Genomic DNA, 144179 nt, shown 5'->3' with positions numbered 1-144179 from the left:
TTAGATTTAGGCAAAAGAGAGTAAATTAGCCAGAAGAAGAGCACTTGGGTGAAGGGGAACTCACGTTGGCCTTCTCCACAGATTCACCTCTCTTGACTGCTCTCGTCTGGGCTGCCTGGTTCTCCTCCTGCTCCTCCTGATAATGTTAATATCAATATTGGCACTGCTGACTTTGCTACCTTCTTGACTTGCGTTTAGAAGACGTATGCACCACCAAAAAGTACTCAAAAATGAACACCGTTAATTAAGTGTAGTCGTGTCAGTGGCCCAGTGAGGCACTCACCCAACGGGGTTTTTCCTGCTCTCTACTCTCAGCTTCCTGCTGCTGCTGGTACTTCCTAATTAATAATAAGAACACAGAGAAAATGTAATTTGAACCTTCGTTTAAAAAAGAAAAGAAAAAAGAAACAATTGCAAACTGGTCTCATTATTAGGTAAGCCTACTTTTGCTGGTCGATTTGAGAGGATCTCTCCTTGTCCCTTTTTTCCCTCATCGCTGCCTCCTTGGCCTCTCTGTCTTTCCTCTCCCTTTCCAGGTGCTTGCGCTCCTCCTCTGCCTTGCGCCGCTCCTCCTGTCGACGCTTCTCCTCTTCTTTCTAAAGGCCAATCACAGCAACAAGGTCAAAACGTCACAGTCATTGAAAAGCTTGATTTTACAATGATTAATCTAAGAAAACTACAGGGAAATTAGCGCCACCAAAAAGTTACAACTAAGCGGTTACTCATCACAGTTACACTTGTGATGGAAAAGGCTATGCGCCATGTATTTTTTATAGAGTGAAAAATACATGGCACTCAGGAGCTTAACAGAAAAGGCAGGATGTCTAATATGTTAAAATATTTGAGGCATTTCTTGCAGTTTCACAGAGATAAGAGACAAGTATATATATTGTTTAATGAGTGTACCTCTGCCTGGGCCCAGAAGTTGTCTTTGTTGGTCTTTCTGATTTCTGACATGGCGTTGGTTTTCTGGTAGACTGAGCCCTGCATGACAAGAAAACAAACATCGATATGCCGTCCAGTGTTGGCAGAATTGCCAGAGTAAATTAAAATACAAAAAAAAGTATTTTATTTCACAGGTTACTTGTGGATAAACTTCTTAAACGGATCCATATCAAATCACTTTTTTGTGTCAGTGATATGACACAAAATCTAAAATCTGCTCAGCTTTTAATCAGTGCTGTGTCATCACTTTGTCATCATTCCCAACACAGAGCGCAGTGGAAAGGGCGAGACTGTACGCTGCTGACACCGGCGGTCAATAGCACACAGCAGCTGAAATGCAGAATGAGGCCAGGATGTGACAGGATGCATGAAGGCCTGGCTTGCCTTTCCTCAATATGAAGCACCTTTCACCTCACATTAACAAGGCTAACTGATAAACCATCAAAAAAAAAAAAAAAAAATCTGAGACATCAAAGAGCGCTGAAGAAAATCAGAACAGAGGATGACTCATTTTTCAGTATGTGCACAAGTGACCAAGAACAATGTTGCCTTTGTTTATTTTCTGTGTGAACGTGACTGCATTTCCACACCAGGGTGGCTCAAACACACTCTTCCTTCTGCATTCTCACTTGGTACACATGCACTGTGCAAAAACAGTGACAGATCTCACACAATCACTGCATGGCACATCTTCAATATAATGCAGACTTAGTTCACCGTGAAAACGCTCATGCAGCAGTACGAGTGCCAATATTTGGGTGTCTTAGATCAGCAGCAGCTTCATTTCTGTGACTGTTTATGACTGAACGCAGGTGTTTGGGCAGGGAAAGGATGTTGAAACACGTGTGCAGAGGTAGACTGTGATTTGTTAAAGGAATAATGACTATTTTTAGTATGGATCCCATAAGCTCTTATAAATCAGATTGCAGATTATCATTAAACAACAACAACAAAAAACATTTAAGACGTGTGCATGATCTGAGATGAAGGAGTCTAGTTAAGATCTAGTTCACTGCTTATCTTGTTCTAGTGTTGACAGGCAAGTGTAAGTGCGTACCACGGGACCCTGAGGACCGCTGTCCTGGAAGCGGCTGGAAGCTTCTTTATGGAAGCTGTAGTTGGCTCCTGAGGCTTTAGCCACCTTTTGCATAATCGACTCGGGCTCCACATCCTCCTCTGCTCTAGCATTTATTGTGACATGTGCCCCCTGAAAAAGCAAAGAAGAACAGTTCCTTTTAAAACACAAAGGAGGAAACCCTTCTAGTTTTCATCTTGGTTCCCACACACAAACCAGCCACAGCAATGAGCTGCTTGCAAGTGTGGCATTAATAACACTGACATCATTCCAACAAAGCTATTACATTAATGAGAATTCTAGGAACAGGAATGTGTATCCATTTACTGCATATCATGCGGTAAAGTCAGCATTAAGGTGCATGCAGTTAGGCCTCCTCTGCAAACACAAGCAGACAGCAGTACAAATTCCAGTGTGTATTTGAACTAGACTCAAAGGTTTCACACTACCTTCAGAAAATTGGACATGGCACTGACATGATTTGCACATATTCCCTTCCTGGCATCCTTTACTCCCTCTCCAGTCTGAAATGCAACAACATTTAGAGGGTTAGTGACCACAACAGAGACTGCAAACACATGTTTAATAGCTGAGTGTCGCTCTGACCCAGTTGATGAGGACATATTTAGGCAGGCCGGAATTTGGATCCTGGACCCGGCAGAAAGCATACATCACTTTTCCACTGTTGAGTTCTTCAACCAGCTCTTCCAGTCCTCCATCTGATGCATAAACATTGTGGAAAAGTCAAATGGTTATTGTGGTTCATTGTGTAACTGTGGGCATTTTTTCCCCATTGCAAATGATGGGGTGAGAAAGCAGAGGCAAGCAGTCCTTTTATGCTGATATTCCAGTACCGCTATGCTGACGTTGGCATTCCTGCACACATTTGCTAATATCGTGTCGAGATCATAAAAACTTGATTAAAATATCCACATGGTTACTCACCCCCTTTTTCTGCCAGTCGGATGTCATCGCTGTTTCCCTCATAGGTGAACAAGGCCCTGTATAAAGCACCAGATTACACTTAATTACACCACTGGCTGAAAACAGATCCCACAGACAGAAAAGTGGATATGCATCATTTCACAGTAAACAAGAGTTGTTTTGCAAACCTATTCAAAGTATCACTTAAGCCCCATTTACACACGATACAGGGGAAACAGGTGTAGTGTAAACACTGCTGCAGTTTCTAATCCTCATTTCTATCAGCCTTTTGAGTAATCTTTACAGGCCGCGGCCCCAAGAAGAAAAATTCCACTGAAATTTCTTTGCTATGAAAATCCTAGTAAAAATAAAGACTAGCAGACCTAAACAAACAAGCTTTAGTTAATACATAGCTCCATTTTCTGTGTGTAAATACATTAATATTGAAGGCATTTGAAGAAGCCATTCATAGAGTCGGGTTTTTCGTGTCGGGGTCAGTCTAAAGGAGTCTTTGTGGGTTATTTGCATGCAACAAAATATTTATTTAGGTGATGAATAGCAGGAGAGTTCCACATGTAGTTAATAATGTAATGATTTGGCTGATATGAACTCATAACTGTGTGAGTTTTTAGAAAGTTGTAGGTAGGTGTATAGTGTAATTCAGGGACGTGTTATGACATTCTTATTTCACTTGGCTTGGAGGTCTCCTTCCAGAGACAACCCAGGATGCGTTTATGATTTACTGCACAGATGAAATGATCAGCCATATGTTATAATGCTAATTATAGCTCAACCCAGGCTGCTAATTTAAGCCCAAACACCAACAATAATGCTTACAAAGTAAAAATCCAGTGTGCAGTGGATTTTAAAGGGCATTTGCTTGTTATCAGAACACAGCACGTAGCATTTCGTATCAGAGGAACTTGCTCACTCCGAAAGATCACTTCTTTATTCTACATTTACTTAATCCTGTTAGCAGCACCATTTTAAAAAAGCAAATTGCTGAGCTGGTAGGCGGTGGCTGTCGACTGCTTAAAATGAGGGAAGAAAGGCAAACATTGACTTGATGAGAGATATTTTCAGAGTCCACACAGAGCCAGCAGTCCTCTCTCTGAACACGTCCTCCTGGGGATTATCTAATTCGGGTCATCATTAAACACGGCGGCTGAACTTCAACAGGTTTAAATTTCAAACCACAAACACTTACTGTAACGTTAGGTAAAACAAAGAGGAAGTTTTAGTGTCACTTACTGGTTATAAATTACTTCTGATATCTTACCAGGAAGTGGGCAAGGACGCTAGCGACTTACCTCACGCCCTTTCATGGTTTCATTTAATTCGAGCTAAAAATATAATCAAAGCATGATAGTTGCCTCAGTATAGCCGTCAGACTGACAACTCTGTAACTAGCTATCTCGTTAGCACATCTTTAAGGTTATTAATCAACAGATCACCAATAAATGTCAGAAACTAAACTCCCACATTATACAAAGATGACTCTTAATAAACGTTATCGGTTATATAAATACTACAAACTCTAATGTGGTTCCCAAATTAGCATTATTTCCAGGTAACTGGCTAAGTTTATTTTACGATAGGTTAAGTTACTTGTCGACTCGCTCAAAGCTAGCCAACAATGTAGCTAACAACCTCCCTCGTACAAACAGCTAATACTGCTATGAAAATGTTTCTCCTTACCAGTTGGTATTGGATTTTTCATCTACCACTTCTTTATATGCAGCTGTTAATGCAGGGCCATTTTTGCTGAGGTTAACTGCCATCGTTATTCTGAGTACAGCTAGCCAGCTAGCTACCGGGATGCGCCCTTCCTATTGGGAGGAGTGGCAATGATGCTGCTGACTTTCAACGGGGGGGGGCGAAGCTAGTTTAGCCTAGAGGCTAGATGTCAGCCATGGTGCACCCTATATTATTATTAATAATAATGATAATAATAATAATAATGATAATAATGACAACAGTGTGGCGTGACGCTGCCGATTTGGGGGTGTTGTGTGCGTTGTTTCTAATAATTTATCAGGTCGACTATAATTAGTTTCCGAAAAATCATGATGCAAATATCAAATATTTAGTGAGATCAGACGAAACTGACCTTTACGCAATCACTGCTGTCTGCACCGCAAAAATCTCCCATAATGTTACTTATCAAACGTCCACAGGACCAGTAAAGGCCTCACCCTTTACTGGGAACTCATTGAAATAAATTAGAAATTCAAAATTCTAACCCTAGAGTTATTAGAGCACGTTACATGATTATTTTTACAACTTCTGTAACTTTAAAACAAAAAAATATATGGTGCAAAATATATGGTTCCTCTCCCGTTTAAGATATACATTTCCCCCAAAAGTGTCTATATAAGAAGTATAGGAAACAACTATAGGGATCAAATGTAAAGGAAAATTAATTTATGAACATTTGTCTTGTTTCACACTGGTCACTTTCATAAATATATCACACAGGCAACTGCTTCTCAATACCTGGCAAAGCTGCTGTAATATGGTGATAATGTGCTTAAAGTTAATTCACTGAACTGTGCATGTGCATACACCCTAATACAGGTTGTGATATTCTGTATTAGCGTGTGGTTACTTGATGTTCTGGCATCCGTAAAAGAGCCAAGTAGACAGCTCTAAAAGAAAAGTAAGATACATTTTAGTCAATATCCAACCACAGTTGAAGGAATAGTAATAGTGAATAAATTTTGGCAGCAATAGGACTCACAGTAAAAATAAACAACAGTGCATGTAATTTAGGTATAATAAAACCCGCTTTAAGGCCCTAAAACAAACCAAATCACATATTTCTCCATTTCTACCCTGAAAATGTCTTCATAGCAACATTTTAAGGACTGAGACACAAATCACTGCTGTAACTATAGTACATACATATTTCTCTCTCTCTCTCCAGAGATAAGCCTAAACTTTTATCATAAAATAAAGGAACCATTTACCATTTGTTTTTAAGAAGTATGTAAGAAAATGTCTGCAAAATGTTAATTGACTGTTTTTTGGTTATGTCAAGTTAATGCCAACTCAAAAAAATCATAAATACCCAATTTAAAATCCCCTGTGATGAGGAACACATGCAAACAGGTGCTGCAGCGGTTGCCAAAAGCATTGTAAATGAGTCAGAGAGCACTCTGCTGGACAAGCTGTGAGATGACACCATTTCTAAATTACCCCAAACATATTTTTTCTGACTATCTTGGGTGCAGAAACATTGTGTCACACGCTGAGAAATCAGTCAGGCTGTAACATGAAATGACTGCAAACAACAAGAAATCAAGATGAACTTTATTCATGTTATAACAAGGTCATAATTATCTTGTGTAGGTTACGTGAAGACATGTGACTGTTCATGATGGCAGTTCAAGCACACATATTCCAGATTTTAAGATGCGTGAAGGCTGGTCCTGCATTCAGTAAAAGCCAAGCTGATTTTTTTTCTTTAAACAAAACATTGTGAACTCTTCAAGCAGGCTTCCAGGTCTACCGATGTAATGAATCACCCATTTTGGGAATACAGCCCTGATAGCAAATTTACATTTTATATGACACATTCTCTCTCTCTCTCTATATATATATATATATATGTACAAAAATGAGGGTTAAGGCTAAACTTTTAGTCAGAGGTGTTAGGCAGATGAAATTCAACGAAATCCCTGATATTCTGCAAAATGGCTGAGAAGGATCACCCGAGTGCAAAGCATGCCAAGCTGCCTATATGAAACCATACTGAACACGTGGGTTAAAGGAAGTCAATGTAGCATTACTCATATTATGAACTGAGGCTCTTGTTGAAGAATTGGAAGATACCCAGCTTTCTAATAAATAAATAGCTAGATGAACAAACACTAATGTACACAAAGACTGAACTTGTAGTATTACAGCGGAGGTGTCGGAGCATTCAGTGGGTACATTTTCAAAACATTTTAGTATATATGGTATACTTTCAGGACAACTTGTTTTGACATTTTTTTTTATTTTTACAGTAGAATATTAAAAATCTATAGTCAGCATCTAAACAACGGTGTTAATTCTACAATCAAAGCTTCTTAAATAATCATGCTTAGCTATTTACCTTTCTGGATGAATCTATTAAATAATAGCTCAATAGCAAAATTTCTTGCTCCTTCTAATATCCAATAATTCCCTTTATACTGGCAGCATCGACGCACTGAGTTGTGATTTTTGACAACTTTTCCAACTACTTTGTCCAACAGTTACAATGGATTATCTTACTATTACATTATGACACATCAAAATCGTGCTCAATTCTCATGACACAAATGCCAAAAAAAAAAAAAAAAAACCCTTTCAAAGATACAATAAAAAAAAAGAAAAGAAAACCACAAACATTATACCCTAAAAAAAAGAAAAAAAGTTTACTGTGAGTGTTGCTTATTAATGGGGGGGAAAAAAAAAAAAAAAAAAAAAAACTCAGCACAAGGATGAAAATGAACATAAATCCTGATATTTAAAGCATATCAAACTGTCATGTTATGACTTTAAGTGACACAGATCTGCAAAACATCAAGTCTGTTCAAAAACAGCATCACTTGCAAGCTGTTCACAACCAATCACCTTAAAAACACTGAAATAAGTGGAGAGAAATAATGAGAGTAACAGTATGTTTCAGAAAGCATATTTATGTGCAGCACAGACCCATTGTGGTATGTCTTTGATCACACTGCAGTAAGTGATGGGTCGTTATTTGAACAGAACCGCAAAATTAGGCAAGTGCTATTTTTAGAAGTCAGACTGTGTTAACCCTGATCATTTTTCTCACCATGGGTCACCGCATGTAAAAGGCTGATGATCTTCTTAAAGATACCTGAGTAACTGTACTGAGGAAGTGGCGCACAGCTATGACTGTACGACAAAGAGTAGCCACATTCATAGCTACACAGCATAACATGTCAAACAGCAATAGTTTTGAGCACTATGGACACCAGCCGTCATTTATTATTCAAGACGTAAGAACAATGATGGCATGTGTGAGAAAAATGGAGGTGGATGTTAACCTACCCGCTAACTTATAAACAGCAGCTCCCCAGTTTTTTAAAAATAACTCAATACTGTTACAATTCCAATTGCAGCGGATGATGGAGACAAATCCTTCTTAACACCTTTCACATTGTTTCAGGGTAGAGACAGTTACGTGCCAACACATCAGCTGCTGGTAATGGCACTGCACACTTTTGTGTTCAACATGAAACATTCTGTCTAAATTGCACATCAACATAACACAGAAAGGCCACCGGAAAACATGAAATACAGTAACAAGACATCCAGTGGGGTGCAGACAGTACCTCTGAAATGACGGGAGAGACAATCTCCTAAATCAAACATTTTGTTTCTGAGTAGCATGACGATATGACTCAATGACGGTAAAAATGATGCTTATAAAAAGCAACAATTATAATGATCATCACAATAGCAGGAGTAACAGTTTAAAGTCTGAGTATGGTGGTAGGGATTGTAAAGAGTTTTCTGGTATTCCATGTGGGAGCGCTTTAAGGAGTCCATTAGGTCCTGCTCAGCAGATCCATACAAGTCATGAAGCAGAGCACACTGTATCAGCTCAACACACACAAAGCCAAGTGGCAATGTACCTCATAGTACCGCTTCCTTCTCCAAAAGGTGGGCTGTTGTTTAGTTTAACCCCCCTCCCCCCCTCCCAAGTCCCCCAACTACTTTGATGCTCATTTGCTTCAAGTTACAAATCATCTGTGTTTCTTTTGTTCTCGTATGGGTTCTGATCTCCTTGGTGTTCTCACATTGCATACTTCTGTGTCCATTCTCTTGCTAGTTTGTTGTACCTGTAAAACACATGCAATGTGAAAAGTTTAACTTAACCTCAAACTCAGAACTTAATCTTGCAGCATGAGTGTATCTGGCTGTTAGCTCAACTGTGGCAAAAGCAGTCATGTTTTACACTTACTTTTCCCTGTCAGCCTTGTACGTATGGGCGATCTCTGGTACCAGCGGGTCATCTGGGTTTGGATCGCACAGAAGAGAGCAGATGGACAATAATACTGTGGAAGAAAGAATCAAAGTTAAAAATCTTTTAGAGGGGATTTATGTTAGACATAACTGTGTTCTACTTCTACCACCAACACAGCAAGATGTCATTTCAACTTCTTAAATAATCAAAATCACATCTAGAAGCACTGATTGGTTCACTCCAATCATTTCATATGTGCCATTATAAATAAGTTTAATAATAATTTGTTAATCAATCACTACATGGATGCACTAGCCCAAAATTAGGAGATAAATCTGACCCATCTACAGTACAATCCAAAGAAACAGAAGGTATAATTTTATGTTATGTCTTTGGCATCATTTCAATTCTCTCAACAAGCAGGCAACTGTTTATCATAAATCTGTTGGCTAAATCAATTTTCCAAACACTTTTTGGCGCCCCAAAATGTATTGGGTATATGTACACCCACACCACACATTTTAATTTTTTTTTTTTTACCTTTTGAAACTGTAAGTGCAGGCGACCACTGTGACCTCAGAATATCCAGACAAATACTTCCATTGCTGTTGATATTTGGGTGGTAAATTTTTGTTGTGAATGCAACCTGTTCCAAAACATAGAAAAAAATGATGTAAGGCCAATTATATGACAGAATAAATGTAAAAAAGAAGCATTGTGCCCCCTTGTTTTACTCACTTTTGGTGGTTTAAAGGGGTAATCTGTTGGGAAGTGAATGGTGAGGAAGAACACTCCACTCTGATATGGACTGTCACTCTGTTTAAATAGCAAGAGAAATAAAGTAAGGGGTCATGATTTTCATTTATAAGCATACTTCAACTGTATTGGTTGTGATAAGTGTTTCACTTACTGGACCCATTATTGTTGCCTGCCAATGAAACACTGAGAAGAGGAAAAACAAAATTATGTAAATGACACATAAGTCTTCAAAGTAGAGCTGGGCGATAGAACGATAACGATATGTATTGCGAAATAACTTTTTCTCGATAGAAAAATTAAACTATTGCGATAGGCCTCATCTCTCTCGTCCTCTTAAAAAAAAAAAAAAGAACAGCCAATCCAAATTAAGTAGCGCAGAGCCGAACCAATCACAGCCGCAGCGTCACGTCACGTGACTTGTTACGTACAGCACAAGCGCCAAGGCGCACATGTGTATTTGTTTTTGCAGCCCGGGTAATGAAGGAAAGGAGTTTGCCGACTAGAGAAAAATCAACCGAGAGCGTGAGCGAAGGTTACCGAAGAAAAAACAGATGATTGTTCCAATGCCGGAGAGCTTGTCGAAGAGAAGGGCCCCAGAAATTCCGTAGTCTGAAGGTATTTCGGCTATTTCAAGTCTGACAAAAAACAGAGTAGCGCGCACTGTAAATTGTGCCGAAAGCAAGTCTGGAAATACAATAAAGCGGTGCATGCTCAATCTCTGACTGAAAGCACTAATTCGTCATTCGGCTTTTGTCAGACTAAAGTAACTGTTAAAACTGTTTAAAAAGCTAAGCTATACAACAAGGAGAGATTGAGAATTTCCTTTTAGTTCTCAGTTTATTTGATATTGACAAAAGTTAGTCAATTTTGTCTGTTCTGTAAAACGACCTAAGATTTATTTTTAGAATTAATATTTTGTTTCTAAGTGGAATTGACAATTTAGTGGTCTGTTGTGTTTGTTCTATTTTGAAACTTAAACGCTTTAGCGGCTGCCTTTTGTGTAGTTTGCAATATTTGCCTTTATTTATCTGAAACTGAAGTCTCATGTTCCTTAAGTACATCTGCCCTGTTGAACTTATTATGGGAAATAAATATTTTAATTAAAACAAGCTGCTAATTGTTTCACATTTTACTTGTGAGCAACGGCACATTTAAATCTTACAAATATAGTTATTTGGCTTATATCGTGATATATATCATTATCGCCTGAAATGAAAAAAACATATCGTGATATGAAAAAATCTTATATCGCCCAGCTCTACTTCAAAGATTACTCAACAACTGTTAAACTACTTACAATCCTCTCCAACTGGTCCAGCAGAGCACTGGGCAGGAGGATCCCTCTGCAGGTCCGACAGTTCCTAAAAGTCAGGGCAATTACAAAGTGATTTAGGACGTTTGAAGTTCAAAGAAACACAAATTAACTCTTGATGTCATGCTATCACAATCCATGTGCCAGTATACTGGCACTATCAACAGTTCTTGATAGACTACACGACAGTCTACAAAACACTGCAGTCTCTGTGTACATAAATAAGAGATGAATTCATTCGCTAAGCATAACCTGGATGTCTTATGAGCCACTAATGCTGGTAAGTGAAACTGGTGTGGGAATGCTTTTAGAGTGCCTGCACTCTAAAAGGAACAATATTATAACACAAGATGCTGCACTGCAATATAATGTCATAAATATTTTGTCCCACCCATATGTTCCATCTGACAGGCTGTTTTATACAGAAATAACACATCTGCAGCAGGAGAAAATAGGCCAAAGCTGAAGCCTCATCAGTAGTTTGATGAACTACATACCCACGGATTAAAAGCATTTATTTTAAATTAAAATTAATTCTTCTCCCCCTAAGAGGCATGAAGTGATATGTAATTGCACAAACTCAAATCAAAGCTTGGTTGACCACAGAAAGAAAACAGCAGATATTCAAACAGAAATTAGGCCCGTTATTAAACATCTCTTGAATGAAAGCCTATCTATTCTGTTATATAAATACACACAGTGGCCTGCTCCAGTGCCCCATTTGCCATTCCATATATGGCAACACTGGCACTAGGGTTCAATTTTGGCAACCAACAAGCAGCTGTCATTCAGCGACTGAACACATCATCAGCCACAGTTACTGATACAAGGATAAAGACAACTGTCCGCCCACTGATTTAATAACAAGTCATCCACATACCCAACAATAATAAAAACAAAGTGCACACACACAATAACGTCACAGCTGAGCTTTATGTTGCATGGTGAAACGCAACTAGAAACACTAACGAGAGTGCTTAGTAACCTTTCAGGAGAAAAATACATAATTTCACACAAAGAAACATTTAAAAAAAACAGCGTGTTTATTGACTGCGACCGTTACTGTAGCAGTGCACCAATGGGGCCACCGGTGGGTTAGCTTGTCTTTGTCTATAAATTATTTTAAACAGGAGCAGAAAAATCAAGCTAGCACTGCTAATTCGACCCAAAGAAAAAGTTAGACACAGGCAACATCGTTACAGAGGGGGCTCAAGCTTAAAAATATATATATTGAAGATATGGCTGGCACTTGTAAGCAAATATACACTCACCTTCTGAATTCTTTTCAACGCCATTGCTTCAATGGCTATGCTAGGTAGCCTGTCAGCTAACAGTTAGCACTTCACACATAAAATTTGGCTTCTGAGGCCGCGTACTTTCAAATCTCAGTGTACGTGTAAACGACAAATGCCGTCTGAGTCTGAACGTTTGGTTTCTAGTATAAGTAATGTGACCAACAATGAGTTATATGTTGATCTTTCTTAGGAACAACTGAGCTATTTTGCTGCTGTCTCCTTCTCCTCATTACTGCTCTTCTTTGGGTGCCTGGCAGGCAGTTTAAATATCGCGAGACTTTACTTAAAACTCACGAATTGACCGAGCTACAACTTCCATTGTTGTAGTTCAAACTGTAATTTAAACAGTTTCGGTTAAGATAAAAGTAAAAAAAAAAATCTGTATAAATAAAAAATAAAACTAGAGAAAGAAATCTGATTTCGATCTGGTTAAAAAAAAACTATTAAATTAACGTATTAACTTTTTGTTTTTAAAATGTATTCATATTTTAATGATTTAATTATTTTTGCTTGCTTGCTTGTTTTAAAAGCGCTCAGAAAAAATGAAGTGTGATCCATACAATGCTCATCCTTCAAGTTTAAATAGACAGACAGTGGCAAGCTACATGGCTTCAAGCATTATTACACACAAAGGCTTCGACAATAATTGAGCAGAGGTGTCCACACGATGTCACTGTTTGAAAAGAGCTAATGCACAAGGAAACCACATGGTCAGAATAGATTATGCTGTTCAACTTTTACTTTAAATAGTTTTTCGGGGTTTGAAGCATAATTTTTCTAACCAAACACTGCACTTCCCAGAATCAAATGATTTTATTTTACAATGTTGTTTCAAATTATTTATTTCAAGTGCATGACAATCAATGAGTAAAGTACAATGAGGTCAAACACGTCTATTATTTACACGCACATAAAGAATAGAGAAAAAAGACTATAGAATTGTTCATTCAATACCCAATCACTGTAAAGGCATATTCATTTGAGTCAGCTGCATGCTCCAGTTTCTGCACGGCCTTGTCTTGCAAAGCCTCATGAGCTTCCCTTTATATGTCTTAAACAAGAGTGAAAAAAGAGCTCTCATTATTTTAGTGAGTATGCATGAATGGCTCGCAGTGTTCATTCTTCTTAAATGGCTGATTCAGTGTCAGGTTGAGGATCCTATCGTCAATGTGACACTGAGAGGGACCATTTTCCTTTGGAAAACTGAAGATTCCTTCAGATAATATCTTATTGTTTGCTCATCTCTGTGCTCTCAATGACCTGCCTGTCCTCAGGGCTTGCCTGTAATCAGATTCAGCAAGCAGCAGAGGTAGCTGAAGTTTTGGGTCTTGTGCAGCAGGGGCCTGAGGTTGTCTTCTTGGAGAGGCTGTTTATCAGCATGAGGTTTTCAGACAAAGCCAAGCCTACACTGTTGGCTTAAGGCCTCAGTTCACAGAGCTCGCCCTGCCGTACAGTTTCCTGTGAAATCTCAAATCACAATGATTTGTTTGCTACTGTGTCCTTCAAATCTATAGGGATTTTGTAGTTGACATAGGGATAACTGCAATTAAAGGGGGTGGCGGGGATGCTTTGCAAAAAAAAAAAAGTTCAAGGCAATAAGTAAAAATGTCTCTGTTTCAATAAGGTAACAGATCATTGACCTGTATGGGGAATTTCCCACCTATACCCAGAGGTTGAGTTTTTAGTTACATGACCGGTGCCCCAAGTTCCAGTGATGTATGACTCAAAGTGTGAATGTGTCAGAACTGGGATGATATGGGTGGGGGTAGGAGCTTAGCTGACCTGTCTCATGTGGGATATAGCCTATAGTGCTGTTATTTGAAACCACGGGCTCAGCAGACTTCAGTGATCTGTCTTTTTGGTCACATGAATCATCATTAGTCGAAGTTCAATTATATAACAGAAAGCATACCACTTATTTTAGCAATCATGCAAAAGCTGCGTCTGTGCCCATGCTCCTTTCGATGGCCCTTTTCCCATGGCTGCTGTGACAAAGCACATATATTCCATGTCATTTTCAAAATTAACTTAAATGGGTCTTGCTAATGTCTAAATTATCCAATAAAAGCGCAACCAATTAATGCTGAGCACAAGCTTTGCTCACAATCCCCAGAGGTGTTCTACCTTCAGGTCAGCCTGTTAGCTTTCTGAGGGCTCTCTTATGGAACAAAGATCTATTGTTCATGCATACTAAGAGATATTTGTTCGCCCCTTGTATCAATGGTCTAGATTTGATTATATACTCAGGCAATATGTGCAAGTAGTGCTCATGTTTGTAGTGAAGTCAGCACTCTGCACAATCAAATAATTCTTGAGCTAAGCAACTGGAAAAAGGGTCATTATGTATGGAGCAATCACTGTTTCATGGTTCATTTCCTCAGCTGTGATTTGATTTTGCTTGTCAGTGTTAAGGTGGCCTTTGACCTAGAAAAATCTCCAAATCGCTCCTCAAATCTTCCTTCTTTTTTTTTTGCTTCCGTGGGTATCTGTGAATTTTACAGCTCGCATCAATAAGTAAACAGGCATGATAAGAGCTTTCCCTTTTGTGCTCCCTCGGACATAAAAACAAGCTGGTACACGACTGTGTGCTCCTTTGGCTTGCAGAGTTTACATGATGCAATGATATAAACTTTTATAGCGTTGAGGATGTTATTATTAAATGGCATTAAATGCTATAATTGCGGACATAGAGAGCTCTGCAGGTTTCATTTGTGGAATTTCACTTTTACAAGCAGCAGGGGGCCTAGAAGAAAAAAGTTACAACATTTTAGTGTTTTTGAGAGGCCGTGCAGTGTTTACAGTCACAGGGCAACTAATGACCTGTTTTCCGAATCACAGTCTTTTGTACAATTTGTTCTATATATTATTTCCAGCAAATCTAAAAAAAGCCCCTCGAAGAACAATTGAAGAGTAGAAACACTATTGTTTAAGAAGCAAACACCGTACTAGATTTAAAGCTTTAACACATGTTTTGCAAGTATGGGAGGTTCAGTAATATTGATATTAAAACAATGTTGCTATTAAAACAGCCATATTTGCCTTTCAAGAGGCTCTGCACAATCTTTATTTATGGATTCATATTCTTTAATGGCTTTATTTCAATTCATCTCTGATTATCATGATTTAATGTCTCTCCGGAGACAGCGGATCCAGGCCTCCTGTGCCTATCCCGTCTGATCCACCCTTATCAGATGTGCATCATGTGGAGCACAGACCCAAACCACACATGTAGTCATAAAGAACCAGTAATCCATCGGGGTTTAGCAGTTACAGAAGAATCCCCAGAGGCCTCTGTGACTCTGCGTTGCGCCACACTTGTGGAAAGGTGATTGACAGCTCTGGAAACCGTTTTACTGTGCTGCTCTCGGAATGACTAGTCTCCTGAGTCTCGGTAATAACTAATCTTTAGTGTTGACTATTGCATTCAGTGGTGACTCTCCCTAATCAAATGTGTTCCAGCTGTTTGAGTTCTGATGACAAATTCAGGTTTTCCCAGTTTGTTGAGCTTCCTTAAGAGACAAAGGAGGGATTTCCTCTGAAACAGACAGGCAGTGGCAGCACCAACAAATGGCCTGGTACTGTTATCAAATAGAAAGTCTCACTAAATATAAACTTATCATCTGCAGTCCAAACCAGTACAGAATTTAAAAAAAGGAGCTGAAACATGTTTTTTGTAGGCTGCACACAGGGACACAGATAGCAGATTTGTGTAACAAATGAATGATAAAAGAAGAAAAGAGTATATATGGAGTTGCAACACATGGTAATATTTTGTGACTTAGGTGAAAGGGACGTGTTCTTATCGCTGCGCTTTCGTCACTGCCAAGCACACACACACACACACACACACACACACACACACACACACACACACACACACACACACACACACACACACACACACACACACACACTCACTCCCACATGCACACCCCTTTCCTCGGAAGATACGGGACGTTTGAGTATTGCTGCTGGTGCGTACATCGGCCTTTAAAACAGCCACCTGTTGTTTGACAGGATTTTACTTTGCAGAGGTGCGTAGTGAGTGCCGCTGATTGTGTGTGAAAGTAAGTGACTGGGACATGGGGGGCTGTCCATCCTGCCGCACAATAAACAGTTTGTTTCCCAGGAGCACCCCTCATGTTCCTGTTGTTGGCTCCATCGGCGCTCACTGGGAAACGTCCCGGCCTCTATTGTCCGCGAGGTCAGAGGTCACAGGATGCTCCTAAAGGCCCCAAAAGGGAGGTAAGAGGTTGGATAGTGAGGCGCCAGCACAAACGCGCACACACACACACACACACACACACACACACACACACACACACACACACACACACACACACGCACACACACACTTCTTAAAACAAAAAAATGTCAAAATTGTCTTTCTTTTTTGCCTCCCTCCCCTCTCTTGTCAGTTCTGAGTCATTATCAAGAGTTTCAGGAAATGAAATCGGGACAATGCTCCAACTCACTATTTCATATTGAACATCCTGATTAGTTTGAGTGCAGAGCTCTCTGTTTTCTGTTTCTCATGTGCATTCTTCGCATATCTTCAATGGACAGTCAACACGCTTTCTCGCGCAAAACTTGGAAATCGAATCTTAGCGGCGAACGCAGGATAGTCGTATCAAGGAAGAAAAAGAGTCCAGAAAGGGATTGTTGTACTGTTTTCATTCCTTTACATACGTTAACCTCAGATGGATCTTAAACAATGGCTGTGACATGGAGCAGATGCGTGCCCGATTGCATTAACCTTTTAAGCAGAACTTCATGTCAGATGCAGGTATTTTTTTGCAGCTCAATTAAACACGTCAGCTCAGAAAAGGAGACAGTTTTTGACAATACGATGCCCGTGAGGAAACACCTTATACGTCTCTTGACACTCGGTACTGAGTGATAGCGGAGGCTGAGGTTTGTGTCCGTTTGAGTTCTTCCGTTTATGCAGCAGCGTTGCTGTAATATCGTCTGTGAAGTTTAGTTTAAAAATGTTTTGAGCAGTAGTATTTTATTGCACATTAACCAAAGAATTTCTGGGGCCTGCAGCCTGTCCTGTGCCTCAGTGCACTGGTGGAGTCGACTGATTAGACATGCTATTCTCTGGACATTTATCTTCTTTATGAAGCAAACCAGAATTTTGAGCTTTATTCCAGATGATTGTTGCACAGCTTTTTTTTCTTTTAAATTTGTTGTACTGTATTTACTACTTTGTCATATTTGTGTTATTTCAGTCTCTGACATACTGACACGGTGACGTGCTGTAATGTTTGGATGGTAGGGCCAGGATTTCGCACAAATAAAACGAAAGCGTGAATCCGTCCTGCCTTGTATCAATGGTTCAGACTGCCGCTGGTGTAATCGTGCAAGGATTATTTTCTTGGCATGCTTCAGTTACCCAGATATGGGCACATTAATAATAACTGAGCAATGTTCAAATGCCACCACAGCTCAACTAAGTACTGATGCTGACCATGCGCACGGTGTACCCATCTCCTGATGGCTGCTTCCAGTAGGGTGCACAGTGTCACAAAGCTCAGATCATCTCAAACTGGTTTCCTGAGCATGAAAATTATTATCAGGGATGTGCAGCCGACAAATCTGCAGCAACTATGTGATGTCATCATGTGAATATGAACCAAAATCTCTCAAGAACGTTTCCAGCAACTTGTTGAGTCTAATAAAGAGGCCTGTGAGAGAATGTAGCTATATTACATTATTGTTACATCCTAACCCATGCATTGTAGAACTAGGTCTTTATAATTACATGGTTAAATTACTGGCAATTATATACTGGGTAGTAGTTCAGTCTTAAAAAGGAGTTTCTGTTGCCCCTAAAATGTTCATCAGCAGTGCGTGTTTGTGTGTGTCAGTGTAGCATACTTAAAAGGAGCTAGCTCTGGTGTATTATCATATAATATTACATATTTGTTCTATACGTTGTTCCTTGCCATGTTATTGTTTGTGGGAAGGCTCGCGCTGTGTGATGTAAGATGAGAAAGTGCTAAAGGTAACATGAGAGACAACAGGCATCTTCATTTTTCAACCACGGGCAATTATGAATATAATACTCATAGTTTGAGTTACATGTTTTGAATCTTCCTCCAAGCCCGAAGCCTGACCCTTACCTCGCCTTGCCCTGTCATATCAAGTTAGGGCTTATACTGGAGCTGGGACGTGACAGCTGGAAATGGTTTGAGGCTCTCCGGATAGTTTGTTTTCAGAGCACACTGCGGGACTGGATGAGAGACACGTGTAGGTTAGCCTTTCCTCGTAGTTCTTTTGTATCTCAGAGATAGTGTCGCTCCAAAAAACCCGCACTGTAGCATATTTGGTTGCTAGGGGGCATATGATAAACTGATTTGCGCTGTCCCAGCATCCCAGTAACATGTCACTATAGTTAAATGGCCTCTTCTGTGTTTTTTGAGCTCTTTGACCTGTTGGGGATTCATTTCCTGGTCTGTTGTGCTTCTCAGTCTGCAACTGGGGTTCTGGCATAATTTGCGTTCTCACCTCCCAATCCCTCTCAGATGGTGGGGTGCTTTTCCTTTCTTTATGACCAAATAAATCAGACTGGTGCCAAAGAAAAAAAAAGGATTAAAATTCCCCTTTTGCTGTCTTGAGAAGCCCAGCTGCACTGCGCTGTTTGTTTTCCACAGCTCACAGTGCAGCTGCAGAGTTAAGCATTACAGAGAGGTGGGCCAAAGCAAAACAGAAATGACTTATTTTTATTGGCACGTACCTTTCCATTCACTGAGTGATAATTGTATGGTGGAATTAGAAAGAAACAAGAGCAGCAGTCTGGTTGAGATAATTTTAATATGGTTAAAGTTGCTCTCTGTTTACAGGTAATAACTTCAAGGTGGTTTTCTTCACTCTGAGGACTCTTTTTTTTTACAGTAGGCTTTTGCTGCGCTGCTAAACCCTCTTTTCTGACCACAGTCTATTTCAGAAGACACACTGCACCAGCCACACTTAACTGTATTATGTAAAAAGCGCAAGAAGCAAAGAACACAAATAGTCACTGTCGCCAGATACAAAGAATGACAATAACCTTGACTTTATGTAAATATGATATTAACTCTTACAGTGGTCTATTCTGGAAGGACTCAGCAAACGTACAGCAGCTATTTTAACAGCTGCAGATGAGCGCCTCACCATTCATAATGCAGAAAGATAGCGGCGCAGATGCACCAGGAGATAACTCAGGAAGAAATGTGGTGTAGCAGGTAAGACGTGTCTGTGTGATTCTTTGTAAATGCTGCCTGAATGTAAATGAGCATGACTGTCCAGCAGGTTTTATAGAAGCCTGCTCTCTCAGGTGTACGTGATCGCTCAATACCCGCCTTGACCTCGCAGCAAGTTTTGCCCAAAAAGATATGGGGTGGTGCTCTTTACTTACCCAGCCCACTTTGTGCAATTTCTCCTTCTCAAGCTTTTTTTTTCAAGTAGTCCAATTTTAGAGTTCGGATGCGTCTAATAAACATGACTCACTTCCCCTTAAACAGTACACTGCTAGAGCATCTGCTGCATTTACTAATAGCAAAACATAGCACCTATTTACCCTCTGTGTTCATAACAGCATTAAAGTACCTGGAAATTATATCCGTACTTTCCACAGATAGCATCTATCCTCCCGCAGCTCACAAACAAGAACATTTTATCCCAAATAACACAATTTAACTCTTTTTATGTCGAATTTGTGGCAACTTGTTGTTGGACACAGCATTTCTCTGGCTTGTGAATGCGACTTTATTAATTAATGTAAAATACAAAAAATTCACATCTGCAAGATCCAGCAGAGGGTTGTGCAGGAATACTGTGGAAGAGAGATTCAGATGATGGTTTCCAGATCCTGTGCATTATTCTGACTGATCTTGTCCTGGATATGGTCATTCTATAAGTAGTTGAAAAAAAAGGAGCCATAGAGACTACACTAATAATAAGCAATCCATGTGAAAAACAGAACTTCACGAGGACTGGGAATAACTTATCTTCTCCTCTGGATACTTGCAGACAAAAACCAGCAAGGACGCTAAAAATATGCAAAAGACTTGTGGTGCAGTTTCCCAAGGCCAGAGAAAGGAAATAGACTGACAGTTTCTCCCTGACCCCTTTACTACCCCCCTGTAACCTCCTAACAACCCCCACGGGGGATCCTGTCTCTATGTGTAAAACAGACAGTCAAAAAAGCATCCTGGAAACTCTAGAGCCACAAAAACAAGGGGACATGTGGAAGTCCAATAAGCTTGTATGTTGAGGGCTCAGTCGGGAGATAATCTCGAGGCCACACAGAGCAGGCGCCAAGTCTATAGAGCCTAAAAGCTCCACTGCGCAGCACAGCAGCGTGGTCATTGTTGTCTTTGGAAAGTAAGCAGCTCTAGTAAAGGCCGGTGGTGTGAAAGCCACCTCTCTTCTTGAGTGTCTCCTCCAGACCCTGTTGTTGACATACAGGGCAGGTGCAGCTACTCTCTACAACTGCATCGACCAGAAGCCCCCCCCACACACACACAGCGCACACAAACACTCATGCACTCACATACACATAGGGGCCTTGGTATCACAAGACAGGGTTATACGGACAAAGACAAATCTACCATTTTCTTTAATATCTCTGCAACAATCAGCAAGAGGCTGCTGAGTTAACACAGGGCCCACAGAGATGAAAACAATGGCTGGATTCTTCTGGCTTGAAGATGGCTATGGGAAATGGCAGGGATGCCAAGGCTGATAAGTGACCGAGGGGCTCAAGTTACTTCCAGCTGTCTGCTGCCATGCATGCCTCTGTGGAACGTATGGTTCACACATAATGCAGACCATTTCATTTGCGTAATGCTCATAAAAATCTGGCGGATGTATTAAATAAAGTCAACAGGCTTTTACTCAGGCAGGGCTTACATCACGGGAACTATTCCCCATTCCCCCCCGAGGAGCCATGCAGTGTGTCCCAAGCTAAGAAAACAGCGACCTTGCATGCAGCAATGTTAACTGGATCAATAAAAGGAGGGAATATCAAGCAACCCGAATGCAGCATCTGGAAAGAATCTGACTCAGATTATGGTAGCTAGATTGTAGGATTGTACACGTAAACAGTGACCACGAGGACCTGTAGGCATATGTGCTTTTGTAGACTAAGCAAAAAATACATAAATCTGTATCTGTCTTCAAGCTGTTAAAATGAGCGGGAGTTAAAATTTATATATAATCAGTCATGTAAAACAATATTATTGTTTTAAATATGGAGCTATATTTTTGTGTTACACTTAAAAAAAAAGCAAAGAAGAAAAAAAAAAAACTAGAGCCACACTGCATTAGCATCACCTCAATACCAGTGAGGGCCTCTTCCTGTCCATTTGGAAAATATAAGTACATTTTCAAGCTGCTGCACACTCCAAAAGGAGAGTGCTTTTGGCAGGCTTTGAAGTTCTCAGAAATAATGCTCCTTAAAAGCATCCTCCACAATACAGAAAAACATGAACATGGATTTTCAGACAAGAGGTGCGAGCGAGCACTTCTTAGCGACCATGTAAATCTCGGCTGGAGGACTTCGACATGTTTGATGTTTTTTAAAGTCTGATCATCTTTTATACTTCTTGCGAACGCCTCATTATAAAGTTCATTTAGTCGCACGTTTATTATCTTTGCTAGAAAAATATGCTAATTTGGCCGGCGCCTCATTGCTGTCATGTTTTATAGCTCGGTCATATAGAAATGAACAGAGTCAGCAGTTGTTTCATTAGGGTAGGATTGATTGCTTTTTCTTTTTCTTTTCTTTTTTTTTTTGGCAGGAAACTCTGTCTCATCTTGAAAACAGGACTCTGCTTGAAAAGGATACTAAAAATGCAACAAAGCGCCAGAGAGAAGGAGAAGGGCAGGAATAAAACTTTGCAACACAGTCTTTTATTTTCCCCTCTCTGCACAGTTTAGTGTTTCAGTTACACCCTTTAGGCAGTAAAAACTGTCATCTAATCATATCCTCACACAGTCTTAAATGCCATATACGCCCATACCAGCCTGGAAAGGGGACCTTTCTCTGGATTAAAACGGATATGAGGTTATTTTTGTGAGATCCATGATTGCACGAGGCACTCCCATCTAGACTTAGCGTGATGACTGAAGAGGTGAGCTAATATAGCATAGTGGTGATGCAAAAGAGTTGTGCAAGTTCATCTGCTTTTGGATCCTGCCCTTTGAAAAAAAAAGGAGAAAAAAAATCCTGAAATGTTTAGTGTTTTGTTTTTTTTAAGTCTGTTGATCCTTCTGCAATGTGCAACTGTTGGTGCATGCTTAATTTTTGCACACTGCAGTTCGAGTGAGTGACACTCGCTGAATGATTTGTAAGCTTTCTCTTCGTGGGTGAAAATGCTCGGCACCAGATGGGCAGCGACATGTTTTTACGCAGTGTAAACAAAGCATCTTCTTTGGATTATGGAATCACAAATATTAAGATACAACATCACATCTATTATAACTGTTCCAGATTCCTGTTGGACAGTTTTCTGTGCTCCAGTTTCAATCTGTAAGAGACACACACACAGACGCGAATGGAGACATTGGGGAGGGTTGAACTGATTAATGGAAGAACATGACTTGGGTACGCTTCAGAGACAATCAAATGAGCCCTAAATCTCCTGAAGTGAGATAGATAGAAGCACTGGTAGCACATTGTGTGATCTGACATGTCCTCCACATACTTTAACTAGTATTATTAAAGAACTTGACAGTGCGGGTTTGGCCTGGCAGGGCATGTTGGACACACTGCAGCAGATCAGATAGAAGACAGGGGAAATGCTTTAGCACCTCTGAAACAGTGAGGGGGGTGCAGTGGTGGTGGTGAAAAAAACGTGATAAGGAGATGGGAATTACTGCTGAATTAAGCACCACTTTGATTGGGAACTGATTGACCGATGGTTGGCAAAACATGAAAGGATGACCTTGAATTCTCCAGCGCGAGTATGGATTGGCACACAGCATCTCTTCATCTCTCTCCCGCCTCCCCTGCTTTCCTCTCTCCACTCTCATGTCTGTCAAATACACACACACACACACACACACGAACTACCACAAGTATAAGCCTACTCTGATAGAAGCGCATACATGTGTACACTACTGCTCCCTCTCGGCTTTTTCACACTCTCTTTAGTGAGAGTGGGGAGGGGGGGTTAAAAAAAATGAACACACAGTCACGTACGACATGCCAGAGTTGAGAGAGCAACTTCAAAGTAAGGCAGATGCAGGGACAGCACCCTGTGAATAAATTTTCTGGCCACCAGTTGATCTGCCCCCGGGCTAAGATTGTGGCTGTTCGCATCTCTCCTGACCCCTCATCAGCTCTCAGTTAAAACCGATCCCACTCCAACGAGGCAGTCGTACGGAGAAACAGGGCTCCGTAGGTTAAAGTCAGAGAGATTAAATCTGCTTTCAGGTGCTGAGGGTGTGAAGAAATTAATTTTTATCAAAGCTGGATTGTTAGAATTTCGCAAAAAGGAAAAGAAAAAAAGAAAGATAGTGGTGTACAAATCAGCATGAAGGCCTTGGCACTATCACAAAACATATTAAAGATACCTGAAGTTTATCATCTTGCAAATATACTCGATGCTGTCCACAGACTGACCGAATTTGCTTTATTATCACGCTTGCTTCAACTATTGTGTGTGTGTGTGTGTGTGTAAGGTTGTCATTATTTAAGAGATACTCCTGTTGGGCAACTGCTTATGCATGTCATTATTATTTTTCTGTGTTGACTTGTTTTAATATTTGATTTCTTTATTAATCATTCATAAGGCTATGGGGCACGGGTGCTGAATTATTGTAATTACACCTGCTGGGACATGCATAGTCTATTGCATCTTTGACATGTAATATCTTTAAGGGGGAGAAATCTGTATTTTTCCTCTACTTAAGGTTTTTGTTTTTTTGAAACGGGGTATAGAAATATGCACACCAGAAACAAAGGGTGTGACTAAAAGGCTGCGAAACAGACTTCGGATAAACAAAATCAGCAACTAACCGGAGCACAATTTGGAAAATTTACTCGTACTTTTTTTCTGCATACTGTAGCCTCCTACATTTTCCACCCCTTAAAAAAGCAAGGCTCTGTAGCCCTGAGGGCAAATACTCACCTGTGTGTGTGTGTGTGTGTGTGTGTGTGTGTGCAAGTGCACTAGGTGCAGTATGCAACTACAGTATATGTTGCTTTTAACCGAATACAAACACACACACACACACACACACACACACTGACAAGCACATACACAAACACTCAGTAGGAATCTGGGGATCTAATGAGGCCCGTGGAGACAACACTGCTGAATTGTCAGTCAGCCCTCAGCTTGCTGACACACAGTCAACAACATCAGTGACTGCTTTTCACAAGCAAGCGAAGAATGTCGAATTGCATCAGAAGTCAGGAAAAGTCTGAGGTCCGCTGGACTTGGAATAAGAAATGCCAAGATAACGTGAGGCATAAAGAAAGAAAAAGCTCCTGAAGAATGAAATCACTTTCCTAAGTTTATTGCACCTCTGGATAACTTTAGCAACTCTCCATACTTTGTGAGAAAAACAAAACAAACTCAGCTCATTTCATTTGTCGCGGATTTAAAATTCATCCCCGTGTTTAAGATTTATGAGGAGGTTACTTCATACGAATCTTTAAAAAAAAAAATGTAACCACTTCCCTTGTTCTTCCAAAGCTTGCAAAACCAGGCTCCAGTCCTGTTCCTCAAATCAACAATGGGGCAATGTGCTTGAGAGAGAGAGAGAGAGAGAGAGAGAGAGAGAGAGAGAAGTGAGCCAGGCATGTCACAGGAGGCCTGGATGTTCAGAGCCTTGTTGCCTCACTGTCATGCCTGGTAGCTGTGCCGTAATAGGCCGTGCTTTATCCCGGGTGTTATTGCGCTTTATTGTTTCAGGGCAGCGCAGACGTGCAATTTAAATAGAAGCGTGTAATTACGAGTTTGTCACTAAAAGCTGGCCTGTTATTTCCTCCCTCCCTGATGGAGGCGGCGTGGTCTCTGCTGCTTACCTGAACAATACTGGGAATATCATCTGGTCGCGTCACACGATAGACTGCTGCTGGTGTTTACTTAAACTATTAAGATTAGGTTGACGCGCTTTTTGTGATTTATTCGCATGTTTAAAACAAAGCCAGTCCACCTCGTAATTTGTCAACAACAACAACAACAATAATAATAATAATGATAATAATAATAATAATAACAATAACAATAATAATAATAATAAAATATTAGGGTTGTGATGTATTTGTGGTCATGCAGCCCTCCAGTTAAAATGCTCCCCCCCCATCACTTCATGGTCTGTATGGAGACTGCGCATTGGTGGCTTTAGGGTTAAGAATAGCTGATGTAGCCTACACGGCGGTGAATGAAGTGTCGGTTTTCAGCGCAAACTCCTCCTCTACGGACGGGCTTGCGCTTTTCTTCCACTTGAACAACCAAGTAATTTTCAGAGCGCATTCCCCGGCAGCAATGTGGAGGGAAAGGGCGAGCACGTCCAGCTGAACCTTATATTTTTTTTTATACTTTTGCACGTCTTTTTTTTTATTTCTCTTTTTCTAGTTATGAACTTTGTTTACGTTGGGGGCCCACATAACAAATTGTCGGTTCTCGGGGAAAGCAGGCGAGTCCGAAGTGGAGAAAACTGCAGCCCGTGTCGTTGTTGTTTTTTTCCCCTTTTCTTTCCTCATTTTTTTCTTCTTTTTTTTAAACTTGAGCAGTTGGTCTCTTACGCATGGATATTAGGAGATGAAATCGGACGTGTTGCTCGTTCTTGAATAACCTCGCTGTCGCGCGTGCTGTAGTTTATGTGGTCTCCGGACTCCTGTAGGAGGAAAGAAAGTCCCATTCCTCAGCGGCACAAAAAGTAGAGACACACAGGGACCGTAAGTTGTCCACAACCTGCGAAGGAGACGAAACTTTGCCAAGTTTGCGGCGCATCCGGCCACCGACGCCAAGCTTTCATCGATATTTTCTGTCGCCGTTGCAAACTTTTAATTGTGGATTATTAACTCAAGGCTCGACATGGAGCACGGGATCAAGTTCAGAGGATGAAAAAGGAGTTTTGAAATATGAACATTTTCTTGTAGTTTACTGCTGCAGTGGTTCGCTTGGACTACGCTGATCAGATAAAGAAAGAAAAAAAGAAGAAAAGGTCAATTGTTACGTTTGTTTTTCGTCCTCCTTGATACTCTTCACTCATCTGCGAAAATGCCACAGTTAAACGGAGGTGGTGGGGACGATTTGGGGGCCAACGATGAAATGATATCGTTTAAAGACGAAGGGGAGCAGGAGGAAAAGATCTCCGAAAATGTGTCAGCGGAAAGGGATTTGGATGATGTGAAATCCTCCTTAGTGAACGAGTCGGAAAACAACAGCAGCTCATCAGACTCGGAGGTAAGTGCAGAGCACATTTTAAGTGCTCTCCGCGGGGCTCAGCATTAAAAGAAATGGGATTTAATAGCGCTGAAAGTTTCACTAGTTTCCCCCCTCCTCCTCCGTGTGTGTCTAATGTCCGTTGTAGCAAGCAGAGAGGCGCCCCCAAACCAGACCCGACTCAGAAAGTTATGAGAAAACAAGAGACTACTTCAGCGAAGGTAATGATAACAGTAATAATAATAATAATGATGATGATAATAATAATAATAAGAAGGAACTCTGGGTCTTTTGCATAGTGCAACTGGTAATTGTTGTGTCTTGCTTAACCATTTTCTTTATCCCTGCAGCACTGAGAAGACAGCAAGATGGTGGCTTTTTTAAGAGCCCACACTATCCTGGCTACCCGTTTCTCATGATCCCAGACCTCACCAATCCATACCTTTCTAATGGTTCGCTGTCTCCCAGTGCAAGAACAGTAAGTGTCCCTGCGGATGTGTTTCCCTCCCCTTGCTCTTATTTCTTTGTTCCCTCTCACTCTGCAAAAAACTTTGGCCGTGCGTAAAAGTTCCTTGTGCACAACTCAGACCGCCATATTCCCTCCGAGTGGCCTCTCAAGGAGTACTAACTACTTCTTTGTTCTTTTTGGGGATATAAAATTCTCCCTGCCACCCACCCCTCGCAAAGGCTCGCATATGACAACTTCTTATTCAGATGGAAACCTCAGACACGTTGCTCAGTCTTTTTTAAAATAAGGAGCAACTTTGACAGTCCCTTCGAAAAACTGTGCTGCAGTCTTCACACTGGGTCTTCATTATATACTTAATAGTGGCCTCGCCTTACTAAAGCTGATGTTATCTAAAGTGCTGTTATTCCAGGGACTTGTATTTTGCAGTGCAGAGGCTGCTGTTCCTTCTAAAATGCCATTTTAGAATCGCAAGATATTCTCATGTTGTTTTTACTTGCACCACATTTCTTTCTAATGTTGTTAGCTTCAGTGGCATTTCTTTTGATAGGCGGGCTAACTTCTCAAGTGTTGGCCTGCATATTAAAAGCTACTCTGCAAAAAGGGGGGAAAAGGCTGTTGGTCAGGTCATATCCTACAGTAACAACAATGTAATACCTCACTCTGACACACACGGGAGGCATTTCACTGCACTGTGTCCCCCGACAGACGCTGTCCAGAGACTTTAAATGTCCAGATAAGGTTGACAGTCTTAAGCAAGTGTGGCTGATGCAGAGTTTGGAGTGTGTCATTTAACTTGTTGCATTGAGGCATTCCCAGCTTGTGAACTTGTAAACACTTTATAGTGTTTAATACTGATTATTGGTTTGGTTGCTGCTTTTTTTGTTGTTGTTGCAATTTTTCTTTTTCGCAGTGCTTGGCTTCAAACATGACATTTTCACACAGCAGTGGGTAGCCAGTTAGTAATGATGTCGACTCTTAAGGTCAAACAGCCACACATTTTAGGTAGTTTAATATTTGGAATTGGGAGACTGTTAAATGCAATGTAATTGGTGCTGCACAAACTTCCTTGAAATAATCTCTGCTTGTGAGCTCTGTTTTTCTTGAGATTGTCCATCCCCCAAGCCATGTCACCCCCCACCCCAAAAAAAGGAAAAAAAAACAAAAAAACAAGTACTTTCGTTAAGGCCTGGCAGGCATCTGACTGAAAAGGCCCACCCCCCTCCTCTCCCCCTTTATCCTTTTCACTGTTCCTTGCCCACTCCCCTTGCCTCCCTGTACCTTCCATTCAATTAGAAAGGCGTTAGTTGACCATTGTTATTCTGAGCAGTCTTGATGGCTTCATTGGAGGTCTCCATTGGGGCTCATTAACTAAATGGCTACTCTCCTCACTCCATGTGATGCACGCTACCTTGTAGTTTGTCTATGTTGTTGGTTTTGGCCACCAGACTTTCCGAGGAGTGATGTCACAACCCAAGAGATAAACGTACTCGAATAGAAGTGCATTAGAATACTTTTATTCCCCCCAAAGGAAACTGTGGTAGATGCATTTGGTGTAATTAAGAAACAAACCCAACAGCTTCAACTCTGTTATCTCGTCCCTTGCTTTGTTTTGTCATGCGTGTCTGGTATGAATGCCTCTCTCTTCCTGGTGTTTTCTCTAGGAAAACAAGAGCTGAAAATTAATACAGCTTATTGCTTGTGGCAAAGTAACAAATAATTACAGGGGATTTTAAATTCTGAGGTATAATCCTCTATATTTGAAGAAAAAAAAAGAATGGGGTCAATAGGACAAAGTGGGCTGACTGTGTCAATCATCACTGTGGCAGAAAACAAGCAGGCAGACAATAGCTGGCATACTTAGCGGTCGTCTTAAGGTCTCCATATTGTACTGGGCTTTGGGCTGGCTTCGTGGCTTAAATGTCGTGAATGTGATTGGGGAAAGGCTCAACATTTTTCTTTTTTTTTCACCTCTCATTGTGAGAGTCCGGTTTATTTACACCTGTGGATCAAGTTTAGTGCAGATAGGTTTACAGAATAATATTTATCAGTAGCCTGCATACACACATACACACACACGATGAGCTCTGCAGTAAAGTTTATCACGAATCATCATTCTGTGGAATATGCAGATAGGCTAGTGAGATTAAATTTGCCCTACAGGGTAAATGAATTTGTTTTGTCACCTCTCCCGTCTTGACATAAAAACCATCCTGGTGCCCGCAAATACTTTTATGATGTTGTGCAGCTTGGAACGCCCTGCTGCTGGAGCTGCCACATTTGTTTTATAAGCGCCCAGCAGTACGCGGTTGTACTTGTGCTGCATGAGACGCATTAAAGTTGCGTCTCTCACACAGATCGTGTGATTAGTGCCAGGCAACAAAATCCACCGTTTCCATTTCCTGGTGCAGACTAGGCAGCTTGATACCTTTGAGCGTAATGTAAATGTTTTTTTGGAGGTTTGTATGTATGCGAGACATTCATTTTCACATTTGCATGCATCTATTTATAACTCCTACTGCTCTCCCAACTAGCTGCTTTTGTGTAGTAATGCTGCATGTGCATTCAGTGCATATAATAGACGTGAGGTGTTGCTCAAGAGTTGTCATGCAGTAATTTTACTCTGCAGTCTTGAAGGTTTTGAGCCCCTAACTTAAAAAAAATAAAAAAATTTGGGATGTGGCAACCCTATCATGAGCAATGAGAGACAGGCCTACATGGGATCAGCACAGAGTTCCCCTGAGGGCCAAGCATAACTGATTTAAAGCCTGCTCTGAGCTGACATTCCGCTGTAATCCACTGAGAGCTGAGGAGGAGGTTTTATGTTTGCAGAGATGTTCCACCAGACCTCTGCCTGCTGTGGGGCGCAGGACCGGAGCATTTTTTGAAATTTTTGTTTTGTTTTTTTCCCTCTTTACCAAAGTTAGCAGCACAAATCCAACTAAATGTTTGCCAATTCACTGATTTGCATTGTGATCGAAGAGTGTCAGATTTAACTTGGCGAAACACGCACTCCGCTCCACGCCACCGCCCCTTGTTGCCTTCATCAGCACTTTTAGATAACTCGGCCACTACATCACCATCGTCCTCGCCGACGAGCGAAATGCCTCTTGTGTGTGAGAGGTGGCGAGAGAGTGTGAGCGAGGTTAGCCGCTCAAACATATCTTCATCAAATACACGGTGGGACACTCGAACTCCCGAGCATGATTGTTGAATAGAAAATGGTTTGAGATCGAGATATGAATGGAGAGCTTGTATAAGTCTGGACATGTCAGTGGCTATGATTGCATGCCGCTCTGGCTCTCACCACCACCGCCACCCCCCCTCAATTCTTTCTGGTGCTTTTGGTGCTTAAAATGTGCAGACAAAGAAAAGTCAACACAGACATTGTCCCGCTGAATAAAAGGGCCTCTCCCTGCATAAGCAAAGCCTGTTTGTGTGGAGATGTCTTTTCATCAGGTGGCTCACTTGGCATTTCACTCACCTTGCTGCATGTGTGTGTGTGTGTGTGTGTGTGTGTGTGTGTGAATGAGCAACCATGCAACCATGCGTGCTGCACGTTTGTCTGTGCAGAGCCTGTGAGCGTCAGGAGGGGTGGGGGAGTGGGGGCGTTCAGGTGAGGCTGTGTGGATATTTTGCAACAGAGGGAACAGTGTACGGGGCGCTCACATTCTCACAACGCTCAGTGTTGTATTCCTGAATGTCGGCGTGCAAATATTTTTATACCCAAGCGCTGTGTCAACACAGCTAACATTTTTGACTAGGTTTATAGTTTTTAAAGGATTTTTTTTCCCTTCAAAGGCAAACACATCTACATCAATTTGGTGGCACTATCCAATTAGAAGGAGATCTTGATCGCCCGCAGAAATGCCATCACTGGCTGGGAGCTCTCGCCTGGAGTCATTTTGATAATGAACCCTCTGCTCGGACTTAAAGGAATTAAAAAACAATCGTGATTTAGTTGCAGAAGAAGGGGAGAGATGTTTACATTCTCAGTTTCCACATAATGTGTGAATTGGTACATATTTCACGGCTGTATATCTCAGCAGTTAGCTTTTATATTGCACAGGGGTAATCAAGGTCAGTTCTAATTAGTGCAACACAAACCAGTGCAGCTAATAATATGTTGCAAATGTTCCAATTTACACAGCAACTAACCAACAAATCAGTAGATGTTATAACTTTATATCATCTCCAGCAGCGTCACATGCAAACCTTTTTTGGGGGGGGGAGTGCATGCATCTGGCTTTTGATTTTCAGCCCACGGATGCTTTCTTCCTACCATCCCTCACACAGAACTGTGTGAAATGGTGTCAGTCCTGGTCTCTATCCTTCTCTCTCTAATCTCTGTGGAAAGCATGAGCTGGCGTCAATTCCTCCCGCTACCCCATAGCCTGCTGGTTCACTACCTAACCCACCCACTCGCCCGCCTGACATTAGAAATTCTGTTTATAGCGTTCTCTGGCTTCTCGAGCGCGGGGCCCATCAGGAGCATCTCAGCACCCTTTGAGGAAAGGATAACCAACATCTCCCCTCTCCAGCCGCAGACTCCCCATGTTCAGTGACATCAATGAATCCCTTTGATGTGCCAAGATGAATATGTGTGCGAGTGTTTTTTTTTTTTAAATCAATTTATGTGTTTTTCTCGTTTGCTGCGTTTGGCCAGAACTGCTGCTCGGTTTGGTACACTGCTTTTTCTCCTTTAAAAAAAACAAACAAAAAATGGGAGAACTTGTGTTTAAGTCGAGATACATTTGGCCAAACAGGTGAACATGTCTAGTGCTTCGGAGCGCACGCCGATGTCTCCGCTGTTCTAGTCTCGGAACACAAAACTCTTGTTGTAGAGTTAAATATAGGCGATAGGTGTTCCTGTGAACAAATAGAGAGTCATGTCTACACATGTCCTTACTCTGCATTCAAACAATTGCAATGCTTAGTGGATAATCTCTGCATCATGAATCTATTGTGAGGCTCAAATATAGTTTAGTTAGAAGCAATGGAAAACCAAAGCTTGCTTTCTTTGTCACTCATTTTTTTGGTCAAACTGTTACATATTAAAAAAAGCTGTTCTTAGAGCAAATTTAAGCTTGCATGAATCGTGTGCGTGTGTCTGTCCTCATACGAACGGAGAAGGAGTTTTATTCTTAATACAGTTTGTCAGAGTTGGAGTTGGAGCAACTCTGTCGGATACCATTTTTAAATGACTAAATTACCTGTGCTAGACAAATGTCGGATGATATATCGTTCGGGCCTTAATTATGCCTGCAGCTAACCATAATTATTATGTTTATGATGCAGCCAGTTGAATGAAGGTGGATTAACTGTGTAATCGCTTGTGTAATACGACAAAGAAAGGAGATGAACTTGTGATTTTTTTGTCTGGATTTGTTAAATTAGTCTTATCGGTTAACTAGTCTTTTCACCTCCAGTACACTGCTTCTCATTGAAAACTGCAGATAAAATCATAATGATAATGATCCCTACCACAGCAGTCTAACTGGTCGATTAGGGTAGAGTGACTGTTTCCTTATATAAGTGTTGGTGTGCCCATGCATACCCATAACCACTACTGTTTAGGTTGCATAAAGAAATGTTTTCCCTCTATAATTGTACCTTAAACTCCTCGCTAGTAAAATGTGATTGTACAGCAGGAAGACAAAAAAACCGCTCTAAACAGGGTTTCATCAGTCTGGTATTCCAAGCAGCTGTTTTCAGTTTAAGCACTGCAGGCAGCAGCAGAGGGAGAGAGAGCAGGCATGAGGAGAGATTGTTGATGAGATGTGGTGGTAGAAGCATAAACTGGGGCAGATACGGGTGCTGCTATTCCTTTGCCTGTTATCCTGTGGTGGGCTGCCTTCCAGACCTTGAGGCACTCACTTATCTGAGGGATTCTGTCTCCCACAGAGCACAGCTTCTTCTTCGTAGACCACAATGCTTTACCATTACCTTACAGTCACAACCCAGTCAACAACAGCAGGAGGATATCAGATCATGTGCATGTAGCATCAGTACTACTGAGATTTACACCAGGCCTCGCTTCGGTTCATATGCAGGGCACGGAAGTGCTCTGTGCGCGCACGGCCCAATAAAGGCATGCGTATGCGTTGTACCAGTGAGGCTGTAGTGTCATACTAAATTAAGAAGTGGATGGACATCCTTCCAGAATGAGGTTAGTTGACTGCAAGCAGAGCAGCTGTTCTTCTGGTTGAGGTTATAAATCAGCTATGCCGCTTCCCACCGAGTTAAATGGTGGAGCAGGTTTGGGAGTGCTGTTGGAGCTCGTAGCCCACTGACAGATACATGTCACACATCCGCACGTTGCACCCGTACACAACCCGTGACCCGTTCTGCACTGACATTTTAAGAGTTGGTTTAACCCGTGCAGATTTTCACTTTACCCGTTAAGCAAATGCATCTCTCACTTTGTCACGCATTTTAAGTTGCCGCATGATGATTTCTTGCACGTCGTTGTATTGAAATAGACCAAAACTTGCACGCGCTTGACTATAGAGTCATCGCTGTAACCGATAAGACTGACGCGCCATCTGCAAACTGAATTTAGCTCTGGTAGCGCATAACTAATGGATCGTATATGTAACTGTATAAATAAAGACGGAGAGCTAATGTCACGTGTTTAATACATTTATTTAGACACACACGCATATTACCCTGGGGTAAATGTATGTCACAGAAGCATTATCTCACTCTGTTTAAGCCGTTATCGGTGTGTCCGTGTAATCTTTAGTGGTTTATCATTAAAAATTGATGCAACAGTATTTGTCAAAGAAGTTATGCATTGCCACTTTATTTGGTCAACTTTAGTGTGTGTTTTTTAAGTGAAGTTCACAAAATGTTCATGAGGGCAGGCCAGATCTTAGATATCTAAAAAACAACAACCAGGAAACACCATAAAGAAATGCATTTAATGTGAATTTGTTTGTTAAATATCACACATTGACAATTTTCCCATGAGATCAGGCTGCCTGTCCTGATATTGGTATTAACTTAACCTTTGGGTGCCCCTCTCTTTCCCCGTTAGCCTCATAAACCAATTGTACTTGTTAAGAAGTCACAATGTTCTGCGGAGCAGCAAATTAGATTAAAGCCGAGCAAAGGCACAAGTCATCGAAAATGTGTAGCCTCCTTATCTCGACCCAGACTTGTGGATCCTGTTAGAATAAACAGCAGGAGCAGCAGAAGCGTCTGATGGCCTGAGCTGTTCGCATCGCCCTCAGCCACAGGATATCCCTCTTCCCTGACCTTATCTGCTCAATTTAAAATTATGAGGTAATGTTCTTGATTAGTTATGAGTAAGGGATGTGATTGAGGGCCTTGTGCTCAGCAGACATAAGACACTCTTTACAGATAGCGGGATTCCCCTAGCGCCTGCCCTCAGATAATCAGCATGATTAGGTTGCTTTGTGTTGAGAGTTTATCATTTGATATACTCAGGTTGGGTGCTTCTTTAAAGAAGAAAGTGTTGGCATGAGGTTGATCTTGTATCAGATGATAATCATGGATGTGGGGTAGGGTCAGGATCTCCATCGGAACAATTCCCTACATATTTGACTGACTTATTTGCTTCAAATGTAGAGTAGCTACATTAGAAAAAAAAAAGATCTAATCAAGCCTATATGACATGGAATAGGCCAAGGAGCCCTTTTGTTTGATTTGTACATGGGTTAGAAGGGCTGGCTATTGGAAATCCCTGAAGCAGGCTTTAGGGGCAGGTCTGATTCTCGTGTGAAATGGGAAGGCTCTATAGCTCTCGGCTGACTTGACTGGGGCTGTATGGGTGTGTTGGCAGGGGGAGCGCCGGTCATGAATAGGGTCTTTGACTACCTCAGACTTGCCCTGAAAGGCAGGACAAAGACCCTAGGGCAACGGCTTAGAGCCTCACAGCTGAGCTACAGAATGCTTGGCCCAGTCTTCCTCCCTCCTTGCCTGATTTAAATACTACAGTGGCTTTCAGCATTCTGGCGACGGAGCGCTCGCATTCACCGCAGCACATTTACCATCAACTTTTCCCTCTGTTTTTGTTTACAGTAAACCAATGCCAGAGTTGTTTACGTAATCCATTGTACAGAAATCCATCAGAGGTGCGGGTGAATATGCATCAGTGACTCTCTTTAAAACTGCCTGAAGACGGACTCATGCTGTTCATATTAAGCAGAATTTATTTTGCTGCAGACTAACTGTTGGCATATGTGTGTACCACTGCTAATCACAGCTCCACTCAGAGTTGTTAATTATGGCGCATTTTTGCCTATCCTCATGCAAGATGGAGATATTGGCAAGTAAACGGGATAAAACTCGCTGCGCACCTCGATTATTTTTGACAGATCTGTGTGACTCTTCAGCTTTCGAAATTTGCAGGGGGAGAATAAATAGCCATAAATCTTTTCTGCGGAGTTAATGGGGTTATTTGAGTCCTGTCCAGACACTCTCTCCCCACAGAGTGTCTAGTTTCAGATGTCACTCAGAGCTTTGTTTGCCCCCCTGGGTGAAGGGTTAGAGGTCAAGGTTCAGGGCCAGTTGGCTGAGTGGCCACGAAAGCTCAGGCTTCCCCTCGGCATATCCGATCCCCTCCTCTACATCAGCCCAGCAGCCACAATGAAGGGATCAGTTTGCAGCATTTGTCTTTCCTTTTCATTACCCGAATGATTTTCGACTCATGTCAGAAGTGTAATTAAAAGAGTGCCATTCACGCTTTGTGCAGTGAGTGGAAAACCACTCACTGCAAAGTTATTGTGCTTGTTTTGAAGTTTCACTGCTTTTGCTGTTTTGTCCATCATTACCCCCAAACCTCCCACCAATCTTTTAACTGGGATTATTTGCATAATTTGAACATTTCTGTCAAGACCTTCTTAACCTTTCTCAATTAAGAATCGCACCTCAGCAAAATCTCACCCGGCCTCACATAATAATAATAATGATTTAAAAAAAAAAACACTTCTCAGTTTCTTTGTTCAAAACACCTCAAAACTTTCAGCCCCCACCCACAATCTCAACTTTTCTCCCTGCCCCACCACCGCCACCACCCAAACATGTCCTCCAGCCAGGTTTATTATGCCGTTTCACGCAGACCAAAATTGCAGCTGCATGGAGAACAATCTGGAGCACATTAGCTCAGGCGCTGTGATTTATAAATTGTTTCTCAGGCCATAAATCCCTGCTGTAATTGTGCACAAGCACCCCCCTCCTCTCTCTCTCTCTCTCTCTCTCCAGTCACCCCCTCCTATTCTCTCCCTCTCTCTCTCACTCTCTGAGCAGCTTACAGTCCTTGGGTTAACATTTAATTGTTTGCAGAAGTGTGCAGCCTGGATTGAGTGGAAGCTTGTTGCATTGTGGCACAGTATCGCAGAAACAGTTCTCCACGAAAGATAAACTTTCCTACTTTTTTAAAGGCTGTTTGTAAAACCCCCTTTTTTTTCCTGTCGCGTGGTGTGAGTTAAACGTTCAGAATGGGATGTGAGCGTTTTTGTCTTCAGCTCCCTGTTACTGTGGTTCATGCTCTGCATTCCTGAATACTATGTAATTGTAAGGGGGCCTCTCCTCAACCCTGTCCCAGGGAATCTGATATTTACAGCAGCCCCTGATCATAATCACCTTGCCCCTCTCATTAGATTGCATTGAAAGTGAAAGATAGCAGCAGCTGTATTGTTTTAAGTAGCATGTCCAGCCTCGAGGTCTCAGTGGTCTGGTTAATGTCATGAAGATTTCTTTCTATAAAAAGTTGTGACAGCCTGTATAAATTAATTTTAGTTGCTCAAAACTGGACATGTTTTCCCAAAATATGTAAAAAGTGATTTAGTCAATATTAAAATAAACAGATATTCTCAGGCAATTGATGGTACTCTGCTTATGTTCCTGCTTCATTGTTTTGCTTTCAAGAGACCTGCTGAACCTTGAAGAGGTAAAGGACCTAATGACCCATCCTCATCCCGCCTTGTGATTCCTCTATAGGCTTTTCTTCACACCGTGAACGTGTAGGTTTTGTCTGACGGGTTTCAGGCTTTTCAGAGTTTCAGAGATGTAAGAAGAGCCCTGCACGGGGACAAATTTATAGACAAGCCTATTGCTAAATCGTGATTTAGCACTCAATATCAGCACGATGAAAATGAAGCCTGCAGATTGCAAGGAAATGACTTTTACAAATGTTTCAGGTATTAAAAAAACCAAAAAAAAAACCCCGCTGGCAGTCTTCCAGACCTCCCTGCAGTCTGCTGACAGTACGCATAACTAATCCCGGGGAATGTCATGGCAATTTTGTGCTGTGTCACACATTGTGGAGGTTTGAGATTGCTTTTACTGTTCGATTCAAAAGCTACATTGTAGCACATGTAGCAAATTTATTTACTTTTTGCCAAATGATTTTTGAATATAGTTTGCATGACTGCTAGAGCTTAAAAACAGTGACATATAAATGGAAATGAATTGATTCCATGTCAAAGAGACTGATTCCACATCTTTGCCACCTTAAATTATAAGGCCTCAGTCCCTCTCTGGGTCCCCTGTGTTTGAGAACTGACTGTGGCTGAAACGTACCTGTGGCATTTGAACGTGTGTGTGTGTGTGTGTGTGTGTGTGTGTGTGAGTAGGAGAGAGCTGGAGGAGAGTGGAGGGAGTGGTGTTTGCAGTGGGGTGATAGGGATGTCAGGTAGTAAAACTGAGATGAGGCAGGGCCCAGAAGTCTGCGGGGTCTGGAGATTTGCGCTTTAGCACTCAAGAGAGCAAACACAGGAGGCATCTGCAGGCAGCTGTGTGTGTGTGTGTGTGTGTGTGTGTGTGTGTGTGTGTGTGTGTGTGAGGGGGGGGTTGAGGGCTGCTGCTGCTCAGGACAGGGGGTTGGGGGAGTGGAGCTGGGTGGTGGTGAAGAGACAGAGGGGAGGGGGGTAGGACTTGCAGAGTGAACACAATCAGCCCTCTGTTTTCATAAGACTTGTGGTATGTGAGAGCAGAAACAAATGTGTTTAATTTAGGCTCTTTTTTTCCTCCTTCTCTCTCTCTCGCTCTCTCTCGCTCGCCTTCTCCACTACACCCACTTATGCCCACCTCAGTTTTTCAAAACTGACTCCCCCCCTTCACGACGCTTTGCTGCCTCTCCTCTAGCCTTGTCAGCTACTCTTGGGAAGTTAAAAAAAAAGAGAGGAAAACAATTGTGCTCTGTCAGTGGGGGAGGAAAAAGGTGCACTTTTAGACGTACGTGTGTTTACTCTCGGAGGCTGGGGGTAAATATTTATTTGCAACTTCTGGAAAAAGAAGAGAGAGGGGTTATTTTTATGTCTTCCCTGTGTATTTGGGAGTGATTACCACGCTGTGGTATTTGCCCTGTTCAGCGCGAGGGGGTGGGGGTGCATGCAGAACTTATTATTGCCTCCTAAACGCCTTGGCAAGAAAACGCAGCATTATATTGGTAACCCACGCTGTCTCCGGTCAATTTGTGTTTGGTCATAAATGAAAAATTCAGGTCTCACTTGTGTGTCATTGGCGTAATGTTGACACACACACCTAGATTTGTGCACACACACACACACACATACACATTTGATTTCTAAGTCGAGCTTTACTGTAAACAACCAGCCGACTGCTGGTAACCACCTCGTGTTCTGGAGTTAATTATACAGACGTTTACAGCTGTGAATTTCAATGAAACGAGGCTACTCCCCAAACAATAAAAAAGTTGCGTTCCTGCGCGACTGGACAAACAATGCCGCGGGTCGTTGAGCAGAAAGGATATCTTTGACATTAGAGGGCTAGCCTGTCCTGACATCGGATCATTGTGACATTAGCAGGGAGCAGTTTGTGACAATCGAAAGCAGATCTCCAAAGGTGCAGAAAACCACATAACTGACTTCACATAATTAACTTTGAATAGCTTTGCACCCTACTCTCTGTCTTTATGAGATGGCCTTGCTCTTACCAGATGTATAATTATTTTCCCCTGCGTCTAATTACACAGTGAGTTTTAATGTGACCTGCTGTTGTGCTCTGTAACAAAATTACTCACTTATTCCTGACTGTACCCTCACTTTAGCTTTAAACGGCTGATTAAAATTACCTGAAATCCAAGGAGGAGAACAATGGCGGCTTCATTCTAACACACACATTGCAGTTAACGTTGGTTACACTCTAGATGCAGGAAGTAATAACTCAGGACCATGTCATGCTCAAGGAAGACAAAAAAAAAGAAAAGAGTAACCTCATGAAACAAATAATTGCTTGAGTTGCAGAAATGCAAACGCCTGCTGAAGTTGCAGCTCACTCACTGAGACAGAATGTTAAAGAAGCTTTTTATGGGGGTTTGTCTTGGCCTTGTATTCTGTTAATGCTGTTTTATTACTGAAACAGCAATAAATTCACTCCAAGGACTTTTCAAATAAACCCGGTTTGCTGGTGAGTTTGGCCTTGTGCAGAATACACATGAGGTAGTCATATGACGGCATCGCTCATTGAGTAATTTAAAGCTGAGACCTTTTGAGAAAAGCGACCCACGTATCTTGCCTGTTTTCGGAAGAGCAAGTCAGCGCTGCGTACGTCTGGCATACAGTGCGTATCCTGCGTATCCTGAATTCGCAGCCAGCTCCGGGAACCGTCTTGGAAATGTCGGAAGAAGCTTGACGCTGCGCTGTCAGGACCTCCCTGGCGCTGCCTCCCCTCATCGCTCTCCTCTCTCCCCTCTTTTTGCACTAATAGTTCTTTTGTGTACAAGAGCATGTTAAGAGGCCAATGAGCCTGGCCTTAATAGGCCACGTCGCCATAGAAACCACAGCACTCTGGATGTCTGACCTTTGACCCAGTTTTTCTACTGGCTGTGAATAAGAGTGCAGGACAACCAACCGGGTCACAATAGAAGCCTGGCAAACCGAGGGAGTGCCCCTGTCATAGTCACTTAACTTCATTCCTCTGTGGGCTAATGGACACTTCAAATGTGGTAGCCATTAGCAGCATGCTATTTCCAGTGCAGCAACACGGGCTTCTCACGGTTAATGTAGTATAAACCAAGAGGACAGGCTTCAACCCCAAAAGTTTTTTATGGGTGCCTAATGTAACTGTATTTATACTCCATGTACTCTACAATAGAAATATCACCATAACTTACACTCTCATCAAACTAGGTTTTTTTAACCTTCCTCTAATTAACAACCTCCCTACCACCACTACTAATGCATACTTACCTCATAGTGGGCCAGCTGAAAAGTCCACATTCAGTGCAGGCAGTAGCCTCATTCGCAGACGGTATTGCGGGTATTACCAGCTGAACCGCTTGTCATTTCCCCATCAATTACACGCTAATTAGCACAATGACTTCCAAAGTTTGCTTAAGAATTGTCTGCGTAATTGTCCTTAATGTCGACAAACAATGGCGCTTAATGCAAACTCTGAGACAAAGGCGGGTGCTACCTATCACACTTGCCTTTGTGCCGTAAAGCCTTTAATTGTGTTTCATGCATAGATCAGGTTTAGGTGTCAATAGCCCCGCGTGGAGCAGGTGATATCAGCAGAGAAAACCTGGGAGGGACTGTTCCTGTGGGGAGCCTGACAGGGTTATTGTCTGAAGTTGCTGTTCATATGGGCCGGGGGGACGGTAATTAACACCTCAGCCAAACAGCAAGCTGTGTGGCCCATTTGTTTTCTGTTGGGGAGGAGGGTTAAAAGAAAACAATGGGGAGGAGTTCTCCACACAGTAGGTGATTGACATTATCTGCCGGGGTGATCCGTGGAGGCATTCTTGCTGCTCGGCTATTCACTGCAAGTTGGGCGAAGCCGCTTTTACAAGCACCAGGCCGCGTCTGAGCTGCCACTTTATGCATATTCGCTCCTTTATTTGTTGCCTGTCTGATTGTTTTTCTGTTGATTTGAGTGAGTTAATCCAATTCAGCATATCATGCTAAATGGTAAATGGAATTGTGCTCATATAAGGCTTTTCTACTCCAGCTGACCACTCAAAGCGCTTTTTGCCGCAAGCCACATTTGCCCATTTGCACACATTCAAACAGCGCTTCATTTTATGCCCTTTATAACTAAGTAACATTTGGTGTGGGGGTCCATGCATTGAACCACCTCCTGATCCACCGCCACCAATACGTATGCAAAATCCTGCGATCCGTTTGAGATAATATAGAAAAATTAACATTACCTAGATTTACGCTTAACACGACTCCTCAGTGCGACCTTTAAGTTGACAGATAGTTGTTAGCAAAAGTTTGGATTTTTTTTTTTTGTCCCTTTGGCAGACTGTCTGACTTAGTTTGACAGCAAATGTCCAGACATCTGTCTCTTCTCCGTGCTCCGCTGTTGGCCTGCAGTATGGCAGCACACACTTCAGAGATGACAAAGACTCTTGGCTGTGTTTTCCTCTGCTCTGTGAGAGCAATGTAACAATTAGAACCCAGCTCTGGCAGGCCACATGCCCCCGAGCATATGTTGTATTCTCTGTGTTCAAAAACCCAAACGCCTCCAGTGCAGCTTTTTTGGAAAATTTCAGTGGCATCACTGCCACCTTTGTTGCATCTGGGTCCTGTAAAAGTAGCACATTCTACTGATGTCTATTCTGAGTGTTGGAGGCAGCAGGGAAGGCTGGAAGACAATTAGAGAGTTACGAAAATGGATCAGCTAAACTTCACTTTAGTTACACACTTCTTTCAGTACTCTGTCCGAGTGTGTTTACCAGAGCTTCCAGCTCCCATGCTGAAACAGGCATTGCTATGAGACCTCAACCATATGGCTGTGTTTGTTTCTAATAAAATAAGGGCACGTGTAAAGCATTTCCAAATGTCTTGCAGTTTAATTTATATTAGGTTATCTCCTGTTTCACTCTTTTACACACATCTAGTACCTCTTAAGCCACGGCATTTGAATCAGCCACTTAAAAAAATGCTGGCTCCTATTCTGCAGTGCAAACTTTCTTCTGACACTTTACCTGTTTTTTTTTTTCTCTTTCCTTCTGCACTGCAACACAGAGAAAGTTTTTGCTAAGCAGCATGGCCCCCAATTCCTCGCCTTTTGTTTCCAGAAGCAACTCACAGACTCGAACACCCTCCCTCTCTCCCTCTCATGTGTGAGTGAGCGGTGTGTAGCTCAAAGTGTGGACTGGAGCTAATGTGACAGTGTGCGGCTGGCATTACCTGGCTGGATGTTTCGGGGAGTGTGTGAACAGTTGCTACATAGGGCTCACTGGCAATTAAAAGAAAAGTAGGTGCTCAGAAAAAAGTGCCCGGGGGCATGTTCCTCAGTCCTGGCAGAAGCTGTCAAATAAGGGATGGATTGGGTGGGAGAGCCGGGGTGGGCACGGCCGGGCCAGACCAAACGCTCACAATAGCGCTCGTTTCATTTGTGGAAGGACTCATGATTGACATATATTAGACAGAGAAAACTGCATTGTTTTGGATTTTCTCTCCGGAGAGTAGCATTCATTAGGCACTATGCACACAGCAGAGTAAAGTTTCAATAGGGAGCTAGCAGCCTTTAAAAGCAACTGCCTCCTGACAGTTGTATGGACTTGGGCCCATTAGTTGGAACCTACGATTCAGCCTTGAGCAGTATAGTGAAAATGAAGAGGGCTGATGTCAACTCCAAGAATTTCCCCCCTTTTCGAAGGGGAAAAAAAAGGTCCCCTCCCCCTACCTTAGTTCTCTGTTGGACCCCAGCTGTCAGGAAACAATACCCTCTGCCTGCTCCGACAAACTAATTCCTGAAAATGTTTTTTTTTTCTTCCCTCCTCTCCCTTTTCCCTCTCCTGCCATAATGTCTTTTCCATTTTTAACCCACAGCCATCCAAGCTTCCTTCCTCCTTACAAACCCGGAGTGATGAATGGAGTTTTAAAAATCAAAACCTGAATGCATGACTCCTCTAGTTTGCCTCTTTGTCATCATTTACCCTGCACCGACTTTCAGAAAGTGGACAAAGCTTTGCTATATATTCTTTAGCTGATTTTTTCCAGCTTTAAAAAAATTTATTTTTTTAAATGTCTTTAAGTGACAGGTACTATTAATGACCTTCTTTATTAGCAAGATGTTTCCAGTGGGCGGACTATTTTTTGCACTGGAAGTCATACGTGGAGTCTTATTTATAAAACAATGCTAGTTCACTGCAGACTGATAACAGTGGATGCATGGGGAAATTGCGCAACAACATGTGACAGAATTTATAACGCTACCGAAACAATGACTTGTGAAGGCTTTATGTGTCTACTCAACATGGGCATGAATGAAAAACAAAAAGCACTACCTATAAAATAAAACTCTTGATTAATTTTAAATTGTACCAGGGAGAAAATCCACATGCATGACAAGCTGCTGTATCCGGTATTTAAGCTGATTCATAAACCAGATGGTTGGAGCTCTCTGGCTTCATGCTATCTTCATTGCTGTGGGACAAAAAAAAAATGCTCAGCTTGTTGCATCGAGCAGTGAAACCTCTTCTTGAGTGCATTTCTCACAAAGGGAGAGAAGAACAGTAATAATCTGACAAGCAGTTGCAGATTTCTGTCTAGCAAATGCCAGAAAAAAAGAGTATGATTACTTTCATATTTGAAAAAAGTGTGGAGAAGAAAGAAACGAGCAGGGGCTGCGATCAGGTCAAAAGGCCGTACGGATTGAGGTGGGTAGTCAGGAGTCTTTTGCTGATCTTTAGATGGTTCTTCCTCTTCCTTCCAGCTGTCTCTTCCCACCCGCTCAGCGATGGGCGCCCACAGCTGGCCTCTTGTTTTTCCCTGACAAACGGCAATTTCACAGTCCTCCACCAGTCCGTTGTGTTCACATCGCTCTTCCTACTCTCCGCTGTGCCAGAACTCACTGTCAGACTCCAGCAGCACTGCGGGTCTCGTACAGGTGTCTGCTGGAGATCTCTGTGGGTTTGACACCATTTATGCCACTTTTGCATTCTGTAGAAAAAAAATTGGACTGCCTACACTCACATTAGAGAGTGACTTTTGCACAAGAGACTCTATTTTTGAATGCGTTTTGTTAAATCCATATATTTTGTTTTCAGTTTTTTGGTTGTTTTTTGTAACCCTCTTCTCTGTTTTTTTCCCTCTTACTTGCAGTACTTGCAGATGAAATGGCCACTTCTAGATGTCCCCGGATCTGCAGGACTAAAGGATTCGCGCTCTCCGACACCCGGCCATTTAGTAAGTAAATCTCAAAACAGAACAAAATTCAAGCCAGACAACGATAAGATGTGCAAGCGGGGTTCGAGTCCGAATTCTTGGCATTACCGATCACTGACAAACACTTTGGATTGCTGCACGTGCACGCTGCAAGTGTGGGACGTCTTCTGCAGGTTTGCTTCAGTGCGTGCGTCAGAAAGATTGTGGAATAAGTTAAGTGCTTGCTTGACAAGCAGCAGAACAGCTTGCATGAGGGAAGAAATAAACACGGAGTAGAATTTCACACACTGTACAACTCAGCTCAGTGAATCCATTAATGTGCACACCAGCAGAGTCCCACTATTTACCCTCCCTTATTTTTGTGGCGCTAATAAGATGCTTCCTCCCGGCTGCATCCTACAAGACATTAACCCAATTATCAGACAAATCATATAAATGTATTGAGGGAATCAATTTACTGCGAGCCATATAAATGCTTTAATCAGACCATGAGCGTAATGCGATTATTCACAATAATGAAGTTATCGTGTGCATGCAAATCTGCCAGTTCCCACCCATCCATGTGCAGCTTCCCACCACAGCCTGCAACACCCGCAGTCCAGCTGCTCAGCAGCCTGTCTGTCTTTACCACAATAACTCAGTCTGGAGCATAAATCTCTCAAGTTTGATCCTCCCTGCCATTCCTCAACTTTCCCACACAGGTGTGAGCTAATCATGATGGTGTCTCACTCGGGTTAGACAATGCGGGGTCTCAGCAGACCTGTTTGGTTTGTGGCTTCACTGAGGGATGTGTGTGTTTTTTCAGATGGAAAACACGAGATAACGTGGAGCCTGAAGTTTACTATCTAGCATCTCACCTGCATGATTGCATCGGGGCGTTTTCTGGTTCAGGAAGCCAATTTTTAAACAGTGCAGAGAGTAGAAAGCCATTGTCACTGCTCTGTAGTCGTAAACAGTCGCAGTGACTCAGCCCCCTTGACCTTAAATCCTGACTAGACATGCTTGCTGCGTTTGCGGTTGATCCGCTGAATCCTGTAATTGCACTGATGCATTTGACAAAGTCCTCATTGAGAGCAGTTAATGGGAAATTGTGAAGGAAACAGAGTTTGCTCATGGGACTGCAGTCCTGACTTTATGTCTCAATTAAAGATATTCTATTAGAAGAAATGCTGACCTATCAGTGACCCTTTTTGGTTTTCTTTTAGACCCTCAGCAGCTGCTTAGTGAAGTTTTGCTGTTTAGCCAGTACTGAACACTATAAAATTGTCTGAATCCCCATTGTAGCGAGCAATAATTCACAGAAATGAATGCGATGACGGCAGTTGGATTTAAGGAAATTAAAGAACGTTGACTGAGGTTTAGTTCTGCGGTTGGATTGTTTCTGTTCTGTCCTTCAGTAGCTGTTGCTACTTTTTATGTGACTCTATTGTGTCTTGCGGCCTTCATGTCTTTGAATGTCATTAAACCAGAAAAGCTAGTACAGAAAGAAACAATGTAGAAGTCTGAGAATGTGAAGGGATCGTTTTCTGGCAAAAACTGTCTGAATACAAAGTATCATTTGTTTTTGTGTATTTCTCTTTGGAAGTGTGGAACATGTGTTCTCTTTTCTTATGCATTTAAATGTTTAAAAAATGTTTTTGTATATGCACAGCAGAACTTGGAAATTGCCTTCAAATTTAACATCTGTACAAGCTCTATACTGGTGTTGGCATTGTTAATGCTAATACTGTTGAGACGGCTGTAATGGATGGGCGGCGCGCTGTCAAATGTCACGTATGAAACACTTGCGGAAAAAATAATTATGCTTTTTTTTTTTGCGCTAAATCAGTGTCAGTGATGGGGAAGTTCACTGAAAGTGTAACTGCTTTCATTTTGTCATCTAGATGAGCACGCCGCTACGCTCTATCTTGTGACCTGTGACCACAGGGTTATTTGATGTGGGGTGGGTAGATCGAGCGCTGGGTACGGCGCACTGTGGGCACCGAGGATAAAAAGTGAAACACCCCGCTGTGCCCTTACCACCCCCGCCCCCACCCTCCCCCTTCTGGGCCAGGTGCCCACATACTCCTCTGGTGTGCTGCTGCTGACAGGGAGCCAGGCTGATTATGTGCTCATTACTCCAGCCGAGGAGAGAGAAGGAGAGTGGGAGGGGAGCAGCAGGCTGGCTCCCCAGGCCTGCAGGCTCCCTAGGCCCCAACACTGCACTAATGAGAGCAGGGGGAGCGGATGGGCACACACGGGGGGCCAGGGATTACTGCCCAGGGCCAAGAGGAGCCAGAGAGAGAGACCCAAGGAGACGGTGAGGAGACCCCAGCAGGGACTCCTGAAGCGGACCTGTTCCCTGCGTGTGTTAGATCTGACATTGTTGCATTTTTTTTTTGTGAAGATGGACCGCCACAGTTTGGATTATCTGTTGGGGCCTGCTTATAGGGATATGCGTATTCATGCATTTTAAAAGCATGTCGACAACTGGGTTCACTGATAAGGTTTTTGCAGTCTGTTACGGAGAGGCCTGCTCAGTCAGGCTCCTCTGCACATTAATAACTTTTAGCGAGTTGCCACATGTTGATATGTGGACTTTTTTTGGGGGGGGGGGGGAACAATACGCTCTCAAATTTCTACCTTTGCCTACAGAGACCGGTGCCAATCGGTGTTTCCAGAGCAAAATTGCTTTGACATTTCTGATGATTCTGTCGGCGTGAAACAAGAAAAGATGTTGGTGAATAGAAATTGTGTTCGGTGGGTACGTGAAGTCCGGGGAAAGACCATCTTGCCACAGATTGGGTCCATAAGGCTTGTATGCTAATCGGAGCCTGCTCTTGCCCGAGATCCTCAATTATTCAACAGACAGGTTTGTTTAGCATTCAGTTGGTATTGCTTTTGGTAGTAATGATGATGGTGGGGTTGGAGGACTGGGAAGAAGGGAACAAGCTTTTTTTTCATGAACATACCACAGCGCGTCTCACACACACACACACACACACACGCACACTCGAGTGAACCCCAAAAACCCCCATTTCAGCTCCTGTGTTCAGAGGGTTGCCTCATGAATAATGCATCAAAGGCGCTGCAGGGCCAGGTGATGCAGTATGGAGAAGTTGTCAGCCCATCAGTAGTGACCCAGCTGGAGGAGAGGAGAGGAATCTTCTATAATATACCGATTCACACTTTGCTAATAGTGATCACAAGCCTTGCCGTACTTCCCCCTCTGAGGTCATTAAGTCGCTTGCAGTAATTCGTCCATCAGGCCTGTTGTCTGTCTCATTACTGAATAGTTTTGTTATTCTCGTTTACAGAGAAGCTGTGACTCTTTAATCAGACAGAACTTGCTGTCTGTCCCTCAGATGCTTACTGGATTACAGCACACTCAATCGTCAAATATGGGCCGCTCTGCGCTTGACAGAATCGCCCTTTTTGTTTCAATATGCTATGGAGTAATCACGGCACCAAGGGGCCTGATCCTGTCAGCGTATCACAAGCTACTTAGTCACCGAATTGTTTAAATGAATCGAAGTGGCAAGGTAGCGAGCAAGATTCCAGAGATGCCTTTTTGTCTCCCCGCATGCGTCTGGTGCAATTTCTACATCTCTGGGCTCTTAAAACATTTTAAGAAGAAATATTAAATAAAAACGATACATTTTTTTTCCCTCCCCAAAGCGATACACATATTTGCCTTCGACCTATATTCCTTTAACAGACCTTTCACTGGGAGTCCGGTGAGATTTTCTCGTTTTGCATTAGGCAGCGAACAACCGAGATCCATGAAATCAAAGGCTTTGGGAGGACTGTACTGAATACTGATCTAAGGTCTGCAGTCCTGCTGGGCCACTGCAGAGACAAGATCCTCTTCAGAAATGTGATGAGGAACCAGTGCTTTGATTCCAGTCAAACTCTTTAGAGGAGCGTACTCAGATCGAGTGCTGCAGACTGAATTCTTGAGTGAAAAGATACTGTTTATTAGTGGCCGATTCACCAGAAAGTAATGTTACTGTCTGATAATTTACAAATATTTATCGCTGGTTAGGCTCCAGAGGGATCTGTCCGTGTTTACAGCCATATTTATGGTGCTGACTTTGCTAGCTCTCTTAATTTATTTAATGACCGCTGAGGATGTTCACTCCAGTAATCTGATGCCGTATTATTCTAACCTAGAATTATAATGCCGTTGACCTTGTCAGAGGTGATGACCAGTCGCAAAGCGGGCATTGCCTGTGATGAATGGCATACTTTTTGGAGTGGCTGATTTTAAAGACACACAACCGTACGACACGGTCAGTCCCCTTTCACGTCCGCTTCCTGTTGGCGTTGACAAACAAGGCTCGGATTTCTCAGCATGCCAGGCATTCTTTTCACCCCGTCTTTCCTCGAGTTTTGAAAGGCCTCTGAGCCTCCCACCCAGAATCGCCGAGCATAAAGACACACAAAGCTGCGGGGTTATTCAGTTTGTTCTAAGCTCTCTTCCCCATCGGCTGTTTGCCTAGTAATTCAATTCAGATGTGCAGGATCCAAAAACATGTTTGCTTGAATGAAATCCACTCCTCCACCCACACTGACCAAGGACTGTGCTTTTCTTAGCACCGTTCCAAGTTGGACAGCCAGACTAGGTGCTGCCACCTCGGCCTTTTTAGCTTTAAGCCCTCTTCAGAGACAGACATCTTTTCTCTGCACCGGCTGCGAAACTTTCTGCTCTTGCTTTTTTGTTTTTTGTTTTCCCCTCATCTCTCTCTCTCTTAAACCTTCCTGTTACTATTTCAGATTACTCCATGAGCAGCTCTGAGTGTTTTTACTTGGATAGATGAGCGTTATGCACCACTGCAGGCATGTTTGGAACAAGCACATCGATGTAAAGATTTGTATCTTTCTGCCGTAGACAGCGTCTGTACGTGTTGTTTGTATTTAAAACGTGGCTCACGAGTCCTGCGGTTTTCCTCTTACACTTTGCTTGTGGATAATAATACTACGCCTATGATGGTTTTCACGGGCTTGAGGAATATTACCCCGGACATAAAGCGAGCCAAAGAAGGCACTGATAAACAAGTTGTTTGGTTTTGAGTTATGATGTCTGAGTTCTGGGGAATTTAATTAATTTAAACTAGCTTACAATTATGCTGATTTCTATTCGTTTAATTAAAAAATATATCTAGAAATAAAAAAGGAATTTGCTAGCTCAAGTATCCATTTTCATCTCTAACAGAGAAGCTCTAACAGGTAGCATGTAGGTCAGAATAGTTTTGCGTCCATGAAAGCTGCACACGGCATTTCTCTCTGCATTTTGTCAGGCTGCCGAACGGAAAAAGCAGCCTGGATTTGAAACTAGTGCCTTCAAACTTAGAAATATGTTTGGAGCGCACGATTCATGTATTCCAAGATATGAATTATTAATGGGCATCATTTCAAATTCTCACTGAACTGCTTCCCAAAATGTGTTGGCACCCAGGTCTAGAGGTCTCAAACAGCTCTCACAATATAGGGAAATTCATAAGTCGGCATATTGTACATGAAGTGGAACAACAAAGCACAACTCAAATATACATGACATGTGGGACCGAGGATTTTAACCTACTAAGTCAACACCATCTCTACCACGATCCAAAGCCCTCCGTTCTCCGTATGCATTTACCTCGCGTCCTCCAAGTCTGGAGACATTTAAAAAAAAGAGAACTCTTGTGGAAAGTGATCTTAATATAGCCATGTTTAACACCAGTAAATATTTTCCCCACTCCATCTGGCATTACCTGAATCAAAGCCTGCTTTAAACAGGAGAAACCACTTTGCTAAAGACTTTTTTTTTAAAAAGAGGAAAAGGTTGGACCTTCCTTTTTCTTAAAAAAAAGCTGCAGAGAAAAAGCTAACATTTGGAACAATTCTTAGCAGCATGAAGCAAGAGAGCTCTCAATGCAAACCTTGTTCCCTGGCAGACCACGTTAGAGAGAGAGAGACAGAGGTTGGGAAGGGGGTGGGGAGGGATATTGAAGAAAGGTTAGCCTGGAGGAACAAGACTTCTTTCTCCCCTCCCACCCCTTGACCCTCCCTTGTGACAAGTTGAGCCAACAAGTGCTCTATTCAGCCTGGCAGCCAGGGGAAATGACTGCTAGGCTGAGTGCTGCCTAATGAAAGTAGAGACGCTGGTTATTATTATTGTCTTCATCATCCCTTTCTTAATGCTGGTCAGATCTCACAGAGGACGTGTGCTTTCTTGTTTTTTCACAGCGTGTGAAGTATTGTGGAAATAAGCGAAAGACATACTCTGCGTGTTGCTGGCCTTTCTGCTCCTCACCACTTATCTGAAGTTATACAGAATTTTAAGTGGTTTTCCAACATTAGCAGCATTTGTAATCCGCCCGTGGTGGTTGCTGTCAGACGGAGTGGGAGATGATGGCTCCACATGTTTATGGTCATTTCGTTTACCTTAGCCCCATTGTGTTTATTTGCGGCTTGCTGGTGCGACTTTTGGACTCGGTGGCACCGTTGTTTTTTCTTCTTGGACTGAACAAACAGTTCTCTCCTCAGCTAAATGGCCGTAATGATCTTGGCATGTGTCCGCGAGGCCTTTTTACTGCTTCTTGGTGCCGGTCCAGATTGCATCACAGGGCCAGTCACACGCATAAACTGTGATGTTTACCATGGAGGGCATTCACAAATTATGGCCTATTTATGGCATGCATTTCTGTTGTACAATAGCCAGCGTGAATCATGCGCCGCGTACACTTATGGGAGACAAAATGTTTGCTTCAGATTCAAATATAAATAATTCTTTGATATGTAAATAAAACGCTAGTACAGAAAAACACATTAGTGTCACTCTCTTCAAACATGATGTCATGCACTTGTTGCTCACCTCCAGCTCTCTGTGTCTCCTTCAGTCCAATAAAGTCCCAGTGGTACAGCATGCTCACCATGTCCACCCACTGACGCCCCTCATCACCTACAGCAATGAACACTTCTCCCCTGGCACGCCGCCATCGCACCTCTCCCCAGAGATCCTCGACCCAAAGACAGGTAAAGCATCTGATCGATGGACTAACCTTCACATCTTTCTGTTGTGTTATAATAATGTGAAATTAAGCACTCAAATGTGCACGGATAAGTGCACATCTTATTGGCTTGAAAGTTTCACGTCTTAAAAACAGCCATTTTTTTGTGACACCAAAAATTGGAATATACTGTGCAAGTTTGATAGACTTTTTTTTCTATTAAATTGATCTTCCTGTGGCCTCCGCAGGTATTCCTCGGACACCTCACCCATCAGAACTGTCTCCATACTACCCCCTGTCTCCTGGTGCAGTCGGTTCCATTGCACACCCTCTCAGCTGGCTCATGCCACAGTAAGTTCCTTTCATTGTGATCTGTTTGCATAGCCAGATCTATTACTTAGTTATTTATACATATCATATCTCTTTTAACTGACTCCAGTTACATGTGCTCTCCTAAAAAATAGATTTTTTTGACGGCCATCTTGCGTCACTTTCTTGGAATGAGTTCGCTTTGTGGGCGCGTCCACCTGCTGTGATGATGCATATTAACACACCACCAGAGATGTTAGCTAATTAGCTGCGCTGGCTTAGTGGCCAACTTCAGACCGCTTCTCCCAGAGATCTAAAATTTAAAAAAGCGCAATAAATGATTTATAAAGTTCAAGTCAAGCAAGAAAGAAAAAAGTATTTCTTGTCCAGAAATCTTTTGATTGCTACACCCATGTTTTAATGCAGCACATCGCTATATCATGACAGTATCATGACAAGAGGAATTTATCAGCATTTATTGGTTTTGCCATGGGTCCTGTAATCAATTGCAGTGGTGCTGTTCCACAAGCAGGGGATTTGAGTTGATGAGGGGAGGATTAGTGCTGATGGGTTAGCTGTCAGCTGTGTTTGATCCACCTCACTTTGGAGCCTTCGCTCACTCCGTGTACCTCTGTCTCCCAGGCAGGGCCAGCACATGTACTCCATCCCTCCGGGGGGATTCCGTCACCCCTATCCAGCGCTAGCAATGAATCCATCCATGTCCAGGTGAGTGGATCATGTTCAGTAACACCCCAGCCCTCCCGAAGGGAGACATCTAATATCTCTTGCCTCTATGGCATGCTCTGTTCACATTTTTCCTGCTTATTTTATTTTTATTTTTTTACAATGCGTGCAGCTCTACACTTCAGTGGTTAATGATGTAAATGTTATTTAGAGTGGATGTTGCTTGATTTTTAGGAATGTAAAGAAAAATTGCAGTATATCCGCTTGGAGAAAACACTGTCAGACGGTGGACAGGCAGTGGTGTCAGGACTACAAAGGGATGTAAGGTCTAAGTCTATTGGAGACAGGTTCAGCTTCTTAAATAGAGCAAATGCATTATTGGCATTCAGGGCTTCTCTCCTGTCTTTTCTTTGAGAGCTAAACTTCTGTGGTCAGGCCAGTGTTCTGAGCCACTCCACATGCGCGCACACACACACATGCGCGCGCACACACACACACCAAAGAGATGAAAGGGCTGAGAATCGATTAGGACAAATCAAAGCTCATCTGAACCAACACGTCCCTTCAGACTAAACTCTCTGACCCTCTGTCAAAATTGGAAAGATTTGTAGCGAGCCTTCCGGTGTTAGTATGAGATGAAATATTCAGAGGGTTCTCTGTGATCAATAGCATGTGTAACTCCATCCTGAAATGAACTCGCAACAATCAAAGCACGCCTCACACAAGGTTATTTAATGCACCAGACGCACTGTGTGCCAAATATTGTGCCAAAATTTCTGCTTTCGTGGAGATTTGAAATAAACTCGCGGTGAGGCTCTCTGACCCAGGAAGAAACCCGCTGAAACGAAGACGTTACACGAAACACTTTCGACAGTATCAGTAAGATATAAGTTTAAAGCGCAAGTGTAAAGGATGAATAAAAATGTATGGCTACAATGATGAACACTAATGGAAGCAATATCTTCAAAATACGGAGCTTGACTGCATGCCATCACTCGGAGCAGCTTGAGTTATTCACTGGGGAATAAGTAGGATGTTTACAAGGATAGCTGGTAAAGGTTTATTACCAGGGGAGTCATAAGGGTCCTGTTTGTTTATGCAGTATAAATTATTAAGAATATCAAAGACGAGGGGGGAAAAAAGGAAAATAAAACATGAACTGAGAATTAGCTCCTGTTTACTGAGTTGTTTTTAGGCTTTTTATAAGACAAGAAGTTTGGTTTGAACACATGTTGCTGAGTGTGACGGTTAGAAATCATCAGATATGTAGGTTAATAAGGCACATATATAACACATATGTGCGCTGTCACTAACGACAGCCTGTGTAACATGCTAAAACACTTAAAAGAGGTGAATGTTCCAGTCTTAACATTAACTAGAGTGACTGATCCTGGGCTGTGGAGCTTAATTCCCCCTCTTGTCGGTTACAATGCTCCTTTGTATTAACTACTGGAAATTGAGAGAGACACTTTGTAAAGGTGTTCTGTGTGGACGGCTGTCAGAGCGCTCTCCGCGGTCTGGGACGTGGTAAGGAAAGAGGTTTCAGGTGTCACAGCCCTGCCGTTGCCATGGTAACAACACACTCCACTTTTCTTCAGCCTTTGGTGAATAAAAGGCCTTTTGAAAACGTCTTTATTTGAACAAAAAAGAAAGCATGTTACTCATTGTGTGTATGAATTTAGTCTAGACGGAGGCAGTAGGCACAGTGAATTTCACCCCGAGGGTGAGGCAGGGCGGTTATGTGCCAGGTTAGCTGAACTTTCTTTTAATTTTTTTTTATGCCTTGTCAAGCTGACAGAGGTGCGCTGTTACAACCCGCTGTTAAAACGTTGCCCCCTTTTTGCCCTCCCAGCTTGGTGTCCAGCCGTTTCTCCCCTCACATGGTCACCCCACCTCCGCACAGCCTCCACCAGACCGGCATTCCTCATCCGGCCATAGTTTCCCCGGCCATCAAGCAGGAGCCCAGCGGGGACATCAGCCCCTCGATGCACGCGTAAGACGATTCAGCAAGACCCGCTTTCGTTGCTGTCCCTCGTTATGCTAAAATCTACTCGTGCTTACTCGGTCATTCACACGGCTACTTTCATTCTTGTTTTGGATTAGCAGAAAGTCCCCCGTTCCCGCCAAGAAAGAAGAGGACAAGAAGCCTCATATCAAGAAGCCTCTGAATGCTTTTATGCTGTATATGAAGGAGATGAGAGCCAAAGTGGTGGCAGAGTGCACTCTGAAAGAGAGCGCGGCCATCAACCAGATCCTTGGAAGACGGGTAAGCAGTGCAGACAAAGGCATTGGAGTTTATACATACATATATGTGTGTGTGAGAGTGTTTAAAGGTCCTTTGATATACTCTGTCCACAGTGGCATTCCCTGTCAAGAGAGGAGCAAGCCAAATACTATGAGCTGGCCAGGAAAGAGAGGCAACTTCACTCCCAGCTCTATCCGGGATGGTCAGCACGAGATAACTATGTGAGTGGCACATTTCTGTTCTCAGGTCTCATATCGTACGACTGGATGACTTTTAAATTCATTTCCCATCAAAGTTCAGTCCAGTTATGACTATAGAAACTGCCCTTTTAATCTTTGAAGTGAAGTCGGTGAATCCGTTTGCTTTCACTATGAAAAAAACAGTTTTTAACAGCATTGTTTCATGTGTGCAGGGAAAGCGGAAAAAGAGGAAGAGAGAGAATAAACCAGACTCAAAACCAGAGGGTAAGGGGCCGTTTTCTTCCTGACTGGCTTTATTTCGTTTTTTTTTTTTTCCCCTCACATTAGAGAAGAAAGAAAAATTGTAGGAACTAACAGCGAGGGCTTTATTTTTCTTGCAGAGCTCAAGCCCAACCTGACACTGCACATTTCTTCTGTTATTTTCTTTCCCCCTTTTTTTTGTTTCTGCGTGAATTTTGTCCTTCGCTGGCTCTAACTAACTCCTTTCCCTGCTTTTATACTTTGACAAGCAGCTTATGAGGTTCATTGCTAATAGTGGTAGGTATGTCTGCTATTGTGCAATCAAATTACCACGGCAAATTGGCCAACAAAAGGGAGCTTTCCACTCTTTAGTGCACATTTTGTGTACATTTTGTGTCGTTCCTCCTTTGACTCATACACACATACCATTCGTATTATGCTGTGAACATCCTGTTTCAGTCTTCTTGTTGTCAGTTTAAAAAAAGGTCTTGTTTCTAACTTTAACATTGTGCTTCATTGCTTAAATAATCACTCATTCACTTCTGTCGGACGCGGCATAAAGGGACTTGCACCAGATTTGAAGTCAACGGCGGATCCATAATTCAGTTTGCTCACTTTTCCTCTTGTTTCCCCGCAGACTTCTCGATAAGAAGCAAGAAGCAGTGCGTGCAGTACCTGCCCTCAGAGAAGATGTGCGACAGCCCCGCATCATCTCACGGAAGCATGCTGGACTCACCGGCGACTCCCTCCGCAGCCTTGGCCTCCCCCGCCGCCCCCGCTGCCACTCACTCCGAACAGGCCCAGCCGCTATCGCTCACCACCAAACCAGAGGGGCGCATGCAACACCACTTCTCAATACCCGGGAAAGCTTCCGGGTCCACATCCTCCTCTTCCTCATCCTCCTCCTCCTCTTCCTCCACCTCTTCCTCCTCCCAACCCACCATCTCCATCCCCGTTGGTACTTCAGGTAGCCAGTCAAACACACCCATCCTCACCCGGCCAATCCCCTTCACCTCTCTGCACCCCTCCATGCTGTCTCCCCCTTCGCCCTTCCACCAGGCAGCCCTTCATTCCCATCATGCCCTGTTCCAGTCGCAACCCCTCTCCTTGGTTACCAAACCAACTGAATGAATTCACAAAGGCAATTTTTCTTTCCTCCCCATTTATTGTGCTGTATATTGATTGCTTTTCTTTTTAAAAAAATAGTTATTAGAACAACTTTTTTTCTAAATAATGAAAAGGACGAAATATTATTGGTCAATATTTGACCGTCTCCTTTTCTACATCTCTCAATGAAAACAAAAATGTATTTTTTGTAAAGTTTACTGCAGAACTGGTTTCTTTTTTTTGTTTTGGTTTGTTTTTTTGTTTTTGTTTTTGATGCATTTATCCAATGAACCTCTTGTATAAATGAACCAATGTACATAGTTTCTTTTATAAAAGCAAAAAAGAAACAAAAAACACACTTTTACTTTAGCCAAAACCTGATTAATGTTAGTATGAAGTTTAAGTCTTAGTACTGGCCAATAATTGCAACCCCCTTCTCCCCCCCAACCCCTCCTTTTTTTTTTTTAAATTCACGAGTGTGTGCCCCTTCTTTGACATGTTAAATAAACATTTGAAATTGTTTCTTAAAAGAAATATCTCAAGTCTGTCTTTTCACTGCTGTTTCTGGTCGTTTAACAAGAAGAAATTGCTTTAACAAGGTGATGTGGTTTGGATTAGCGTTCCTATAAAAAGTGACCACAGGGCATGACACTGTAGGTGTAGAAAATCACATTTAAAGACAAGTATGATTTTATCAGGGCTGCATTTAAACTGGACGGGGCAGCCAAACAAAAAACAAACACAGCTGTCATTTTTTTATTCCTGCATTATCCATCAGTGCTAACGTGACAACGTCTTCAGCAAAACCCTCCTGACGGTGGCAAAGACTTTAATGTTTAATAAAGCAGAATTAGGCTAACCACAGTGGAAAATGAGTGTCTGAGCCAGGGTAATGGAAATTTCAAGCCCGGTATAGACGCAGATAAAAAAATAATAGACATCTGCTCATTCTTGGAATGTGGCATCCCTCAACAATGACAAAAAAAAAAAAAAGCAGGTCACCCCTCCATCCCGATGCACCGTACCCTACTCGGGCTCCCCTTTTTTCCTTTTGCACTTTTGCTGCATCTTTATTCACCGTTTGGCACGCTGCTTAGGCTTTAATTAACTCAGAGGTAATGGGATGGAGCCCTTGGGACCTCATTAGGCATTTCAATTAGTGAAAAAATACACAAGGTAGGTTACAGTTTTTGGTGGCTTTGGAGATGAGTAGTAGTGCCAGGGATGGACCAATTATGTGGGAGCAGAGGGGGGGAGGCCGGCCAGGACGAGATCACTTGCAACCCCTCTATCCACCAATTTAACTTAAGCAAGGGAGCTGGGAAATGTTACTTTTTCACATGCATTTACATATAAAGAAGACTTAACGATAACACAGAGAACGATCTGTCTGTCTTAGCCGATCTTCTACATTCAGATGAAACATAAATAATCAATGACATTGTCAGAGAGGCATCATCCATTTGCTGCCAGCAAAAAAAAAAAAGTGGTCTGTGTCATATATATTTTTAAAATTCACTTTAAACGTTGTAAAACTGCAGACCGGCGGGACTGAGGATGCGTTTCTGTTTGGGGCCCTATATAGTCGAGGCACCAAACTGTCAAGTGTGCCCTGCTCTGTTTTAAGCAATCATTAGGCACAATAAGTCTTTGCTTGTTTGCCGTTCTATCTTACATCATTCCAGACACAAACCGCTCGTGCTCTGATGCCACGGCTGCCTGCTCTGAGCCACCTCACCAATCCATCAGTGAAATTACAGGTAATGAGTTGTCAAAACAGTCAGCAAATCTGTCTCCTCGAGGCCATGCATCCAGCCCGGCGTTCAATTCTCCAAAGACAGTACCCCTATTATGAAGCCCAGTCGCTAAGTGAATAAGTTCAAATGTGCAGGTAAATGCATTTCCATACCCGTGCCTGCTTATTATTATTATTTTTTTAAATGTTAAATAGATCTTGCTATATTGAAAGAAATATTTTTATTTAATCACACTATCCACTTGAAACCAAACAGAAGCTATCTTGCAGTCAGCATGTAACACACGGCTGTTTATCTCGAGTAACGTGTCTGGATGCTGCTCTGCTCAACATCTGCCATGTAAAGCACGAGGTCAGATTTAATACATGTTAATTTTTGCTCATTAAATTCCTCCAATCTCTTGCCAAGGTTCCTTTTTTGGGCCTTCCTTTGATCTTAAATTTATTCCAGGTTAACCGTTTGATACTTGCGTAATGCTGCCTCTAGATCTCTTATCTGAGAAGTCACTTAAACTGTGAGCTGCAGCACATTTAAGGCAAGGCCAGTGTTTGTGCCATTTTTTGTTCAGCATAATCAGGAAAAAAAAGTTGATCCTATATCTGCCATTGACTCTGTGACCTTATATTCCTACTAATTACAGGATGCTTCACATGCGGTTTCCCAAAGTGATATTAATTGATTGTTTCTGTAGCATTCACTGAGCTGAGCAAGCCTCAGCTGGCTCCTTTGTGAAGACAGGTATGGCTGGCTGTGAGCTTAAGAACCTCCGTAATGTATTATTCATACCCATTTGACCTTAAAGATGGAAATGCAAATGGGTGTCAAGAATGAGAGGGATCATCGGACTTTTCAAATGTCAAATAGCCTGCCACAATTAAGACAAATTCATTACAAGAGCCTGCAGGTCTCCTGCACCCAACTGAGATGTAAAACACCTCTAATTAACATTTAGATCATTATCTCTGAAACTGCTGAACATGTTCAGCTCCAAGGCCAGCGATATTGGTATTGTCATGATAAAAGTGGCTTTGTTTTGTGGTGTTTTATGTTGGCCATTCCTTACTGGAAGAAATGCTTTTCCATACCCTTTAAGTTTGGTTTAATGTAACAAAGCAAAGTTAACCTACATAGATAATGGCACAAGTGTTTTTTTTTTTTAAATTGCACTACATGCCAATACTGCCATCTGCTGATAAGGTGAAATGACACGCGTGAAGGAAAAATATCAACAATGCCTACACTTAACCCGTGGGTGGCAGTATAACACAAATGAAACCCCCATCTCTTCTTCTATGGTGGATAAAAGACATTGAGCGTAATAAACAACTTTTTTTCATGAGGTCAAATACGTGTGCCCTAAATGTGTGTAATTTTAGTGGTTTCCACATAGCTTTTAAATTAAACTAAGTCGTGTAAAGACAGAGCTGTAATGTAGAGGAAACCGGGGGGCGGGAGGATTTTTCTTTTCTCTGTTTAAACAATTGTGATACACATGACTGGGCGCAGGACATGAAAAACTGTCCCTTAACCTATAGTGACACATCTTTATCATAACTTGAGCACCAAAGATATTATAATTGATAAAAAAAAAAGCTAAAAGTAAATAAATTAATAAATATAAAATAACTGTATCTTGTATGGTAACCACTGTTAGCCACAGGTCCTGTGGAGCCTTTCCTTACAGAGTTTGCACGTTATCTCCATCCTGGTACTTCGGCTTCCCCTAACAGTCTAAAGACATGCACCCACCCAACCTGCGACCCTGAACTCGATAAGTGAAAGAAAATAGACGGATTAACTTAAAAAAAGGGAGAGAAATACAGATTAGTGTTAGTGTTTGTTAATATGGCTTTCCAACAAAAGAAGCAAGGTGAGGTATTAGTGCATATATTTAATGACACTGAGAGGTTTTTCTATTGTAACACCTCATCTGAACGTGTCAAATCTCGCCCCACAACTACCCCACCCCCGCAAAAACAAACAAACAAACAAACAAACCCAACTTAAACAAGCAAATCCACTTTGGTAGTGAACTGAGACAAAATAAAAATAAATCATAATATTGAATCAAAAAAAAAAATACTAAAGTATAATGATTTCGTGCCGTATACTACCATAGATGGGCTCTAGAGATTCAGCGGTGTCACAGGCTGGGCGGGGCAGCTGAAATGATAAAACTGCACAATAAGAAGGACGTGAAAGTAATGAAACCACAATCGCCACGCTTTCTCCGTCAGCACTTCCTTATTATAAAAGCATGTAGCCTCTAGGTGGCACTAAACTTCACTCACGCATTTACAATCGCAGAAGAAGAGAAAGACCAGCTTGTACACGGAAGCAGGGACATGTCAAACCTGTCGGCCTGCGTTTGTCAACGCGGATTGCGTCGTGAGCTCTGAGGAGACGCAGCTGAAATTAGACGGATTCGGGTCGCGTTTCTTTGCCGTGTGGACACAGCCGACACGATGAGGACGGTTTTGCTGCTGCTCACGACATCTGCAATATTCCTGTGTTTCATCTCCATCGGAGGTGAGTAGAGTTGTGTTTTTGCGTTTGTTATTTAGCTTTAGGCCTGCGTTGGTCGAGCAATTATGGATTTCCCCACAATCCCTGATGTAAAGATGATAGGCGATATATGTCAAAACAGTCCTTTTTTTTTAAATGGAGAAAGGAGAATAGACTGATTTACACCACTGCAGAAATAAATAAATAAAAAGAATAATAAAACAATAAAATGAGTAATAAAAACTCGGCCACGTTAAAGTGTTGACATTTTTTAAAACTGTAAATTTTAATGTTTTATTTGATGAAGCTATTTTTTAATTTTGTTTTTGATTGGGGTGGATGGTGGCGATTGCATAATAGGTGCTATTGATTCTGTTTAGTTTTTCATTTGAGCTATTTCTGTTATTTTAATAGTCTTGACTATTTCCTCATCCTCCTTTAGCAGTGGATCCGGTTTAACAGGTTGGCTCATTCTCGGTGCTACAGGATATAGTTCCGCTTCTTAAGAGCTTGGGAGGGATTGCGCTCATCCAGTCTCCTTTTCCTTCACCGCTTCACTTTTGCGATATAATTAACTTATTGTGATCTCTTGCAGGGGAATGTGTACTTGTGCTATACTCTACTATACACACCTGTGCATAATCATAATATTCCCTGTCTTTACAGTGAATATAGCAAAATATGGATTCACATACGAGGTTTTCACCGTAATCTGGCATAATTCCTCCCAACTGGAGGCAAACTGACACAGGCGATATATCCATACCAATATTTGGTGATGTTTAAAACCCCCGACAATATTCGGATATATTGGCCAATATATATAGTTTATTTTTCAGACACATGAAACTTAAAGAGATTTCCCTGACATTTATTATGCACTTATTTGTTTACTTGCCTGGCATTGCTTGTTGATTGTGTGGTACCTGTTGTCAACAGGGAAGTTGTAGACTGCCCTTTAGTTGGCAAACTATGCAACATTAAGACTCATAACACGATTAAAGGGTGTTTCTACCTTTTTCTTCTTTACTTTCTTTAATCAACCTTTATAACAGGATAGGTGAAGTGCCAGTATCAGCTGATAATATCGACCCACCAATAAATCAGTTGGTCTCTACTACATACATTTTCAAACCTGCTGGATAAAACTGTGGACACTGTTGGATCATTTTTTTCGTAGCATAATGTTAAGAAAATTACTCATGAGTTATAACTTATTATACAGATCTACATTCTTTAGGTAAAAAAAAATCTCAGCATTATTTATCTATTAAACATGGTCTGCACCACTGATCCATACAAGTCATATGACCAAATACTAATGGCATATACTGTTCACTCTGCTGATTATTGGCCCAGTTGAAAATCAGGATGATAAAAAATACTGGATTCCTAGTGCGTGTTGCTTATTTTTTTGTGTTTTTGTATGGTTTATGTGTGAAACTATTAACTGCAAAGAAATTACTACGACTGTTTTAAGGAATATGCACATAGCCCTAGTTGATTTTGTAGTCAACCTAACAAATTAATGAGGTCAGCTGACATATTGTAGCCCACTGACCTTTTGCTTTGCATGGTGGGTAATCCAGCCTTGATAACTGGTGTATTAGTCCTATAGTAGTAGGTCTACGCAGTATGTCACATATGTAAGCAAATGCACTCAGTCAGTGGTCACTGTCACAGTCTAGTGAGGATAAGTAGTGAGGATCAACAAGCAGATGTGCATGTAATAAATAATTAATTCAAAATCCCAGTTAACACATTTAACATTCAATTAATACTGAGTCTCTTGGTTTTTTATTCAGCACAGGGTGAAGTCTCCCAAAATGTGAACGACCCACCAGTAAATGGTAAAAATGGAACAGATCAACCTCAGTCAAGCGAGTCTGGTAACCATACCGGAAAGGCGGATAACGTATCAAAACATGAAGAGTCACCCAGCTCACCTAAGAAGGGTGTGAATCCAACATCTGAACAGTCCAAGGCAGTCGAGAAAAATCCGGACAGCGCAGGAGATGAAACGGATAAACAGAGTCAAACTGAAAATCAACAGGAGGATGGAAATGATCAGCACGATGGAAAACAGGATTCTGGTCTGCAAACTCAAGGGAAAGACCAGGTGCCCATACAGACAGATGTGCAAGCCAACCCAACGGAGCCTGAAACCAAACACGAAGAAGAAAGTCCACAAGACAAAGCTCCTACAGAAAACAGTTCTAAAAAAAAGCCAATCAGCAGCACATCGACGGGGAAACCTAAAGCTAAAGTGAGCACCACGGTGAAAATCCAAGAAGAAGATTTAGATGAGGAGGAGAATGATGAAGGGCTTGGTGACGATCATACAGATGGCGATGAGGAATCACCAGACCTTGCTAATGGCGAAGAGGAAGGAAAGGATGGTGGGGAGCAGACTAAAAAAAAAGAGGTGAAAGTTCCATCCAACACATCCAAAATGATGGAAAACGGCGAAAGCAGCCATTTCTTTGCCTACCTCGTTTCCGCAGCTGTGCTGGTGGCAGTGCTCTACATCACTTACCACAACAAGCGCAAGGTACTTTTGCTGTTAGACCGGTTTGATGTCCCAAGTCTTGTACCCCTCCCCAAACACACACACACACACACACACACACACACACACACACACACACACACACACACACACACACAGAAATACACACAGAAATACACACACTTTTTTAAAATTGACTTTAAATATTGACTCTGGTGTTTAAACTAACATAACAGCCTAAAATATATTTAACACCTGTGGTTGCCTTTTGAGGCGCAGGTCCATTTCCTGTGTAGAACACACACAACAATTCAGTTGAGAGTTGTGTCAATTTCTTCACTGAGCTTAAGGAAAGAAACACATTTCCCAGCTGTTCTGGTTTAATGCTGAAAACCACTTTTACATTAGCTAAAGCTTTTTTTTTTTTTTTTACCTAGTTGTCCATTCATGTGTAGCACACTCAGTTCTAACATTTGCTGGCTTAGCTATCCTTATTTTGAAAATCAGACTTCTTACAGCAGTCCAAACCAGTCTTGCCTAATCTTTTTTTTTTCGCCGCCAGATAATCGCCTTTGTTTTGGAAGGAAAGCGATCCAGAGCCGCGCGTCGACCTAAGGCCACAGAATACCAAAAACTGGAACAGCAGGTGAGTGGCTTGTATAAAGAAATAAATTTCTCTGCGGGTCTTTTCAAGAAATGTTGTAACTTTTCAATTCTTTCTTTTCTTTCAGATTTGATCTCAAGCCAGCTGTTGGCTGTTTGAAATGAAGGAACGCAGATACCGGTGTTCGATATATTACTGAAGTACTCTGGGTTACACCTCGGGTTAAATGGACATTCTTCTATTTTGGACCTTTTTAGATGTTTATTGCATGACTATGCAGGTGACACGATTTGCCTTATTGAGAGAATGGGGGGGAATGCATTGAAGGTAAAATAGGCATGCTGTTTTTGCACTCGCGTCATTATTTCACTTGTAGTTTGGCCTGACAAAGGTCCTTGCTCAGGATGTTGAAGTAGCAAATTCCAGCCTTACTCCTAAATAAGCCATCTGAATCTTTGTAAAATGTCTTTTAGATTTAAAAAATACATCAAGATTTCATTAAGATGTAAAAGTGTCATATTGGAGGTCAGCCTCTGCAGTGTAGGCCCTGTGAATGTAGCAACAACCGTAATCCAGAAGGAGGTAATGGCTTAAATATACCCATGGAAGAAAGAAAAGTCACTGCTCTCATATCTGCATGCTAAATACAGCCACAGCCTGGCACAAATATTGGAAAGCACATCTTTGCTTTCAAGGTGGAATGTAGAATCAATGAGGACTACAACGTTAGATTGTGGTGATTGTTTAAACAGTGTTTTATAGCAGTTTCCCAAATATAACTTCATTACCAGACTTGTTATTAAAGGCTGCTCCTTGTTAATAACTGTTCTACCTACACTAAATCACCCTACGTGGGCAGCAGCTCATTGATTCACCTGTACAATATTACAGAGTAAATGTTTGCGATAAACTGATTACAGAACAGAAACTGACATTTGAAAATTAAAAAAGACACTTTGATGGTTAATTTAAAAAAAAAAAAAATAAAACCATCTTACTTTTTTTTTTTTTTGCAAGACTTTCTAAGCGGATGTTCACGTGAACTTTTTCCATTTATTCAACACTACATAAGTGCACGATTAGTGATGCGCTGCTTAACACTGAAATCCATATTTATTGACGCTAAGCTGGCTGTAGGTTTCTGTTGGATGCAGATATGAAAGTACTGTCAATGCTGTGATGCAAACTTGTGGCATAAAGGGAGCAACCGTATGATGGCCGACTACTCCTTTTTAAAAATTGAGACTTGTCTTAGGTTTGCTGGGTGCGCGTGTTAATCTCTTATTTCAGACAGTATGTCGAGACGACCAGTCTTTTTCAAAGCGGTGTTTAAAACTATCCATCATGTCTGTGGTTTAGAAGAATATTTTTACGTTGTACCACTTGATGTGTGTCTCGGGGATGACCACTTAAATATAAAGATTTCACATTTCCTCTGTAACAGATGTGTGTTTATGTTTAAAAGAAATGACAGACTTGTGCCAAGTTGTGAATGAGTTTTACTGTGATCCGTGGCGTCGCTCTGATATTGTACCCGTTTTCCTCAGTTTCCTCGCTGTTTGTTACAGGTGGCGGGCATGTTTTCTTTTGGCTCAAGGAATCCCATATTATGGTATGAAAATGTATATTTTTATCAAAGAATCCACAGAAATTATTGTAATTCTTTTTTTAGTGAAGCACCGTAATTGGCTAGAAAACATCATGGCCATCTAGACTTTATTTCTCTGTTGTAAGGAGTGACTGTCCATTAAAAAAGAAAATAAAAAAACAAGAAAAAGCTTTTTTTGTTCATTAGGGTGAGAGGGGAGCCAGCTCAGTTGTGTGCTTATTGGAAAATAAACGCTTTTTTCTACCGTCTTGTCTCAGTTGAGTCGGACTTGTTAACAGCCTTCAGTGTCACAGCTCTTATTTTGACTTTGTGCCTATCATAGGTAGAAGAGAGAGTAAAAAGTATCAAAGCATTAATGTTAAAAATAGTTCAGTTAGCAGCGCTGTGAATGCAGGACTTTAACTTTTATCTAAATGTACAATTGATCCACATAAAAAGTATACAAAGAGTTTACTGGAGTTTCTGGACATTTTTAAAAGCAAAAATGGTCATTGAGTGTTGAATCAGAGCTTCCCACCTGAGCCCTCAGAATCAGCTGATTTTTTTTTTCATGCATAAACTTTCTATATTATTATTATTATTATGAAAATTCATAGTTATAAGGTCTCAAAATACATAATCTGATATCTGACATGAGTTTCCCAGCACTTTTAATCCCTCATAACTTTTACATACATGAGATGGCAACATTAAACTTTCAGGGTTGAAAAATGTATTCAAGCTCAGATTCAAGACCACAACCAAACTAATTTCAAATCCGTGTTGCACTCTAAAGCCAAAATATTTTTATTATTACAGTGACGCAGAATAACAGAAACAAGAACCGACAACCTGGATGTTTGTGTGATGACTCACTAACAAAACAAGTACAATGTGTAAACTTTGAGCGGTTACATCACCATGTGGTTCTGGTGTTTTGTCAAATTTCGACATGAAAGGGCTCATTTGTACCTACATTTTGATACTATGATCCTCTTCCAGCAATGATTCCTTATGACTCAAGAGAATTTCGTCATTCAGGTGGTGCTAGCTGAGGTGAATGTAAAATTGATATGGCTGCTATTTTTCTTCAAAAATATTTATATCATTATTATTATTATTATGTTAAAAAATGTTTACCTTGATTAAACAACCTAAAATTATTAAACTTTGTACCTTTTTAGATGTTTATTGCATGACTATGCAGATGACACTATTTGCCTTATTGAAGGATTTGGTTGATTTTATGTGGAACGACTCAATGAGAATGGCAATCACTCGTTTATTTTGTTGTATTTTATAAGCTTTGAATCCTTTATAACATCCTGCAATTTTTCAGATAAATGTTGTGGTATAAAAAGTGCACATTGATCTGAAAGACAGTGGAGCAGTATTTAGTCAAATTGAGTAGAAGCCTAATACAAGCCTGTCTTTAGAGCTCCCATTCATGACAAACATGTTTTGGTAAATCTCACTCCTCCTGGATGTTTGAGCATTTTGCAGATTGATGGTGGGTTCATATCTGCAAGTGGTTCCTGAGCTCACCAAAAATCTCACATAATCAAGCACGAGGTGGCCAAATGCGCCATGGAAAAACCACGGCAGGCAAAAATTATACAGTAGCTCACTGTTACTCTGCACCACTGCCCATTATTATGAGAGCCCGGAGGGAACGCATTCACTTTTTATGCTTCCTTTCATGGCTGCACAGGATTTTACAGTTAGGGCCAGCACACTGCAGATCATTGTGAAATAATGTCCCACTTTCCCACCACACACAAAAAAGCGTGCTTCCATCCCTCATAGTGGCATCATATTCCTGGCCTCCTCTTCATAAATGTCAGGTATCTCTCCCATGGATGAGGACACCATGCGGACAGAGTTGCAACCACGAAGCTCCCCCTCATACTGGATGAGCTGTTTCCAGAACCCGTTATTGGGTCTCACGACAGGGCGACAGGTCCTGACCCAGCCGTGGGCCTCTAGGAGGCTCACGCCGCGGTGCTTCATTAGGTAAGCCATGCACAGGGCTCCGGAGCGGCTCACCCCGGCGTTGCAGTGCACCAGCGTGCGGCCGCTGCTCTCCGCTGTAACCTGGATTTTATCCGCCACCTCGTCAAAGTGATCGCTGAGTCGAGACCCCGGGGTGTCAGAGACCGGGATGTGGATGTACTCCACCCCTGGAAGGGGCGAGTCGCTGCTCTTTCTCTCAGTGACGTTGATGATGCAGGTTATCCCGCAGCCAGTCACCTGGCGGGGATCACCGGCCGCTCGGGCATTACTCAGGTAAAGACAGTCGGTGACTCGGCACAGACCCGAGAGAGCCGACGGAGCTGGCTGATGCATGGATAACGTCACATTCAGCGATGCTTCACAGTTTGTTCATACAAATCGAGCCAGCGCGCGCACGGCTAGGGCAGCGAGGTACATGCAGTGGTACGGCGACTCAGGAAGGCCAAACATCTGTGAGCGCGCAAGCTGGCGCCTCCATCTGGATGGGGGTTTTATCAGGTAGATAGCATGGGCGTATTAATGAAATGTAAATACCCTTTCTTAGTGACGTACTAGGCAGCTTTATACTGACAGCTATGCAGTGGGATCACAATTCAAATAACCTACACTGTGAAAACAAACAAACAAACGTTAAACATCCCAGTTTTAATGAATCATCAACATTATGATCATCATGTTAATGACTTTTAAAAGAAATCAAGATTCGCTGTGTGGCGTCAGTAATTGAACCCAAAGTGCAGGACTGGGAACACATAACATAAAAATGAAAAAACAGCTTTATTGCTACGCTCCAACAAAAGCACAAAGATAAGCAGGCACACAGGACACAGCTCAGAGAGAGGACTGAGACGACATATACTCACAAAGGATAACGAGGGTACAAGCAACAGGTAGGAGGACAGCTGAAACTAATAACAGATAATAAGTGTGTGGGAGTAGAATCAAAGCGAAAGCACACGATGAGAGACTATCAAAATAAGACAGGAAATAACCAGCACCGAGACCAGGACTGAGACAGGAATTTGACAAAGAGATAGAAGATAAACGCAGAGACAAGAATGGGAATGCAAAATGGAGATTAATAAAGCTTTCATCAACTAAAGCAATCGGGGAACTAAAGGCACAGAAAACAACTGGACTTTAAGTTTCGTAAAGATGTTTCCTCTCATCCAAGAGCTTCTTCACTCAAATGGTGCAAAGTCCTGGGTATTTAAAAGAAGCTTCTTGGATGAAAGATGAAACATCTTCACGAAAGTCCAGTGAGTTTTTCCCCCCCAGCTCCTTGGCCTACCATGACCTCAAAAACGGAGATATACAGAATAGAAAACAGGCTCATAATCCCCCCCAAAAAGCAAACATGAAAACTCAAAATGTAAAAATAATGGTAATTTTAAGTTTATTTAAATGTTGAAGTGTTTGGTAACTGGGGAGACCGACTGCTGTAGTTTTGAAAGCAACTCATTCTTGTTTCTTGTCAGGTCTCTCAGACTAATCTTCCTCCTCAGTAAGTGGAATGCAGCCCAGTTGAACTGAGATCAGCTGATTAACTCAGCCAGTCAAGAATGTTCCAGGTCCTGATCCAGAAAAGCAGCATTTTATTTAGTTGGCAGTAAAATCAAGAGTAAAAGCCAGTGTCCCACTTCCACTGGCAGCCCAGGAGGTTCAACCCCTGGCAGAACCACATTCTTTGGGTCAGGACCCCCCCCCCTCCCAAAAAGTTCCTCTTTCTAAAGCTTTTCTCTTTGACAGACACTATTTGTTTCATCAGTTTATCACTTCACTGGTTTTCTTATTATTATTGTTTTATTGAAACTTTTCATTTCTGTTTCTGAGAATTATCGGAGGTTAACAGCTGGTGTCGGATGCTCTTTTATGCTCATGATTGATGACACGCAGCCTAATGTTGTTCTTTTTCTGCTTATCCGTGAGATTTTTATAACTTGTTTCCAGTTTTCCTGTTGATTTGCTGTGAAATAATTAAGCCCTTTATCAATTATACCTGAAAATTAAGGCTAATCTGAGTAATGTGAGCTCTTTTGTTCATGAATTAAAATCACGATAACAGCTAGATGTCTGAAAAAGTATTTAGTTGGCAAATGTCCATTTTTTAAGAGCTTTCAATATTTGCTGGGATTCACTCGTAGACTTGGCATTTTCAGTCGAGTACCCGTTACTTGAAATTGAATGTGTTGAATCACAGCACTGAGAAGATAAGAAATATTGTTCAAACACCAATTTGGATGAGTGAATGCAAAGCAGGCAGAAGAAGAGGTGTGAGATTATGTGTACGTGTAGAAAGCAGCTAACAATGAAGAAACATCAACCACTGGTTATGTTACAGTAAGCACAATCACAGCACGTCACTGTAGTGTGCCTTGATTTGAGGTGGTTGCATGCAGGCCTTGTTGGTGGTGCCTGCAGGCAGTCCTCTCGTTGCCCGGGAAACACAGATGGTGGATGAAGGGGGCGCATACAAAAGACCATAAACCTGTGGCAGCAGCTGGAGACCGAGACCAGCGATTAATTCAGGTCTGCGCGCTGAGTGAAAGAAGTTACTGTTCTCATTAATACCCTCGGCTCATGTTCTTTGTCCCGAGGCTTCCGACTCCACTTTATCCTGTTTTCCGTGGACTGGACTCCCGTCAGTGCGCAGCTGTTGTTGGCACTCCCACATCTGCTTCTCTCCGCTCGGCAGCCATATAGAGAAGACGCACAGCCGCGGTTCGTGTTAGTAGCGTGCTGCGACTCGATCCAACCAGCCTTTCAGTGCGGGCGTAATCACTGCGCACACACACGACGCCTGTTTTACCGTCTGATCGGCTTGCAGTCAGCCTGGTAGAGGAAGACGAAGAAAGCAGAAAAAAGGCGAAGAAGGAGCGATCTTTTCTTATCGTTTGGTGACAGGTGGATGTGGATCCCGGAGATTACTGGTAGGAAAAAAAAAGAGATAATTTATCATTTTATAATTTCCAATTATTCTGGTCTTCCGTTGCGTTCAACTTTTACCCCCTCTATCTCACCCAATCCTTTAATAAGATCTATGTTTTTAGGTAAACACTGACTCCTTTAATCCCTCCAAGTGAGGGCCTAGATTATAGAGAATATGTCTTGTAGGTTGTAGGGTGGTATGCTCATTTATCATAGACTATGAAAAAAAATCTTGTAGTTATTTTTAATCTCAATACATCTCTCAATAAAGCAGGATACAACATACCCTATACGTCTTTAATCTGCAGAGAACAAGCTGTAGTTATTATTTTTGCAGTGATTTGCCAAGAGCAATGTCAAATAGTCCCAGCCTTAACTTTGATCTTCTAATATTAGATTCACATCTAATATGAAGCATATATGAAGTATATATGAAGTATATACATAGTATACATGTCCATCTGACTCAGTATGGGTTTTGCCTTTTAGGTACTCCCTGTGGATTCATCCACAGCGCTGCAGACAGAGACACACAGGACGCTGGGAGGATCCAGAAGGGAACCAACAACAGGACAGGTTATGTGTACAGACTGGATTGTCGTCATTATCATTTCTAGGGAGGTTAATTTTCAGGCCACATGGAAATTTAATAGCATTACTCAGTCATTTAGATAACTGATATTACTGATGCCTATCCTAAGTGACTCATATGTTTTTACAGTGGGTGTTTTTCAGTCCACCGTGTCTGAGACTAAATATAAAGCAGTAAAAAGAAACAAAAAAAAAAAGATGAAAGAACAACCAGTACCTGGGGGATCTTGTGAGGACAGTTGGGTTGTGTCCCACTTTTTTCTGCTGCTTTGTGTTGTGTGCTCTTCTCCAGTTACACCGATGGAAAAAGCAGATTGTTGGGGGGGCTTGACAGGACTTCATTGTGCTCCCGGTGGCTTCGCTCCATTGCCCTCTACTGTGCTGCGTATGGACTGGTACAGGATCTATCCACAGATTTATACCAATGACTTTTTTTCCTCCACATTCACTTTTATGCTGTACACAGTGACTTCTTATATAAGTGCCGATGAATATAAAATGCAGAGCCAGTTTTTTATGGACTCAGTCATGCTTTTGTGTGAGTGTGTGTCCTTGTGTGTTTGTGTTGAGCCTCTATGCTGGCACAGAGGACAGATAAATGAAGACCAGCTAGAACGTGGGAGATCAGTTACGTGCTTAATCACTGACATTTAATATTATTATTATTATTATGCTTGCTTTATGGTACTTTTCTCACGATTATGGTTAAGAAGTGAGATAAACCACAAATTGGATCATGTGACCAAATCGTATTAGCATAATCTGCCCCTTTGGTGATTTTATTCAAGATTTTTGTAGAAAAGGAAATATTTGTCAATATTTTTCAAACCAGTACAAAAATATATCTTTGTAATCATGCCATCACTCACTATATCCACATTATTTTATACTACACTATACCATCCTAATTCCCTTTATTGTGATTTGTCTTGCAGTGACGACCACATGGTGCCATTTTCCCTGCCCTGTACCTTCAGAAGAGAGAATCCGTGTTCCAGTGTTTTCCTACTGAGAGATGACTTCTGCTTTTGCAAATCAGTGCAAACAGTATTTCACTTGTTGCTTCGTAGTCAACATCAGTGTGCTCAGATTTAGCAGGGAGCTTTTTCATGGGTGTTGTGCAGAATAATTTGCTGCAGTGCGATTTTTTTTTTGTAAGTAATAAGCACATCCTGGCCCGTTCTCTGACTTTATTTTGCTGGTCAAAAACACTGATTCTGTAGCCATTGACCATCACTCATGCATTTTTCCTTTAGCTGCCACGTGCAGTGACCCATACTCTTTCTAACCCTCTCACGGTTTCTTCCTGTATAAGATACTTCACTCAAAGCGAGCAGCGTTTCAGCGAGACTTTTTTGTGTCTTTTCATAGCTGGAGTTTATCTATGCCAGATTTGTGCAAAGCTCTGATATTTGAAAAAAAAGCTGCTAAAGTGTGTGAAAATGACAAGTTCCCAATGTGCAATTCACACAGTATGTTTTTGTTTGTGCGGAAACCTCTAAAGTGGATCACACTTGTGTGTGTGTGCGTGTTACGGGGGTGTGTACGTGAGTGCACGTGTTTCTTTGCATGTACCCTATACGTATGTCTGCATGTGTCTCTTATCAGTCAGATGAAATGTATTTGTAACGGGCCTTAAGCTAAAAGCTGCTTTACTGTGATTTTTGTTTTCACAGCTGCTCAATCAATAACAGGCCTATATTCTTTTAGCCACTGGATGTACCAGATAAGGGATAAAACAACATTTACAAATGGTTCTTAGCATTTGTTACAACCTCACTGAAGTAGCAGTTATTATACTGATTTAGATCACAAGGATGCCATTGGAAATTAATGGTCTGTAGTTTTCTAAACGATGCCCGCTGGCAATAATTAAGTTGTCCCGATGCCTACAGTCCTATCATTTCACACTGAAGCCAATTACAGCAAATGCTAATAATTATGTGTAAATAGATTTTTACCCACATCTGGGTTGTACTAACAGTATCTCACTAATATCTAACAGTACTAATATATGTGCTAACAGTTGGAGGATTACTAACCTGTATTGAGAATGCTGTTGGCTGGCATTTCTAACCCTAACTTGACTAACCCTCTGCTTTCTGCCCGCAGTCTGCAGCGCATATACTCCCTTTGCATGATCTTGCATCCCTTCTTTTAGAAGTTTAGATAAATCGTTAAAGTCGGGAAAAACGTTGCACTGAGCATGTCGAGAAGGCTTTCGGGACTTGGAAAGGAAAAAAAAGTGATTAAGCTCAAGGTGAAAAGACAAGCGGGAACAGCTGCTGACATCAAACTGGGTTGACCGCACACTTATGAGCAACCGACGCAAAACCGATTGCGATCAGATTCAGAGAGGTCAGTCTTTACGTTTGTACGTGCTCTGTGCGGTCAACCTGCAGGTGAGTGCCTGGCTTGTTGTCAGCTCGGGCGGTGCTGTCAGACAGAAGCTGAGCACACCTCAGTACTAACTCCTGATTGGTGCTGATACTAACAGTCCTGATCCTGTAAATGTCCATCTTACTAATGTCTTTGTTTGCTGTTCTTTACTAAACTTTGAGTAAATCAAAGCATGTCCAGCAATACCACTGGACAGACCTACTATGAACAACAGTCATCAACATTCATCAAAACAATTCACTAACCCAAAAGAAGAGTGTTGAACAGCTCTCTACAAACTAACAAACTAACCTACTAATGAACACATAACCTAACAAAAACTAACTAGAATCAATAACTTTCTGCTCAAAATTGTTGAAGCGCCCCAGAATTGAGGAGATGCGTCACTTACTAACAGAGTGAAATTCAACAACGTGCTTGAATGTGTGTGAGAGGGAGAGAGAAGAGCGAGTGTGTGTTTGCACAAGAGGTGTATTTGTGTGGAAATGCAAAATATGTTGCAAACTGGCTGTGAGCACTGCGAAAACCTCCAAATACTCTTGCAGCCTGAATCTAATCCTTGAACCTCTCAGTTTATGTATTATGTGAAAGCAGCATGTTAATGAATGTTTACACTGACATAAATCATGTTTTGAAAAGAACAAAACAAGAAAGCAATACAAGCAAAATGTCCATAAGAACAACAGGAGGTCTAAGAAAATGTGTTAATAAAGTTTAAAAATAATACTTTGATAGTGATGGTATTGTTTACTGTTTCATGAACAATTTCTGAATATTTTTTGTAAAGTTGTAACTTTTGTTTCTAAAACTTTGTATCCAGGTAATAAAATTTTTTGCAACATAGCGTTTCGTCATAAGGCTGTGGCCCCGTGTTTCCTGTCCTGTTTCAGTCACAGACGGCGTGGAGTTAGTTTTAAGCAACAAGCGCAGATCAGAAATGACACTCAAGGTTACTCATTGCTTTAAAATGTGAAGGCAAGGGCCATCAGAACACAACTGGTATTGTATCTTATCAGCTCCAATTCAATATGAAATACTATGTATAAACCATAAAGTAGACAATATTGCATCAAAAATAATGAAAATAATATTGCTAGTCATTTGTAACATTATTTATTATTAATTCACAATCAGCAATAAATATATATGCATAATATATGTATATGTGCATGTATATTCTGTAAATACATACATAAACAATATTAGCAATGAGTATAGAAAAAATGACCAGATTGCTTCATATTTTGCATAAAGTAAATAACTAGTTCATTTTGTTGGGAGCTGAAGGAGTGTTAGTGTAACGGTATGTGTTTACGACCCGTAAATACTGCAACACACTCATTGTGTCAGTGCCTCAACACCCTTTAAGAATTCAAGAACCTTTTTTTTAACCTGATAACAGGGATGACATCATTCAATATTTATCTTTTGTATTTGTTTCTGACAGCTGCTCAGGTATAAAAAAGGATCTGGTTAAGGTCAAATGATGAAGCTCTGTTTATCTTGAAATGCTTACATACCTGTAGTATTTTATCTTGTAAAGAAACGTCATGGATCTTTAAATCATCATTAATGACAGAGAAGTACTGGCATCAAAGTGGGAAGTGGTTGTATTACTAAACTAATTTAAATATTATGCATGTCTCTGGCTGATCAGTCAGATCACAATGTTCCTCCTGTGCATTCATACATATAAACTGTCTAAATAACAGCATTGTTTGTCTGAGAGTTTTCATGGATGGAAACTTACAGCAGGGGGCAGCAACTCATCATGTTGGGAGATAAAAACGATGTAAGGTCTAGCACAGGTTTCTTCTTATATGTAAGGCAAGCGGACACATATTTGTGATGGCGCAATCTTTCAGACTATTTTGATGATACTCCTTCACATTTACATCAGGCCTGGTTCAAACACTGCATTTATGATTCCATTTAAACCACATTTTCAGCAATGTTGTTTTTTTACAAATACGCAAAGTGTGTTACAAAGTGGTTAGTAATGTTAGTAGGATATGAGTGTATTCCTTTAAAACTCTCTTGTACAAAGAAACATTGTGTGCAGACACTGTGTGCATTAGATCCATCACGTCATACAGGTTGTGTGTCTGTGCCAGAGACAGAAAGAGCGAAACACACACCGCAGTGGACCTTCATTCCAGCATCCTCCTGATCTGCATGGGTCAGACACACTGGGTTCTGCTCTGCCCCCCATTTGAGCCCAATGTGATCCAGATGACAGGGGGGTTTCCACAGGCAGAAGTTGGGGGGCCCGGGGTCTTCATGGGTCAGCGGTAATTCACCGCAGAGCTCTGAAAGCAGAGTCTTAACACACACAAAACCCCGCACAGAAAAGTGAGGCTCCACTTAAAGTCTTAAATATCACACAAACCTCAGTTCAAAGGCAGGTATGTTTGCATGAAAAGCCTTAATCGGCTTAATGATGTCCTCTAGCGCATGGTTAGTTTTGAAAACACACTAATGCTCAAGTTTATACAGGCTTGGATACCACAGAGACATTTATGTCCCAAAGACAGAGAGAGGCAGAGACCGAGAGCTTGTGTGTGTGTGTGTGTGTGTGTGTGTGTGTTGATGTAGGCAATCAGTAATTTCCACAATTATCTAATTGTGTCAGAATTTCTGCAGGTTTTTTTTTTTTTACCAATTATCCATTTCCGTTTTCTTCTTTGTTTGAATAAAATAAGGAATGTCTTAGCACACTGCTCATGTGTGCGTGCGTAATTATGTGTGCAATCCAGAAGCAGCCCTCTGTAACCAGAGCTTCCATCATATGGAGGATGCCTGCTGAAATAACAGCTCCGCTACTTCCAGCGGAATTTGTGTGTAGGCTGTAAAAGATGGCGAGGAAGAAGAAGAAGAAAACCTAAGCCCGGGAAGTATTTCTCTTTGTGGCACTGTAATCAGCAGTGCTCTGCCCTGTAGAGCTTAAAATAGTAAAACCACTGAAAGACAGTTCAAGGACTGAAAAGAGATCGCTCTCGCTGCAAGTGTGTATTTTTATGTGTCGCTGCTTCCTGAATGAAGATGTGAATCTAGTTACAATATTCTTCAGGTTTTCTATTTTTAGGGGAAAAAGTCTTTTCTAGGCCTGCTGTATGTGCGCTGTTGTTTAAGAACCTTTACAACCAGTGTCCTGTTTCTACATACATTTGCAAAACTGCCCATGCAAGTTAATGGAGACTTCCTATTCAGTTCGGTCTGGATAAGAAACAGACAAGTTACACATGTAAAGAAGAGGAACAAGCAGAAGGAAGAGGGGGTTCCTTTTCTATCGGGTAGAGAGCAGCTGAAAAAGGAGTGCTCGTAGCAGTAAAGCAAACCCAGGGCATTAAAGAAACAAAAAGAACTAAAACTGAAACCAGGCTAGAAGTCCAACTTATACATTATATGTACAGGTGCAACAGTCTTGAATCAAATGGTCTCGCACCAACCATCAGAAATCAGTCTTTTTAGCGGTTGTGTCTTGCTGGGAAACGCTGAGTCCAACTCTTCCACCAGTTCCACAGACAATTCCAAGGCCACTCTCCTTGGCATCTGTCTGCACTAGTCATCCTGTTGCTTCCCTGCTGGAGCAATACAGCAGAGCAAGTACAAGTGCTGAAGACAGGAGGACTAAATTGTGGCTCTGGGGTTGTTGGTCTTTCAGCGCACAACGCAGGTTTTGACACCTGAACTGGGGGGAGTTCATAAAATATTTTTGTGCTGGAACATTTATGATCTAGCTGATCTCTATTAAGCTTCACTTTAAACTAGAATGCATGTTTTTAAAAGTGTCGGTAGACTGGCATTTCTGATAGTCTGCAACCAGCGCCAACTACTTTCAGATTTTTGGAAAGCAGAGATTGTTTTGTTTTGATGCTAAAATTATTGCGCATTTTCTGCAAATTTTTTGCACATTATACAGTGCCATCACAGCATCACAGTCACCTTTCATTGAGCAACTCTCCTCATGGACAGCTTCTATTAAACCCTATGACACATAATCTACTTGGTCATTTCCTCCTCGCTTCTGTGTCTTCCTTCCAAACACTAAGTCTAGTTAATAGTGTAAAAAAAAATGGTGATATTAAGTGGAAGACCTGGTGCTTCCTAAACGTCTTTCTTTTCCACACCTCCAGCCAACTCGGAGACTAGATAAGCGGACAGCTGGAGAAGACCAATCTGTCCTGCTGCCTGGTGAATGATGGACAGTAATTAAAAGTTAGCTAATAACCTCTTCACACCTGACATTTCAACAGGGAGGTCCTGGACACCATTATCTACATATAGATTAAACAGCGTAATTGGCAGAGAGATAGGGTTAGGGGGATCGTGAAAGGAAAAGGAGAAAAAAAGAAAAGAAAAGGGGCCAGGCCATCGCCAAACCATTAAGCAGAATATCTGAGTGACACTCTGATTTTGCTCCTCTTGCTAATGCGACAGGAATTGAGCTGAACTAAAACGCTAAATGAATGAAGCCTATCTCGGTGTGGTTATTACCGGGGCAAACATCGGCCGTGGAAAATAGCTTTAATTTCATAATAATTGCTAGAAGGACGTGACTCGTTAGAGACACAATATGAGAGTGAAAGGAGAGAGGGAGGGGAGGAAGGAAGGAAGGAAGGACAGGAGAAACTCTTTTGAGGAGGAATGCTGTTAGTTGAGCTGCAGCACTTGTTCTCCCACACGCTGCCATTTACACCAACTCACTGATAAGTGATACTGTGGACTGATAAGATGAATTGATGGTGGGGAGGGGGTGATGGTGGGGTAGTTGGACTGTCATTAGCGCTGTGCAAATAGGAAATATTCCATTTTAAAGCTAAAATATTCCTGAATGATTTTCCTCGCAGGTTACAGGTTCCCACAGTACCTGCTGCTTTGTAATCAACTCTAATAGGCTATTACACATTCACTGCACCATAAAATAAAAAATAATAACAATTATTCTAATAGCTTTATTAATGAATGTGATATTTAGTTTAAAAGCAACCCACTTTCACTACCTGTGCAAACTGTTAAGCTTTTAGTCCACCAGTTTCGTATTTTGACATGTTGAAAAGCACAATTTGACTCTTTTTTTGGTTTGTTTGCAAAATAGATGAAATTTGACTTAAATCAATTCAGGTTTTCAATCCAGACCACAAGAAATATGAGTCCAAGGTGCTTTATACTGTGAACACGTTACAGTTTTTAAAGAAAACCCCAACCATCCGACTACCCCTATGAGTAAGCACAAACTCATTTTTAACAGGAAGAAACCACTATCAGGTATCTGATAGTGACGAGATAGTGAAGACTAACACCACTCATTTATCTTTAAGCTAAATATAAACCTAAAAACAGCAGCTGGTAAGCTTGGGGAGAAAAACTCTTGGCTGGCCTCTAAAGCTCACGAGACCCTTATTTACTCATTATATCCTGTTTGTGCATACAAAAAGGCCAGGTGTGAAGGCAGTCGGCAGCAGGACTCGATGCTGAAGCCAAAGAGTGGCAAGCTCCAAACTCACATTTCATCTTCTCTACTAACTTTCTTCAGCTTTTCGTTTTTGTCTTAGATGCAAAATCTGGGCCCTCTGCAAAGAGCTGATGGTCATTTTAGAAATGTGTGTTACATTTATACTTATTTAAATTCTTACTGAAGACTTTTTATATCCTCTGCGTGGGGAGTGATTGAACGCCTGCTCTCCCGCTGGTTTCCCACTCCTTAATTCTCCCTGTCTCTGATTTTTTGGAGCTTCTATTTAAAGAACAAGTCACAGTTTGACTCCAGACAGTTGCGCTGGGTTTGTTGTTAAGAAGTTACCCCAAAGACGCACACAATTCAAGTTTAAGCTTTTGTGCAAGCGCACACTCTGCTGAAAGTACAGTTATGACACATGATGATGTAGAAGTTCACAGGCCCAATAATGATTTAGTCTAAGCCCAGTTTGGTCATTTCTTTATAAAACTCCCCAAAGACCCAAAGATATAATCGACTCTTCAACAGATTCCTTGAAATGCTTTTTTATAAATTTTGGCATGTTTGGCCGTGTCATTGCAGCTGCTGCATTATTATTTCGAACTGTACATTTACCCTGCGAAGGAATGAATAAGGCTTTGTGCTGCTGAAAAATATTCCAAAATAAAAGTATCACAAGCCAAACAGGGAATAGATTTTGCACAAAAGGATGAGTGTGACAGACAATGCCACAGACACCTACATTTCCCGAAAGCACTGAAAGCGAGCCTGTCCACACCTCAGTCCTGAAGCCCTGATGTGCTGTTTGCAGCTCTCCTCATCTGTGTCAGTAGTGTAAAACTGTAGCCGAGAAGAACTAGCTGAAAAACAGCCATCTGCCATGAAAAGAGCTTTATTTCCTTCTCCAGAAAAGGAAAAAAGAAAAGAAAAGAGAGGGAGCTGACAGTGAACAAGAATGACAAAAGCATGCAGCTACACGCGGGTCGATACTCCACTGCCCTGAAGCTATCAAACCGCTAATGGTTACCTTCTAATCTGCCAGGTCACAGCGCTGTGTTTTTCTGACTATTATTATTATTCTGACTATAAATACCTTCCCAAGCTATAGGAGGGTAATTTAGTCAAATTGTGGATGGCTTTTTATTTTTTTGCCCATTATTTTCACTGCCTGAAAATGGGCAATTAGCCAACCGCTTGAGTCAATAGCTTTTACCTAAAAGTTACTCTCGCAGTTTCTTTTCCACATGAGCCATTCATTCAGGAACAATAAAATAAACGCACATAAAAGTTGCCTTTCAGAGGAAGACAGTGGCAACTTGGTGGCTGTAACAATTCTTCTCTGTATCTGATTAAATGTCTCTTTGCTGAGGGGTCATCTCTGTGGCAAAGGTAGGTGCAGATATGCAGTCCTGAGGAATGTGGTTGACTTGTAACAGAATGTAAAAGCCTAAGAAAGAAATGAACACAGTAGCTGTTTCTATTCATAAATAAACCTGTTTTTTTTAATATACTGGCCTTTGCTATGACAAAACTGACATCTGCTCCTTTAATCAACAACAAAATGTAGACAAAATGCTCAGATATGCAGCCTAGTTAATGTTGTGTACACATTTTAAACAATTTCAAGGGTCATGGAAATGTTTATATGAGGATTTTAATTTAGGTTTGTTGCCTGTAACTTTTTAATTGCACGTGTCATATATCAATGAAAACAGACAGATGCCTTTTAAAGATGTTTCAAGCTAAAGCTGCCTTGATAAAATCAGTGCAAGTTCCAAATGGAAGCGTTGGGGAAGTTACGCTCTGTGCCACTAGATGTCCCTGTTGCTTTACTGTAAAGGCTGCTGCAGTGCTGTTGGAGTTTGCATCTGAGCCATCTGTCCATGACTTGTCTCTCCAGACCCTGGGTTCATCCATCATGTCCAGAGGTGCTAGTCTCTTTAAAATCAAACAAGAAAACATTTCTTTATCCCGACTGCTTCATCTGCTCTTTCCTCTTTTTCCTGTCCCATTCTCCGCATTCTCTTCCTACCTCAATCCCACCGTCTGTCTATTTCTGTCCCTCTGCCTTCAATGAGTGGATCACTTTACTGTTTATACAAGGGGATTGGTGTTGTTAACAGGTGTAGGGTAATGGGATACCGTTACTGGCAGGCGAGCGCAGGAAAGGGTCGCACCCCTCCTCTTCCTCCTCGCGCTCACACTAACTCTAGCTATACTCTGATTCTGATGGATTGCACCCACCATTCATCTAAATTATGCCACTGGCAATGAGCTATCAGCTCAGTCTGGCTCAAACGAAGCACAGGGTTTGTTTCTGTTGACACTTCCTCAGCACTCACTTCTTCTCCTGATTACTGTCAGGCCCTGTAGAGGGGTGATGCGGCTCGGCCGGGCTCGGGGCTTTGCCACACTCTGTTGGCGTGTGTGGCCCTGTGCTCTTTGCCATTTTATAGCTGTTAGGAAGCGGCTATCAAGCGGGTAGTTTGGCATTCGTCACCAACTGCATATGACACGAACCCCCCGATTTGCCGTAAACGTGGTACTTATTATGTTAAACTTTGCTCAAGGTGCAAATGGCCTCATTTTTTCAGAGATGATTTTATCGTAAAGGTCAGCATGTGAAGTCTAATTCTCCACTAGATTCCAGTTAATCATGGCAGAGACATCAGAGCTGTATGACATGTAAGTTCAGACTGGGTAAATAGAAAGGTGTTCTTTACTCCAGCCATTTTAATCCAGTCCAGCCATGTTGGATCCCGTGTTTGTCTTCTCTTCCAGCTTTCCCAGAGATCCCCCCGCCTCCCCCTTTCTTGTGTTTAATTCCTTTTTCTCCCGGTGTCCCTTAGAAATACTCCCAGCTGCAAAACAGATGTTGAATACGTTCCTTCTTTCCTTGTTTCTTTTTTGCTTTCTTTCTTGATGATGACTACATTTGTAATTCTCTTCACGTAGTAATAATAGCCACAGTAATAGCCACACATAATCCCCACAACAGGTAAGGTAACATAATTTACATTTGATACAGCTGTTTTTTAAAAAATAATGTTTTTTCTGTCTTCCGACGTCTTTTCAAACCTTCCCAATTGGCAGTAAGTCTTGAGGAATTCCACCCTCCTCCAGTCATTGCTTTTGGCGAGACTAGTGATGGGGGACCGCAGCGAAAGTGAGAGGGTGCAAACTGTGAAAGTCTCCCCTTCCTGCCTTCATTGACTAAAATTATTCCAGGGATAAAGTTGGACTCATTAAGCATCCTCCTAAAGCTGATTATTTGACCATTGCACTCATGTGGGCAAATTCATTCAATCGTGACGGTGTGAGGTAAAAATCTTCCTCCTTTCCTGATGGCTAACAAACAGCTATTGGTTGAGTCTTTTTAATAGCTGAGCTGGGGGGTGGGGGGCAGCAAATAAGCAGAAACTGAGATAAGAGAAAAAGAGTGCACTGACATTACGTTGCTTTCGTGATTCGCTGCTTAATTGAGCCTATCTAACATGTTTTTAGCTTGTTATTTCAGATAAATAACCCAATAAATGTTCCCCAGATTATATTATTACAGTTATAAAATGTACCCAGGGAATCAGTTCCTCCCCCATGCTCATTGTTTTTTATTGAGTTCCTCACCCACAGGAGCCAAATATAGAGCTGAAGATGTGATAGAAATAATGTGCAATACTCGGTTTGAGTCTACCCTTCCAAACATTTTAAAATGCACATTTTACCCATGCCTGACAGCGAGTTCACAAGACTTACAAAAGAAAGCCCTTTCATAACATTTGCGTCATTCCTTTGATGTCTAGACATTATATGTTTTTCTTTTCTTCTTCTTCTTCTTTTTTTGAGGACCTAAAAATCCTACATCTGACGGACTAGTATGTCATCTCCTAAGAGAGAGGTACTTGACTGAAGTCACTGTGTAGACAGTACAAAGCTTCCACATTGGTCCATATTCATGAAGGTGGAGCTATTACTGACATATTTTCTTATGGGAACAAATCACCAGTTGGGTGTAAAGATGCAGCAGCGTAGACTACAATCTCTGGAGCTTTGTCGCATTCAGCTGAGTCCACTGAGTCCAGTGTGTGGTGCCTGTTGTCTGGGAAAGTTCTCATGGATGGGACAGTTTCTGGGCCCACTCCCCAATATCACAATCCGTGGGTGGATGGTAAGATGGAGGGCTGGCAGGAGGTGAGATGTGGAGTGGAGATCAAGGTTTTAAAAGCAAAGTTAAAGGGAGCTAAAAGAGACAGAATGTGAGAGCATCTGTTGTGCCTGGTGTGCTCGTTTGGTTTCAGCCTCCCGTTTTTCAGGATTCAATCAGAAGCTGATTATCTATTTCTGAGAAGGGTGGAAAAGTCAAATTATGGTATGTGATAAGCAGACAGACCTCCTCTTTGCACTAAACGAAGCTAAATTGCCCTCGCTCAAGCAGCTGTAAAAACTACAAATGGTCACAGCATCACGACAAATATGTTACATCAGAAAACCTCCGGAGAGGGAGAGCAGATCTGCATTACAGAGCTGCTGTGCACATGCAGGATTCGCTTTAGACCAAGTTTTTCTCACTTTGCATTCCAGCTGAAAACAAAAGGGCAGAGAGTTTCTTTCTTATGACAACAATTATTTCACAAGGGTTTTAAAAAAATGGGTCTGTTTCACTTTTAAGTGTTTGATATTTGAAGCCAACTCACAAACGCAAGGAATGAATGCCATTTTTTCTCCTTTGTGTTCTTATGACAACATTTCTGTCTCTCTGCTTGTGTTCCTCCTCCTTTCGATAGCGCTGAATGCTGGAGTGAGGGTTAGCAACAAGTCAATAACCACAACACAGCAGAGCAATGAAGGTTATGGGGGGATTGTATGCATGTAGACTGCTAAATGTGTGTCTACCTGTGTGCATTAGTGCGTTTGCATGGGGAAAAAAAGAAGCTTCTGTAGTGTGGTACGAGGCCTCGGTATTCCTCCTCTACCTCATTAGTGCTGATTTACGCCACAGCTAGGTGAAAGAAGGCAGCCTGGACCTCCCTCCCCCCACCCTTGCCTCCACCCTCTCCATTTACACACACAGACACACACACACACACTGCCCTGCAATCCCACCTATCTCTCTTTTCTCTCCCTCTTCCCCTATCTCTCTCCTTCTCATTCTCCTGCCGCGCGCAGACAATGGGGCCCTGGAGAATACCGGCTTGTGCTGAATTATTCAAATCAGCAGTGGCAGCAAGCCGGAGAGCAAAGGAGAGAGGCAAGGAAGTAGAGGAGAGAGAGGGTGAGAGAGCTAAAACAGTAAGAGAATGCAGGATGATGGGAGGAGGATTTGGAGGGAGAGAGAAGCAGACAGAGACAGAGGAGGAGAGAGAGAGAGAGAGGCATTGTAGAAGCGGTGAATCTCGTCTCTGCATGCAAATCGCCTCTTGCTCCTCTTTCACTCCCTCGCTCTCTCCCTCTCTATGAGTCACCCCCTGCCCTTCACTGCTTCATTAATACACATCTGTAACCTGGCCCTCCCCTCCGCCTCCTTCCTCCGCTCACTCCTAAAGAGGAGGAAGAGAGAAACAGAGGAGTGGGGGTGGAGGTGGTGGTAGAAGTGATGCTGTGTGTGTGTGTGTGTGTGTGTGTGTGTGTGTGTGTGTGTGTGTGTGTGTGTGTGTGTGTGTGTGGAGGGGGGGGGGGGTTTCGACAGCAGCAGCACGCTGCTGGCAGGAGGAGAATGCGCCGGTAATTAGCCAGCACCGGTACAAACGAAAAACCCAAGAAGGAGAAAGGAGAGAAGTAAGAAAAAAAAGAGCAAAGCTCTAAAAACAAGCCTCCTGCCAGGCTGAACTCCCCAGAGGCAAGACCTGGACATGACGGTGTGCAGTCTGGGAACAAAGGAAGGAGAGGCGAGCTGGGAGGAAAGATGGGAGGCTGAAGAGTGGGCCCATGACAGCACCTGCAGAGATGGAGAATCTGATTTTGTGTGTGTGTGTGTGTGTGTACGCGCATGTGCTTACGTGTGTGTGTGCGTGCGGGCATGTAGGCATTATTTTCGTGTGATTGTGTGCGCCTCTCAGTGAAGGATGCCTTTAGATGTACAGATACGAGATTCATCACCAGAGTGTCTGCCTCAGACTGCAGAACAGCTATGTTTATTTGCATTATATTCAAAATAATCTTCTTCAAAGTTACAAGACTACTGCCAAGACAAAGTTCCTGTAACGCTGATTGGCTGTCTAAATCCACTTTCATACTTATTGCTTTGAGGCTGCACAGCATTAGATATTTGGACAAAAACGCTAGCAACGAGCCAAATTTTTTCATGTTTCCAGGCAGATCACGAAGCATAATAGCAACAAGAGTAATTGATAATAACAACAGAGGTTTGTTAAAATGACGGGGATATTTTTTATAGCAGCCTCGAACATCAAAACATGTAACAATCCATTTTTATACTTGATGGGATTAAAAAAAAAGCAGATGGAGTCTTCTATGATTTCCTTCAACAATATCATAAAAGTGGCTCCTCATCATTCAGGTGTCATTGAAGGGTAATGAACTTGAGTCAGATGAACACACTCTGACCTGTCCTTACTAATTAACTAAGAGCCTTTAAATTTTGTATCCCCACACTTTTAATAGAGCTTCAAAAGAGAGTGTAAATGGGAACTGTGTGCATGTCTGTGTGTGTGTGTGTGTGTGTGTGAGAGAGAGAGAGAGACAGAAAACTTGACCCTTGAGTCCTTTACTAGCCTCATTAGTGAGAGGACTGGGTTCATTAAATGATGTGAGTGAGTGGTGTGGGCTAAGCGCAGCTCACACACTGAGAAGCGGCCCCGATGTTTTTACTTCTATTAGTTTAGCTTTTTGTTGCTGAGGAAGAAAACAACAGAGTTGTTGGTCTCGCACACCTCGGCATGGAATATGACATTGCAAGCTGGGTTCATCTTTCACACCTGAGTAAAAAATATCTCTGCAGGTATGCAATGAAGGGTATTTTAGCGAGTCACCATGTGGATGTATGTTTTGCATTGCCATAAGTGGGACTAAACATCGGGTTTTATGCATGTAATACAAAAAAGGTGGAATTTCTTTTCTGTAGCAAGGTTGGACCAAACACAGGATATTGATTTTTAGCCAAAATACATTTATAATTTAGCTGAACTTTAAAGATACAACCAGCATCTTAAACCTCTGAGTTCTTTAGAAAATAAAAGTATGGAGCATGTATGGAATTTCAAAACTGACACCTTAAAGGCAGCGAGCACATTGGGCTATGCTCCTTTCTTTCTCCCTATCATTGACGCTGGATAGCCTCTCATGACTTGGCTGTGGATCGATGCATCCCCCTGTGTCTGAAAACGTCAGGCCCGTCCAGCCGTGCAGAACCCCCGGAGAGACTGGCTGTGGTTTGACATGCTCCACGCTTTCTTCCAGCACAGCAGCAGCAGCCAGCCAGGCTGCCCAGCTTCCCCGCACACCTTTTGGCGTGTCAGCCCGGTGTGCTCTGTGGGAGCTGGGCTTGGCAGTCCTGGTTACAGGGCTCAGATGGACTGCTGATGGGGCCTTCTGCCCATCAGCCCCATGAGGGCAGGTAGAAAGGGTGAGGGAGACAGGTGTTTTTATGTTCCACTTGTTGCCCCCACCTCCTCACCCGCCTCTTCACACACACATGCCCCCGCATTGATTTCTGCAGAAAACTGGAGAAAAATCAGAAAAAGGGAAAGAAAAATGAACCACGGAGGGTATGGCTTGGAGGGCAATAAAGGGCCATGATGATGTGATGGAATGAAAACTAGTTTAATAAAATCTGCTCAATAAAAATCGATAGAAGAGTCCTGTAGGATGCAGTTTGTGACAGAGGCTTTCCTTTTGTGTACAGGCCTGTGCATATGGTTTCCTATGCTAACATATTCCCACCCTAAGGCAAGAAACACACTTCCAGGAAATCTATTTTTCTCAACACTCCCCGGGCAGTCTTGAGTAGTCCCTTCACAGTCATCAGAGCCTTTTTGCAAAATTATATGAATATTACACTAGGAGCAGGCATTATGCAGGGTGTCTAGGTTGACGACTGAAGCGGAGTCAGGTCGTTTGGCCCAGCAGGTTGCAAGGCTCTGAGTAATCAGGGTTTGGGGATTCTAATTAGGACAATTAAGTCCTAATTACAATGTAAACACATACTGCTGCCAAAACCCTAGACCCCTAGAGTGAGGCCTTTGTACCGTAACCTCCCATTCTGCTCTGCTGTCTAAAGAACAGCATGGACCCCATATTGTACAGTCTTAACATGGATAGATTAAAACTGCTTTAAGTGGCAGTAGAATATTACTTTTAAAAAATGCCATTTAACCTTTGACCATTAACAGCAAGCTCACCTATCAGGTAATGTTTTAATCATTTATTTTCCATGATGCTTACAGTTTTATCCATGTATTCATTTTCTTTGTTGCTTGTTGAACTATGGCTGCAGCAAAGTCATTGGAGGCTTTTGAAATGTATAACATCTGAGACGTCTTTCATGTGCTAGATTTCCGCTGCAATCACAATTTATGTTAAAAGAGCAGTCCATCACTAGACTGCAGCACTGGATTCCTTCTAGACTTCCTGCAACATGACTTTATGCAAGTAGCTGCCAATGTAGCCTCAAGCCACTTGCCTCAAGCAGCGACGAGTAGGGGAGGCTAAACTGGTCTAGTATGCTTGCTTGTTTCCAACTCCACTAGTACTACTACTACTTTTCTCTTCATAATGGGTTTGTGCTCCACAAAGCCTGTAAAAGACTTTAGTGTTTCATTTCACCAAATTTCCATAAAGTTATTAATTTAAATGAAATAAACTAAGATATTTAAAGCACCTTTTTTTTTTTTTTTTGAAAAACAACAACAATGGTAAGAAACAACATAGCAATAATTGTGTTATTAATTCTTTTTGATTAATTATAATATAACTTTAATAATATTTCTTTTTTTCTGATATTAAGAATAACAACATGAATGATTCATACACGTCTGTGCCATACATAAGTAAAGCAGGTTTTTGCTAGTATCTAAAATGGTGGCTACTCATTATTTACAGTTTCTACTCAGTGGAGCTACTGTGAGATGAACTTTGGTGAAAGGAGGAAGAAGAATTACCCGTCTGGTCACAAAACAGGTAAAACACAACGAGGTTGACTCACAGGAACAGCAGTCTGGTAAACCTGTTTCACTTTTCCTTCTAGTTTGATGTCATCAAATGTTAGGTTAATGTGCTATTCTTGTACTCTTTGCCTAGCTTACTTAGTGGGTTAGTGGCGCGCAACACTCAGTGTGTTATTTTGCTTGCAGCCACTTCCAGGTTTTTATTGTTTAGAGACTTTAGTTATGAATTAATCACAAATTATTATGAATTAATACAATTATTGGTAGTATTTTCAAACTGAAGCTATAAAACTTATTCATGCTCTCCAGCTAGCTCTCCAGCAGCTATATGGAGACCAGTCCAGAGACTTTATTAACAGTAATCTGCTGTTTCTTTCTTCTAAATTATACCTAATTCATTTTATTTTTAATATTTTTTTCTTTCTTTACTTTTCAGTTTCTTTTGATTCCCACAGATTCAAAACATGGATTGATATTATGGCTGTATCATTCTGAGACTCACCCATAGAGGAGACGGTTTTACAGGAGTGAGGATTACAGTGAGACGACTGGGCTATCATGTGTAACTGTGAGGCAGAGGCAAATGGTTTACATGGCTCACAGATCAGGTAGGAGGGCCCCTTAGCAGAATATTGCTTAGGCCCCCAGGAGGGTCAGGACCAGCTCTGGAACTAGTTAATTCAATCTCTTTTTTAAAGAAACTGGCTGCCTGGTGCTGATTTTCAGATTTATTGAGTGTACCAGTGGTAGAGTGGTGGGATGGCCACAGGGTAAGGCACTAGAAATTTTCTCATATTTTCTAATCTCGGTGTTGACAGATATACTTCAGTTATACTTATAATGTAGATATATGCATATGACTATACTTTCAGACCATTTTAGTGGGGCTGACTGCGGACAGAAATTCAGTGAAATGATGAAGAACAGCGTGTAGCAGAAAATACGCTGTATGCAGATGATGGTTTAGAGTAGTAGGAGAGACCGAGGATAGTTGTAACGTGGGTCAGTTGTAGCACTTCCAATTTCTCCAATCAGGGCTAAGTTTCAAATGATGTGATTCATCCTGTGCATGCCCAATTTAGTTCTGCTATCACATGTGAAAAATCAGCACATTTTGTCAAACACAGACAATTTAACAAAATGTGCTGATTTTTCAGGTGGTGGTAGAAGTGATGGTGTGTACAAAAGTAATTTGTATGCCAAAAAGTAAGTTTTTCTGCTTTATTTCAATTTCTAATAGCATTATCTGCTTTGCAGTTAAACTCCTCAAACTTAAATTATGTTATTTGTATGTCTACGGGGATATATTCTGTGTAGGTCTTTAGTGCTAATGTTTTAGCCGTTGGTTGTAATGTTAGCTAGTTCATGGCTATATGAGTCTGGGTCAGTTGTAACAGCAACAGTCTGGGTTAGTTGTAACAATAATGCAGATGTTACACCTACCACACGATTACTTTAACTTATATTAAACAAGTTGGGGCAACGACATCAGCAGAGAGGTTCACTGGTCACCTTTGTATATGCAGTTAATGCCATTGGCAACACAATTCCTCCACTGTTTGTGTTCCCACACATACATTATGCAGACCACTGTGTCAGAGATGGGCCAGTAGGAAGTATTGGTAGTGGAAATAAATCAGGATGGGTGCAAGAAACAGATTTCCTCATCTTTCTGAAGCACTTTGCAAACCACACCAAGGTAAGCCATGATAAAAAGTAATGGAATTGCGATGCTGGTGCACAACTACATTTTTTCAGCTTCATTGTTATGTTCAAAAGTTGGTGCAAGAGTTGTAGGTTATAATGCCCACTGAGCCAATGAGGCCAAACTCAAGGAAGACCAACCAAAATTAATGAAATATTCAGTTGCAGAAAATTCCATAATTTGTCTTTTTTGGGGGGCTGGAATATGTTCAAAAGCTAGATTACTGCATTCTGTCACACACACACATAGCTACATAAATGGCTTTAAGTGCATTCATGTGTTGAATAAAAAAGATTACATGTTAACATTTTGTCAGTACCCTTATTTCATTGTGTTACATTTCACCCCAGGATATGTTACAACTAACCCAGACTATGGGGTTAATTGTAACATTTCACTCTTTGTGTTTGAGACCATACCATGCAATGGGTAATTGTGCTGCAGAGAAAATAGCTGCACTATTTAATAGCCGAGACATGTAAATACTTTGCATTACATTTTGAATCCACTACCTTAAAAGAGCTCCAATTTACAGACAGAAATGTCAAAAATGTTACAACTATCCCCGGTCTCCCCTACTGAGACTGTTTAAGTAATTATGGATGGTAAGATGTGGGTCTAAGTTATTGATGACTAAATAGCAAAGTCAAGTGAAACTTAACTGAGACTGAAGGAGGTAAGAGTTCTAATCTATCCTTACTTGCTGAAGCAGAAAAAGAATAGCACTCTGTTTGAAAGCCACTAGATGGTGATTGTTAAGGTTGTAGAAAGATTTCTGGTCCTATAGAAATATACAGAAAAACAGTTTTCTGTCCCGACCTCTGTAACCAGTTTCCATATTAATGATCAAAGAACTGACCTCATAGCCCATTGTTCATTCAGTGGGCTAGGTTCAGTTATTGTGCAAATGTACTGTTTATAAGGTTGGGGAAACCTGCCTGCCAGCTGAGACTGAAGAAGTCACTTGGATGAGTTGATGAAGTGTTTCTCCCACTTAAAACGCTACATCCAGATGAACAGAATCAACCTTTTGGGACCTATCTAACCACTTTTCTGCTGAGTTTATGGGCTTATTTGCTGGTTTTGGTCATGACAAATAGTAAAATTAAGTCTATTTTGTACATCTTTATCACACCATGTTCCCAAAGGAAGGATTATCTGTGGATGCAGCAGAAGTGCAGGTTTCATGATATAGCAGTCCTCCTTGAATGTAAGGAGCAGGTTTAGATGGGCCACAGCTGTGTGGTATTGGTTTGTAAGGCAAACAGAGATTTGTAAGGAAGCAGATGTTATCTGTCCAAGCTGCTGTATGTGATGTCAAGTAGTTTACCTTGTTCAAAAAAAGATATTTGCACATTAAGTGAAACAAAAGTTTACTTGATAAAATAAACTTGGAGAGTACTTAATGCAAAAGTACATCCATCTCCTTTAATAAATTAAATTAGTATCTGTAAACGCTCTAAAAGATACTGTAAAAGGATGTGACGCTAGAGAGGACATCATCATTCTTTATTTTATTCAGGACTTACTGAGAGATTGCCTGAAGTTTGGTTAATGTTATTTGCTTTCATCTGATCATGTCTGTACTGTTGTAATTGGGTCCCAGTCACAAGTCTATCTCGTGCCTCCAACTCATTCAAAACTCAGCTACCATAGCAAGCAAAACCACATCACCCCCAGCCTCACTACACTGCACTGGCTATTTGTCAAATGGAATCAGAATTGATTTTAAACTTTTATTCATTAATTCTAAAGCCTTAATAGATTCGCTTGTACCTACATTATAGATTTAGTCATGGCTAATGAATGAAGGTGATGGCTGTGCTCCTCAGGTCAGAAGCTCATAATTGTTCCCACAGCTCGCTTCATTACAAAAGGAAATCTGGTATTTATTTTTCAACCTTTTAACACAGAAAGGCAAATAAAGATGAACACATATGAAATGTTCTAGTTTCACAGTCAAGAAGAGAAAAATGGTGTTAAAAATAATTCCAATTTCTGTAAGGCTGCAGATTTTGTAGTCATTCATATTTGTTGTAGGCGTCTCTCTGAGCAAAAGGAGAGATTTTCCTGATGAACGGCTAATGTCCAGTTTTTCACTTGGTTTCACTTGGAGGTGAGTGTTGGGCCATTCTGGTGGAACGTTTGTTGTGAGATGAAGTTTTTTCTTTGAATAATCACTTATTTCAGTGAATAATTTGGTTCTTCACAATTGGAATAGCATGGAAATACTAGATCCGAAGCAGAACTAATAAAACTGAATAAATGAAATTAATGAAATGAGTCAACACTCATTTTTAAATAACCATCTAATCGATTCAAAGCAATAATACCAGAACAGACAAGTTGGTTGTTTTCTCAAGAGCTCTAAAGGTTGAACCTTCGAGACCAAATTTGTACCACAGAATTTTAAATTATCATGAAGACATTATGTAAATATAAATCACAGAACCAGTAACATTACCAAAACAAAAACCTCATCTGCTGTAGTGTGTGTTTCAGAACTTTGGCCTGCAGACGGATCTTTTACTCTAAAAATTGACTGGATTCTGTGCCAGTCCTCTATCTGACTTCCTGACCTTCTCATATACTATCTCATGTGCATCTTATTATTCCGTCTGTAAAAAAGGCTCAGCTTAATTTTAAAGGATGATTCCTTGGAAGCGTTGGTCAGGTGATCCTGTTGGAACCAGTGATTTTTCCACAGCAGATGTGTTTAATCTGGCTTTGACAAAAACTCCATTCACACACATTCTTCTTAAGTTTATGGCACAAATAATTTCTGCAAGGAATAGAGGGAAAAATTGTTAACCTTGATCAACATTATCTATGCATCAAACAAATACCAAGAAACCCATATTTCTCATCAGTCACAATAAATAAAACTAAATGTGTAAAGCCTAAAGGTGTAGACTCACATACCTTTATTAGAAGAGCCTTACTCTCAATACCAGTTTAACCCCGTCGTCTGTTCAGACAAAGAAGAAACTACTTACATTCTTATTCAGCTATTTTTTTGCCTTGAAATAAATACATATTCTTGTCTGCCATTGTCTGATAGGATGTCGTGTGCTAATACTGGCAGGTGTTGGTGGTAATACACCTACAGACTGTTTGCCAACCAGTATTGTAAAACAAAATTAGAAATAGGTCTTAATAATAACCAGGTGCTGGGCTACTAAAATGTAGAGAGGGTAAGTTCAGATGTCTCCATGCAAACAGGAAAACCATGCAAGTGCCGAGGACTACCTACATAGGAGAAATTTAGAAACTACAAATGAAAATGAAGCCGGGGCAAAGCTAGCAAGTTGTAAGTTCACATTCGATAAGTGCTGAAGTTCAGATTTTTTAAATAGAAGCAATTTTTATGTAACATTTTATTCTAGATAAACAACCTTTTTGAGATTTTCTACTTTGGACTGAGCCATTAATCATGGAGTTTATTCATTTGCTATTTTAAGCAATATGTTCCAAATGTTGTTAGTTACCTGTCATGGCAGTCCGTAGTACAGCAGACTGCATCTCCACACCCAGCCCACCTCCAGTACCACATAAGCTTCCTAATTGTCACGCCACTTCCCATTACACATGTCATTCCTCATGCCATGCTCCCATGCCCATGTGCATGCCAAGCTGCTCACAGGGGGTGGAACGTGAAGCAAGGGCAAGATGGCAAGTGTTTATATTGGTGTCACTCAAACTTAGCCATTAAAAAAATAAAAAAATAATTTGTTGAACTATTCTTCCTCACCAGACTAAATACATAAAGAAAATCTTTGGAGAAATGAGCAAAAATTGTAAATAATCATTTTAATAATAATAATTTTATCACTCTATCCACTCTGACTCTGTTTAGTAAAGCAAGCATTTGTCTGTCCAGATGCATTAAAAAAACGTTATTTTTAAATGACAGTTTGCGGTATTTTAGCCATGTTAGTGAAAGTGTCCTTATATTTTATAAAGGAGGGTGTTGTCATTTTAATGCAACTTCACAAACAGCAAATTTGCCAACCTTACTCAGAGAAGAAAAGTATAATCACTGTGAGTTTTCATGCAGCCTCTGGGCAGGAACATCTGGAAAAAGCAGTGTTAAGTACACGAGGAATGCATTAGAACAGCTTGATATTGCACAGCTTTTGTTCTGTCTCATTACCTCGGCAAATGTAATCTAGGACTCAGAAAAATATTCTTCTGAGCACATCACATAGTATTTCCCAGGTACACTCTTTCCTTTTTTAGAGCTGTTGCACCTGACAACTCCTCCACCCCAACCTGCCACCACTTGAACAAAAGCAGAAACTATATTTAGCGACTGAGGCAGGGAGCTGAGGCCACTCATGGTTGACTGGGCCTAAGGTGAAGGCTTTGTCCAGGGGAGTAGGGAGGAGGAACCTGAAGCATTTGAAGCAAATGAGACAGTTTCACAGTAGTGATGATCTCACTTCCTGCATGGCAGGTCTTGTGGAGCGACCTGATGGTGTTGTTGAGAGGGTGGCCTGAAGCCACTGTAGGAGGAGGTCTGTGCACTGAAATGTGGGGGCAGAAATTCATACAGGCACACATGACACACATTAATCACCGTGAGAAGGAAAGGGAGAGTGAGAAATAATAGAATTCCTCAAACCTTTATATTTCCACGAGCCATTTTCAATATCCTTCATGGGAAACATACAGTGGGGAGGGGGGCATTTAACTTGACCAACAAGTCAGCATCCTAAATCATTCTCACAATGTGAATGCGTGTGTGTGCTTCTACTTTGCTTTAATGCAAAAATTGTTTTCTAGCAGCTTGGAAACTAGTGAGACAGTTTAATGAAAAAGAGAGCAGTTAACAGCGACAGTTACAATTATTACAGAGCCTGTTTAATTCAAGCTCGTTCAGTAATAACTGACAAACATTAGAAAATAATGAACAGTAGGAGTTTACTGGCTTTTTTGGGGGGGATAAAATTTTAAATTGGATGGGAGAAAACTGATCATTTTATCTTGCAGATTTTCTTGTTTTTAAAATTTCAGAACTTATGTTAAACAGCTGCTAATGATTATTTCGGAAATTCAGCTCTTTAATTTGGCTTTCGGAAAAGTTATCTGATTTGTTCTTACTGCTTTCATGAGCACTGCTTTAGCTGCAGAAGGCAGCTCCTTAAAGTGCAAACTGCAATACTTGGCATCAAATAGCAGATGGGTAAGTTGGCACCTATCTACTAAGCATAACAGAAAAATGCTACGCGTATTCACAACGCGTTTACATGAAATAACCCAGTATTAACAAGTCCTCCAATCACAGTTCCAGAAATCAGCAGTTATAGTTTACACCAAAGGTAAAGCTCTTTAGCTCAGACTTAAAAACAAATGTACTGAACCATCACCCAATGTAAGGTTTGTGCCACAGCTGAGCTACATAAACCTAAATAAGTAATAATTACCACAATCATTGTTTCTGTGATGGTTACTCCACTTGTATGCACAAACTCTTTAATCAGAATTATAATATTGATGCTAAAATATACAGGGTTTGTCAAAAAGAATCATCAGATTTAAAATTACAATACTATTGAAAAAAATGGGCATAGAAGTTTGCATCACATTTAAAAATACATGGCTGATTTGGCTGTATAAAAAATAAAACTGAAATGAATATAAAGTTTTACAATAAAAACTTACAATGTTCACGAGTGCTCAGTGTGTCCCCCTCTGGACATGTGGCATATGTCTATATGTTAGTCAAACTTGTCCCATAGTTTTTCAAGCATGTCTTGAGTCACTGCAGCAACTGTTGTTGCTATACTACCATTTTAACAACCTTGTGTTTTCTGTATTAAAGATGAATTTTCAAATTTACTGTTTTGCAAAAAAAGAACAAAAAAAATAGTAAAGCACACCTGTGCTATTGTGATTGAAATGACAGTTATTTACTTGTATTCTTGATCAGAAAAATCAGTTTTACTGGTTGAATGTTATGCTTGATCGTGTAGGTTCTCAGTCATCCAGGTTATAGTAATCTAAGGAGCTTGGAAACAAAAGCAACAGGACTTCTTTAGTTAGGTTACTTTAGTTATTGTTAAACTAATACTTTTACTTCAGAGAAACACTACATAGGCTACTTTTGTGCTTACATTTGACTTATGCTGTGTCACTACTATTGCACTATAATGCTGCTGCTGCTGGCACCTTGGATCAGTAGATTCACAGTTCAGATTAGGAAGTGTGTCATCAGTGACAGCAGCTCATTGGAAAAGACGGATGGAAAATGCCCTTTATTTACTCAGAGCTACGGATTCTGCTGCCTGCAAGCTGCAAGCATCAATAAAACGTTCAATTTTTCTTTTTTGTCACAAATATTTTTATTGCAAATTTTCTTAAAACATTGTGATATCATTTGAAGGCTATATCGCCCATTCCAATTTTCCATAAACTGTGTTGTTTAAGTTGCTTTCAAGGTGCCAAAAAGTCTACTTCTTTCTCACTCATGCGAAAAAAATGATTATTGCAGGTCAGTTACTGCATGTCTTTTTTTACCATTATAACTTACCATGTAAGTTCTATAACAGTGGTTTATTTACCAAAAAATACCAAAGAGCTAAAATTCAGTTTAAAACAAGCCAATCTGAATTCATCATGAGGCACCAGCTTTAAACAAAGCAGTTTGTGTTTATGCTCAAAGATGTCACCAGGCAGATGAGAACTGTTAACTTATATTTTGTCTTTTTCATTTTTGTGGATATCAATAAGTCATGTGTCTATGGTAAAGGTTCTCACCTTAGGAAGGAATCTTAGTATCTGTAAAATTATGATTTTATTCAAACAAAAGAGAGAAATCTATAAGTAATTTGTCAGAAACTGAAAGGTTATATTGGTTTTATATTTCTTATGTCTGTAAGACTGCAGACATTTAAAGAGAGGAGATTATCATCAGTAGTGTTAGTTTGGTTTAGCATCTTAGAACATCCTCAGGGTTTCAGATCTTTTGTGTAAAGCGTGTTGATTTAAGCTTTTCATTACATACAGTAATGCTTAAACATGACGGATCATTTGAATACCCTGCAGCTGGTGATAAACTTTTTTTCTGTCTGAAACATGGTTCATAAAACAAATTGTTATTATGAAAGACATAAAGACATTTTGCGAGCAGCAGATAGACTGTGGATCCAGAGATAGCTGAAAAGGAGATGTTGTGTGCAGAACCTTTCCTGTGCTTCTTCCTCTTTTATGGTTTGACCTTTCTCTTAATTGGCTGCCATGTCTTTACGCTAAGATTCTGTTGGTCTCCTAGCCAGTTTTTTCTCTCTTTTTTCTCAGCTAAAGCGTCTCCTTATGACCTATAAATTGGAAGTACTTTAACCTTTCCTGAGTGTTCACTTTATAGTGCTCGCTTTATTCTTTTATTTTGCAGATGAGAGATTTTTTTTCCCTGAGATTTGAAATACCCACTTATATCAGTCACACCTGTTGTCTATTATTTTTATTTTTTATTTTTAACGTTTTATTGTGAAATCAAGGTTTAATGACTGCACTCATAAAATATATGTAAATCCATGAGCAGGTATTCACTTGAGTGTAAAGAAACACATTCAAATTCATTTTTCCAGATCGCTCAAAGATGATATTATTGTCAACAATTTCTAACTTAACTAAAAATATAATATCCCTCACAAAATAATCATGGCATCTTATTTTGAATGTATTATCCAGTTTTGGATCAAAACCATTACATGTGCATGAATCAACCGTCTATTAGGCTAAACAAGGTTCATAATATATCTGTGAGAGTGTATGGGTGCACTCATAGTGTAATATACTTGATGTATTGATATGTTTATTTCAATTTATTTCAAGACCTCATCCTGTGGCTCTGACCCTGAAATCAATACCTTCATTTATGGTCCACCACCTTCAATCAATTGTGCCCCTGTCTCCTCCCCACAATGCATTGCCTGTGACTTGACACATGTAAGCAGAGTTCCAGCTCTCGGTCTCTCTCTTTCCTTGCCCTCTGTGTCGCTGTGCTGTGGGAGGTAACTGGGCACTCGAGTCTTAGATTGGCTACTGGTCACCATCCTACAGCTTTCACTTTGCTCTCGTGACCCCCTTTCATTGGTGTCCTCCCCCAACTTTCACCTCCTGCTCATGCTCGCGACAAGCAGCTATATGGCTGTGATTCATGAAAAACCAAGTGCACAGCTCGAGGAGGAGAAACGAGAGAAGCACGTGCAAAACAAATGCAAAGGCTGCCTAGTTCTGTCATGAACCTCTTCTCTTTCCCCGCTGAGCTTTTTCGTCTCACTGTTTCTGGCGCTATCAGCAGAAATGCATAATCTTATTCCTTTGAAATATTGATGCTGTGTACATGGAGATATGGTGTGCCATCCTTTTGACCACAATCCAAAATTCTATAAGCAATCCTGTTAAGACCATCGCCGCAATTTAGGCGAGGTCACCTCCTTTTAGAACAGCATAAGGTCGAAGAAAGCCGGGAGGTTTTATTCTTCTTAAAAAGCATGCATGAGCTGGTAGTATTGCTCAAACAGCCCTTTGCCTTCTCTGGATTTATTAGCCAATTTCCACTACCATTGTCTTTCACTTCAATCTCAGAAGTGAGGGTGCAGCGGGCAGAATATAGGGCTGCAATCATCCAAGTGTGTGGCGACAAAACCTCCAGCGCTTGCACCTGGAACTCAATAGATATTCATGAACATTCTCGTATTTAGAGAAGGAAATAACTTAATACCGACAGTGTCGATGGAATAATAGCCATTTCCTGCCTGACTTGCAGCCCCTCAGAAAATGAGATTGCGCTGGCCGTCATTTTTCTTGTCTGCTGGGTGTTTCCACGCTGAAGTCTATGGCCGCCGCTATGCTCTCTGCATTGGCAATGAGGTACAGATAGAGAGAGGGCGAAGAAAGAGCGAGGATGAGTGAGAGAAAGGGTGACTTTAACAGTAAACAGAGGATTTGTTGTCAGATTCACAGTGAATAAAAATGAAGGTTAAAGAGAAAATAAAAACATAAAATGTAGCAGAATCATAATATGCATAATTTTGTGAAACACTAGTACGGTGTATCGCATCCCACCCCGGTTTCCTGTGGTAAAAGACCTTCTAGGCTTTAGTGTAAACAGGAAAAAACCTGATCCAGCCCAGAGAGTGCCGTTCCCTCACTGAGCCAAGGCAAATATTGCATTCGAACCATGATTAAGATTGATTACTTCTGTAAGAGATGGGGAAACGAGCATATACACTAAGGGAAAGAGACAGAAAAAAAAGGAGAGTGAGAAAAAGAAGATAGAAGAGGAAGCTGAGTGACATGAATGGATGCCTGACCTGAGAGACAAAGGAATCTCTCCAACTATTCCCTACCATTACTTGGCCTGTCACGTTACCCCCACCACTGCTCTTATAAATTAACCAGCTCACAGAGGACTTCAATTCTGCAGTCCTTTCTCTCTCCTACACAATTAGGTTTCTCTCTTTGTAAGCTTTCCCCGACTCTTTCTTTTACCAAGGCCTTCATCAGCATGGACATACATCACAATTTTTCCTTTCTTACCATTTTTCAGGCCTTTATCCTCTCCATTCATCATGGTTTTTGTGAAGCAAGGGTTATAAATAATAGGACAACCGAAAATCTTCCACAAACATAGATTTAGACCTATAAGAAACAAACACAGGCACAATTTACTCACCTAGCAATGCATTCAATTCCAAAACATATTCTTAGTAAGTTCAACAAAGCTTTTCATGTTAAATTGTAGCTTATACTGAAAGCTCAAGTGCTATTTCTGAGTATAAGCCATTCAAATACTCAAAGTTAATAAATTAAAGGTAGAGTGTGTAACATCTCATCACTAGATGTCAGTAGATTGCAGTCAGCTGAATCCTGTCTTCTTGCCACTCCCAATTCAAGTACATAATCCAAGTTACGTTGGCTGCTGTAGGACAAACAACTGTGTCTGCCGTTCATCTTTAGTGATTGTAGGTTATCATCCATTGTTTATCTCAGCTGTCAATATGTGTCCATGCCTATTTACTCTCGAGGAGGCAGTAAAACGTCGTGAAAGGAGCCCGATATGAGTCAGTGAGGCTATCTTCTGTCCGATGACAGTGAAACTAAGGCGAGCCGTTGAGGATATCCTAAACTTTTCGCTCAGGAAGTTTTTACAACATATTACAAAATATTACAACATTTCTTTGACATGGATCAATGTTTAAATGTCATGGATTAATTCTAAATTTATGGTAACACACCAAGTTGTTAGAAGACATAATTACACAGTTATCGATGTATATTTATGAATACAAAATAATTTTTTTCTGTTAAATAACCTGAAAGATTATTTACTGTAGATTTGAGAACTTAAAAAAACAACTATACTAGCAAATATTTTGACCTCCTGAAAGAGTTATTTGATTATTGCTGATTAAAATAAATGTCTTTACAGAACAAGTAAGTTACCGTAAAAAAATTGCAGTTCCAATTTACTCATTTCTGTTGTTTTAATGCAAATGTATGTGTCTGAAGTCATCGTGTGTGGAGTAAGGGGTGAGAAAGCCATCATTATTCAACCTCTCAGGTTCAAGACTGAATTCTGCATGCAATAGATTATATGTATTAATCATAGATAGATTGTACATAGCTGTACGTACTGTAAGTATTATCAAGAAAGGCAAGAGGACCGCTAATGAAAACAAAGACCAAGCGATTCCTGTTTTTAGCTTTCATCTGATTTTTTCTGTTTATAATGTCCAGAAATAAAGTGTTTAGAAAGTTCCAGGTTTTCAGTAGTCTGTGGATATTAGCTAAAATATTATGGATGTTGCCTTACACCAAGCAGTTCTGTGTTTAAAACATGCTGCAAAACTGTACTTGTGACAGGATTAACGTTAGCAAACATTTTGACTGACTGTAGTTCTTACAGTTTCTCAACTCTGTAGCCACTGCATGCTTAGGATCCTTTCACAGTGTCATTGCATTGCGTTTTTTTAGCTATTCATTCATTACTGTCCATAATATATTCTATTGTTTGGTTGTAATGCATATCTTCAGATTAGAGCACTTGTTTGCAAAACCTAATTATCCATTTTCTCACCTCTGCCATGCCCCCAAGCTCAAGTAGGTGTTTGTAACAAACAAAAAAAACTTTGCAGAAGTGTAACAATAACCTGTTTTTCTAATTCATACTTGAAATAAGTATGTGGCCAACTGTCTTGTTTCCTTGACTGTGATTACCTATTACCATTAGCATTTTGGTTTCCCTAAAAAAATCCTGTTGATTCCACCATTTTAAAAAAAGAAAATTATTTTTATACTTTCATTTATTTGTTTTCTTCACATTGCAGCTTCATATGCTTTTGTCTTCTGCTTGATGCTCCACTGAAATACGTAAAATTTTTGTAGTAGTACAGTCACTAAAGACCTACCTTCACCTTTAGGACAACTGTTAATCTTTTTTCATTTTTTATTTTAAACCCTTTTTCCAGCTGGTCCAGACAAGGTGCACTGTGACTGCACTGGTGACCTGATTCTCTTTGTTGAATGTTGACCAAATCTGGGTCTGCAGGGTTGAGCTTTGGCCATTTCTGTGTGCTTCTATGCTGGGTACAAAGAGAATAATCTGGAGAGGAAAGTCCTGCTATTTGTGGCTACATTGAAAGGTACAGCTTAGTCTGTGTATGCGCATGCATATGTGTGTGTGCGTGTGTGGTTACTTTTTGTGCAGTAATACAATAACTTTGCACTGTAGAAGTAATTTCTTCTTTAGAGTTCAGAGCAACAATAAAGAACATATGGGCAGTGAATGAGTGTGCGTTAGAGAGGTGGCAGTCGTATCTAGGGAGTCAGGGGTTGTGAAGGAAGTGTGTTTAAATAAATTTGATCTTCGAGGCCTTTGAGACGGGGCTGGTGTGAGCTCGCTGTGCGCACAGACAGTCTGAGCAGATTGCACCACTGTTTTGTATTCCAAATTAATTGGCCTCTGAAGATTGCCCGCCGCCCCTCACTACACTACTGATGCACATTTTCCTCCCTTCAATTAAAAGTGTGTACCCCACATGCAGCCCTCTTACCTTGTTTCCAATGACTTCTCTCTCCCCTTGTTACCAAGAACAAACTGGACCATCACATCTGAGCTCAGCACCAGTGTGGTGAAAAAGACAATGTAAAAGTAAGAAGTTCAAGAACTTATACAGTCTATGAGAGTATGCAGTGATTGTCAGTAACTGTAAACAAATGATAAAGCAGTTTTTGCCTTTTGAAAAGACATAGCTTGCCTGTTAATGAATTAATTCATATATGTTACTTACCCCTGCCATTGCTCTTTACTATTAGTATTAAAGCCCCCCAGTGACCCCATACACAAGGGAACTTATCTTCTTTATGATCAACAGAGGCACTGCCTTTAAAAAAATCAATCCCCCATACATTGAGCTGCTGTATTGAAGTGTCACTGAAAGCACTAGAGTGTATAAATCCCCTGCAGAATTAATCTCATAAAATAATCCAACAATGAACTGACCGGTTGTATTTGGACATTACCAAGAACTTGTTTTTTAATGAAACTGTGATCTGCCATTAGTCTGAACTGTCAGACTTGCAAATGCCACAGAGAAGCTGATGAAACAGTAAACTGTTGAAAGACAGAACATTTAGCTGGGCTTTAGGCCTGGATTCTGGGTCTTTTTACAGGGTTTAATGAAATGAAAGAAAATGATATTATAATCTGTATATGATTCAGCCAGCCTTTAATTTTACTAACATGTTCATATCACTCTAAAAGGACTCATATCAGTGTTCTCATATTTTATCTTTTTCTACACATTTCATACTGTCAAACTCTTTTAAGACAAACCTAAAGAAAGTTCTCCGTATTTTATTAACTGTTCTGATATATTTTCCATCATATATAGAAATACTGTTACAGTAATGGACATAAATAATGAGGTCAGCATATGCCAGTTGTTTTGTGTACTCTTGAATCTTTTTAACTTCAGACAGGTTATTGTTACTCTGAGCTGAAACAGATACAAACAAATTATGCAATTAATGTAAATATATCTTTATTAAAATGTTGTTCCTTTTTGGTCCTTTTGTTATTTATTATTTCAATAGAAAGTAATAGTTTGGTAAATGCATGTTTTTAGATGTATTTATTCGTATTTTACAAAATGCTAAAGCCTGATAGAGCTTTTTGATTTTAGGGCTGAGGCTTGCTATCCCAGAGACTACTAAAGGATCAGGGATTGTTCCCGATGGCCATCAAAAGAATGCAGCTTTGGGGCACTTTACAGCACAGATGTTAATGAGGAATTTTAAGTGGTGAGTAATTCTCCTTTTTCCTTAAAGTGTTAAAAATGTTAACATAGATGTGTTATTATAGATGTTAGCACACATTAACGTTAGCATACTATTAGCAGTTACCTGATAGCCTCCATAACTGTTTGCTGCGTTAAGGCAGCTTAACACTGTAACATTAATAAACAGTTTTAACAAACCTGGATTTATGGCTGAAAGGTCTTACTTCCTGTCAGTGTCAGTCCACAGTAAGAAGGTCATGAGCATTAAATATATCAAACAGAGTAGTTGAGGCTTCAGGCAACAATGTGTACGGATGGATCTGAGAAGTTGCAATGTCCAGCAAAGAACCAGAAATCATGTTGTTAGTAAGTGTACAGGTTGCTGTCAGAACCCGCGTCCTGGCATGCAGAGAAGAAAATACCCACAAGCACCAGACTGTGATAAGCAGGGGGGCAGTTTACAGCTCCACCTGCAATGCACACAAGACTTTGTTATCATGCTAGTTATAACTGAAAGCCATATCTGCTATCCTCACAGCAACAATACCATGAATAAAAATACGTACATGTGAGGTCCTGCGTTTGATCCTTTATACCATAAACTTATCTGTAAAGGCAACAAAGTGGAAAGGTGGTCTGTCTTCGAAGTAAAAATAGTAGAAAAGTTCAACTGACATATTTGTTTATGAGACTTCAGAAGTTTTGAGGGGATGGAAAAAAATGTAGGATAAATCTATTTATTGAACAAAGGACAGCAAAACACCACAACAAACATCGGGCGAAAACACTCAAGATCCAAGATATTTCAGTCGGGAGAGATGTGAAAATGTTCTCAGAGGAGAAATGCCCCCGCGGACGACAAATGCCAAAACAACTCTGACAAAGAAAGAAAGGAGGAAAATATGAGTGAACAGAAGGAACAACAATTATTTATGTAAATAATGTGCCATTGCTGCTTATAATTAGTGGGAAAATTAAGCAGAAAAGAAAGAAAAAAAGGGGAGGGAGGGGGGGAAACATCATGCATGTCACCCAACTAATTTTTCTCATGCAAATTAACAATCGAAATTATAAATGGAAATGGTGTTGTTGTGATCGAGAGAGAAAGGGAGAGACCATTGAGAGATGCCCTGCTTTTTCTTTTTTTCCCCCCTCTTTTCTTCACTCTGTTTGGAATTCATTAGCTGGTGAAGCAAGCACAGGCAGATGTAGTTTGACACAAAGGGTGAAGTCAATAGCAGAAGCAGGAGGAGAGAAGTTAGCATTATTGTTTTGGACAGAATGGCTGTAAATAAATACAGCTACTGTAGTCCAACCAAGAGGGAAGATGAACATTGCAGTGATTTGATAGACGTAAAATAAAATCTTTGCCTCTCATTCGTTATTGTCATGTTGATCATTAAACCTTTAACACCTCTTTTAAGCAAATTAAATCTACACACCTGGCCTGATATGTAAAACAGAAACAAGTCAATTCAGCAGGAGCGTCTTTTTTTCCCCTTGATATATTTGGTCCACCTATAACGGCCCTTAAGAGTCCTATTAGTCCCTGTCCTAACACCCGCTGCATCAGTAGGTGCTGATCTGCTGACACAGTTATCAGACACAAAATCCCTGCCGCTCTCCCAGTGAGAAGCGCTGGTTGCAGGGACTATAAAGGCAGTGTCAATGAGGGTGTGATAACTGTGAGAGTCTGTCTACATGTGTCTCCTGTCGGCTCGTCTCTCCTGTTCCTCCAGCTCACCACCAGCACCTCACACACACACACATACAACTGCGACCTGCTTTCTGCCTCCCCTCTGTCATTGGGAAGTGTTTTTAAAAGAAGGAGCTGGGATCAAACGAAGTCGGAAAATGCCTGTCTGGCGTTCATCTGACAGCCCTGCATCCTGAACCCTTTTAAAAGAGGGTGCAGAGGAAAAAAGGGAAAGGAAAATAGGACATATTTTGCACAATTTATGCAGCGTTAATTTTCCAGCCCCCGCGTCGACTGTTTACAGAGTCCTGTGCATCTCAAACCTCCCTCTCTTGTTAACTCCCCCCCCCCCCTCCATCTCGCTCAAACCACAATCCCTCCTTTACTTTATCCTTCCACCTCTCACTTTTTTGTGGTTTATGTTATTCGGATTTTTTTTCTCTTCCAGTGTCTTTTTTTTGTGCCACTAGTGAGGATGCTCTCCCTTGGGGTGGCTAAATTTACATCTCTCCATATGACAAACACAAACAAAGAAGCAAAATAAATCAAATGCGAGGAAGAGAGAGAAAGAAAAAAAGGGCAGAGAGAGGCTTTGGATGTCAGTCTCAGAACATATATATAAATAACCATCACATTGTTGATAATCTATGAATAGATTATAGTTGTGCAACACTGCTCGATTTTGTGATGATTGAATAAGCCTCTGTAACAACCAATATTTTGTTTTGTTTTAGTGCAAGTATAGAACCATTATTATGGCACAGACAGGCGTGAGCACTCTCGTCCTTGTTGGCTTAGAGGCTTGTGGATGATAACAGTTTAATAATCGAAGCACAAATAGACATGTGGCTGATTTTAAGGCCTACAACTAAGAGACTCAACTGGCCATTACTTGTTATTATTTGTGTGTTTAAACTAGTCTCATAGGAGTTATGAGAATCTAACCTCCGTCACAGCTCCCACTCCTCCCAACAACAGCTCATTTTAACCATAAAATTTCACTTATGAAAATTCATACGGCAGAAACAAAGCCCTAAAGAATAAAGTTCCTCCTTTCCTGTTGTCTCTGTGAGTTTGTGCAGTAAGTATGTACATGTATGTACGTACAGGGCTTCAGCAGGATGAAGGATTCATCAACAATGGACTGACACGTGTATTCAGAGGCTGGTGTCTATTTCCTCCTGCTGCTTCTGTGTCTGAGGAGAGATTTGGGTGGAGGCTTCTGTAGAAGGAGGGCGGGGGGTTGATCAGTCTCTTCTCAAACGCGTATGTGTGTGCGTGCATGCGGCAGTGCTTATGACAAGCCGAGGAGCCCTGCTGTGTCTCAGCGCGTCCTCTCTGATACATTATTAATTAGGCAGCGTTTAGAGTAACGAACAGAGCATTTGAGCCCCGTCTCCCACCCGCCCTCGGTGACACGCTCCCTGGGAATCCGCTGTGTGACTGCAGATCAGAGGAAGCGACAATCCGACACTGCATCACCACCTTCCAGGAGTACCAGAGAGCCGGGCTCTCGGGGAGATGGAAGACAGGAAATATCACAGTACTTCCATCGTCTGCTCGCACACATTATTCGTGGTTTGGAGGGATTTGTCCACTAACAACATGCAAACTTTTTCTCATGAGACTGCACCTAAGAACTTTATATTAACTTTAAAATATTTAATTACTACAGTGTAGTCAAGTAATTTCTGTGTTAAACTTTCTTAGTAAGCACTTTGGAGTATTACTACTCAAGTTCAATGTCTGGAATCAAATGGACTCCAGTTAGGCCCATAAGTATTTGGACAGTGGTGCAATATATTATGTTGGGAGCTATATAGTACTACAGTGTATTTTAAACAATCAATACATGACAGACTTAGCTTCAATTCAAGGAGTTTTACAAAAAATTGACATTAACTATTAAGGAATTACATAAATTTTATACACAGTCCCTCGTTTTCAGAGGCTCAAGCTTAATTGGACAATTGACTGACAAGCAGTTTCAGGGCCAGGTGAGACCTGTTCCCCAGTTATTTCACTACAAAAGAAGCAGGCATAATAGCTAAAGTTGAATCAAAGTGTTGAATTTGTATGTTATAGGTTCTCATGGTAATTTTAAATATGAGATTCAAAGAGATGTCAAGAAGTTAAGGGGGGCCTCATTAGGCTAAAAAAATCTAAATAGTGTGATAGCGAAAACCAAAAACCAGTGTTCAAATCATCTGGTACAAGCTTAAAAAGAATGGTTTTCTGAGCTTAGCAACACCAAAGAGCCCAAAGACCACACAACTAAAATACATAGAATTATTTCTTTGGTTAAAAAACAAAAAACAACTTCAAAACATCTAACCAAGACAACAGCCCTCTTGATGAGGACGGTGTATCCCTTTCAAGGTCTAGGTTAAGAAATGCCTTCATGGAAATGGAAATACAGAGGCTTTACAAGAAAGTGCAAACCACTGATTACACTCAAACAAAAGGGTCAGGTTAGACAGTGCTAGAAAACACCTGAAAGAGCTTACATAGCGCTGATAAAACTCTTTAGGTAGATGAAACCAAGATTAACTTGTACCAGAATGATGGGAAGAAAAACTATGGAGAAGAGAAACAATTCATGATTCAGAGTCATACCATGTTGTCTGTCAAACATGGTGGAGACAGTGTTATGTGACGAGCATGTATGGCTGCCAGTGGACAATGTCACTTGTGTTTATGAAGTGTACAGGGCTAAACTCTACACTTTCTACACTTTGATTCTACATTTTCATTTTGGAATTTCTTTCAAATATTAAAAACAATCCTTGTATTTAAAAATGTTAGTTTGTCCAATTACTTTTGGGCCTCTGAACGAGGAGTACTATGTATAAAAATGTCTGTAACTCCTGAAAAGTTAATTGAAATATTTTGTAAAACCCCTTAAAGCTGAAATACTGCACTTCAGTTACATCTTGATCCTTAAAATCCACTGTGGAGTACACAGGCAAAACTACAAAATATCTGCTATTGTCCAAATACTTAATGCATATATCGGTTTTCTAGTCTTACTGACCACTTAAAATGCAGAAGCATCAAGACAAATTTCACTCATACCTTAATGCAGCACTTTATTCACTTTATTCGTGTCCATGGGAACTTTAAAATCACCAGTCAACCTAATGTGCACATCTGTGGCCTGGATACTGGACACTATGTGGAATGACTAAAGATTTTATTTTCCATTAGTTCATTGAGTAAACCCCAACCAGTTGCAGCAGATGGCTGCCTCTCCCAGAGACTGATTCTCCAGGAGGTTTCTTCGTGTCTTCCCAGTGTCGCCAAGTGCTTGTTCATAGGGGGTCACGTGATTGCTATTTCTAATACTGTAAAGTCTAACATATAATACAAAGCACCTTGAGGTGACTGTTGTTGTGAATTGGCACTGTACACTCATCACACAGAATATTATGACCACTGACAGGTGAAGTAAATAACACTAATTATCTCTTCATCATGGCACCTGTCAGTGGGTGGCTATATTAGGAAGCAAGTGAACATTTTGTCCTCAAAGTTAATGGGTTAGAAGCAGGAAAAATAGGCGAGTGTAAGGATTTAAGTGAGTTTCACGATGTTAGATGACTGGGCCACAGCATCTCCAAATCTCCAGATCTTGTGAGGTGTTCCCGATCTGCAGTGGTCAGTATCCAGGGGAGGAACAGTGGTGAACAAGTGACAGGTTCATGGACAGCCAGGGCTCAGTGATGCAAGGCTGCGTTATACCACACAGGACAGCCCTCAAGAGAAGATTTTCTGTTCAAATTGCTGAGAAAGTTCATTCTGGTTCTGATAGAAAGGTGTCAAAATACAATGCATTGCAGTTTGTTGCATATGGGGCTTCATAGCTACAGACCAGTCAGGCAACCATGCTGACCCTTGTCCACTGCTGAAAGTCTCAAGAAATGAGTATCAGAACTGGACCATGAAGCAATGGAAGAAAGTGTTCTTGTCTGAAGAATCCCCCTCTTTTTTTTTTTTTTTTAACTTCGTCTGGGTGGGCAGGTGTGTGCTTACCTGGGGAACACCTGGCAGCAGAATGCAATAATGGGAAGAAGGCCCACCGACAGAGGACAATATTCTGCTGGGAAACCTTGGGTCCTGCCATGCATGTGGATGCTGCTTTGACACAGACCATGTACAGCCTTTCATGGAAACTGTATGCTCTGATGACTGTGGCCTCTTTCAGTAGGATAATGCATCATGCCACAAAGCAAAAATGCTTCAGGAATGTTTTGAGGGACACAACTATAAGTTTGAGGTGTTGACTTGGCTTCAAAAGCCCCCGGATCTCAATCCAATTGAGCATCTGGGGCACGTGCTGGACAAATAAATCCTATTCATGGAGGCCCCCCAACTTGTTGTGAACTCTAAGCACACCAAAATGTGTCGCTACAAACAAAATGAGAATATTTGGTCCGCTTCTTGGCCAGATGTGTCTTGGACAATAACACATATGGCCAATACATAGTCCTGTGTTCTGGACTAATGGAGAAGATGGAGAGTTTGGGTTCAGTTCATGGCTAGTTGTTAGCCACCACAAACCTTTGGCATAATAATTTGTATAATAATGCAATATATGTACCAATATCTAGTTTTTATTCTCACTGCTTTAAATAATATGATATTATATAATTTCATTATTTTCATGCATTTAATTTGTATTTTTTCATTAGAAGCGGTGTTTTTTGTCTAGTAGCATCAGGATCAACCAAGTAGCAACAATTTTATTGCTAAGACTAATTAAAAAAAACACAAACCTGCAGACTACATTAAACATTATTTAGTCAGTGAAAACTTCAGCGGCTTTGCAAGTGTGACAGTGTGTGTATGAAGGTGGAAAAATGGTGGGCGAGTTGTGGCACTTTGAGGATCAACAGCATGTTAATGACTCACAAATCCTCCTCTCCTCTCTCCTCTCCTCTCTCTCCTCTCCCGATGCTAATGCAAATCAACCTACCAATTCAATTATCACCATCATTTCTATTTGCTCTTAGTTCTCCTATTGTTTTGCACAATTTTATATTTCGGGTTATAACCCCCCACCCCCTCCCCCAAGTGCAAGTATGCATATACTCATCTCTCTCTGCTATTACTGTCTGACTAATTCCACATTTTTCTGCCCCCTTTTATCCACCCACCACACACACACACACACACACACACACACACAAACAGATCCACCACACCTCCTGCCCGTCTGCCCTTCAAATCTTTTGGGTCTGGCTGAGTCTCTGTTGTCTGCCTCATTACTGACTGCTCAGCCATTTGATTCTCTGAAACGGCTGTTGTGCAGCCACGCCGAGACCTTCTCATCCCTATTATTCTCCACCAGACATACAATCACACACACACACGCACACACACACACACACACGCATGCAAAAGCACAGACCTTTAAAGGCACAAACAGCCTTCCCATGTTTTTTCATGATGCATGCTGTATCAATGAATATGTGGAATTTCTGTGTTTCTGTTTGCCTCATGTGGAGTGCCCAGACGCCGGACAGTGTTATAGTGCAGCAGAGCGTGATGGTGACAGCTAAGATTTAGCTTTTATTTTTCCAGGGCTACTCAGCAGAATGTAAAAAGTGCCTCCATAAAGAAGTGTATCTTAGAGCGACTGCGTGTGATTCCACACCACAGTTGGTGATGACACGACCATTCCTCTTGGTGACGGATGCACTGTTGCATCCTCCCAACTCTCTGCCCTGCTCTGTTTATGAATGTTGCTGGCATAGCATAGAAACACTGGGGCAAGTCTTTTTCTCCTCTGGTTTCTTTTGAAAGCCGAAATCCACAACAAAGAAAGTAAAATGATCAAAGGCATCAACGCTTTGATCATTATATTTAATATCTTAATAATCCAAACATATGCAAAAACATCACCTTTGGAAGCTTCTGGATCATTTACCTAGGCGTCGTTATCGCAGAAGTCTCAGCTTGGAAATTCCCAGATCGCTTTTCCCTCACAACACACTGGACGTCTCATCACGACCACCACCTACCAACATTTCACCACCAGCAGCAGGTAACACTGAGTAACTGTGTGAATTTGCTGGGGTGTGCTTGAAGAATTGCCAGTCCTTCCTTGCTTTGCTTTCTGATCGATTGGCTGTCATTTTTTTCCGCACCTTGCTTTGTTTTCCTTTTCTGTGATTGAATCAGCATACAAATTAAGCTCAAGTGATTGAGCAGTGAACTACGGGTTTGGAGGCCTCTTGTCTTTCCCGGTGACAGATGTGACCGCAGGAATATTTTATTATTGTCAAACAGTCCACGTGAAATTCTGTTATGAGAGTTAAACGAATGAATCATAACCATCATAGTTAAAGAAAGCATGTGAAAGTAGTTTTGCCTCAACATAAAATATTAATATTTCTACGTGCATTATCTGTCTGTGTTCATGCACACACACACACACACGTGCACTTGCACGCACACACAATTTCACACACGCTTGCACCTGGACACACCTGCATTCAGACTATTCATTATCTAGGCGCCTAGAGCAGTCCAGAGGGGCAAACTGTGTGGCCACTGCAAGCCAAACATGCTTGGAGGCTGCAGGCCACAGCCAAATGGGCCAAGCACCTGCCCTAGGTGTCAACAGGCCTCCTTGGCCCTGAGTGCCAGGCTTCCTCCTGAAAGAGAGAGGAGATGGAGAGCCAGATAGAGAGCCATCTCATTACCTACTCCCTGGGGCTGCAACTAAGCAGGGGATGGAGAGTGTGAGGACCATGTCACCTCTGTGGACGGCCCTCATGAACTGTGGTTAATTGAAATCTGATATATCTGAGTCCCTACTTGGCACACTACCAGTCAAACAGCAGGCTGAGCTTCATCCTGCCAAGAGAGGCTAAAAAAAAAATGGAAAGAGCACCATCTTTCATTTTTTTCTACATCTTTCCCAGCTCCAGTCATGCAATCGACAGAGTTATTGATTTGTTTGTGAGCTGTGAACATGGTCCATCATTGACACTGCTCTAGGACGGTAAGAGCTGATCACAGAGCACAGTTTGATACTAACTTGGTGTACTGTGCGCTGACCTTGGCTGAAGTACACAATGCTGAAATCCCAGCCTCTCACAGAGGTGGATGCCAGGTGGGGATACAGGCAGTGAAGACACCTCCACACAAAGAGCTGTTTAACTGTCCAAAGGCCCTCTGGGTACTCCACCTTTCACTTTATCCTTTTAATATTTCATGTCCTGGCCCCAGCCATGCTCTGGCCAAATGCCTCTGCCTGGGTTACTGGAATATGGATGAGAGTACACATTTACCCATTTACCTGGATGTCAGTGGGAAGCGGCTCTAAACAATACCCCCCCCCATACACACACACAACCTACCACGCACCCACAACTTCACCTCTGCTCACCTCACTGGGTCCAGAGCTAGCTTGTTAGAGAGAGAAGGAGAGATCGAAGGCAAAGGAAAATGGGGGGAAGAACTACAAACAGGAGCCCTGGGATGGCAAATACACAACACTTATGTGGAGAAGATGTTGAACTGAACAGGAGGAACATTGTTGTTGCACATAAAGGTGACTGGCAATATGGACATACTATTTAATACTTTTAACTTGAAGGAAAGACAAATACGTGGTGGGTAATTAGCAATGGTGGATAGTGTTTTAAGTTATTTGCATCAGTAGGTCTTGCAGTTTATTTGACAGTGTTTTCTTTTGTAAAACTTTATACTTTGACTGAATTTAATTTTGCGTTTACTCCCCTTACTACACAGTTTGTCTTACTGCCGTAGAGCTGAATTCACACAAAACATGTATCCCAATCTTTTGCAATTTGAATCCTTGCAAAAAGCAGAGAATTAAATAATCAGAAATTGCATTTTCTAGCTGAAGAGAAGCTGACCTGTTTGCTTAAAGTACACCTAAACTTGCATAATTTAGTATTAACTATGTTGATACTGTTTTTCCTGGAGCAGCTTCTCAATTAAAAAAAAAAGAAAACGCCACCATTAACAAGTTGAATGCTGGTAGTGCGACTCCATAGCCGTAGGAAATGTCCTTTTTGTATTAGCAGTAAGTGATGTGGCGGGAGAGTGAACGGTAAACATTGAAAACTGCAGGACTGCATGGTTCATTTCCTGTAGCAAATGTGAATGCAGCACTGTAAAAATATAATGATGAGATGGTGAAATCATTGATTTTAAATACAGCTTGACAAAAAAACGGAAACCTAAAAAAATAAAATAGTATCGGAAATTAAGGTTTTATTTCTTTTTAACTTTTTTCAAAATCTCATGAATGGTAAATGGTAAATGGTAAATGGCCTGTATTTATATAGCGCTGAATGTTAACGTCATTCATTTTTCTACTGATTCCTTTGTGCATCTGCTGAAGTATTTTTTTAATATGCAAGTCTTTGAAAAAGAACTTATCATTTATTTGTAATGAAGTTTCCTTCCACCACGCATTTTTCCTTCTTTCTTTACGTACCTGCCTAGTTGGTTAGTTCAGTATACTCTTACATCTCTTGCATACTAATTGCATAGAATTTAAGATTGGGCAGCCTCTACACAAGACTTCATTTAATGCAATTAGGCTGTGGTTTAATTGTTCTTTAATATCTATGGATAGAGCCAGTGCGTTACATAGAGTAATTATGGCTAATGACTGCAGTGGGAGAGAGGAGTAGAAAGTGGGGTGTGCGTGTTGAAAGAAACCAGTGAATTCATTTTTGTCTAATAGACCTTTTGTTGAATTGGTCCGTCCGCATGTGATAAGGGTGTTAAAAATTAATGATTTATAACTATTGAGCCAGCAATCACATTTTAATTAGGCTGTAATTTATGATAATTTGTCTTCTTTCACAGCAGAACAGTTAATAATGGTTAATTAGCCGCTGATGATTTGTCCCTTTGAACATATACACTAATGGCCAATTTTAAGCCTATGAGCAAAGACCCCTGTGAGAACCATCCGAGTACGGGTTTAAACACATGTGAGAAGACAGACGTGGAAAGAATATAGAAATATTAAACAAAAACAGAAAACAGCAACATGTCACGTCCATCTGTACCATCTCTGTATTGGCAAAAGATTTTCTCGCATCACCAGGCTGGCTATGCGCGCCTGCCAAGTCCATCCATCTATCGCTGCCTCGGTGTGCCAAGACAGAAGAGAGAGAAAGAAGACAGGAACATACTCCAGGAGAAGTTTTGCCAAGTGGAGAAAAGTGGAGAAAATGTATAGAATCAGAGAAGGAATGTAAAGAAAAGGAGGGAATTATACCTTCGCCAATCTGTTATTTGTTTAACAATTTCAAGTGGCTGAAATTGTCTGTGCGTCCAAGTCTTTGGCTTTAGATATTGACCCCAGGCTGCTTTCGCTCTAAGTGCTAGCAGATTGCTGCTGGGGCTTTCCATTCCATACTGCGCTCTCCACTAACCAGTGCTGTTTTTTATTTGCTGTCTCCATTCCCTCACTTTCCTCCTCTCTCTGAGAACCGCAGACTCTTTGTGTTTACTTTAATGTGCACTCCACTTTCCTCTTGCATGTGGTGATTCACGCCGCACGATTTTTGAAATTAGGTGAATCAGGTAGATGGGAATAAGAAAGGAACCGTGTGAGGATACTTCAGGTTCTTTGTGAAGCATCCAACAATGGGGCAAGTTAGAGAGGTTAGAGGGGAGAAGCATACAGGAGTTACCACAGCATTTTCTTTTCTTTTTTTGTGTGTGTGTGTGAGCCAATAGAGGACAGAGCTGTCAAAAGACTGCATATCAGTTGGATGAAAGCAATGGGGTGAAGTCAAGCTAACCCCTTTTAAACCCTATAACTGATTTGAACTTTTCATTCATTCTGCCAGCGTATTCCAGTCTTCAAAGGGTCGGTGTCAAAGAGGCAGGGAGGAGGGTGTTCAAAAAGGCTGTGACAATCAGGGAAGTCTGTGGATATGAAATAAATTTGGGTTCCTTTGTAAGATCTGGCCTCTGTTGGCTGCTCTGTTTGATAAGTCAAATACATCTTTAAGATATTTAACAGGTATAAAAATTAATAACAGAGTCTTCCAACTTTTAGATATATAAAACATATTTTAACTTCTCCTCTAGGACATCTTCTTTTGATTAAAATAGCTCTCTGCAGTTGTTGCTCGTCATACGGTACAGATTGTCGTAATGGGAGGGAGTGGGCTGGGAAAGAATATAGTAAATTTTATTACAAGGATGATTGTATCCAGAGCCGCCTTGGATCGTTAAAGACAAACATCCTAACTGTCTCTGTAGGCCTTTGTCCCGATTCACTGTGAACTTCCTCTTCCACTATTAGAAGTGCTCAACTCAAAAAGAAGCATCTGTTTCTTCAGCAGTGCCTGCTTAGCTGCCCTCCATGTTGCTTTCCCCTCACTTATGCAGAACTGTTGTCTTTCTATATAGATCAATAGTAAAATTGTTCCACCTGCAAAACTCAACTCGGGGGTCATCCTTTTAGCATGCCGTGTAGCCGATTGACTGCCTTAATAGCGCTCTTTGTGTCTCTTTTTTTAAGCTGTGGACTAAACACTGAAGTCACTATAGCACCCATTATTTTAATATATTTACTTTCTGATGTTAGAGAGTATTTTTGTTGATGTATATTTGTGCCAGGGCAGCTTCGTTTGACAGCTCTGCACTTAGCGTGTATTAGCACGTACCACATAATTACATATTTAAAGGCTTTATGACGTTGATCCTACAGCTACTGCGCGAAAAACAGAAAGCGTCCTTTCACATATTTCCTATTTAAATATCATGTACGTCAGAGCAGTTCTAAAGAAAGAGCAAACAGGAAGCTCGAGTCCAGGTTTGCCCAGCGTGCGTTTCAACTCTGTGACCTGCTGTTCTTCAAGACCGGCTCTGTGGCCTGTGGTCGAAACACATATTTATCCGCGTCGGTACGAGCGGGATCGCACGAGGGTAATTATGGTGACTCAGCTAAGTGTTGTCATATGACGGGCTTTATTGAGGAGGCTCCCATACAGCAGAGTACATGCATCTTTTGGCCCCCTTTTGTTTGAAGGCATACCATAACCCTGTGCACAGAAGGCAATGCAGCTGCTAATTAAATCAATATGAGATAATGAAGTGCAATTAGAGGCACTGGCTGAGCAGATCCTTTGCTGTAAGCACTGCTTCCCCTCCCTCTGGGCTCACACCTCTTTAGAACCTGTTAGTTTTTCCACTTCCAGGAGCCACAATCCCCACAGCAACCGTTTGGAGGAGTGATCGCTGAGCTCCCGAGGCTGCCGACGCATTCTCACACTCAAACGGGAGCTCTGCTCTCCATTTATCCTCACCTACCGCTCTCCGAGCACGGCGCACACGCGTGCCTTTCGTGCCCCCTCCACCCAGACTTCCACACCTCGATCACTTTTGCTTCGCTCTTTTCACATTTTCACCTCCGCTTATTATTTGCTAATTTTTTCTTCTTCAACTGAACTTTTTAATAAACTGTTTTTGGGAGTAAAACTATTTGAAGTGCTTTTTAATTATAGACAGTGCTGATTTGAGCCGAAATGTTAGATTTGTCCAAAAACACGTTATGGAGTCTCTCAGAAATGTTTTCATCATTACCTTAAATGATCACATAAATTAATTTTTTTTATAGTTTGTCATCACATTCCTTAAAGTCACCAGATGGCACTATTTAGCTTTCACATACTGTAAAAAGAGCTCAACAAGTACATGTTAATGGTTCTTTCCTCTGATGCAGAACCAGCTTCCTCGTTAAGTTAGTGGTCATGCGTGACCTCTACAATTACGGGATAATACTCGGTCCTGCAGTGTTACACTCTGAAACGGTAATAGGAAGCCAAAAGTGAAACGCTCTTGAGAAGTCAGCTGTCACAAGCTAAATATCTGTGTCACAAGATGAATATGGAAAAATGTCACATCCTGATCTGAGGTTTGCTTCAGCTCTCTTAGATGTTTACCGCATAAAATGAGCTGAAAAGTCAACAAACACATTCAGATGGAATTGTTCTGCATCAGGTCTGTCTTCATGCCTTTCCTTTGGCATCAGGAGCAGTTAAGACTGGCGTCTTCGGCACGGCGCGTGGTGATGTCTAATGGGCTTTTAAGAGCGTCGTAAGAGGACTATTTGTGTACCATCAGCGGATGCCTGTGATCGCTATGTGACAACAGTATTTTGAGCGAGCTCCACAGCAGCACAGGATGTATACCCTGAGCTGTGGCTTTCCCCAGGGGAACGTATGCCACCGAGATCTAACAGCTCAACTTCTCTCCCACTTTCCAACTCGGGTGTCTGTTTCCAGCGAGACAACTGAAAACTCTTGATTTCTCCTTTTCACCTAAAAATGTGTATTTGTGAAGAAATAGAACAAGACTAAACAGGGCGTTTTCGACACGCTCCCCGCAGTAGAGAGGGAAAAGTTTTGATTTGTTGCAGGAGATGTTTGGTTTTCCCCAGAGACATATGAGTCACACTTATTTTATTATTTTCAATTGACTCTCCCACATTAAAACAGCTCCCTTTCTGCAAGTAGGTAAGTGCTTCTCAAGGACTTCATACTGCTACCATTTTTATCAAGCAGGCAACACACAATGCAACCTTCAGAAGTTCAACATGCATAGGATGCAATTTACTAGACTGTTAACAGTTTGGACCTAAAATAATTATCCCGTTTGTCTTATACTATACTTGACATGTACAAAATGTGGCATCATTGATGCAAGAAAGACATTTTTTTATTCATTTTTTTGACAAACACATATATTCCAGGTAAGCTCAATATAATTAGCAAAATGTAATAAAAAGCAATTAAGCCAAAACAAATAAGAAGATCAGTTATTTAATAATAAACTACCCAAAACACAGAATTTTGCTTGTGTGCTGCAGACCTTCAAGATACTTTTTCCCTTTTTAAAGATACTTTTTACGTTCATATGAACAATTAACTAACTAGTAATGAATCAGCAGTACAAGTGTACAGACACGTACAAGCTCAGACTGTTTGTGATTACACGACTGAGTGAAAATTCAACGTATCTTTTAAAAAGCATGATGTCACAAAGAATACAAATAAGCTCAGGTAAATGTTACTTTACTACTAATTACTACAAACTGGGATGGAAGTCTCAGAAAGTTATCTTCTTAGTAGTTAAGAATGGACATCTTTCTGTATAGGATGCATAACCATGTAAGAACACAACAGCAGAATTGTAATTTTCAATGCTACTGTGTAATATGTTGAACTACTATTATGTTGCACTAATTTCAGTAATAATGCTAAATCCCCCAATAAACTCGCAGATTTTTGGTTGCAAATGTCGTTTTATAAACCCGTTCCCAGCAACGGCATAGAGTTTCCCTCTAATTACTTCTAATAGCTCTCACTGGGGAACATGCAAGCACCGTCAGTGGACACTATACAGTAACTAGATGGTAATTAGTCGCGTGCATCCAAATTGTCTTCATGCATATGTGTTTATGTTGAGTGCGTACAGTGCATGCGGAATAAAACAATTATGAGGAGTGGGAGTATAAATGGTGCAGTCTAATTGTTTACTCTCCTGTTGGTTATAATAAAGTAAAATATTCCATCGCTCACCACTGCTCTCTTTGCATAATGAATTCCTGGAGAATAGAAGTGAGGAGGGGACCCGGGCTTGATCTGTGATGAGGGGCCAATCATCCCCAGCATCACTTCATCAAAGAAGAGGTGCAGGCAAGGGGGGAACACAGAGATTGAATCTGGCACGTTATAGAAGTCTAAATTACTCATCTGTGGTAAGAAAAATATCCATCCGAGCAACTTGTGTTGATGTGATCCGTGATCTGATTTTTAGTCTTTTTTACAGAAAGACTGCACATTTTTAAAATATTTGTTCTAATAAAGCATCAACCTGAGACTCCAGCTATCTTTTTCACCCCAACACTTTATTTGTTGAAAAAGATGTTTGGCACTATTTTTTTTTCTATGGCGGAAATTAAAGACTTACCTATTTTTGGCCTTTTGCTAGCTTTTCTTTTGGTGAAAAAAAGAACATGCAAATCTGCCTTTTTATGATATTTTTTTTTCTTAGTGTCTGGTGTAAAGTTTGTGATAGCAGCAAGACAGCAAGGGAGCCAAAAGAAAGAAAAGAGAGAGATGGGAGGGAGATTAGGATTGCAGAGTGTGGGATGTTATCTCAGCTGTGAATGAGACAGTATAATTATGATATGGAAATGATGCTGAAAGAGGAAAGTTGAGCAGACTGGAGCTTATCTTGTTAGGATGGCACTTTGCCTACCATCTCCAATATCAATTACTAATGTCTCAATAACAATTACAAAATAATTTATATATGTGGGATTCTATTCTGTTCTTCGGTAATAATGTTATATACCCTACTTGAAATCAATTTGCTGTGCTTCTTGAAACAGATAAATGAGTTTGATGCTATTCATGCATTGTTTACTTCGGTGACAGCCAATAGTGCTGAGTGTGATTGGCAAAACATTAGTGAGATAGAAACAACTAATCAGGGAGAACTTTTGGCAAGTGTGTGCTCGGAATACACAAATAGTCTCTTCTCAATCTTTCATTGGAGAGCAAATTCAAAGTCTTTTCACCCTGAATTTTAACACATGCACACGTTTGCAGGAGTAGACTCACACACTCTCTGTCTCCCTCTCTGACACACACACACACACACACATACACGCGTGCAGAGTGAATCTGCCATTTAATAATTATGAAGCGTAAAATCCTTGCCAACGGCGAGCATACTGAAGGATGTAATTATGACCTCTTTCAGAGAGCCCACGCTCAGTGGCAATGCCTACATTTCCACCCAGAGAGAGAAAAACACTCCCAAGGAATGACGGGAAAACGTGCCCTTCATTGCAATTAAGGACAATAATTTTCTGCAAGAAAATTGTTTCAATTGCTTTTCAGCCCAGGAGCAAAATGGCATTGATGGGGGTGATGGTTTGAAATGGGGGTGACAGTGGGATGAGGACTGACATTTTAGATGGTGGAATTGTTGGTTGAGCGTGTGTTAGGAATTTAACTGTATGAGGGGCTGGAGCCAAATCAGGAGGTGTGAAGTAGAAACAGAAAAAGGAAAAAAGAAAAAAGCCCAGGCAAAAATGAGTATCAACATAATGCATGTATCCTTCAGGCAGGGATCAGGCTACGTCAGGATATGTCATACAGTTTGTTCTTGTGTTTCATTAATCTGAAATAAATCTGTGCATGTGGAAGGGAGGTACTGTGTTGGCCCTCAGCTCACTTTTAGCTGTATTTTGTTCTTTGAGGAGTTGAAAGTGTAGCAAATCTTCCTTAATTTATTACTTTTTTTTTTTTTTTTTTTTTTTTTTTTTTAACATATATTTGGTGTAAAAAAAAAAGCCAAACAGATTTTTGCCTACTAAACCAATTCAGATACTATATTAATATAAAATTCACATTTTCCCCGTTGAACATAGAGCTGGATGCTTGGAACAAAATGCACAATTTTAGGATGTTTGACTCCTTATGATGCTCATTTTTTGACAGCAGATGTCTGGCTGGCGTATCCTCTGTGCTGTACTTTCTTTAGAATTTGTGTTTTTTTAACTGTGCACAAGAAGTTGATGTGAAATCCCTTCATTTTTCTTGTGCTGCATAGCAACAAGCACAAGGTTTGTTTTGTAAAAGCTCCAGTGTGGGCTCGACATCTATCCCTGTGAGAAGAACAAGTATTGCATATACAATCACTGATAGATGATAGATGATGGGGCAGCAGCATGGAATGGTGTCTATGAAGACACTTACTTAATGAAGAAAAAGCGCACATAAACACTGAGCATCTGAACCCCTGAAAATGCTGTTCAATCCCCATAGACTCTAGAGCCAAAGTGTTGTGACTGACCCTGACCTTTGCCCCTAGTGCACCAGCAAAAGGAGAATTTCCTTTAGAGATCAATACCGTATTGCATATTTATTCTTGTACAAAGGCCTTTAAATTCAATCTGGAAATGATTAGATTACAGATATGAATAAAACAGATTTTATTGCCTTTTTGTTATGCCTGAGCTCTTATGTGATTTACTCTAATCAAATAATGTCCAACTGGCTGACAACAGAGCCGGCAACAGCTACTTTTATCCTTTTAGTTTCTTGCTGCTTTAGCCAAGCCTAGCAGCTCTTGTAAGCAAGCAACATTAAACAACTGGATTCTGAAACTGTGAGATTAAAACAAAAGAATGCTTGCAAAAAAAAAAAAAAAGTCTGTGGATTATGAAGATTTTTGTTGCTTGGAAAATTTGAAAATGAGATCCTGAAGAGTGACAGCATACAGCATGAATTTGATGCACTTTTTTGTGCAAGTGCAAAATCTGCCTAAAGCCACGGCGGCATTCTTTACAGCGTAATGGTCAGGACAGCTGGACTGTGAGAGGGGCGGGTTGAAGGCGGGCGGCGATCCGGATGCTGTGTTTGTGTATGAAATCCTGCGGTGGGATTTCATCTGTGGTAGCTGGTGGAACAAAGGTCTGAATGAGGAGAAATGGGCACCAGAGGGAAATGGAAAGCAGCTTTAGTGGAGGGAGGCATGCACACACGTGCGCTGGCTGTTTACATTGGGACGGGACGCTACACGCTGATGCATTCCAGCACTCACGGTGGGCTCACCAGATCCGGATCCTCGTTTTCATGCTTGACTTTTCATTGACTAAATATGTGCATAAAAGTGTGCCCGCGTCTACATCGTAATATGTAAAAAAGCAGAAAATTGATTCTTTGCAGTTAATATGAGAAAATCAGGTTCTCCTGTTGGCATGTCTTTACAACAGTTTTTTTTCTTTGTCTGGGGTCATTTTCATACATCATACGTGTGACACCGCAGTCTGGTCGTTTGGCAGCTTGACAGGGAAACAGGCGTCTTTGAGGTCACTTGCATCCCACATCCATTTTCTGTCTCTAAACAGTTAACACGGCTCTTGTCCTCCCCACAGCAAGCAGAGGGTCTGCCGCTTTTACTGCAATCAAAATTCACAAGAAAATGGAATCCTTTATATGCAAAACAAACAATGCGGAGGAAATAAAACATTCAGGCGAGCTGTCAGGTCCTTTCAAGAATCAATACGAGGCTTTTCATCTGCGTCCCAACCTCTTCCTGGTAATTATCCTGCATATTTTATGCCCCCCTCTATGCCTGCTTACACACAAACTTATAACTTACCACACATAAACTCACACACACACACACACTTTGCCAGAGTCACGAATGACTTCACGTACACATATACAGAAACTGAGTGAAAACGTATACAAGCACAGTTTAAATACTGGTTTGCATGAATCTTTCTATTGTGATTGTTTTATAAGACTAATGCATTTTAATGTCAGAATTTTTCCAGTTAATTATAACAAAAAAAAAAACAACATTATTGAAATGTCTCACTCATTTCGACAAGGTGCTTCTTGTGCCTTTGTGTGTTTGTGTATACAGCACACACTACAGTGACAGGGCAGAGAGAAAGTAGTGGCCAGAGAGACACCTCGATCAGTATTAAAATATTGTCAGTGACAGAGTGACACGCCCTTGAACAGAATCACCTCTAAAGTGTACTGTCATCACATTCCTGCCTCCCTAGGACCAGAGCACCTTTGGGACTACGCAGAGTGATTGGGCAAAGCCTTCCCCTTCCTAACCAGGCTCGAACAGCCCGCTCCCTGAAGCCAGGAGAGGGATTAAAGAACGGGAGGTAACAGGTGAGATCCTTTTGTCTCCATATTGGGAAAAAAAATATGAAACTGCAAACAGTTAGGGTGCAATCAAGTCCTTATTGGTTGTCTTAAACAGCTAAAACACATATTTTGAGACCATGTAATATTATCCTATATACCCCTTTGACTATGGGTTTCATAGTAACTCTTACTATGAACATATAGTAAGAAAAAATGAGAATTAAACACTTTTACACTGAGATGTTCTTTTCCTCCTTTCCTGGATTTTTTAGAGAAAAACTCTGGAAATTTTGTGATAACACAACTGTAAAGACGTACACAAAGAAAGTGAAGCAAACAATCACCTTGCATCCTTTGCACAAATTTGAGCAGGGGACCGTTTGTTTACCTCAAACACTGAATGTACCAACAATGGGTTGGCTGGTGAGTATGGTAGCGGAAATTTGTGTTTGTGTTCAGCTCAGTGTCTGACTGAACTCAGAACACCCTGTTTAAAAGACTCTGAATGTATTACACCCAAAAATCTCCCATTGCAGTCTGAATACATAGTAGTGTGTAAAATACTGAATGTTTATTAAAAGCATGTTTAAATAAGATTTAAAGAGTTACTTACTTTAACATAATGAAAGAACCAAAGTGGGTAGGTGAAAGGTAGCCTACTAACACATCTTGCTCTATTTATCTGTCTCATTATGACCGTTGCATTGTAATAGCTCGTCTAAATTCTCTCATCTTACCGTCTCCACTTTCATCTAAAGGAAAAAGAACTTTGCGAAATGGCACGAGCGTGATCACATACGTTTCTTTTTACCCTTTTATATTTCTAATGAGTGCACATGCTGATGTAACCCATTCAGCACTTGTGAAACAAATCAGTTTGGTATAATACAAAAGCGTTTAGTGACTGACAAAGTGTGAAGCATAAAGTTTTTTTTCTCCCCCCTTTTCTTTTTAGCTTTATTTCAGTGCTGAAACAGAAAACCTGGCAAATGAGAATCCTCTGAGACAGAAAGACTGTGTGCTAGTGCTCATGGGCCTGGGAGGGTATGATGGAAGGGCTCTAATGAGCCATAGCAGAGAATGAAATATTAAAGTTTCTAATTAAATAGATAGACCTCTTCCACTCTCGTCAAGGTTGTTTGGACCATTATCTCTGCCATGTGATCAGGAGTGACCCGATCCGTTCAGGAGTTCCCTTGTGCTGGAACTGACAGAGTGCGCACACACACACACACACAGTCGGTAGGCAAGTATACTGTACACACACACACACACCTATCACAATTCTCCCAACAACTTGCTGAAGAGATATCTCCCAATTCAGTGCCCTTCAGACTGTCTACACTTTATGAAACTGATAGCCAAGCAAGGAGTTAGAACGTTTCTAGCAGCTATTGCTCCTTATATTGAAAAAGAAACATAACAAGGGACCAAGTGCAAGAAAGAAAGAAAGAGCGAGAGGGAGAGAAGGAGAAGCTTCTGATGATTCAGATTTTGTGTTAGAGCTAAGGCAACCCTTCATCCAAAAGTCTTCTCCGCGGTGGAGCATGAATGTGTGAGCAGCTTGTTTTCTCACAACTGTTGAAAATGTAAAAAGACCTTGCTCTTTACAAGCACTGAGGCCTGGGACAAAGAGACCTGGGGCCTGCATACTGCTGTATATTAAGCAGACAGCCATTGTGTGTGGAATAACTACCATCCTTGCTTGAATTTTAATCATACTGTTTTATTAAGCTCGCTGGGATTTTTCCTCGACATAGTTCTAATGATTTGCCCACCATGCCCGGTCTGTTGTATCCACATTCCGAGTGGGTCAAAGTCGCAGCATAAAGAAATACATTTCTCATACAAAATACATTTGATTTATCCCTTTATTGACATTTTTAGCCTTCACTGCATATAGCATAGATTTTCATGTAAGAGTTAACATTAAACCCGCCACTTTTTATTAATATTTGATCCTACTTATGTAGATGTTTATATCTGAAGATCTAATTAACCTGACAATATACAGTAATGTCTGGGTTATCTAATCAACCTTAACCTACTGTAAGTGTATTAGGCTTTATACAATCACAGTAAATGTATTTAATAAGAAATTTACATTGGTATATTGGGTTTTTTTTCACACTGAATTACAACTTTTGGCTTCATACGCAGCAGAGCAAGAGTATATACTCTATGTATACCTTGTAGCCAACTGGGCGCCAATAGGTGGCACTCTGTCCCATGCAGGAGTAGGTGCTCACTGGACTCACTGAACAAGCCTGTGTGCCCAACAGCACAACAGTTTGTCCAAGGTTCACTGAAAAAAAGATGGGCCACCCCTCCCTTGTTGCACCAAAACGATAAGATGTCCTCTTGGAAGATTTCTTGTAAAAAGATCAGCATTTTGTTGAGACGGTGTGTAACACGGACAGCACTGTGAGATAAGAGGGAAACATAAAGACACATTGTACACCAGCCACTGTACTTATATCTGACTATAAAAGTGATTTTCTATAATGTGAATGTATTAATGGAGTGTAAAGTATTGAAAGCTACGTATTACTTTACCCTTTGATATGATTTTAACTTATTTATGTTGCTGAAGTCGGAAAAGAGCTTTTAATGCTAAGGTGCATTTAGACGAAGAGCAGTGGATGCAGATTAGACTAAATATCCATTTTGACTTTGGGAGCCCTGGTTGATCAGGGCCTGTAATAACAGAAGAAGTGAAGTCTCGGACTGATCTCAACAGAAAATTGAAAGGCTGGGAAAATGAACAACTTCTCTGTTTACTTCTTGCAATCCATCCACCCACCCTTTCATCTTCATTCATAAATTGTAGACTTTAGCCAGAGCCTTTCTTCTCATGCACAAAGTAGCATAAAGAAAACAAATCAGATCAGGTCTAAACACAACCCTCCACACATACACACACACACAAACAGAAAAACTTCACATCCCTTTTACATTAACTGCCTCAATTCTGGCAGTGCGCAGGAGCATCAAGTATGCCGTACTTGACACCCCCTGCTCCCGAACGCACCTCTAATGGCATGCATTGGCAAAATATAGCATAGCATACACAGATAGTTCCTGTTGTTCTGCGTTGTGCTCTTAACTTCCTTCCTTCTCTTTCTCTGTTCTGTTTTCCCTCTGGAGACTTCTGCCTGATTCAATTCTAAAAGAAATCGAACATAGAGGTCAAAGAAAGCCTTCAGGAGGTCCGTGTGTGTGTGCATGTGTACATGTGTGTGTGGGTGTGCTGCCTTGAGCCTCTGGTCGATTCATGTGTGCACTGGTAGTTATAAAAACACACGGTTCCGTATGTTAACAGAGATTGCCATCTTGCGAGTGAGCGTCTTATGAACTAGAAAGCCCACTGATTGCAGTTTATGCTGGATTTTATTGACATATAGTTATCTGCGCCATAATGGGCTCAAATAATAAGCGGTGCCGTGTACATTATTAACCTTTCGTTTACAATGTATCATTGAGGCACTTTATCACCATGTGATCACCTTATTAATCATACTATATGGGACACCGGGACTCGTTTTTTGCTGACTTTACCGCTGCTGTGTCCCACCAATTTCGCAGCTCTAGGAACATGCAGTACAATAGTAATAGAGGCTGCCATGCCAGGGTTAACCCCACGCTCAGCCATATAAGCACCGTGAAGTCAATTAATTTCTAGCTGCTTAATGACTTGGAACTGTGGTGATGCCGACACCCCTCCCCTCTCCCACATCTCTAGATTGATTGAGTGGATTTCTTGGACATGGTGCAGAATCCACAGATACGCTGTGAAGAACGATCATATTCAATTTTCATATTACTTCCATGTTTAAATGCCAGCAGGATCCTATACCAGCCTCCCAAAAAATAGATAGAATTAAACTGTTAATGTCAAAATGTGACTTTCCATATAAGTGTTTTTGTGCATAGAAGCCCATCATATTGTACATGACATAACTATCCTCATGATGTGTTTGCCATAACCTATAAACTATAATGCACATGACACGCGTATAGTATAATGTGAAGGTCACTGTGTACTCTGTCTGCATGTGTGCACATGGCGGACTTTTTTTCTTTCTTTTTTTTCTCAGGATATTATCATTCTAACAGCTCGATGCAAGGAGGCGAATAATTACGTCACTCAGAAAGCCATCAGTTCTCCACGCTTGGGTCACTTCCTTGCCCCCCCCTCCTCCCTTGTCCTGTTCTTCTGCCCTTTTGCCACATACAGTAAATGTTTCCTTGACAGGGTGGAAAACTGCCCCGTCCACAGACTGTCCTCTTATTTATTTCCCGTTATTCCTCTGAGAAGCAAAGAATGCACTGATCACTATACCTGCTGTTCAAGGCTACCTGAAGGTTCTCTGTCTCTCCTGGGTGGAGGAGGATGTGGGGAGGGGAGATATAGAAGAGAGAGAGTGAGAGAAAGAGAGAACAAAAATGATGGGTGATAAGGAGAGAGGGGAAAGGGAGATAAGGCAGATGTGGGGAAGCAGGTGATCTCAGGAAGTGAATAAAAGTGTCTTGGTGAAGGAAGGTGGGGTGGGCAAGCCGTGAAATTGCTCCAACAGTGGCGACACTGTTGTGTACACTGTTCCCACCAAGGCCTAAGCCAGTCTCCTGCAATTGGTCCCCCCTACCTCCCCAAACCTTCAGCTCCCAAACCCCAGCCGCCCCCCTCTGTCTATCTTTCTCCTTTTTTTTTCAGGTCTGTTGCACACGGGGCGGAAAAGATCGTATTTATCACCTGTCAGCATTTGGCAGCCCTGAGTTACGCGACGCAGGACAGCATAAAATTATCATACACAGGCATGAAATTACAAAACCGCCCGGGGACCCCACAACAAAATAATTTCATTTCCTCCCCCCCCCCAAAAAAGGATGGAGGGTATTTGGTTGGGAGGTGAGGGGGTGACAGGTGAGAAGTGGAGGTGATAGACAAGGGGTGCAGCAGAGAGATGTGGGAAGTGATGTGATGGGGAGAGAAACTCCACGAGGACGTGTTGGGGAAACTGTCCTTCATACTCTGTGCGTGACAAAATAAAGGCATAGCTCAGGCTCGGTGGTGATGACGCCGCCACCTTTGGTCAAAACAAACTTCTGTAGAGGGTCACTTGTCGGCTCTTCACCTTTATTGTACATCAGTTTTTAACGCTCAATATTTATGTGGTCATCAAGTCACAGTCAGAACTCCTCACCTGCATCTTGGTTCTTTAACAGCCTGCTACAAGTCATCAGGAAATACTCTGACTGAAAGGTTGGACTGTGCACAAAATGTAAGGCTAGGTTTTGGGTCTAAAACAATGATTTCTAGTACTAGACTGTACTACAGCAGCCATCTTTAGTTAGGTCTTAGTTTGTCAGCCATTTCTTGTTTGCAAATGCTGCAGCACACAATTGCATACTATTTGTATATAAGTACTTTTAATGGTCAAGCTTCGTCTTCCCAAACTTTTGCACTCCATATTCTGATCATACCACATAGATTATCTGAGCACATGTTTTATATGTTTCTCTAAGCCTTGGAACAGACTGCTTCTTCAAATCTGATCTGCTACTAGGGCTACTAGTGGGCTACTTTTAAATCCTTGCTTAAGACCTGCTTTGACATACCATTTAATCCAGTTTGAGCAGAGACTTGATGTTTACAGTACCTACATAACAAATAAACAGAGAACTTTCTTATGATTTACTTTATGCATTTACTTCTGCTGCATTTTGAAAGCTCTAGAAATAAACCAAAGATAGAATATGAAGAGTGGGAAAAATAGTATTTTAAATTAGCAAGAAAAGGCAGCTGTTCAGGGGGACAAAAAAACAGCCGTTAAGTCAGCTGTAAGTAGATGTGTTCACATTCTGCTTTGCTCTGGGAAATAGTTTTCACAGATCACTCTTATAGTTTGTTTAGAAAAAAAAGATTCTTATTTGTTTTTTGTACTACTGCTAAAATAGCAATTTAAAGTGACCTTTCCCCCACCTTTGGGAAAGCTCCTGGCACCTATTGCGTGTATGTGTCTTTGTGTGTAGGAGGGACTGGCATTGACAAAGGGAGAGGTGGCTTTACATAGGTCCTCCATAATGCTGTGGGTATACTAAATGCTTCATTAACGCCAAACACAGGAAATGGAGGGTCAATATTTATAGACCCTGCTCAGAGCACTATGTAGATACGGGATCTATTGGCCTGCATTCTAGGGAGGGGAATCAAATTAAGTCAACCAGGGACTGGAGTTTTACTCTCAGCCGCTCCTCTTCTATGAGACTGTCAATTTCCCAACGATCGCTGCTGGTGGCCGGTTGCCACAAGCTTGACCCCAAATGTGTGAAGAAGAAGATGAAGAAGAGGCGAGGTTGGAGTAATGCAGAAGCCAGTGAAGGTGGCACTCAGAATAACCTTTGGATGGTGTTAATGTTTCCCACGGGGTATCGTATAATTTCATAATCCAAAAAATACCCTTTAAAAATTACATTCGTTTCTCTACTTACTTTGCGTACTTTTATCAATGTGTTATATTTTCACAATTTCACATTTAACATTGCATTTCACAGAGCGGAGAAAAAAAAGGAAAATAACTCTCAGACTTGGACTCCAGGGGGTAAAAATCCCCAAATTAAAAGAAAAAGACGAAGAAGAGAAGGTGAGACTTTGTGTTACATTAGCACAAAGCGAGGGATGAGGGAGAAGAGACGAGAAGAGAAACAGAGAGGGCTAGAGAGAGTGTGTGTTTGAGAGCCGGAAAAAAGAGTGAAGGTATTGCTATAATTCCTGTGCGCCGGCATGGCTGTTAGGAGCTCAGGTGGTTGAGCGTTTGCCCCGGCCAGGCCTCATCAACGTGAAGGGCGATCTCATCCTTTCTGCATCTCTCCTCTCCTCTGCTTGATTAATTGGGTTCCAAATACGCCCGTGGAATACATAATGTACCCCCCACACCTTCACCCCCCGCCCAATATCCCCCCCGCCCGTCTTCCTTCACCATCGACACCCCCCCCCCCCCCCCCCACCTGCTTCCCAACCTCATTGCTCTCCTTTTACTCTTTCCACCCCTCCACCCCCACCCCTTCTCTCTGTCTCACCTCCATCTCCCACCCTCTCCTCATCTCAGACCCTCTCTCATTCTCATTCCTCTCTACCTCTCTCCGTCTCTGTGTGCGCTGGCAATCTCCAAAACACATTAGCATACACTTGGCATTCCAGGCAGTCAAGGAAGGAGGGGCGTGAGGTGGGAGAAAAAAAAAAAAAAAAGAAGAAATATGAAAAACAATTTAACAATAATAATGACGCTGATGATAAAATTAATTATGCCCAGGGATGGTGGATGAGAAAAAAAGAGGAGGAGGCCTTTTCAGCAGTCGCTCACTTAATTTGATTCCCAGACGCTGGTGGATATCAGGTGCCAATTGACAAGCAGACACAATGAGTGTGTACTGCAAAATCTCTACATGGCCATGGTGTACGAGTGTGCGTGTGTGTGTGTATAAGCACCAGCGTGTTATCCTCAAGAAAAGTGCCTGCTACAAGTCTCTAAAACAACACACGGGGTAGTTCTTTTTCTTTTTCACAGTATGTGTTCACAGTGACATTGTGTATGACGGCACACCCTGCAGACAACACAGCAAATGTACATGTGGGCATGCGTACATGCCAGCCCACCCACATCTCTGCCTGCACATCCCTGCTGGAGAAGGCTGAGAAAAGGAAAACACATCCTGCTTTTCAACTGCAAACCACATCTGTAGCCTGCACAAGCACACAACTCTGCAAACATGTTGCAGTGAGTGATGTCGCCTCCATCTAACAAATGTAGATTTTCCACAACATGTTTTTATTTCCTTAGTCTTCTGAAACATGCAGCTTCTCCCCAGGGACATTGATTGACACACACAGGCTTTAGGGATAGGAGTCAAGCATGACTGGCTCTCCTGGGGTGGTGGTGGTGGTGGTGGGGTGTTAGCATTTAGAGTATTTTTCCCATAACTGCTGCTGTAGTGATACTCTCTTCAGAAGAGCTACAGTAACTCATCTCATTAGGAGAAATGGTGAGATCATCCTGGGTGGGGTTTGTTTCAGTCTCCTTACATCTCATGTTGCATTAAGACACCTGTCAGCGTTCATGTGCTGTGCTGTGTCCAGTTTTTTCCCCGCCATAATCCCCAAACTGTGTAGTAGCAGAGTAATAAAAATGTCCTTATCTACCTTATCCAGAAAATCTTTAAGGTTCAAGATCCCAGTCTCTCTTCTTCTGTAGGTATCTTTTTGTGTGTATGTGTGCGCGCACCCATGTGTTTGTGTGTCCGCGCACGAGAAGAAAAATGAGAGTGAGAGAAGGAGAAGGGGGGTGGGGGTTTGATGGAAGTGAAAGGGGGCAGAGACCAGTGGCTGCATTGATTTAATTTGCAGAGGTTTGCACGACGGCGAGGCATCCCTTTTAACGATCACTAAATTGTTTTCTGACAGAACCCCACCAAGCAATTTCTACCCCCCCCGACATTTGATTTACATATGATCTTTAAACACCAGCGAGACCGCGCTAGCTATTTGGTTATCATTCAAATCACTCTCCTCTGTGTCACACTCTAGGATAGGTCACTCTCCTCATGCCGGCTCTGAGACAAGACAGCGGAGAAGGAGGCGAGAGGGAAAAGAGGAATGTATAACTAATGAAATAAATTGATTAAGGGGCGAAATCAATTGGTTTGCAGCCCGCAATGAAGATCTAGTGCTTAATTTAGCATGGTCCCTGCGAGTCTGGGCATTAGCAGCAGAAAGGGAAATGAAAATCTAATTGGCGCTAAATGAAGTATACAGTAATGGACGCGGGGACACTAAGAGAGGTTCCCATTTTCTGCCTTCTATCACCACCCTCTTTGAGCGCGCTCAAAGTGCACCTTAACTTTGGTCATCCTTAACTGTTTAATAAGCCTTGTTTGTGGGAATGAATGTAAGACACACAGAGTGAAGTCTGGGTAAGGATTGAAGTAGATTGTCCTGCTTTTGTGTTTTGACACGTGTGGTTAAATGTTATTTGGATGTCTTTCTGAGCAGCACAAAGTTTGTGACACAGATGTATATTACATCTGCATGCTCCTGTCTTTCCACTCTGTTGCAGTAATTGACAGAACTTGGCAGCAATTTCTAAGACCATGTTGCTTTACAAAAGGTACATTTGTAATGTCTTTTCATTGGCGTTTGCACAATAAACTGGAGAAAGGTTAAATTTAAGCCAATTAGAGCCTTGCTGAGGATGACAGGGTCTTTCTCGCACACTGGCACAATTAAGGCTGATCTTTAAGATGAGAAGCATTGCCGGCCAAATCTCTCCCCCAGTCAAAATGGAGTGACTGCAAAGCACAGTGACAAAATGACATTATCGGGGTGCTTGTTCTACACCTCAGCTAATGTAAAGTGAGGTTCTGACATTAAGAGGAGTCATTTTGAATGTGGTGCTAAATGTTCCCGAGAGGCCCTTTCATATTGACTAAATCCAGTCATGCTAAATGTTAGCACAGAAAGGGGAAAAAACTACAAGTATTCAAATTGGATATGATAAATGTTTTTTTTTCCAACGTTCAGAAAGACACGAACCAATTGGAATGGAAAGGGAACATAGAGTACTTACAGCAATTTGCTCGTTTTGAAGAGAGTTTGAAAAATATTCGGGGATTGACCCTAAAGATGAAGTGCGAACAAGAGGATTTTGTTGGAAAAAAAAAAGCATCGAAGCATGGTTCATTATATTGTGACGATCCATCCTCGAAAGCATCGCCAGATATATTGAAATATAACACATCATTTTGTGATTTTTTTGCGGTTCAGTAGACAAAGTGCACACGGTAACTTCAGTCCAAAACGGGCAAAATTTGTGACCGAATAACATCAGGGCCAGCTTCAATAAAATTCATAGGTGCTGAAGAAATGGGCATTGATTTTTTCCCCCCTACTCTTTCTCTGTCTTTTATGAATGTGTTCCACCATTTTTTCCCCCCTTTTTTTCCCTTCCCTGGACTGCTTTTTACAAGACAGGTTTTAGTGAGTCGCCATAAAAGCAATGAGGAGCTACTTAAGTGCACAACAGGGACAGACCCCTGTAAAGATCATCAACCACCTTTCTCAGCCTTCAGTTCCTTTAGAGGAGAGAGTGTGGGAGGGAAGATATAGGAGTGCCAAAGAATGCTAGTAAATAAAACTGAAAGTAATTGTGAAAAGCCGTTTTCTTAAACCTGTTTTTTTTAGAGGCATGTTAAGCAGCAGGAACGATAGGGAGACTTTACATGTGTGTTTAACCACACACAGAAGCAATAAACCACCTGGATGTAATCTAAAGGAGAACACATGCAGCCTGATTAAAGCCGGAGTTTGCTTCCATCTTTCCTGATTACAAACGCAGTTGTAACTTTTGAATTTCTTCTCTTTATCGCCGGGCAGTCATTTAAGTTGCTTTTTTTTTCTCCTCAAAAAAATGACGTCTCAATCCAGATGCCTTAAGAGAAAACAAATAATCATAGATCTGGTGCTGTGGAAATGGAAGATCAGCTCTGATTTTAACCCACCAGCCACCTAATAAACATTTGGTGTTTTTTTTTTCATTTGGAGCGTCTGTGCCTTTGATAGTGTGCACATCATTTGTTGGCTGTGCGTGAGAATGAATGCTAAAGCGGGCCACCCCATATCTCACTCAAAGTAAGCAGATCTAGACTGAGTATTAACACCAAGAGTGGAAGCTGCAGGTCATCCGTGATTACAGTGATTTAGTTCGATTATGGATTGGGATATATTGCCTGCCTATTAAGCAGTGTCTGGATCTTGTTGTAGGAGTGTTTACACGTTCACATTTATCTAAAAGGAAGAATAGTGAATTATGAGGAACAACATGTGAAACTATTGAGATGGAGAGAGAACGAGTGAGGGAGAAGGATGTTACTGCGAGCGGTTCGGGGGAAGGAGAGTTATCAAAGTGGCTCTATGCATGTGAATGAGTCTATTGATCGCTGGGTGGATCGATGCTGTATTTATAACACAGGGGAAGGCTGAATCAATGCATACTTAATGTGTAAAGAGGCGGGGACGCTGGGGCAGGGGTGCAAGACGAGGGCAGGAGGTGGGGAGGAGATGAGGGGGTGTTTGACGATGGAGAGGCTGGGGCTCGCCGAATAACCCGCCTTTGCATTTTCTGTTTACTCAGCACTAGTGGGGGTCTGTGCGTTTGTAATGTTGCGGCACAGGAGGTTAAGCTTCCCTCATATCAGAGCCTGTTGTTCTGATGAGCTGTCAGTCAAATTTCCATGTAGTGTTCTGCACATACGCCCTTAAAGGAGCAGTTGGCATTAAGTTCGAAGCTTTACGGCATGCTGTGACGCACACTACAAAATAAATCCTTTAAAAAGGCCCCAAATCCCTGGCTTTTTTCGCTTCCTTTCAATGAGCTGCACTACAGCATTCCTCTAGCTGTCACACAGCAGATGCAATAGGAGTGCTCGTTGGAGGAGGCTCTCAAGGAAGGCCTCCAGACTCCCCTCTCCACATGTTGGTAGCACACAAAACAATTAGCATTTTAATTGTTTTGTGTTTTCTTTCATTTGTTCCTCTTTGTTTTCTCTTCTCCTGCATGGGTGTATGCCTGTAAGGGTGCATAATAACTATAATATCCTCTGGTTTGACAAACATTTCCTTTAAATGGATCAGTAAGGTTTCCACAATCAGTTTGGTTTATCTGAAAAATGTAATTTCAGCTCAGAAGAAATGACACCAGGGCGTGAACGAGCAGAGCCGTCTAGGAAAGCCACGCCACGTGTTTCGAGTACGTTTTAAGCCACACACAGACGCACACAGTCAAATAAAACACAATTAACCCAATTCAACGTGTAAAATCGGGCCAATTCCTTAGTCAGCCTTAGTTTTGATGTCAGATGACAGGAAGTGGCAAATGTCACAGGCTGTTGCTTCCCCCGTGGGCGCGTCACGTGTTGACGGCCAGAGTGGAGCTCAGGCATCATGTCATGTTAAGGTTCTTCCGTTCAGAGTGCTCCCACAGAGCACATAACATTTTACTGCTTTCTCCTGGCTGGGAATTTTTTGGTAAAAATACTCCTGTGGGTCTGATTTGGTTTTTGACTTTTATAGCATCCTACTGAACACTCAAGCAAACTCACTCACTGCCTGCTGTAAACACATATGCAGGTGGACACACATGTACACACATGTACGCACACACACACACACACACACACACACACACACACACACACACACACACACACACACACACACACACACACACACACACACACAGAGATGCTGATATTTATGGTAGTAAAGGAATATATAGACTGTTTCCGATACCCTGAAATGTCATCTTTATTATCAGTGGAGGGATACCACAAGAGTTAAAGGCTGTGGTGTTTTCTACATTGACCATGACCTGAGGCACAGCATCATTAAACTAGCTGTGCATCCTGGCTAATTAAAGGTTAAGTCAATACAACAAAGAGGCCTTGAAGCTTTCCAAACAACTCCTAAAAGAGCTAGGACTGGATAGAAGGGAAAGACACCAAATAGGACCAACATTAATATCTAAATTGCATATATTTACAGTATTTGGTATTAGTGCTCACCATAACGGCAACATGGCTGAAGCCTTGAATGTATGTGTAACACATCCAGTGCTGGGAGAGCTATAAGTGTGTTTTAGTTTGACCTGGAAGGAAAGTCCTGCCTTGAAAAGTCGTCTCAGCTGTCGTTAAAGCGTTCTAGTTGCGGTGAGCTGTCTGGCCATCTAGCAGGTGCTGCGGAGGACAAATATTTCCCAGAGATTTATGTCCCTGAAAACCCTACTGGGAGGAGGTCATTAAAAGCTTACAGAGGTCAGGGAGCTGATTCAATTTCAAGTTCTGTGTTAATTTTTTCCAGGTGGATCCAATCAAATTCTACAAAAGAAATAAGAGTAGAAAGTTTGGACTTTTTGTCATTTCAGGTTTGAGTTCAGTCGTGTTTTGTACATGAAACACATGGCTTAAAAGACAAGACCATTGAAGTGTCATTACACTTGGCTGATATGTAGAATTTGGAAAATGTACTTCTCTGTTTTCTTGTGTTATAAATATGAAGCTTAAGCCGGGAGCCAGTTAGCTAACTTTAGCGCAAAGGCTGAAACAGGATACACTAACCAGGCTCTGTCCAGAGATAACCAGTTTAAAACTATTCTTGCAGGTTTTGTGTTTTTCTCCTGAATTGATTTGGGTAAACAGTGCACAGCTTTAGTTTTGGACACATTTCTCCAGAGTCTCTTTTCACTGGGAAGTTTTAAAAAAGGGTTATAGGTTTCAGAACAGTTACAGTTTTAGAAAACTAAGGGAAAAGAGAATTGCATTTTAACATGGCTTTACCTGGTGATGACATTTGATGTGTCAAAACAGTCATACATCCTTTCTCTTCCGCTTATCTAATTCAGGGTTACAGGGTGGCTACGGGGGGGCTGAGGCGGGGTACACGCTGGACAGGTCGCCAGCCTCATGCAGGGCTGACACACTGTAAAAAAAAATCCTAATATAAAAGTATTAGGAGTATTTTACAGTTTTGTTCTGTTCTTCTAGAATATCATTAGATTTACATAAAAAGACTGTGATTTCACATTTCAAATGTAAATTAATGTAAAATCACTGTAATGTAATAAAACATAATTTTCTTGTTTTTTAAATGTATTTGTCTGTACATATGCATATTTAGATTGTTAAAATACATTCACAAATGTATCATAATTTCACAAATATGTGTCCGTTATTTGAAAGATTGAACTGTTAAATTCAAATGTAATACTATGGAAAAATATATAAAATGATTCTCATAAACTTTTTTTACATCAAATAATTATTATTATTATTGCTATTTAGGGCGATCGTGGCTGAAGAGTTGGCAGTTCGCCTTGTAATCAGAAGGTTGCTGGTTCGAGCCCCGGCTCGGACACTCTCGGTCGTTGTGTCCTTCGTCAAGACACTTCACCTACCGCCTACTGGTGAGGGGCCGATGGTGCGATATGGCAGCCTCGCCTCTGTCCCAGGACATACAGTCCATTATTATTTAAACCAACTGTTAACTGTATATTTCTGTACATTTAAGTATTATTATTCATATTGCCACATTCATTGACCTTGTTTATAGGTAATTTCATTGTTTAATCACATTAACATGTTCCTAATGTAATGTTTAAAAGCACTTGAAAAAGGTAAAATCCCATGTAAAATTAGGGCAACAAACTGTATTGTCATTACTGAAAATAACCGTATTTTTATGAGAAAGTTATTTTCTGTTATTTTACGGTATTATTTTGGCGCCCCAGCTGCCGGAATATTCCTGTTTTTCTAGGTTTTTTTTTTTAACAATGCAGAGAGACATACAACCATTCACCCTCACATTCACTCCTAATGGCAATTTAGACTCACCAGTTAACCTAACCCTACTTACTGCATATCTTTGGAGTGGAAGCACCCGGAGAGCACCCACACAGCCATGGGCAGAACATGCAAACTTACAGAAAGGCTCCAGCCAGAGGGTGGACCAGAACGGACCAGTGCTAACCACCTCCCCACCGTGCTGCACTATGTTAAAACACTGGAAACCATTAACATTACAGGCTGAAAATTTTTAAATTTTATGTGCACTTTTTACATGATCATAAAAGGTGGCCTCTTTCCTGGAGTGGGATCTTTTACAGAAGGACCAAAACATAACCAACGCTACCTCAAGTGAATGATGGTATTTGTGTGACCAGCATGACGAAGTTCAGTAACTGACTTTTCAGTGGCAATGCTTCCATCTCGCTGTCATGTAATTTCAATGTATTACGTTAAAATGCTGTGCAAGATAGTTGTTTGAGAAACATGTTACACACTGTGAACTAACAAGCTCTGTGCAGTAGTTTCAAAGAACTTAGACACAGTTGTAGAAAGAGGAGGAGGTGTACTGATACAATGTCTCCAGTGAGCAGCGCTGCATATGTGCCTGTCTGACAGGCCTTTGGCCTTGACTTTGAGTTCTGGATATATGCTTTTTATAGCTTTCCCCCCATTTGAAATTCACATCTAAAAAGCAAACATTTCTCTCTCTTTGTTCATGTGCACCATCCGGGTCCTTGGTCTCCTGCACATGTTGGCAGAGGTCCAACACCAGCATCTGCTTTCTGTGTCCGGAGCTCCATCCAGTACCAGGAATCCCTCCTCTGGATGGAATGCTTGTGTTCATGGGAAAATAGATCCTTGCAAACTACTGAAACAGTATTCATTTGGTTTAGCACCTTAGAGGCTGTGAGCTGTTCATGACAATAAGACCTTTCACAACAAAGAGGGCTTTCGCACACTCAGCTGAATGTGAATTGGCAGGTTCAATAAGCCATTAGTGCAGTACTTCAAAACAATAGCACAAAACATGACATAAAAAGTCATAACAATTCAATAATACTCCCTGTTATCATGATACAGTACAAGCAGTTGATACCTTCAGTTGGTGCTCTTATAGACTGTGCTTCCTGCTCTAGATTACTGTACAACATGTCATGTCCCACATTAAGTACACTCAGTATTCATTTACATTGTCATGCTGAGTATTGATACTGCATATGTGGTTACAGTATGTCATTTGGCCGGCTGTCATTCTACTTCTCGCAAAGAGCCTTTGAATGTCAAGCAGAGGTAAACTCAAATTAGCATTTGCAGGAAAGCACAAGTGTATACACCTACCTACAGCGCATGCATCCGTGCACATACCCACACACACTGAGCGCAAAGGGAAACATATCTATAGCTCAATTTAGAGGGGAATGTTAAAGTGAATACACAATGTGAAAAATGAGAATGCAGTTACGCAGCTGAAATATGGATGTTCACAGGTACATATATTTGTCTGCACCCTGAATCATTTTATCTCACCTCTCAGAGACTGGAAAATCCTTTCACAAGTAAATTTATTCTGTGATTAATCCTGGAACTGTAGGAAAAATATTATTCATGATATTTTTTTCAGATGTTCTGCACTTTCAATTCGGCGCAAGAAGAAGAAACCTCAGATGTGCTTGGTAGCAGTACTGAAGAATATTCATGTAGACTAACATTAACAAACACTGTATCTACCTCTGAATATATTAGTATTAATCAGTGCAACGGCTCTCACAGGCTAGTGGTGAAATCTACAGACTGTCCAAAAAATCTATCAAATACTTTCCTTTAATCCATAAATTTTAAAAGAAAGTTAAGCCAATTTAAGGGGTAACATAAAAAAATACAGAAACCCGCAAGAGCGCAGACTACTGAGATGTGTATTTCGTGTGGAAATAATTATCAGTATAAAGCATATTAAAACAGTGGGGGGAAACAGGAAGATCTGAAGAGCTATGCGTGGCTGACAACAGACTGCTGATATATGGCTTAGCAAATTTCATTAAGTGTAAGAATGGCCCATGCTAAAGCCCAGAAATATCACTGGTGTTTTTTTAATTTGTCAGGTAATTTGTTACAGTGTGATTGAAGAAACGGCTCATGTAATTGGAAAGAGTCAATCTATGAGTGAAGAAGGGGCGAGGACAGATGAGGGAAGAGAGAGACAGAGAGAGAGAGAGGGATGAAGGTGGAAGGGTTGGGTGGAGAGGGGGGAGAAGGTGGGACAGATAAATTGGAGGCAAAGAGCATGTTTAGCCCAGACAGAGACTAAACAGCAGCAGCAGAAACAGCAGCAGCAGCGGACTGAGATATAAGAGGAAGGGCGAAAGAGGGAGAAGAGATAAATAGAAATGCATTAGACAAAGTGAAAGTGAATAAAAGCAGAGCATGGATAAACAGTAACTCATTTTAATTTGTAACTGCAGAGAGCATCCGAGGGAGACTTGCTCCCTTTTCGATACATTACATTAGATATGTGTGAAAGTGCATGCCGGTGCTCCACAGAGGAACGTGGGCTGCATGGATGTGGTCACTCACAAGAGTCTGATGCTAACAGTTTCCCAGGCTTGACACAGTTACATGAAAGCTCGTGTCACGGTGCACAAGTGACCCTGATGAATCACTTTCAACCTTTTACCAAACATCCGGGTCACTGGGCCAGGTGCAGTGGCGATTGGACCAATATGAAATCACACAAACTGCTGCTACTACAAAACTATAAATTACAAACTACAGAAACTCAGAGTTGAACAGCAGTTGGAAAGTTAAGATGTGGGAAATTAACATGATTTCTATGACCGACTCCAGCTCTTCCAAAGTCTCACTTTTGTTGTTTTGCTGAATTCCCGAGGTAAAATGACAGGTGTTTTGCATCTAATTCTTTCCAAATGCTGTTGTCTGGATGCCACTGATTGTAATCAGAAGGACTGACGATGCTGGAGGCCTTTTCCTTTCAGTAACTTCGGGGGTCTTTCAACCAGCAGGAAGCTTAAATTGTGAAGTGCTTTAACCAACAATCAGACGCCAAACATACACAAACTGACACGGTATACTGCGTGTTCATTTGAAATTTATGATCAAAAAACAGCTGCTGAATAGTCAGCATGATGCAGCATCACGCTTTCTCACAGTAAACAAAAACATGTTTATGTCACAATAAACATTAATTTGAATCACCGGGAGAAATATTTTTATTCTATAATATTTTATTCTTTTCGGTGAAACTACAGAATACCCATTTAGGAAAAACTAACTGCAGTAAACAATAAGCCAGAAGTTAGTTAGATAGGAATCATGCGTATTGACAGGTGAGATTGTGTGTGCATCCTGTAGGAGATGAAAACTTAAGCATTCAAGGATTTTACAAGCATGCGATGGCACATATTGCAAACCATTTTGTGCTTTTCTGCTTACCTGTAACTTAGTGACATCTTACAAATGTGTCTGGTTCTTATTTTTGAGATCCAAATGTGTATTTGCTGGAAGCAAAAAAGAAAAAAGAAAGAAAAGGTCCTGCTCCTACAAAAATGGAGTTACGTGTGATAGTGACAGCTTCGAATCTGTGCTGTCTTAGCTAATGCACGACCAGATAGATTGGCATTAAAGAACGGCTTGTTGCACGAGCCTCAAATTTATTATGTTTACCCAATGCTATAAAAATGCAACTTCTCTATTTCTCTTGCATCATGTTTGCTCACCCAGTTTGATACAGATAATATTTGTTTGGAACTCAGGCGACGGGCCTGTGACAAAAACATATCTGGTTATTTTTCCCTTAGCATAACAACTCTGAGAGAGCAAACATCAGTCTTGAAATCAATTAGACAGAGTCTGGATGGTTTAGACTTGCTTCACGATAAGTGCTCTATAGCGTAATCGCACACTGAACGTGTTGTGTTTGACTCTACGCCAGATGTACAAACGTATAAGGACTTCCGAGTCTCCGGGAGCGGTTGACGCTACACATCTGGGACTTTATGTTAGTTCCTTTCTGACCAATATGCCCCCTTGTTAGTGTGATAAGATATTTGTATTGAAGTGAAGACACAGAAACAAAAGTCTACTCATCAAATATGCCAGATTTTTCTATGATCTGCATTTTCACAGTAAATTCCACTAAAATTAATTACATCTTCTGCAGACTCGAGTGGCATTCTCTTGTTATATTCCAGCGGAGGTTTTGTTACTCTGGCATGAAAATAGGAAGTTAAAGCGTGTGCATAATGACGGGGGTGCACGCTGACGAACAGAGACTCACAGTCACACGCACGCAGACAGTGTTCATATATCTCAGCAGGCTTAATAGCTTGTGTCTGTCATTTACGTGTTTAATGCACTGGTGGCGGTGTGATACTGTATGTTGCTATGGAAACATAGTAGCATATCTCTTGCTATGGCTCTCTGTGCATTTCATCACATTCATTACAATAATAAGCATAATAAGGTGGGTGGCGAGAGAGTATTTTTAAAGGAACACTTCACCCCGAAATTAAAGTCACTTCGATCAGAATGACAGCGCGCTGCATCCAGATTTGAATAAATGCCACTGACAGCGAGGAATAAAGACCTAATGCGTGGTAAGAAAAAAAAAAGACATTCCAGGCGTCAGGAGAAGTCTGTGTGTAGAAGCTGTTATTTAGCTCCAATTTTGTCCTTCTCCTTCTCCCTTCCACAGCTTATTGGCCTTGGCCACCCTGTAATGTGTGGTGCCTACACTGCCACAATTCCTCCTGGCTCTCGGCTGAGTACGTATCGATTGCTTGCTGGTGTGTATTACGCTGAGGGAAGGTGTCAGGGAGGGGGAGAGGGGGAGAGGTAAAAGACAGAGAGGGGGTTAGGTGGAGGAAATATCCTGACAGCTCACTCATATGTACGACAATAACACCTTCAGAACTTCTCTGGAAACGCTTTGGAACAGAGCTTGTCTGTGCTGGGTGTTACAATCTACCTGCACCTGCGTCTTCACCTTTCACTGCGGTTAATACTTCATTAAAAGAGAAACCTCATAATTAGCGCAATAAATCTGTCACTCGGTAAACTACACAGCCGTGAGCAAGGTTCGCATTCGGAATTCCTCCCGTTCTCCGCTCTCTCTGTCCTTCTCTGTGGTCCAAACACAGAGATGAGTTTCCCATTTATAATTCAGTGATGCGATGTCAGGCTCTATCCCCACACTGCCTGTCTACTTTCCACTGGTCTATGATTACAACAGGCTATATATAGGATAATCAGCGTATGGGACTTCCCTCATTCTCATAAAGGGAAATGAGGCATACGAGTGGTGCAGCATAGCTTGGCTCAGCATGGTGCAACGCAGCCTCGCGTGCACGCACACAAAGACGGGATAAAGAGTGCAGATGTGGGTGAAAAGTGAGCAGGAATAAAGCATTTTTTGGATGAAGAGACAAGTATGTAGCAATACGGTAGGGCTGTAACTAGCATAAAAACTATTCAGCAGTTAGTCGCACTAGCAGGTGAATAGCTGCTAATGAATATTTGCTCATCTATCTGAATTGACAGAACTGATGAGCTGCTTCTGCATTTCTATACGCCACCACTGTAACAGGTCAGTTTACCCACCGGGATTATTCAAGTTCCATGTGATCTGATTCAATCTAATTGATTTAATTATGCACAAATAGACTTGTATGTATTAACAGAGAAAGGCTCACCTTTCCTCCCTCCTTTCCTTTCACCTGGCACTCTCGGACTCTCCCCCGGCAACCCTGGCTGCTCTGGCAAGATACAAAAGCATCACCGCAATCAAGTGAAGACAGTATCTGGCCATGAGTATCCCGATGCAGCACAGCAGACAGGGGAGTCTGATTCATAGTGGGCCACTCTGCTCTTCATCACTTTAATAAATGGCCCAGGGCACTGGGGAACATTTTTGCCTGCTACAGAGGTACTGATCAGAATGGGGACTTTAAAGCTCTCTGTCTCTGCCATTCCTTTTTACCTTGCCTACTTCCTTTTGTCTCGCCGTCTCCCTGCTCTCCCTCTCTCACGCTCTCTCTCTCTTTCCTTTACCATCTTCCGTGGCCATGTCTGTCTGGGTGTCTGCCTTAAATAGGATAGATTCTCTCTGTGCTTTAAAGGATGGCTACATCAGAGGGCCAGCTGGCCTCGCTCCTTCATCAACGACACTGACCTTCTGCTTGTCACCGCTTAAGCGGCCGTCACATCCACTCCGCAGTCTCATCGGCCACTGCCACAGGGAAAAAAACGCTAAAGAGCCACCTTAATCTAAAACGCCTGAGCCACATAAACAGCCAGTGCTTTATGTACTGGGGTGGATGCAAGGTGCAGCACACAGGTGTGAAGGGCCAGAGATGATAGTTTGGCTTCGAACCGTCTCTCTGCATTGAGGTTAAAATGTATGATTGAACTAACCTGTAAGTTTAAAGGCTTTGTCAAGGCATGAAGGTGCATAATCAGCTGGCAGTGCCAGATCTGAGATCAAATAAAAAACAACCAATTTAACAATTAATAATCACACCATTTAAAGATCTTTTTACTACGGGAAAGTTTATCACACTCAAATCATGCTGATAAACCACAGCACTTTCATGTAACTTTAGCCACATGCAGGGTGGGGTAAAAAAATAAAAAAGATACTCGTTCTTTAACGACTCCTTCACTTACAGTGCCGGGGCGACCCTCGCTCCTGAAAACTTACTGACCTAAAGATGCAGTGACACAAAAAGCTCAAAGATAATTAAATATTGATTTTTGTTTTCTAATCCTATATAAAAATTGTCCTGAGACTCCCAGCGGTAGTTTTCACCCTCAGTAAAAGACGGGAAAAAGTCTGGATTGGCGGTTAACCTCTATTTCACGTAGGGGGGTGTCGGCGAGGGGGTGAGGGGAGGCGCGGGTGGTGGTGGTGGGGTGGGAGTGGGTGATGGGAAGGGGATGGCTGCTACGCCGATATGTTCTTGGCTCCAGCCTTGAACCTGGCCCGCACCATTACTCTCCTGCTGCTGATGACACTGATCCCCTCTCTAATCTTTCTCCTGAAGCAGACTGTGGCAGGCTGCCTCTACGCCGCATGCCCGATTGATATTCTCCTCATCCAGCTCCCCCCATGTTGAATTTACACCACCCCCACCTCGTCCCCAATCCACTCCCTTTTTTTTTTTTTTTTTTTTACTACCCAACCTTGATACCTCGCTCCATCTCTTCCTGCACACAGAGGAAGAACTTTGAGGTGACATGGAGCTTTCTCAAAAAATGAAAAATCTCTTTCAAGCGTTCTCTGCTTCTCCGTCACACACACCAGCAAACTCCACCACAAACAAGTGCCATTGGACAGCACAGTCCGAACAATTCAAAAAAATAGCTACCAGTGATCATTAATGTAAATAAAACTGTAATAACATTAACCAATAGGCTGAGTTGGGGACATGAAAGCATGAAAGCTTGTGGAAATTCTCAGTCAAAGACACAGTAGTGGAAAGCAGTGCTAAATGAAATACGCAGTGTGCAATATGGTCAAACTGCCTCCTATTGTCTGTGTGTGTTTCAAGTTAGCAAATCATAAAGTAGCAGCACTCAGTCAGCATAAAGATGTCCTCAGTTTATGCTGTGAAATTTGTCTGTCAGGAAACACATACACACCCACACACACACACACACAGACACGCGTGCGCGCACACACAGACACACAGAGATTGGGCATGCCCTGCAGGGGGCAGCAGTGACCAGCCCAGGCTCCTGCTCAGCAGTGCCTATGCATTAACTTTTTATCCCCTCCATCATGCATGCAGACAAACAAACACTCCTCTGGGGTTGTGGGCCAATAAAAAGAGATCTTATTAGCCCCCCCTGGCTCACTGCACCATCAACCTCATCCCCCTCCCTCCCTCATCCTGTGCCTCTGTGGAACATACAACA

The 144179-nt window shown here is 41.3% G+C and overlaps 5 protein-coding genes and 2 long non-coding RNA genes across 15 annotated transcripts in view; 4 read left to right on the top strand and 3 right to left on the bottom strand.

Moving 5' to 3' along the window:
• The window catches only part of dbnlb (drebrin-like b), an 8349-nt gene extending 3545 nt beyond the window's left edge, over nt 1–4804 (bottom strand). For 2 of the 7 annotated variants that reach the window (XM_005473187.4, XM_005473189.4), the window contains exons 1-9: nt 4643–4803; nt 2966–3021; nt 2627–2739; nt 2470–2544; nt 2003–2152; nt 907–984; nt 445–596; nt 284–338; nt 65–136 (exon numbers count right to left, since the gene is read on the bottom strand). In XM_005473187.4, the coding sequence (XP_005473244.1) occupies nt 65–136; nt 284–338; nt 445–596; nt 907–984; nt 2003–2152; nt 2470–2544; nt 2627–2739; nt 2966–3021; nt 4643–4725 (834 nt within the window). In that variant the 5' untranslated portion in view covers nt 4726–4803. Of the gene's footprint in view, nt 1–64; nt 137–283; nt 339–444; nt 597–906; nt 985–2002; nt 2153–2469; nt 2545–2626; nt 2740–2965; nt 3022–4642 lie in introns of all 7 variants that reach the window. The other 5 variants (XM_005473190.4, XM_005473191.4, XM_005473188.4 and 2 more) reach the window with 3 other exon arrangements.
• Nucleotides 4805–6924: 2120 nt separating this feature from the next.
• ube2d4 (ubiquitin conjugating enzyme E2 D4) lies at nt 6925–12543 on the bottom strand. Its single transcript, XM_019366113.2, has 7 exons — nt 12252–12543; nt 10966–11029; nt 9820–9851; nt 9648–9725; nt 9450–9555; nt 8907–9000; nt 6925–8784 (listed from the first exon to the last, which is right to left on the bottom strand). Exons 1-7 carry the CDS (start codon nt 12273–12275, stop codon nt 8739–8741), a joined length of 444 nt encoding a protein of 147 aa, XP_019221658.1. The 5' UTR covers nt 12276–12543; the 3' UTR covers nt 6925–8738.
• A 13095-nt stretch (nt 12544–25638) lies between these two features.
• tcf7l1b (transcription factor 7 like 1b) lies at nt 25639–56375 on the top strand. Of its 3 annotated transcripts, XM_025897062.1 has the most exons (13): nt 25639–26683; nt 26811–26883; nt 27013–27140; nt 44177–44260; nt 51103–51238; nt 51462–51564; nt 52165–52248; nt 54059–54199; nt 54310–54472; nt 54565–54672; nt 54864–54915; nt 55164–55188; nt 55529–55670. In XM_025897062.1, the coding sequence occupies exons 1-12, from the start codon at nt 26498–26500 to the stop codon at nt 55181–55183; spliced, it is 1278 nt and encodes a 425-aa protein (XP_025752847.1). In that variant the 5' UTR covers nt 25639–26497; the 3' UTR covers nt 55184–55188; nt 55529–55670. The 3 variants fall into 3 exon arrangements, with proteins under 3 accessions (XP_025752847.1, XP_003445684.1, XP_019221577.1); XM_003445636.5 differs by lacking the exon at nt 55164–55188 and having other exon boundaries at nt 25642–26683; nt 55529–56375; XM_019366032.2 differs by lacking the exon at nt 55164–55188 and having other exon boundaries at nt 25644–26683; nt 54313–54472; nt 55529–56375.
• Nucleotides 56376–60056: 3681 nt separating this feature from the next.
• Nucleotides 60057–65150, top strand: tgoln2 (trans-golgi network protein 2). Its single transcript, XM_003445583.5, has 4 exons — nt 60057–60284; nt 62066–62811; nt 63332–63415; nt 63501–65150. Exons 1-4 carry the CDS (start codon nt 60221–60223, stop codon nt 63504–63506), a joined length of 900 nt encoding a protein of 299 aa, XP_003445631.1. The 5' UTR covers nt 60057–60220; the 3' UTR covers nt 63507–65150.
• Nucleotides 65151–65615: 465 nt separating this feature from the next.
• Nucleotides 65616–68812, bottom strand: LOC100702535 (dual specificity protein phosphatase 18). Its single transcript, XM_005473182.4, has one exon. The coding sequence runs from the start codon at nt 67305–67307 to the stop codon at nt 66762–66764; it is 546 nt and encodes a 181-aa protein (XP_005473239.1). The 5' UTR covers nt 67308–68812; the 3' UTR covers nt 65616–66761.
• Nucleotides 68813–69341: 529 nt separating this feature from the next.
• Nucleotides 69342–73736, top strand: LOC100705225 (uncharacterized). The gene is made up of 3 exons (XR_134814.5): nt 69342–69904; nt 70392–70888; nt 71429–73736. It is a non-coding gene; the product is annotated as an uncharacterized LOC100705225 (long non-coding RNA).
• Nucleotides 73737–102377: 28641 nt separating this feature from the next.
• LOC109204662 (uncharacterized) lies at nt 102378–121871 on the top strand. The gene is made up of 3 exons (XR_002064193.2): nt 102378–102486; nt 121121–121284; nt 121763–121871. It is a non-coding gene; the product is annotated as an uncharacterized LOC109204662 (long non-coding RNA).
• Nucleotides 121872–144179: the final 22308 nt, after the last annotated feature.

This window comes from Oreochromis niloticus, linkage group LG12 (assembly GCF_001858045.2).
Source record: "Oreochromis niloticus isolate F11D_XX linkage group LG12, O_niloticus_UMD_NMBU, whole genome shotgun sequence".
NCBI classification, from domain to species: Eukaryota; Metazoa; Chordata; class Actinopteri; order Cichliformes; family Cichlidae; genus Oreochromis; species Oreochromis niloticus.
The sequence above is the reverse complement of the archived record's forward strand: the minus strand, read 5'-3'. Positions and strand labels throughout refer to the sequence as shown.

Coding starts and splice junctions, on each gene's coding strand:
- ube2d4 (XM_019366113.2), bottom strand. CDS start 12,275: ATGGCGTTGAAAAGAATTCAGAAG. Junction 11,030..12,251: donor CGTTGAAAAGAATTCAGAAG/GTGAGTGTATAT, acceptor CCTGACTTTTAG/GAACTGTCGGACCTGCAGAG. Junction 8,785..8,906: donor TACAAGGCTGACAGGGAAAA/GTAAGTGTAAAA, acceptor TGTGTTTTACAG/GTACAACAAACTAGCAAGAG.
- tcf7l1b (XM_003445636.5), top strand. CDS start 26,498: ATGCCACAGTTAAACGGAGGTGGTGGGGACGATTTGGGGGCCAACGAT. Junction 54,200..54,309: donor ATCAGCCCCTCGATGCACGC/GTAAGACGATTC, acceptor GTTTTGGATTAG/CAGAAAGTCCCCCGTTCCCG. Junction 54,473..54,564: donor ACCAGATCCTTGGAAGACGG/GTAAGCAGTGCA, acceptor CTCTGTCCACAG/TGGCATTCCCTGTCAAGAGA.
- tgoln2 (XM_003445583.5), top strand. CDS start 60,221: ATGAGGACGGTTTTGCTGCTGCTCACGACATCTGCAATATTCCTGTGT. Junction 60,285..62,065: donor GTGTTTCATCTCCATCGGAG/GTGAGTAGAGTT, acceptor TTTTTTATTCAG/CACAGGGTGAAGTCTCCCAA. Junction 62,812..63,331: donor CTTACCACAACAAGCGCAAG/GTACTTTTGCTG, acceptor TTTCGCCGCCAG/ATAATCGCCTTTGTTTTGGA.
- LOC100702535 (XM_005473182.4), bottom strand. CDS start 67,307: ATGCATCAGCCAGCTCCGTCGGCTCTCTCGGGTCTGTGCCGAGTCACC.